The sequence below is a fragment of the Acanthochromis polyacanthus genome, chromosome 3, assembly GCF_021347895.1.
Source record: "Acanthochromis polyacanthus isolate Apoly-LR-REF ecotype Palm Island chromosome 3, KAUST_Apoly_ChrSc, whole genome shotgun sequence".
NCBI classification, from domain to species: Eukaryota; Metazoa; Chordata; class Actinopteri; family Pomacentridae; genus Acanthochromis; species Acanthochromis polyacanthus.
The window spans coordinates 30,603,150-30,747,328 of record NC_067115.1 but is presented as its reverse complement, the minus strand read 5'-3'; the positions used below and the strand labels follow the sequence as shown (position 1 = coordinate 30,747,328).

At 40.6% G+C, this 144,179-nt stretch overlaps 4 protein-coding genes across 4 annotated transcripts; 3 read left to right on the top strand and 1 right to left on the bottom strand.

Annotated features, from left to right (window-relative positions):
- The first annotated feature begins 1,210 nt into the window (after positions 1 to 1,210).
- Positions 1,211 to 26,339, top strand: LOC110971788 (NLR family CARD domain-containing protein 3-like). The gene is made up of 12 exons (XM_051946201.1): positions 1,211 to 1,261; positions 10,268 to 11,144; positions 16,057 to 16,212; positions 16,325 to 16,429; positions 16,696 to 16,768; positions 16,929 to 17,164; positions 17,347 to 19,144; positions 21,625 to 21,798; positions 22,101 to 22,274; positions 22,881 to 23,054; positions 23,655 to 23,828; positions 24,037 to 26,339. Exons 6-12 carry the CDS (start codon positions 17,023 to 17,025, stop codon positions 24,044 to 24,046), a joined length of 2,646 nt encoding a protein of 881 aa, XP_051802161.1. The 5' UTR covers positions 1,211 to 1,261; positions 10,268 to 11,144; positions 16,057 to 16,212; positions 16,325 to 16,429; positions 16,696 to 16,768; positions 16,929 to 17,022; the 3' UTR covers positions 24,047 to 26,339.
- A 40,072-nt stretch (positions 26,340 to 66,411) lies between these two features.
- On the top strand, positions 66,412 to 112,820 carry frem3 (Fras1 related extracellular matrix 3). Its single transcript, XM_022209877.2, has 24 exons — positions 66,412 to 71,615; positions 73,791 to 73,880; positions 92,342 to 92,488; positions 93,525 to 93,755; positions 93,868 to 93,993; positions 94,526 to 94,777; positions 99,907 to 100,056; positions 100,145 to 100,354; positions 101,202 to 101,399; positions 101,496 to 101,660; positions 102,833 to 103,015; positions 103,130 to 103,260; positions 104,239 to 104,397; positions 104,483 to 104,786; positions 104,877 to 105,008; positions 105,093 to 105,424; positions 107,556 to 107,748; positions 107,841 to 107,945; positions 108,280 to 108,407; positions 108,514 to 108,648; positions 109,585 to 109,711; positions 109,808 to 109,995; positions 110,097 to 110,243; positions 111,019 to 112,820. Exons 1-24 carry the CDS (start codon positions 66,587 to 66,589, stop codon positions 111,574 to 111,576), a joined length of 9,420 nt encoding a protein of 3,139 aa, XP_022065569.2. The 5' UTR covers positions 66,412 to 66,586; the 3' UTR covers positions 111,577 to 112,820.
- Positions 112,609 to 125,114, bottom strand: smarca5 (SWI/SNF related, matrix associated, actin dependent regulator of chromatin, subfamily a, member 5). Its single transcript, XM_022209881.2, has 24 exons — positions 124,831 to 125,114; positions 123,067 to 123,195; positions 122,823 to 122,989; positions 122,042 to 122,142; positions 121,836 to 121,936; positions 121,553 to 121,732; positions 121,257 to 121,412; positions 121,025 to 121,156; positions 120,845 to 120,913; positions 120,627 to 120,736; positions 120,301 to 120,527; positions 118,797 to 118,918; positions 118,570 to 118,722; positions 118,301 to 118,433; positions 117,542 to 117,690; positions 116,438 to 116,560; positions 116,234 to 116,341; positions 116,008 to 116,121; positions 115,795 to 115,917; positions 115,570 to 115,702; positions 115,355 to 115,473; positions 113,957 to 114,169; positions 113,728 to 113,838; positions 112,609 to 113,118 (listed from the first exon to the last, which is right to left on the bottom strand). The coding sequence occupies exons 1-24, from the start codon at positions 124,900 to 124,902 to the stop codon at positions 113,053 to 113,055; spliced, it is 3,111 nt and encodes a 1,036-aa protein (XP_022065573.2). The 5' UTR covers positions 124,903 to 125,114; the 3' UTR covers positions 112,609 to 113,052.
- A 2,321-nt stretch (positions 125,115 to 127,435) lies between these two features.
- Positions 127,436 to 142,223, top strand: usp38 (ubiquitin specific peptidase 38). Its single transcript, XM_022209880.2, has 11 exons — positions 127,436 to 127,600; positions 131,233 to 131,923; positions 133,596 to 133,731; positions 134,110 to 134,239; positions 135,978 to 136,079; positions 136,414 to 136,572; positions 137,063 to 137,256; positions 137,362 to 137,455; positions 137,545 to 137,651; positions 139,026 to 140,370; positions 141,654 to 142,223. Exons 2-11 carry the CDS (start codon positions 131,242 to 131,244, stop codon positions 141,816 to 141,818), a joined length of 3,114 nt encoding a protein of 1,037 aa, XP_022065572.2. The 5' UTR covers positions 127,436 to 127,600; positions 131,233 to 131,241; the 3' UTR covers positions 141,819 to 142,223.
- The last annotated feature ends 1,956 nt before the right edge of the window (positions 142,224 to 144,179 follow it).

The following is a 144,179-nucleotide window of genomic DNA, read 5'->3' as shown; positions in this document are numbered from 1 at the left end:
CGTAGTGAGGGGGGAGAGTGGACTGTTCAGCCCTTAAATAGCGAGTCTGCATCGATGCTCACTCATGCGATGCTGACAACTTTTTCAGGAAGTGCAACGTCGAAATGGAGGAGGAAACAACATATCGATGTGAGTTCCACATGCGTCCATTATTTCTCCCACGCCCTTTTCACACTGACAGAACATCACAAAAAGAGTGATGTAAAAAGATAAATCAAAAGAAACAAATCTTCTTCTCTGCTGACGTTTGATTTAATTGTGCACCCCATGACACCTTAAAATTTGAACACAGCTGACAGAATTAATTAATTCATTTGTTGGATTTGAAATGCCAGATAACAGGATTGGAAAACATGTGGGATGACTTCAAATTATTTGAAGCAGAATGTAGCCCCTACATCATTGCCTGCAACCTGTGCCACAGCGCTACAGCCATGCAAAGGAAATCACCTAAAAATTTTGTTGTGAAGAATTCATTTCTTAAAAGCTACTATATCAGTTAAAGCATGAAGCTAACATTTTCTTTTCTCTTTGTAACTTTTCAGTGCAGTAACAGAAATGTGGTGTTATTATTCTGTATAAATGTAAGTACATTTCTATTGTGTGTCCTATAATCTGGGATGTTATCCATCATGTCATACCTGTATGTGTAAAAAGAGTACATGAGCTTCTTTCTATTTTTATTTTATCCTTATTGGAGGTTTGTATTTCTTATCTGGCCTCATTTGTATCTGTGAAGATCAATAAAGTTGATCTTTAAAACCCACCAAAGGAAATCAAAATGGAGCCACTTATTTTTAAACTGTTAACTGTTAACTTAAAGATGTGTTTGAAATTATTTTTATTAAGTACATATCGCCATTCCATAATTTCCAACCAGCTAAAACAAATTCATCTTCTAAAATTATCAACTGAAACACATTTAAATTTGTGCTCCAATTATGAAGTACACAGTGTTTAAAAATACCTTCAGGCTGAGGAGAATCAGGAGATTCCCATGATGGTTGTGCTGTGAGGTTATTGGACTTAAGTTGAGCTTTTTTTTTGTTTTTCAGCTGATGGTCATGAAGTGGACAGCAGCAAAAAGAGAAGTTTTTTTTTTTTTTTGCAAAAAGAGAAGTTTCTGCTTCCCGTACAGTCATAGCTCCCTTTAAAATAAACTTCAGCCTTCTGCACAGGCCACTCCCTTTTATGTTTTGCATGAACACACAGTTCACTTCCGCCTCTTTATTTTCCTGTTCAGCTGCTGATCGCACGACTGGTAAGAAAAACTGAACCAATTTGCTCGATAAGGAATGTTTAATGTGTTGTTTTCTTTGTGAAGGCTGCTTGTGTTTTGTGTGTGAAGTTAAGTTTCAGTGTTTGTTGGTCTGTAGGGTTTTCTGAATGTTGGTCTGGTTTGTAGTTATCAGAGGTTCAATGTACAGAACACTACAGGGTTTAGTAGATAATTAAACCTCTGACTGTCTGAGTCACTGGAATTCACTAGAAGCAGAACTCAACATGTTGCTGCTTTGCTTTATTTCTGTGTTTCCAAGTTACTGGGAAGAATGACCTTCATGGAGATTTGCTGCTGAACCAGTCTGACCTGTTTACATAAGCCTTTTGTAGAAGCTGGACGGTCGCTTTCTTCCTGTAACCCAATCAGGTTGCAGCACGTTTTATTTGTAGTTGCTTTTACCCAGCATGCCATGTATTAAAAACAGCTGTTACTTCAGTTCATTTGCTACAACACTGAGTTCTATCCAATGTACATATTTATCATGATAATGAAAAATCCTGTCCTACCAGACGTCAGTAATATGATCTTTAAATGTGGTTATATTTGTGCACTTCATTACAAAACAAACCTTTGTTGATTTCAGGATGTTCACGTTACAGTAACTCTGTCAGCATAAAACTATCAGGTGTGAACTCAAACTCACAAAGTCTGCCAGAAACTCTGTTTAATCTGCAGAGTCTCTCTCAGTCTTTAAGCAAAGACTAAAAACCAGCTCTTCACTGAACACCGCTGCACTTGACAGACTGAAAAATAAAAAATCTTTTACATCTGCACTGTCTGTTGACACCATGGTCCTGTTATCACACCTGAACTCGTTTTATGGCTCTTATCCAGGTTGTTTTCTCCTGACTAGATCCTTGCTTGTGTTGTTTCTACTTTTAGATGTACGTCTCTTTCAGTAAAACCATCTGCAAAATGAAATTAACTGTAGGTGTTAAACTTAGGTGTCTAACTGATGTGCATACGTGTCTTTGTAGTGGTGGACTCTTGCACTTCCGTGTTTCTGATCACATGCCCATATGAGTTAGACGCTAGTGGTTGTCACAGTTTTGTGTTTGTTTAATCTGCTTTGGACAAAGATAAAATTGGAGCTTGGCCTTAATAAAGAAGTTCCTTACACAACTTCTGTTACACAGAGATCCTGAATCACAGTAACCAGATTCTCTGAGCAGTTTTATCAGATTTGACTGGTGATTCTATACATACAGTTTTTGCATCCAGGTATTGAAATTGCAGTTGTTCCTCTTTTCACATTTTGAAAGGACCTTCTCTTTTTAGCCTCAGTTGTCTGTTCATGGGTGTTAATAATTTGGCTGTTGATCATAATTATCATTGTAGATATCTTAATAGACATTTGTACTGGTCATAATATATTTTGTATAGTCAAAATTATTACAAAGATATCTGTTATTAAAAGTTTAACTAGTGGAAACAACATTTTTCTTAGAAAGAATTTGAGTGTAGTTGTCCAGAATGCTCATGTATCTGAAGTCCTAATACACATGAATGACAAAAGAGACATCCTTTGTGTGGAAGAACGATGGGGTGGACACCTGTGGTGGTAAACAGAGTGGATTTTGTGCCGTAAGACGTAGAAAAGTAAATGCCAGGGTTTTTAACCACGCCTGACGGGTACGTCGGCGGGGTTATTGCATTCGGTGTGGTATCTGGCTGGGTAAGTACACACGTGGACAAAATTGTTGGTACCCCTCAGTTAAAGAAGGAAAAACCCACAATTCTCACTGAAATCACTTGAAACTCACAAAAGTAACAATAAATAAAAATTTATTGAAAATTAAATAATCAAAAACAGCCATCACTTTTGAATTGTTGATTAACATAATTATTTAAAAAAACAAACTAATGAAACAGGCCTGGACAAAAATGATGGTACCTCTATAAAAGATTGAAAACTATTTGACCAGAGTGACATGATTAACTCAGGTGTGTCATTTAATTGACATCACAGGTGTTTCCAAACTCATAATCAGTCAGTCTGCCTATTTAAAGGGAGACAAGTAGTCACCCTGCTGTTTGGTGAAAAGGTGTGTACCACACTGAACATGGACAACAGAAAGCGAAGGAGAGAATTGTCCCAGGACATCCGAAAAAAATTATAGACAAACATCTTAAAGGTAAAGGCTATAAGACCATCTCTAAACAGCTTGAAGTTCCTGTGACAACAGTGGCTCATATTATTCAGAAGTTCAAGACCCACGGGACAGTAGCCAACCTCCCTGGACGTGGCCGCAAGAGGAAAATTGATGACAAATTGAAGAGACGGATCGTTCAAATTGTATCCAAAGAGCCCAGAGCAACCTCCAAAGAAATTAAAGGTGAACTCCAAGGCCAAGGTACATCAGTGTCAGATCGCACCATTCGTCGTTGTTTGAGCCAAAGTGGACTTCATGGGAGACGACCAAGGAGGACACCACTGCTGAAAAAAACTCATAAAAAAGCGAGACTGGAATTTGCAAAAATGCATGTTGACAAGCCACAAAGCTTCTGGGAGAATGTCCTTTGGACAGATGAGACCAAACTGGAGCTTTTTGGTAAGGCACATCAACTCTATGTTCATAGACTCAAAAACCAAGCATACGAAGAAAAGAACACTGTCCCTACGGTGAAACATGGAGGAGGCTCAGTAATGTTTTGGGGCTGCTTTGCTGCATCTGCCACAGGGTGTCTTGAAAGTGTGCAAGGTACGATGAAATCTGAAGACTATCAAGGCATTCTGGAGAGAAATGTGCTGCCTAGTGTCAGAAAGCTTGGTCTCAGTCGCAGGTCATGGGTCTTCCAACAGGACAACGATCCAAAACACACAGCCAAAAACACCCAAGAATGGCTGAGAGAAAAGCGTTGGACTATTCTAAAGTGGCCTTCTATGAGCCCAGATCTGAATCCCATTGAACATATGTGGAAGGAGCTGAAACATGCCATTTGGAGAAGACACCCATCAAACCTGAGACAACTGGAGCTGTTTGCTCATGAGGAGTGGGCCAAAATACCTGTTGACAGCTGCAGAACGCTCATTGACAAATACAGAAATCGTTTAATTGCAGTGATTGCCTCAAAAGGTTGTGCAACAAAATATTAAGTTATGGGTACCATCATTTTTGTCCAGCCCTATTTCATTAGTTTGTTTTTTAAAATAATTATGTTAATCAACAATTCAAAAGTGATGGCTGATTTTGATTATTTAATTTTCAATAAATTTTTATTTGTTGTTACTTTTGTGAGTTTCAAGTGATTTCAGTGAGAATTGTGGGTTTTTCCTTCTTTAACTGAGGGGTACCAACAATTTTGTCCACGTGTGTATGTATGTATGTATGTATGTATGTATGCATGTATGTATGTGGCTATGTCCGGTCCGATATCTCTGCAACCGCTGAAGTCAGGATAATCAAACTTGGCACTGAAGATCAGTCTAAGGTCCCCTGCTCAGTTGTGGAGTTACAGGTCAGCAGATCAAGTAGGGAGGGAGATACGTACGATGATCAAAATTGATACATATTGCATCAGTTGTATAGGGAGGACAGGGTTTTCGCCAGCAGAGGGTGTGGTTCTGCCCTCTACTGAGGGCTCATCTAGTTTGTTTTAGTGTACAGCCTAAAATGGCCCAAACTCAAAGGCAGTAACATAAATGGAGGCCCAGGAAGGCGTTGCTGCTCTGAGCCTGATTGTCTTTTGAACTTTTCAACCTTTCACCACATTTCAGGCTTCAAACTTAAAGATATAAAATTTTTAATTTTTTGTCAAGAATCAACAACAATTGGGACACAATTGTGAAGTGGAACGAAATTTATTGGATATTTTAAACTTTTTTAACAAATAAAAATCTGAAAAGTGGGGTGTGCAATATTATTCGGCCCCTTTACTTTCAGTGCAGCAAACTCACTCCAGAAGTTCAGTGAGGATCTCTGAATGATCCAATGTTGTCCTAAATGACTGATGATGATAAATAGAATCCACCTGTGTGTAATCAAGTCTCCGTATAAATGCACCTGCTCTGTGATAGTCTCAGGGTTCTGTTTAAAGTGCAGAGAGCATCATGAAGACCAAGGAACACACCAGGCAGGTCCCAGATACTGTTGTGGAGAAGTTTAAAGCCGGATTTGGATACAAAAACATTTCCCAAGCTTTAAACATCTCAAGGAGCACTGTGCCAGCAATCATATTGAAATGGAAGGAGTATCAGACCACTGCAAATCTACCAAGACCTGACTGTCCCTCTAAACTTTCACCTCGAACAAGGAGAAGACTGATCAGAGATGCAGCCAAGAGGCCCATGATCACTCTGGATGAACTGCAGAGATCTACAGCTGAGGTGGGAGAGTCTGTCCATAGGACAACAATTAGTCGTACACTGCACAAATCTGGCCTTTATGGAAGAGTGGCAAGAAGAAAGCCATTTCTCAAAGATATCCATAAAAAGTCTCGTTTGAAGTTTGCCACAAGCCACCTGGGAGACACACCAAACATGTGGAAGAAGGTGCTCTGGTCAGATGACACCAAAATCCAACTTTTTGGCCACAATGCAAAACGATATGTTTGGTGTAAAAGCAACACAGCTCATCACCCTGAACACACCATCCCCACTGTCAAACATGGTGGTGGCAGCCTCATGGTTTGGGCCTGCTTTTCTTCAGCAGGGACAGGGAAGATGGTTAAAATTGATGGGAAGATGAATGGAGCCAAATACAGGAGCATTCTGGAAGAAAACCTGTTGGAGTCTGCAAAAGACCTGAGACTGGGACGGAGATTTATCTTCCAACAGGACAATGATCCAAAACATAAAGCCAACTCTACAATGGAATGGTTCACAAATAAACGTATCCAGGTGTTAGAATGGCCAAGTCAAAGTCCAGACCTGAATCCAATGGAGAATCTGTGGGCAGAGCTGAAGACTGCTGTTCACAAACGCTCTCCATCCAACCTCACTGAGCTCCAGCTGTTTTGCAAGGAAGAATGGGCAAGAATTTCAGTCTCTGGATGTGCAAAACTGATAGAGACATACCCCAAGCGACTTGCAGCTGTAATTGCAGCAAAAGGTGGCGCTACAAAGTATTAATGCAAGGGGGCCGAATAATATTGCACGCCCCACTTTTCGGGTTTTTATTTGTTAAAACAGTTTAAAATATCCAATAAATTTCGTTCCACTTCACGATTGTGTCCCAATTGTTGTTGATTCTTGACAAAAAAATTAATATTTTATATCTTTATGTTTGAAGCCTGAAATGTGGCGAAAGGTTGAAAAGTTCAAGGGGGCCGAATACTTTCACAAGGCACTGTATATATATGTATATGGGTCATTCCAGAATTGGAGGACATTTGGGCTTCAAAATGTTTAAAAAATAAACCTTTTCTTTTACAGTTTTCTGCTCCATATTCACAATAGATAATAAACTATCAAAGACTTGATTGGCTCAGTTTACACATCAATGGTACCATTTTTATTCCATGTTTTATTTGTTGTTTGCTAACCCTACTCTAATCACAGTAACAGGGTTGCTAATCCATGCTAATGTTAGCTTTTTCTCAGCAGTAGAAGCTAGATATTTAGCTAGCTGCTACTGCTGACCAAGAGGACAAAGTTTTGTTTTTTTTTTGTTTTTTTTCCTTTCTTTTTAAATCTTTATTTAGCTTTACAATATACAGTAATCATAAATAAATCAATAGCGATAACATTAAGTTGTAGCGGTACTACGTTATGATCTATAGCTCTCGTTATTAATAATTGGGGCACCACCCTAGATCTCTAGGGAAAAATATTAATTTTAATAAAAAAATTAATATTCATAAAAATTTTGATCAATCTCATATCAAAAAGTCTTGAATCCTCAGTTAAATTGACCACATTCTACACAAAGAAACACTTAAGACTGTAGTTTGATCTAAAATGAGATATTTATTAACTATTCTATGAAAATAATGACAAGTGAACTATGTACAATGTAGATATGGTGTGTGTGTGCGTGCAGGACTACATGTGTGTGTGGAATGTGGGAGTGTGTGTGTGATGTGTGCATGTGTGAGGGATGTGGAAGTAGGTGTGAGAGAGAAGGAAATATGGTGAGGATTAGCCAGAGCTAACCTGACGAGGTAACCGGTAATTTGGATTAAGAATTCTAATGATTTGTAAAAGAATAAATTGATTAAATGAATTAATTGACCAAGCGGTTAGTACATCACCCATAGAATGGAATCAGAGCAAACTCAGCTGGAGTTATTGAAGTGAACCGTCGTGGGGCTGGGACTTGCGGGGCCTTCAGATTATGCACACGGTCTGGACTGGCAGGTTCGGAGCGGTGCGTCGTCGTTATGGCTGCCTGGATGTCCTGCCGCGGGTTGATCGGTTCTATGCAAAGACCTGATCCAGCAGATCTCCGGAGTTCTCAACTGAGTGTTGATTGGCTTAAAAATGATGGTTCTCAGGCTTTAGCCAAGAAAAATGGGTGTTGATGAAAAATTGTCAAAATTAAGAAAAATAAATGCTGGTTCTGAATCGGTTCTTCAGATTAAAACGAATAACGAGCAAAATGTCTCCTTAAGTTACAAAAACATTAAAAGATAAATAGTTAACAAACTTAGATGGTGAGGGAATTTCAAAGATAGGAAAAACGCGCTTTAGGTAAGAAAATAATGGGAATCTCTGTTATGGATTCCTCAGGTAGTGAAGAAAGGGAAGTGAAGCGGGCAAGAGAGAAGAGTCGGTAAGAGAGCGAAGGTGGGGGCTGCTTAGGCTTATATCAGGCCAAAGGGGCCATGGGAGGACCCCAAGGCGGAGGGAAGCTTCGGCGTGAATCTCTGGGTGGTAACATGACCCCTTCCTTTGTCTCAAAGAGGAGAGATGGAAAACTACTCCAGAGGGAATTAAAACATTGGGATATTAAACGATTAAAACGCGATCTGTCTATCTCTCCACCATATTTCAGTTGTGTGAAAGAGACAGGCATGTTCCTGAATGTGTAGATTATTACATATGTTCATATTATGTGAATCATTTCATTCATAACTATATGTTTATGTTTATGACATTAAAAATATGTATCACAGTGAAAATATAACAACAAGTCAGAGATTTGGTAACACGTAAATACAATGGTCATCATTCAACCTAAATAGAGAGATAAAGAAGGAATCAGGTTAAACATCACAAATTAATAAATCAGCTTCTGTGAAAGATAGAATCGTGATTTTCGGATATGTTAATGATGAATGATTTCCATTGACATTGGTAATTCTGTAAACACAAAATACATTCCAGAAATATTAATTTGGCAAGGTTTTTAAGTTCAGTTCCAGTCTTTTTGTTTCAGTCAAAGAGAGTGAGAGGGTGACTCCAGTCTTCAGCCATAAAGTTTTACGACTTGTTATCTGATCTGTGGAATGCAGAGACGTCTCCGGCTGAGGCTCTCCTAAAGCTGAAAAGGGATTTTAGCATGAAAATTCATTAAACAAACATCCATAGCATATAATTGAAAGTCATTGTCTTTTAAAAAGAAGAAGTTATTCCAGGGGTTTAAATGTTCACAGGAGCTCCATCCTTCTGTGAATGAAAACCTACAGAAATACAAATGTCTCAATCCTCCTATAGAGATGGGTGTTGGTCAGTGCTGAAGAGGGACAGCTTATCTGAGTTTTGATCAGCTCAGGAATTCCAGGGCCTTTGCAGTCTTGCTACAAAGTTAATATTAATAAAAGAAAACAAAAATAAAACTAAATGAAAATAAGAAAGTAAACTAAAAAGAGAGAAAGAAAAGGAAAATAAAGGGAAAGAAGAAAAAAAGAAGGGGAAATATATGTATATATGCATACACACATACATCACATACATACATGCCAGGGGGAGTTGGAAACAACACATATGGTTGTATACTAGCGGTGCAAACAATTGATTATTAATCAATCATTGATCAGACATTGCTTGATAAAAAATTGTAATTGACTCAGAAGGGAGTTCAGCTTCTCAGAAAAATTGCCTCTTATCAATTAATGGATCATCGATTGATAAAATGAAGCAACCATCGATAATTGTGTTACTCAATAATTTGCATCCCTAATATGTACATTTATAAAATATACACATTTATACATACATATACACTCAAAACAGAATCAGATACTAATATGTACCTCTACAAATACACACATATATGTAGAAATACAGCAATACCCTGATATCTACATGTATATATAGACACAAGCATACATAATGAGATATATTAAGTTGCTATTTTAAAGAAACTACAGGCTACTTGATAGGTTTTCACAGCTTTTGGATTAGCTGCATATTTTATTAAACTAAGATACTGACAAAGTTATTGATGGGAGAAAGTCACGAAAAGTGAAAAGAATTCATCTTATCCTGGTAGTTTGAGGTAGAGTGAAACATTCAAACAAGGCTGACAATGTTATGAAAATATGAAAAATAGAAGAGAGGATATAGCTTTGCTCTACCCATTCTTTAGGAAAACTGTTTGATGATGTTAATTCCAGTTTTATGTGATTCACTGTTTTCTTCTTCTTCTACCAGCTGAAAAGGTTACGCTAACAGGGTTATTGTGGGACACACGTAATTATTAGATGTCAATGAGAAAAATAATTTTTAAAAAATGGAGGTCTAGGTTTCATTTTGACTGTTTTATTTGAGTTTCAATTTGGTCATCAGGGGAGTGGTACAAGAGAAGAATGACACTTTAGGAGGAACTCCAGACTTTTTTTTTTAAATTTTCAACCATTCTATTCTCCTAGTTTTACTTTATTTTATTTTATTTTTTTAGATTTGGTCTCGGGACAAGTACAATTACACAACAATTGCATGTTTTAGTATTTTGTACATGGAAATTTGATGGGTGGGACGTAAAATGTCCTCTAGTTACGGAATAACTCCTATCTATACACGAACTGTTTTTGTATTAAAATGTGAACATGCAGGGCTGTGTTGTTATATCTGATTCCATTTCGTTGTTTTTCACGGTGCAGATAACCGGAGCAGACGAACCGGGGAGGTGACGTCATCAAGTCTGCTGGGGTTCCGACTGCACGTTAACCGGGATGAGTTAGTCCGGGAATTGGTGTTGAGCAGCAGAGTTAGAGGTGGAGACACACTGAGAAGCCCCTGACGTGGACATACTGCCTCACTGCAGTGTTGCCAACTTAGCGACTTTCTCGCTAAATCTAGCGACTTTTCAAAGCTCCGAGCGACTTTTTTTGTCAAAAGCGACTAGCGACAAATCTAGCGACTTTTTCTGCCGTTTTGGAGACTCTGTTAGGAAAACTCAGCTCATTCTGCAGTTACTGTTTTCACCAAGCAGCAGCTGCTGCTGTGCGCTTCTCCCCCTCCCAGAGCACAGGCTGTCAGTCCAGTAACCCGCAGCAGACCCAGTGAGGGGAGGGGGAGACCCTCATCACTTCGCGGCCAGACGGCAGATGAATCGCGCATGCGCAAAGTCAGTACAGAGCCCATCCAGACTTACGCAGCCATATAAACGAAAATGTTTCTTCAGTGTCATGCTAAAATAAACCACAGCATTTAGCCTCTAGTGAAAAAACATATTTTAGGTGTTTTATACTCACTTTTTGGTCTCTTCCACAACGTTATTCCTCTCTCCTACAACGTTGATTACAATTACATGCAAACTGGGAAATATGCAAATTAGGCGATGACATCATTTAGCGACTTCTAGCGACTTTTAGGACAGCCAATAGCGACTTTCCTTACTGAGGAGTTGGCAACAGTGCCTCACTGATAAAAGTGAAAGTAAAGTTCGTCAGAGCGACGGCAGAGCTGCAGTCCTGAATATTCTCTGTGTCTGAACTCACTTCAACTGTTTTTCCTCAAACACCGACTCAGATTCAGGTGAGTACAGCTGACAGGACGTCTGATAGTTTGTTAGCGGATTCAATCCAAAGAGGCAGAAAACAGCAAGCAAATATCACGTTTCCTCTTTCACCGAAACGAGAACCAACCTGACTGGGTGTGGTTTCTGGTTTTACTGGTTTTCTTTTCATTTTAAACCCAAAAGTACTTCACCTGCTCTATTTGTTTCTGGTTTCCACGTGAGATACGATCAAACTGAACTCATAAACTTTGTAATTGTGGATTTTTCACCGTTCTTTTTCCACTTGGTGTTGACAGTAAAGCTGTGTGCAGACTGGTGTTCAAGATTAACTGGTGTTCCGATCAACTGGTGATATTCAGTGAGCGAGGCAGCTGTTACAACCATAGACATATATACGTAGACATAGATATATACAAACACTAGATGGCTCATGAGCACTGTCAGCCTATGGGGAGCGACGTCGCCACATGGCGGCCATCTTGGGACAGGGCTGCTCGATCACTCATAACATTAAAGTCAATGGAGCATGGATTTTAAAATCACTGTAGATTGCTCAATTTTCAACCGATTTTAGAACAGCTTGGTTTGTTATAAACGTCAGAGATGTACTTGTTTTACTGCTTACATAAGAATAATTAAAACCATTGAATTCATATAATAATGAACACAGATATCAGCTTTTTTCAGCATAAATGGATGTAAATGTAATTTTAATATTTAACATTGCACTTTTTTTATTACTATCAGCTTTCTAATGCACAGATAAAAACAAAGCTCAACCAAAATCAATGCACAACAAAAAGAGATGATGTCTTTTCTTTTCATGAACCCGGTGCCTACATTACCCACAATGCATTTCGGCTGCAGGCTAACTAATCCAGGCATAGATGTATACAAACAATAAGTCTAAGGTCTCAATCAAAGTCTCTTAACAAGCAAATAAATACAACCACAAAGAATGTAATTTCGCCTAAAGATTAGGTTCTCAAAAAACGTTGGTCTCAGGAAAACCTAATAATTGAAAATCAGATTGTGAGTAACACCATCTTCAATGTGAGTAGCCAGGCAGAAAAGACACAACTATGCCGCATTTTTCAAAACGAAAAGCTGCGATTTCGGAATTGAGCCTGAATCATAGCCACGTTAATAAGGTTTGTAATAAACTAAACCGTTTGTAAATCAATCAAGAATTGAGCGAGCTATGAGTGTTAAAGTGAGGAAATCATCCACCTTACCATTGACTACAGTACAGTGCGCCAGAGCAGTCCCCTGTCCTAAGATGGCCGCCAAGTGACGACGCCGCCGACTCCGTCTCGAGACATCTAGTGTTTGTATATATCTATGTACGTAGACGCCTCATTGACTGCGGCTGCCCACTCGAGCGATGTGCCTGCAGCGCCGCCATCTTGGACCGGGGCCAGCCGAGGCAGCGGTGCATAGACATCTATGGAGGAGAGAGGTACTGCTGAATCTAAAAGTGGAATTATTCGCCGAATTTTGAACCGATTGCCAAACTGTTTGATTTTTAGAAACGTCACACTTGTAGCTACTATACAAGGTGCTCGGATATTTTTTTACAATGCAGGTTTTGCCATACTGCTATTATTACTACTGTTAATAATAATAATTATTATTATTATTACTACTCTTAATATTATATCAATTATTACTATTATTACTGCTATTATTACTATTATTTTTATCATTATTATTACTGTTATTATTACTATTATATCACGTGTATAAATCACGTTCTTTGGGAAAGCTTAAACATGTGAGAAAAGTAGCCAGAGATAAAGAATTGTCTACAACAAAAATAGTTCCATCATAAATCAGGGCTATTAGATCAATCAGATGCTGTATTCTAACCCACCAATTACTGCAGTAAGTTGCTAGGAACGCTAGATTCATAACATCGAATTTTAAACAAAAAAATGTCTCAGATCAGTTATTTCACCGGTAAGCAGCTGTGTAATACACAGGATGATGCAGAGAGCTGTTAGATCATGGGTAGAAGCCAGACACGGAGCTGATGGGGTTCTATCCGTCTTCTCGGCGTTTATTTCACTCTAGCTATGACAACCTGCTAACAATATATAATTCCTTACATACATCTTACATGTGAAAAGTAATCCCACGAGCTCTTGTTTCCTTACAGTGCTCATTAGAGCATCCATAGGCTGAACAGAAGTCTGGCATCTAAGTGTTGAGTGGCAAAACCAGCATTGTAAAAAAATATCCGAGCTCTTTGTATAGTAGCTACACGTGTGACGTTTCTAAAAATCAAACAGTTTGGCAATCGGTTCAAAATTCGGCGAATAATTCCACTTTTAGATTCAGCAGTACCTCTCTCCTCCATAGACTTCTATGCACCGCTGCCTCGGCTGGCCCCGGTCCAAGATGGCGGCGCTGTAAGCACGTCTCTCGACAGCCTATGAGGCGTCTACCTATATATGTCTATGGTTACAACGGCAATACATAGCATAGATGACTGTACCGGTGCCTGTTCAAAACACACAGACGTCAATAAACTGTTCCGAAATGTTCTTGTTGCAGCTTTAACATTGTCGTTATTGCTCTGTATGGACTCACGGGTGTTCAATCTACCAATAAAATACTTGGTTTAATGAGGACTTCCACCTAACGGAGTGGAAATATCGCTTCACTGCGACAGAGTGTGACGATCTCCATCAGATTAACTGGTGACAGTCTGTGGCCTCAGTCCGACGGTCAGACAGACAAACAGATTTTAAGTAAAACAATGACATCATATAAACCATCTGACCACATTCTAACCAGAGATTTCACATTCCAGCTTTCAGAACGTTGATATGCTTCATCTACCCCCCATTCAGGATTTATTTATTTTACTGGGGCACTGCAAGTTATAATCAATATTGCAACCAGTGCAACCAGAATCAATGCCTTGTAAATTAAATGCACTGACTTTACAGAACACAAAATTAAAGTTTTTTTTTTATTTCTAAAGACCTAGAACAATAATAGAGACGATTATATTTATTCTACCAAACCTTAACGAGCCCATCCTTGAACTATATAGCTAGCTGCTGTTTCAAACAAGATCTCACAACTCAAGACGTGAAACAATAAAATAAGAATGAATAAAAAAAGACCAAATAGATCATCTTGGTGAATTGTTCCACACTAAGTTCCATCTGCAGATTCCCCCTCAGACTAAAAACTGCCTCTTCACTGAACACCTTTACACCTATATATACTTATGACTACCAATAGCTGTGAATAAATGTTTTTTTTCCCCCTTTTTATTAGCTTTATTTGACAGGTAAGTAGAGAGAGATGGACGGAAAAGTAGGGAGAAAACCTACAGCAGAAAGCCGTGAGCTGGAGTTGAACCCGGGCCGCTAGGTCAGGTTTATGTTCCTGTTTATAGATCTCCTGTTCAGTCACCTGAGCTAATGCCCCAGTATATGTGATATACTGAAAGGAATTGGTGTCTTTTCTCAATGACATGTCAGTTTAGAGTAGTATGACACAACAAAGCTCTGCTGCTGGTTTGAACACGAATGTCCTGTGAATTTTGCTAAATTGCTGCATTTCAAATCCAATACGTTAAATACTGCTGGGCTGTTTAAGTAAAATTTTGACGTTTGTGTTATTTAAATAAGACAGTTTAGCTATAATGTGATCTAAACCTGCCAATACTGTATCAGTATATTAATGTTATACTGCAACACTTTGGAATTCTGTTATCACACAGCTTGGTGAACTTCTTGTTAAATAACATGAACACCGTGTGCTGGTCTCCTGTCTGCTGCTTTAACAGGTTTTGACAGTGATCTCCGCTCCAATAGTTCCAACCGCGGTTACGTAGTTTTCTTTATTGTTGCCTGACAACGCATGACTCTTACGATGAGAACGCGACTTATTTCCAGATATTTTTGTCAGGACCAAAATGAATAAAACAGCAGAAATCTCATTTTTAGAAGCGAAGTTGTTCCATTGTTTATTTCCTGGTTAGTCGGTAAGGGGTCCTGAAAAGCCACGCCTACGAAACATCTGTCTCAGAAACGCTGGAATCACCAGTTGATCGGATCACCAGTTAATCTTGAACACCGGCAGCAGAAATGAAACGGAGTGAAGTCCAAATAAAAGCTGCCAGAATAGAATGATGTTTCTATAAAAGTGTGACTTTCTCCAAACTCAAGATCTATAGCAGGACTCTGTTCCAAAAAGCAGGTTTCTGGTGAAATCTCTTGAGTTCGTTGCTCTGAGATGAAGGAAACTGAATTTTGTGATCCACGATAGTCTTAGGCTGCACTTCTAGGGCCGCACATTTAGAGACTTATTTCTAGACAGCGCCTCCTACTGCAAAAGATGCTCACTGAAATGCAAAAGTCGTGCTTTTAAAGGAGGATTTCACCCAAAATATACTTGGAATTTAAAAGGTTTGTTCAAGGAGTTTTCCTCAGAAAGTACTACTTCATGTCCAATTACCTGTAATTTTAAAGCTTCATTCCACCCAAATAGTGTTTTTAAGCAAAAAGCTCAGATATAAAAGGTTTGTTCCACCCAAAATACTGTTTCGTACAATTATAATAATAAGTAGGTTGCTCAGACTTGCATTTGGACAATTTGTGTAATTATCAGGTAAAATAATAATGGAATCATCTGTTTTGGTCTCTGGATCTCAACTAGGACAGTTTAAAAGGTTGGAAAGAGGCAAAACACCAGGATAACTTTGGACGCAGATGTATTTATTTAATAGAATAATAAGTCAGTAAAATCAACAGCACTCCCTCCTCCACTCACACAAAAGTAAATTGTGACTCCCAGCACTGAACCTCTGATCTCACTACCTCCTGTTAGACATAAATGTTAAGTAGACATAGCATGTATATATCTGATAAACTGGATAAAATCTGCTTTATTTTGAACACTTAAACACAGCAAAAGAATGGAGAAGAACACGTACTCTGCTGGATCGGGACCTGGACCTGGACCTGGACCTGAACCTGGACCTGGACCTGGGTCCAGCTGTGTGTCCATGAAGAATGACCGGTCAAAGGATGATCCTCTTTTCTTCAAACAATCTGCAGATGGAAGGTGAGACAATAAAACTGACAGAAAGCCATTTCAGACACAAAGTTATTGTTGTGTTTATTAACAGCTTGAAGATGTTTTCCATCAGTTTTTATCTGTTCTGGTTTTGTTTCAGGATCCAGCAGCAGAGACCAGAACCCAGCTGTTTGTCCTTCAAGAGCGACCAGTCAAGGGACGAATTCATTTACTTTAAAGACGTCCATCCATCTGCTGATCAGATGTAAGCTGTAACTGACAGAACGAGTCACTTATTCCTGAAAAGAACCAGTTTGTACGACGTGTTGTCCGACCTGCTCTGAAATCCAAAGTGTTTCTGTCTGTTGTGAACGTCCACGTTACAGCGAGGGGGAGACATGATGAGGTTTAAATCTGGAGATAACTGGTTCCATTTTCAGAATCTTCTGAAGATGTTCATGATGTCGTAGCTGGTGTTTGTCTCTGTGTGGACAGACGTACTGAGAACTAACTGCTGATGTTGATCTACAGAGTGGAACAGCAGAACTCGGACGTTCCCAGCGCTCAGTCTGTCCAGCAGCATCACTTGGACTCCATATTCATGGTGAGTACATGGACAACAGGTTCTTCTCCATCTGTTGTGTTCAGGCGTCTCCATGCTGCTCTTTGTAGACCAGTGGACTGTCAGTGTGTCCAACATGGATCTGATGTTTGACTCCATGGTTTCATTCTGATGGATTCATTAACAGATTTCTCTGTTCCAGCTGCTAGAGGACAACATGGTGACTTTTGTGAAGAAGGAGTTGAAGAAGATGCAGAAGGTTGTGAGTCCAGATTACCCAGAATGCTCAGAGAGTAATGGGGAGAATGAGGAGGATTTGGAGGATGATGATGAAGAGCAGAGGAGCAGCAGAGAGAAGCCAGCACTGTGATCAGCAGATCACAGTGTTGTTCCTGAGGAGGATGAAGCAGGAGAAGCTGGCTGACTGTCTGCAGAACAGTAAGAGGATTTGTGTAAAGACCGATGCTGCTGATAAACAGTACATTTACTAAAGTCTCAGAATATCTTCACACAATCATTCTTTAGGGGGACAAACTGCCATGTTCACTTTATTGGTACTTTGGTGCTTTAATATGCAGGTTGCTTCGACTTCGCTGATTATTTCTTGTGTTTTCATTCAGAACTTGCTGCTGGAGTTTGTAGACAAAAACTTAAATGTGGCCTGAAGAAGAAGTTCCAGAGAGTGTTTGAGGGCATCGCTAAAGCAGGACAGAAGACCCTCCTGAATGAGATCTACACAGAGCTGTACATCACAGAGGGAGGGACGGCAGAGGTCAACGATGAACATGAAATCAGACAGATTGAAGCAGCATCCAGGAAAGCAGACGGAGCAGAAAGAAGCATCAGACCAGAAGACATCTTTAAAGGCTCACCTGGAAGAGATGGACCAATCAGAACAGTGATGACACTGGGAGTGGCTGGCATCGGGAAAACAGTGTTAACACAGAAGTTGACTCTGGACTGGGCTGAAGACAAAAGCAACCAGGACATCCACTTCATGTTTCCATTGACTTTCAGAGAGCTGAATGTGCTGAAAGAGAGAAAGTTCAGCTTGATGGAACTTGTTCATCACTTCTTCAGTGAAACCAAAGCATCAGGAATGTGCGGCTTTGAAGACTTCCAGGTTGTGTTGATCTTTGACGGTCTGGATGAGTGTCGCCTTCCTCTGGACTTCCACAACAATGAGATCGTGACTGATGTTAGACAGTCCACCTCAGTGGATGTGCTTCTGACAAACCTGATCAGGGGGAATCTGCTTCCCTCTGCTCGCCTCTGGATAACCACACGACCTGCAGCAGCCAATCAGATCCCTCCTGACTCTGTGGACATGGTGACGGAGGTCAGAGGGTTCACTGACCCACAGAAGAAGGAGTACTTCAGGAAGAGATCCAGAGATGAGGAGCAGGCCAGTAGCATTATCTCCCACATGAAGACATCACGGAGCCTCCACATCATGTGCCACATCCCAGTGTTCTGCTGGATCACTGCTACAGTTCTGGAGAAGCTGCTGAGAAGCAGAGAGGGAGGAGAACTGCCCAGAACCCTGACTGAGATGTACATCCATCACCTGGTGGTTCAGGTCAAAGTCAAGAAGGTCAAGTATGATGGAGGAGCTGAGACAGATCCACTCTGGAGTCTAGACAGCAGGAGGATGATCGAGTCTCTGGGAAAACTGGCTTTTGAGCAGCTGCAGAAAGGAAACCTGATCTTCTATGAGTCTGACCTGACAGAGTGTGGCATTGATATGAAAGCAGCCTCCGTGTACTCAGGATTCTTCACACAGATCTTCAAAGAGGAGAGAATGCTGTATCAGGACAAAGTGTTCTGCTTCATCCATCTTAGCGTTCAGGAGTTTCTGGCTGCAGTCTACATGTTAAACTGTTACACCAACAGGAAGGAGAAGGTTCTGGAAGACTTCCTGGGAAAAGACTGGAAAGACAAGAACAGAGACACTCTGGATGTGTTCCTGAGCAGAGTCATGGAGAAATCTCTGAGAAGCAAAAATGGTCACCTGGACCTGTTTGTTCGCTTCCTTCATGGCCTATGTCTAGAGTCCAACCAGAGACTCTTAGGAGGCCTGCTGGGTCAGAGGACAGAGAACCAAAGAGAAAGGATCCAGAGAGTCATCAACAACCTGAAGGAGATGAAGAGTGATGAAATGTCTCCAGACAGAAGCATCAACATCTTCCACTGTCTGATGGAGATGAAGGATCTCTCAGTACATCAGGAGATCCAAGAGTTCCTGCAGTCAGAGAACAGATCAGAGAAGGAACTCTCTGAGATACACTGCTCAGCTCTGGCGTACATGCTGCAGATGTCAGAGGAGGTTCTGGATGAGTTGGACCTGAACAAGTACAGAACATCATGGGAGGGGAAACGGAGACTGATTCCAGCTGTGAGGAACTGCAGAAAGTTTCGGTGAGTCCAGATGTGATGGACATGATCACTCAGTGTAGATCAGTAGTTCAGTTCTTCAGATGTTCTCACGAGAGCATCTCATTCTTCTTAATGTTGCACTTGTTTATTTGAAACATCACATGTCAGCTGTGTTTAGTCTCAGATGTTCTTCAGCTGCTTCAAATGCTGCGAAAATGTAGATTTTTCATTTTCTTGTATTTAAAGCTGATACATGAATGAAGACCGTTTTTCTTTTCATCCATCTATTACCTAAACACCGCCTAATCCTCATTAGGGTCGTAGGGGTGCTGGAGTCTATCCCAGCTGATTTAGAGCAACGGCAGGGTTCACCCTGGACAGGCTGCCTGTCTGCCATGGGGCTACACATTGAGAGACAGACAAACGGTCACACTCACATTCACACCTGTGGACAATTTAGAATCACCAGTTAACCTCAGCATGTTTTTTACTGTGGGAAGAAGCTGGAGTACCCAGAGAAAACCCACTCATGCACAGGAAGAACATGCAAACTCAATGCAGAAAGATCCCAAGAAGGCTGGGATGCAAACCACAGATCTTCCAGGTGTGAAGTGAAAGTGCTAACCACGAGTCCACTGTGCAGATGTTGTCCAGTGATCAATTTGATTTATGTAACATTTGAGAGCAGACTGTAAATGTTGAGTGATGGAGGTGAAACTGACAGCTGCAGGTCCACAGCAAAGACATCATCATCTTTCAACTGGAACTGTTCACCGACCTTAATTCAGTCACAATATCCTGAGTCCCAGTAAAAACAAGACAGAAAATGTTCTTCTGATCCAGATGTTCTCTTGAGAACTTTGTGGGATCAGATCACACTGACAGACTGTGGACAGTATGGAAACCTGAATGGAACTCCATCTTCTGTCTTCCATCTGCAGATGAAACCAAAGAAACTTTCAAAGTGTGCAGGTGTGAGAGAGGCTGATGAGAATTCAATTTCACGTCTAACAATCACAGAAGATCAGCTGAAGCACTGATGTCCAACAGGACGAGTCCAAATGTTCTGCTATCCAATGCATGAAGGAAATATCAAGTGTCCTCTTTCATAATGTAACAGATGTGTAGGATGCCAAAGAAGATTGCCCATCTGAATTTTCATCAGCCTTTATTCTCTGCAGAAGAAATGAATGTACATGTAATTTGTCTTCTGCTGAATTTTCTCTTTCTGCACTCTGCTCCCACAGCAAGTAAACTACGACTGTGTAGCATTTTTAGAAAGTAAATTTTCAACAACAAATTTTACAACAATGAAAATAAATCAAATACAAAATGAAGAACAATGCCACCTGGTGCCCACACTAACACAGTGTATCAGGGTGGGATGAGTGAACGGAAATACAACCTATCACTTAAAATAAAACACATACCTGCAGAAGAGATGAATACAAGTAAATTATCTTCTGCTGAATTTTCTCTCTCTGCACTCTGCTCCTAAACATACAAACGAGAACAATGATCACCTAAGCATACTGCATGAGTAAAATATCTATAAAACCTCTAATAACAGTTCAAACAACAAAATACAGGTAGACATCAAAGTAATACACAGTGGTAAACAACATGCACCAAAGACTACAACATAAAATGCTAAATCTATAAAGAAAACAACATGACATCACAGCAACAAATTATCCCACAACTTACCCACAGCAAGTAAACTGCAACTGTGTGGGGTATACTGGAGAAGCCCGGGAGGCACAAACATAGCAGGGTGCAGAAAGGCAGTCTCCAAAATCAATAAAAATAATGACAAATACAAATAACTCATTGAAATAAAATTCAAAAATACTCAACATGAAGACTAGCCTAGCCGCGCTAGACCCATGTTCTGAAGACGCAAGGGTCTAGGCATGCTCGACAGGGAGGGAGGTGGGCTAAAAGGTTGTCTGTCAAATCACTCTGCAGCAATTGGGTAGGTATACAACCAATCAGCGCAACGAATAGGCTCCTAGAGCACCGGAAATCAGAGGATGAGGGAGTTCGGTGAAGCCTCATTTATTCAGTCAATGGGTGAAGCTCAAGTATATTACAGACATGTTAACAGAAAGATTATTTAGAGTCGGTGCTAATGGAGCTCAACGACTGTTGTAGTTTTTGTTGTCGACCCTGGCAGAGAATTAAATTCGTTGCCGTGGGTTGTCTAGCGCGGCTAGGCTAGTTTTTTCCGGTTGTTTCTGTCAGAATCGTCGCGCCTCTGTCGTCACTTGGTTACGCCCGCCTTCTGACTCTACACTTCATGGTGATTGGTCCGGCCAGTTTTAGGAGCATCCAACCTCGAGCCTTATGGAGGGTAACTAGACCCACCCTGGCAGAGAATTAAATTCGTTGCCATGGGTTGTCTAGCGCGGCTAGGCTACATGAGGACAACAAGCATGAATTGAATAATTATAAATAAATAAAATGAATTTTTTTACTCTGTTACAATAACAACATGTTTTGTCATTTTTGCCTCATTACAGACTTTCTAAATGCGGACTCTCAGAGAATCACTGTGAAGTTGTGGCCTCAGCTCTGAAATCCAACCCCTCCCATCTGACAGAACTGAACCTGAGTGAGAACAAGCTGCAGGATTTAGGAGTGAAGCATCTTTCTGCTGGACTGCAGAGTCCAAACTGTAAACTGGAGACTCTCAAGTCAGTTCACTGTTGATGGTTTATCAATATTTTCAATTTAAATCCTTCACTTAAGTTTGATGCTTTTGGTTGATAAATGTTGAGGCTTTTCCTAAAAACAGTGTGAAAATGTTTGAGATTGTTGAAGTGTGAGTAGGGTTAGGGATAGGGTTCTCCATTGTCCATTGATGAGGGTTGTCCTCGTCAATGGACAGTGTGCTTTGTCCATTGATGAGGACAAAGTAATGTTGAGCTGCACATTCAGAACCTGAACATATCTGATGGATCATCAATGATTTTATCTACATCTTTTATTCTTTCAGATTGATGAGCTGCAGGTTGTCAGAGATCAGCTGTGATTCTCTGGTCTCAGCTCTGAAGTCCAACCCCTCCCATCTGGAACATCTGGACCTGAGTGGAAACAAGCTGCAGGCTTCGGGAGTGAAACATCTGAGTGGTTTTCTGGAGAGTCCAGACTGCATCCTGAAGACTCTAAAGTCAGTTCACTGACTGTCTGTTACTGTTGTAGATCTGATATGTTTAATGACAAACGAAGCTCATTTATGTTCAACAGAACTTCCATCAATGAAGCTGTAAATCTGCTCTGGTTCATATTTTTTGTTTTTGTCCTAAATTCAATTTGTTGTGACAAAAATGGAGTGTTTGTAGCAGAAAGTGTAGAAAGTTTTCAGTGTTAGTTGTTAAAGTAAATGAATGTTTGTAGTTTGTGCTGAAGAGTCACATCTGGATCCAGAAGATCCTCTGAACTCTGATCAGTCTGAAGTGACAAAGTTTACTGAGTGAAGTAGAAATATTTCGTTGGTTTGTGTTGAGTTGAGTTTTTTTTTACTGATACTGATGCAGGACGTCCTTGATGTGTGGACATGAATAGGTAGATGAATGTTGTGCTGACATGTGGATGATGTGTGTAGAAGACTGACATGATGATGATCCACAATAGCAAAGTCTGACAAAGTCTCTCTGCTGGTTTTCGAGAAAAGCTCATTGATAAGGACAAAGTAATGTTGAGCTGCACATTCAGAACCTGAACACATCTGATGGATCATTAATGATTTTATCTGCATCTTTTATTCTTCATTTAGATTGATCCGCTGCAGTTTGTCAGAGATCAGCTGTGATTCTCTGGTCTCAGCTCTGAGGTCAAACCCCTCCCATGTGGAACATCTGGACCTGAGCAGGAACGACCTGAAGGATTCAGGAGTGAAACATCTGAGTGGTTTTCTGGAGAGTCCAGACTGCAGTCTGAAAACTCTTAGGTAAGGCATCATGTTTTCAGTGATTCAGAGTTCTCATCTTAGGTGTATGGTGTTTTTTTCCACATCAGTTTTAATGACTGGTGTGAATCATCCAAACAGTTTTTCTTTTTTAATGTAGTAGGGAGTCATAAAGTCTAGACTCAATCCAGAGTCAAAGCTAAAGTGTCCTTAAAGTCAGTGAGTAGAAGAACTGTCCTCACCTGTCAACACCTGTTGTGTCACATCACTGCAATACTTTAACTGGAACCTCATGAGTGGCACAAACTCTCTCCTTCATCCTTTACAGCATTTGGAGCTGTGAGATCACTGAAGTGAAGACGGTGAAGCAGCTTTATCTGCTACTCATCCTTTAGATGGTTTTCACTTTTATGTCCTGGAAGCAAATGTATTTGTCCTCTGTGGTCCAGCAGATGTCTGGTAGAATAAATGAACAGATCTCATTCATTAAGCTGCACGTAAGGAAAGAACATTTGAAGGAGATTTAACGTTGACTTCATGCATAAAAATACAGATTTCTGTAGCTCTGAACTCATGATGAAACTGAATGATTTCAAGTAGGACGTTTGTCTCCTCAACTCACATTTTTTATTCTTTATTCAGATTGGAGCGCTGCAGTGTGTCAGAGATCAGCTGTGATTCTCTGGTCTCAGCTCTGAAGTCCAACCCCTCCTATCTGGAACATCTGGACCTGAGCTGGAACAACCTGCAGCGTTCATCAGTGAAACATCTGTTAGATCTTGTGGAGAGTCCAGACTGCAGCCTGCAGACTCTGAGGTAGGTAGAAGGTTCCAGTCAGTCTCTGCAGCTTTCAGCAGTTTTCCACTAAACACCGTCATCATCAAAGCAGGTCTGTGAGCTTAGAGCTCAGTGTGTTCACTCAAACACATTAACATGAAGCTGCTGCTCTGAACATGACTGAAGTCCTGATGAGCTGCTGATCAAAGTCATTGATCTCCTCCCATCTTTCTTCTTCTCTCTGCAGTTGGGAGTGATGCTGATCAGGACTGTGTTTGTGCTGAGAGGATGAACTGTGTCCTGATGATCCAGAGGTTGAAGCAGCAGCAGCTGGTGTGTAGGGGGTCTTACTGAACCATGTTACTGGGAACCTGTAAAGTGTGTTGTTATCACCTTGTAGTTTGGTATTGCAGCTCCACACTGAATGATGGAGCACTTCAGTTAATGTTGACAGGATATGTTGGAGATGGGTGTCAGTGTGCAGTAAGTTTCAGAATGTTTCTGTCAGTGCAGGATTATATGTATGGTACATAGGAACCTATTGGAATGCATGGAATTATTGTGTTTCTGCATGTTGCAACCCATTTTTGAGGGCCTAAACATGCTCAGAAACTCATGAAAAATTGTACACACATCAGAACTGGCAACAAGTGAGATTTTTTAGGGGTGGATTTTTACAGGTGTGGAACCCAAAGTGAAAGCACACAGAGTAAGCAAAGACAGGTCAAAATTAACAGGTTTTATTGCAAATAATGCCAGAACTATACAACAGAACTGGAGGCAAGTAATCAAACTATGGCTAGACTCAAACAGGAAAGGAGGGGGCAGGCAGGATCCTGGGGGCAGGCAGGATCCTGAGGACCGGCGGTCCAGAGGGTGCACACTGTTGCTGCAGGACATGTGGCGGAGAGCGGTGGCACCCAGAGGGGAGAGCCAGGGATGGAGCCAGTCCCAGCAGTCAGTGGTCCAGGTCCCCTTTGGGAGGAATATCCAGGTTCACTAGCAGCCAGCTGGTTCAGATGTAGCGGTTGAGGGTCCAGGTCCTCTTAAGGAGGAGGAGTCCAGATTCATCTGCAGGTGGCCAGGTCAGACAGAGCAGACACGGGGTCCAGGTCCTCACCACGCGGAAGGTCAGGCTTACCAGTGGACGGCTGGGTCAGGCAGAGTTGGGCAGAACCGGACAGTGCAGTCAGCGGAAGGCAAAGCTGATGCTATGATCTGGCAGAGTGTGGAGTCATGAGCCTGGTTTTATGGAGTGACTGATGAGGCAGGTGTGCTGATCCACAGCTGTCCGGAGTTCCTGGTGATTGAATTAACAGCTATGGGACAACGCCACAAAAAGGAGACTGAGTAGAATGGTGAGTGGAAAAAGAGGGAGAACAGAAAGAAGGAATATCTCAGGCACCCTGACTGGTGCATGGGTGGCCACTGCTGGTGGAGCCCTCGTTGCAGGGATGCTCATGGTACTAGGGGAGGTGTCTGCTGACGTCAAGTACAGCCTGTAAGCTGGGGTTTGTTTGCAGTCTCTGGAAGGTCCCGGTAACTTGCTGAGGCAGAGGCAGTGTGGAGCCCCTCGGAGAGCAGTGAGTTGGCGTGGAGTCCCTCAGAGATTAGTGAGGCGGCGTGGAGCCCCTCATGGACAGGTGAGTCTGCTCGGGGCTCCACTAGGACGGTTGAAGTGGCTCCGGGTTCCTCTGGGATGGGTGAGGCGACTCTGGACTCCTCCGGGACAGGTGGAGCGGCGTCAAGCTCCTCCGGGACAGGGGAGTTGGAGTTGAGCTCCCCTAGTACAAGGGAATGGCCAGGATGTAGGGCTGGTACAAGGAGACGCCAGCGATGTCAGGTCAGGGTGCTAGGGGGTGGCGAGGTTCCACGCGTTCTGGAGCCACGCTTCCTGTGGGAAGGAACCCCCCCCCCCCCCGCCCCCATTGTTCTGTAGTGGCTGTACAGAACAATGGGGGGGTGGGGGGGCAGATCACCGGCAAGTGGCCAGGTCAGATGGAGCGGTCGGGGGTCCAGATCTTCTTCAGGAGGCGAGTCCAGATTCACCGATAGACGGTTGGGTCAGGAAGAGTTGGACAGAACCGGACAGTGCAGTCAGCGGAAAGCAAAGCTGATGCTACGATCTGGCAGGGAGTGGAGACATGAGCCGGGTTTTATGGAGTGACTGATGAGGCAGGTGTGCTGATCCGCAGCTGTCTGGAGTTTCTGGTGATTGAATTGACTTGATAATTAACAGTCACAGGAGAGCAGCGTGGAAAGGAGACTGAGCAGAATGGTGAGGGGAGAGAGAGGGAGAACAGAAAGAGGGAGAACAAAGCAATTTGGGGGAAGAGGTCAGGGGAGATCAAGTGGGGGCAGATGCAGAGACTGGGGAGGAGCTAGGCAAAGTAACTCCTCATAGGGGGTAACTCCAAGACATCTCAAATTTAGGTAATATATACTATAGGCCTTAAGTGGGGCATGGCCATGGCAAACTCCGGAAATTTGATCCTTCGCCATGAAATAAAAAGAGCGGCCTACACACGTGGACAAAATTGTTGGTACCCCTCAGTTAAAGAAGGAAAAACCCACAATTCTCACTGAAATCACTTGAAACTCACAAAAGTAACAATAAATAAAAATTTATTGAAAATTAAATAATCAAAATCAGCCATCACTTTTGAATTGTTGATTAACATAATTATTTAAAAAAACAAACTAATGAAATAGGGCTGGACAAAAATGATGGTACCCATAACTTAATATTTTGTTGCACAACCTTTTGAGGCAATCACTGCAATTAAACGATTTCTGTATTTGTCAATGAGCGTTCTGCAGCTGGCAACAGGTATTTTGGCCCACTCCTCATGAGCAAACAGCTCCAGTTGTCTCAGGTTTGATGGGTGTCTTCTCCAAATGGCATGTTTCAGCTCCTTCCACATATGTTCAATGGGATTCAGATCTGGGCTCATAGAAGGCCACTTTAGAATAGTCCAACGCTTTTCTCTCAGCCATTCTTGGGTGTTTTTGGCTGTGTGTTTTGGATCGTTGTCCTGTTGGAAGACCCATGACCTGCGACTGAGACCAAGCTTTCTGACACTAGGCAGCACATTTCTCTCCAGAATGCCTTGATAGTCTTCAGATTTCATCGTACCTTGCACACTTTCAAGACACCCTGTGCCAGATGCAGCAAAGCAGCCCCAAAACATTACTGAGCCTCCTCCATGTTTCACCGTAGGGACAGTGTTCTTTTCTTCGTATGCTTGGTTTTTGAGTCTATGAACATAGAGTTGATGTGCCTTACCAAAAAGCTCCAGTTTGGTCTCATCTGTCCAAAGGACATTCTCCCAGAAGCTTTGTGGCTTGTCAACATGCATTTTTGCAAATTCCAGTCTGGCTTTTTTATGAGTTTTTTTCAGCAGTGGTGTCCTCCTTGGTCGTCTCCCATGAAGTCCACTTTGGCTCAAACAACGACGAATGGTGCGATCTGACACTGATGTACCTTGGCCTTGGAGTTCACCTTTAATTTCTTTGGAGGTTGCTCTGGGCTCTTTGGATACAATTCCAACGATCCGTCTCTTCAATTTGTCATCAATTTTCCTCTTGCGGCCACGTCCAGGGAGGTTGGCTACTGTCCCGTGGGTCTTGAACTTCTGAATAATATGAGCCACTGTTGTCACAGGAACTTCAAGCTGTTTAGAGATGGTCTTATAGCCTTTACCTTTAAGATGTTTGTCTATAATTTTTTTTCGGATGTCCTGGGACAATTCTGTCCTTCGCTTTCTGTTGTCCATGTTCAGTGTGGTACACACCTTTTCACCAAACAGCAGGGTGACTACTTGTCTCCCTTTAAATAGGCAGACTGACTGATTATGAGTTTGGAAACACCTGTGATGTCAATTAAATGACACACCTGAGTTAATCATGTCACTCTGGTCAAATAGTTTTCAATCTTTTATAGAGGTACCATCATTTTTGTCCAGGCCTGTTTCATTAGTTTGTTTTTTTAAATAATTATGTTAATCAACAATTCAAAAGTAATGGCTGTTTTTGATTATTTAATTTTCAATCAATTTTTATTTATTGTTACTTTTGTGAGTTTCAAGTGATTTCAGTGAGAATTGTGGGTTTTTCCTTCTTTAACTGAGGGGTAACAACAATTTTGTCCATGTGTGTAACTACCCTCTGCATGCTACTATCTGCCTCAAACTTTACATGTTTGATCACAGACTTGCCCTGATCACATCCATAGGCCAAAATGTATTCACAGTCATAGCACCACCTCGTGGCAACAGGAAGTATTTTTTTACACTTTCATGTACTTTTGTTAGCCTGTTTCCCATATTCATGTAATTCTGGAAATTGATCAGCTAAGTCTTCACACCTCGACAACGCCACAACGTAAAGATTTTGACTTGTCATACAATGTTGCCGTGGCAACACTTCGTTGCCCTGATGAACAAAGTACTTTTTGACAGATTAGGAATGTTCAAAAGCTCACCAGAATTGTCACACACATCACAATCAGCTAAAGGATGGACACTGTATGCATTTTGACACTGCATGTGCCATAGCTCCCCCTGCAATATATATATATATATTTTTTTTAAAAAGCCCCAAAAACATGTTTCACCTATGTCTATGAAATTTAATAGCCCTATGTAACACGTCAGGTCACATAAAAAAGCCTGTTGGAGCCATACCCTAAACCCAACAGAAACTTTGGACAGTATATTAAACAGGCCCTAATGATGAAAGGTTATAAAAATCTTCCACATAGGTCTAAGGGTGTGGCCATGGCAGCCCCCTGAACTTTGATGCTTTGCCATGGAAGAGGCAGTGCTGTATAAATCATCTGTATATACTGTAATCTGCCTTTAACTTTACATCTTTGATCAGTCTTACTCTGATGACATCCATATGTCAATATAATTCATGCTCATAGCGCCACCTGGTGGCAACATAAAATGAAATGTTTTACACTTCGATGTACTATTGTTAGCCATTTGCCAATATTCGTGTTCATTATTCTTTCATTGTCTTGACACTTCTGCCTCTTTATATTGGCTACCAGTATGTTTCAGTCTTTTTACATTGGTTCCCAGTATATTTTAGCCTCTTTATATTGGTATGTTTTAGCCAGGTCACACTGGTTCCTAGTATGTTTCATTTTGTTTATATTGGTTCCCACTATCTTTCAGCCTCTATAAACTGGCTCCCATAATGTTTTAGCCTGTTTATACTGCCTGTGGAAGCTATTCAGTAGTTTATTTCTTATAATGTTTATTTGTTATGTTATTTTGTTGAGAATACTTTATTTAGTATGAGTTATATTTGTTAAATTGAGTTATAGTTATATACTCTTATTTTGAAGGTCATGGGTGATTTGGGCACACAGGTGTAGCTATTTAATCAATGGGCACTCACTTAGTGACAGAACGCACCGGGAGGACACACGGTTTTTTACCTGGGAGTTAGGCAGCAGCAGGCCAAGTTTGAACATCGTTTGTACCATCGTTTTAGAACTGAAAATAAAACCTGCCTTAAAATGCACTTTTTCTGGCTGGACAATGGACTCAGTACCTGCACGCACTTTAACTCTCCGAGTAAGATTCGCTATCCGGTGCCTTCAGTGGCTTTTTGATTTTATTGTTGTTGGTAGACATTTAGCCACTATATTAAGTAAAAAACCCTCCTTATTGAAGCGGACTTTTTTATGGATTTTTTGGGAGTTTTTGCACTGTCGCACGTTTGCACGAAGTCTCCACGCCAAAAAGATGTTCATGAAGAACAAAGGAAAAGACGGCATCGCCGAGTGCTTCCGTGTTTGATCTGGAGATCAGCGACCACGAACTTGTAAAGCCGTGAATTGTTTGTTCCGCCTTGGACACGATCGGAGAACGGATGACTGTCGGCTCGAAGGACGCCACACAAAGCTCCACAACAGCATTGGTATGTGAAGAATAATCTGTCAGCTTTATAGGAAAAAAGCAAACTTATTTGGAGTGACTGAATTGCTTCGCTAAATACATGCTGATGAATATTGGGAGTTGTTGAATTTGACGTTCGCGTTTGCTATTGCACAACGCAGAGACATTATTCATAAATCTCCGACGTGAAGTGTTATGCACTGTGTGAATTCAGAAAATATGGAGAACGAATTGGAGACAAACAAAACGCTGTCAGTGGGTCACTCAATTCCAAATGATAGAAGTGTGGAGGATGATGCTCTGCTCAAGCCCCCTGCAAAACGGCGCATAAAGTTGACATCAAAGGGATTGTCCTTCTTTATACAAACATGCCAGGAAAAGAGATCTGCAAAAATTAAACAGGCCAAAAAATGTCTGGAATAACTGCGTGGCTTGATGAAATCAAATGACAATGCGAAATTTGTGAAAACTCAATTGTGTCAATTCATTAATTGCTATGGGGAGGCAATGGAAATTCACCATACCCTCCTAGATGTGGATTTGCCAGAGGAAGAGGTATTAAGGCAAAATACCTATGTCAATGCAGTAATGACAAAATTCCTGCATTTCACTGAGGACGTCAAGGTCTGGTTGTCTGAGGCTGGTTACCCTTATGTGGAAAATAAGGTTGAAGATGTGGTTCATGATGATGATGATGAAATGAATAACAATGAGGTTGACAATGAAAATGTTGATGTTGATGAAAATGATGATGGTGAGACTCAAACCAGACACAGTTCTGTTATTGATGACATAAATCCAGAGGACAGTGCTTCTAACATATTGTGTACTAAGGGAAAGCCAAGCAAAGCACCTTCTAATATGTCAAAAACATCATCCACAGCATCTGCCAGGATAAAGGCAGAGGCGGATAAGGCTGCATTGATGGAGCGACTAAATGCCTTAAAAAGAAAACATGAATTGGAGGCACAGGAAGAGAAACTGAGGAAGGAAAAGGAACAGTTTGCACTGGAAACTGAACTGAATGCAGCCAATGCAAGAATTAATGCATTTGAAGTCAATTCAAAATGTGGCTCCAAAAGATCAAATGGCATGAACTCTTACCTGGAAAGGAGCAAGGCTCAGGGGAGGAGCCAGCTTAATCCTCGTGCTAACCTCTTTGTTCCACAGGGAAATGTCAAAGATAACACGCAAAATGAATGCCATGCTGTGGCCCAAGTTGTCAGGCCAAAAACCACTTCACAGACCACCAGAGTAAATGAGATGTCACAGACTGTCAGGCCTAAACAATCAGCAGTATTGCGAAAGGACCTCAAACCACTATATACCCACCCACCAACACAAGGTGCTCAACAGACAACCAAGGCCTCCTCTGTGAATATGGTGTACAATAACAACCAAAATGACATTTTGAATATAATGCAAAGACAAACTGACATTACAGCCCTGTTGGTACAGCAAAATCTGGCATCTGCTCTACCTGTCAGAAAGATACCCATTTTTGATGGCGACCCTCTAATGTATCATTCCTTTATCAGATCATTTGAAAGCTGTGTTGAGATGAAAACTGACAATGTAAGTGACTGTTTGCATTTTTTGGAGCAGTTCACCAGTGGGCAGCCAAGAGACCTCGTGAAGAGCTGCCAGTACCTTCCTCCTGTGCAAGGTTATCAAAGAGCGAAATCCCTACTTGCTGAATATTTTGGAGATGAATTCAAAATTGCTTCTGCCTACATGACCAAAATTGACAGCTGGCCTCCGATTAAAGCAGAAGATGTGAAAGCACTACAGTCGTTTTCTCTGTTCCTAAAAGAATGCTCCAATTTAACACAACAAATCACACACATGAATGAACTTGACATGCCATCCAACCTCAGAAATGTCATCATGAAGTTTCCTTATAAGCTGAGAGAAAAATGGAGGACTAAAGCATGTGACCTACAGGAGCAACGTCGCTGCAGAGCACGTTTCATTGACCTTGTGAACTTTGTTGAAAAAGAAGTCCGAATTGCCTCAGATCCTCTGTTCGGCAATATTCAAGATTCAAAACTCACCAGCTCCAATAACAAATCCCCTACTGTCAGCCAACCAAGGCACAGAAAACAGGGTAGTTTTGCCACCAATGTCACTGAAGTTAAAAATGGAAACAAGAATGTCAACCCAAAGTCCCAAAGCTACAGCAAGAGTTGTTTGTTTTGCCAGCAAACTAACCATGCACTTGATAAATGCTCACAGTTCAAGCTCAAGACTCAAAAGGACAAGATATGTTTCATAAAGGAAAATGGAATATGCTTTGGATGCTTAAAGGTGGGACACACCAGCAAAGACTGCAGGAGTCGACTTGATTGCAGTGTGTGTCAGCAGAGGCATCCTTCAGTCCTTCACATTGAGAAGGGTATAGGCATACCTTTCAAAGCAGCACAATCTGTGAGCCCTCCAAGTGTAACATCCACTCAGTCTCAAACATGTGGCCATATAGGGGCCGGGGATGAAGACAATGCTGTGTTTTCTATTGTTGCAGTACAAGTGAAAAGTCAATTGAGTGACAGAATTGTGCAGACATATGCTTTTTTAGATCCGGGGAGCTCTGGTACCTTTTGCACTCAAAGCTTGGCTAAGAAACTGGGGTTAAGTGGCAAGCCAACCAGTATTCTACTACGAACAATGGGGCAAAAGAAAGTTGTCAATACCAATGTGTTATCTCACCTGGAAGTGTCTGGCATGGAAACTGATGATTTTATTGAACTGCCAAATGTCTTGACTCAAAAAGCTATGCCTGTGTCACGGGTGAACATTCCCCGACAGGAGGATGTGGAAAAATGGGCCTATTTGAGTAACATAAAGCTGCACAACTTGGATGCTGATGTGGACTTGCTCATCGGCACAGATGCAGCAAAAGTGATGGAGCCCTGGGAGCTGATCAACAGCCAAGATGATGGACCGTATGCCGTCAGAACCAGAGTCGGCTGGGTCATCAATGGACCACTAAGGAGTGGAAATGACAGCAGAGTTAAGACTGGCTGCTCTGTTGTCATCAGTAATCGCATATCTGTTGAACATCTGGAAGAGATGCTCATTAAGCAATATAATCATGACTTTAATGAAAAAACACCAGAGAGGCAATTGGAAATGTCAAGAGAGGACATTAAGTTCATGAAAATAATGAGAAGCTCAACAGAATTGAAAAACGGACATTATTATCTTGACTTACCTTTCAGAGAAGAGGATCCGGTTTTGCCAAATAATCGCTGTGTTGCAGAGCAGCGACTTAAAGGCCTGAAGAGGAAATTTGAAAAGGATGCAAAGTTTAAGGAGGAGTACACCTCATTCATCAACGATATGCTGGTTCAAGGTTATGCGGAGGTTGTACCCACTGAACAGCTGGAACAAGAGGAGGGAAAAGTGTGGTACATTCCCCACCATGGAGTACATCACCCCACAAAAGGAAAGCTGAGGGTTGTATATGACTGTGGAGCCTCATACAAAGGAACATCTCTGAACTGCCAGCTCTTGCAGGGCCCCGATCTCACCAACACTCTTATGGGGGTCCTTATCCGCTTCAGAAAAGAGCCTGTCACAGTCATGGCTGACATCCAGGCCATGTTTTATCAAGTACGGGTTCCTGATAAACATGTGAACTTTCTGCGCTTCCTGTGGTGGCCGCAGGGCAACACTGACCAAGAACCAGCTGAATATCGAATGAGGGTACACTTGTTTGGAGCTGTTTCATCCCCCAGCTGCGCCAATTATGCCTTGAGGCAAACTGCGAAGGACTTTGCAGCCCACTTTCCTCCTGAGGTGATTGAAACAGTCAATTGCAACTTTTATGTAGACGACTGCCTGAAGTCTACAGCGTCAGAAGGAGATGCAATTAAACTTGTAAAGGATTTGACTCTGCTCTGTAGTAAGGGGGGATTCAACCTCCAGAAATGGGTGACAACCAGTCGTGCTGTCCTGACATCAATCCCAGGTGAAATCAGAGCAACAGCTATGAAAGAGCTGGATTTGGACACAGATCATCTGCCCATGGAGAGAGCACTTGGACTTCAGTGGTGCGTTGAATCTGACCAGTTCAGCTTTAAAACCTCATTACAGCTACGCCCACAGACCAGGAGGGGTATCTTGTCGGTGGTTAGCTCTCTATATGACCCTATAGGGTTTTTAGCTCCTTTTACCATGCCAGCTAAATTACTGTTGCAGGAGCTTTGCCGGCAAAACCTGAAGTGGGATGAACAGATTTCCCCTGCCTTCTCCAAGCAGTGGTCTGATTGGCTGAAAGATCTCCAAAAGATGAGTGTATTCACTGTAGAACGTTGCCTAAAACCTGTGAACTTTGAAAAATCTGTAACGGCACAAATCCATCATTTCTCTGATGCCAGTCAAGCCGGCTATGGAACAGTGTCGTACCTGAGACTGGAAGATGGCAACACAGTGCATGTTTCATTTCTTGCCGGAAAGGCCAGAGTAGCACCTCTGAAGCACATTACCATCCCTCGTTTGGAGCTCACAGCGGCTGTCCTCGCTGTCAGAATGGATATAATGTTGCAAAAGGAAATACAGTGGCAATTGGAAAAGTCTGTGTTTTGGACTGACAGCATGACGGTGATCAAATACATTGCCAATGAAACCAGACGTTTTCACACTTTTGTTGCCAACAGAGTCACTGTAATCAGAGAGGCTACAGCTGTTGATCAGTGGAAATATGTGGGCACTAAAGACAATCCTGCTGACGAAGCATCACATGGATTGAGAGCTGAGGAATTTCTCACTCATGGAAAGTGGATTAAAGGCCCAGATTTCCTTTATTTGCCTGAGCAAGTGTGGCCTACTCTGGAAATAGATCCATTGATTCCTACTGATGACCCTGAGGTCAAAAGAGAAGCAGCAGTGAATGTCATTGTTAATGACCTCGAAAATCCAACAGACAGACTCATCAACTACTTCTCATCTTGGAAGAAGCTTAGAAGGTCTGTTGCTTGGTTCCTTGAATTGAAAAGACACTTGTTACTTCTGAGTCAAAAAAGAAAGGAGCTTAAAGCTACAGAAACTAACCCGGATGCTGAAGTCAAAAGTACTGTTGAACAGAAACTAAAGAGCTTCAAAGCCACACTTGGTGGAAAACATTTGACTCCTGAAGATTATGTCGAAGCAGAGAAGGCAGTCATTCAGTTTGTTCAAAACCAAAAGTTCAAGAGTGAAATTGTCTCCCTCAAACACGGCTCGAATACTGTATCCAAAGGCAGTCCACTGTACAAGCTTGATCCCATACTGGAGGAGGACATTCTTAGAGTTGGTGGTCGCTTGCACAGGTCTGCATTACCATCAGAAACAAAGCATCCTGTTGTCCTCACCAAAGATCTGCATGTTTCCCAGCTTATTTTACATGATATCCATCAACAACTAGGACACGCTGGGAGGAATCACATGCTGCACAGACTTCGACAGAAGTATTGGATAATAAATGCCAATTCAGCTGCAAGAAAGACAATTACAGAGTGCATTGTGTGCAGACGTCACAGAAGCAAACTTGGAGAGCAGAAAATGGCAGACCTGCCTGAAGAAAGAGTTGTGCCAGACGTAGCTCCTTTTACTAAAGTGGGAGTTGATTATTTTGGCCCCATAGAAGTGAAAAGAGGAAGAAACCTTCTAAAAAGGTATGGAGTGATTTTCACTTGTCTGACCAGCCGCGCAGTACACCTGGAGGTGGCACATTCTCTTGATACAGACTCTTGCATTAATGCCCTGAGGAGATTCATATGCAGAAGAGGCCCTGTGTCAAATATAAGGTCGGACAACGGCACAAACTTTATTGGAGCAAACAAGGAGTTGAAGCAAAGTCTTGCTGCTTTGAATAATACAAAGATTCAAGATGCCTTGATTCAGGATGGAATCAAGTGGAGCTTTAATACGCCTACAGCCTCACACCAAGGTGGCGTTTGGGAGCGTCTCATTCGTTCAGTAAGGAGCATACTGACCTCTGTGCTTGGACAACAGATTTTGGATGATGAAGGCCTACAGACCGTGTTTTGTGAAGTAGAGGCAATTCTGAATGACAGACCCCTCACAAAAGTGTCTGATGACCCTAATGACCTTGAGGCCCTCACTCCAAACCATATTCTCCTGCTGAAAGGAAACCCCATCTTTCCCCCTGGACTCTTTGAAAAGAGCGACCTGTACATCAGAAGGAAATGGAAGCAAGTACAGTATATCGCAGAGCTGTTTTGGAAAAGATGGACAGCTGAATACTTACTTGTGATGCAGGAAAGACAAAGATGGGCAGCTCCAAGAAGAAACTTCTCCCCAGGAGATATTGTCATCATTGCTGACCCTACAGCCCCGAGAGGTTCCTGGAAGATGGGCCGAATATTGAGCACCAAGTCCAATTCAAAAGGATTGGTCCGCTCTGTGTGCATCCAAACCAAAACCAGCGTTCTGGAGAGACCTGTGACGAAGATCTGCCTGCTGGTGGAGGCCACAGAATAAGCCCATGGACAATTTCTATCTATTTCTCTTTCTATCCTGTCTTCCTACTCTCTGTTTGTTTTTCAGTGACTACAGAGAAGACATTGCATGGATGGAGAATAGCTTCCTTACATGAATTTATATTAGTAATTGTGAGGTCCACAATTAGGGGCCGGAATGTGGAAGCTATTCAGTAGTTTATTTCTTATAATGTTTATTTGTTATGTTATTTTGTTGAGAATACTTTATTTAGTATGAGTTATATTTGTTAAATTGAGTTATAGTTATATACTCTTATTTTGAAGGTCATGGGTGATTTGGGCACACAGGTGTAGCTATTTAATCAATGGGCACTCACTTAGTGACAGAACGCACCGGGAGGACACACGGTTTTTTACCTGGGAGTTAGGCAGCAGCAGGCCAAGTTTGAACATCGTTTGTACCATCGTTTTAGAACTGAAAATAAAACCTGCCTTAAAATGCACTTTTTCTGGCTGGACAATGGACTCAGTACCTGCACGCACTTTAACTCTCCGAGTAAGATTCGCTATCCGGTGCCTTCAGTGGCTTTTTGATTTTATTGTTGTTGGTAGACATTTAGCCACTATACTGCCTTCAATCTATTTCATCCTCTTTTTAAACACCAATTTGAGCTTCTTTGTCTCTATTGCTGAGACTTCTCTGTTTATTTTTGCCTCCTTCTGAAGCACATTGTTACTCTAGAGAATGCTCTGTGTTTGTATGTACCGTTGCTAGAAACAAGGTGATATAATCCTTGAAACTGCTCACCTGAGTCTCAATAAAGTAAATGTGTATGTTTGTCTTTGTGTGTGTGGTTGTGTTTATTGTGTTTGAATGTGTGTTTGTGTGATTCTGTAATTGTGTGTATGTGAGTGTGGCTGTGTTATTGTCTGTGTGTTTGTGTGTGTCTGTACATGTGTTTGTAAATGTGTGTGCTTGTGTGTCTCTTGTTGCATTTTTGTGTCTGTGTGTGTGTGCTGTTGTTGTTGTATTGATGAATGTCTCTGGGTTTAGAGAAGTAGACATAGAGGCAACCAGAGACACACAATTGATTTATAAGAACAGAAAAGACACACAGGCACACACTTGTTTGTTTTATTTTGTAGTCAGATGCAGCAGCAGCAGCTTCCTGTCTGGAGTTTTCCGCTTCAAAGCTCTAAGTTGTGTATCAGATTCAGATATAAATGCAAGGAAATAGAAGCTGAAATGTTGAGCTCTTGTCTCATATTCATCTTCTGATATGAAATCCAAATGTTTTAGTCTACAGCAAAAATAAAGGAATTGGCCTCGCTGGTCCAATATTTTTGGAGGCCAGTGTAAATCAAATGTTTATTCTAAACTTCACAGTATCTCCAATGAGCTCTGCCTCCACCATGTACAGCAGTGACATTCTGCTTCCACGTAAATGCAACAACAATAATCTTCCATTAAGATCATGTGGAGAGTTTAACACTCAGTGACCGTCCTGTTTCTGTGTGAAAGCAGCAAACACCTCCAGTAATCACACATTCAACATTACTGCAACTAAACCAAACATGCCACTGAAATGAATTCTGTCCACATCAGGTTTGTATTTGTCTCCCAGTAAAACGTCCATCAAATGAAGTAAAGCGACGCTGCTTACTGTCTGTTACCAGTGTGTTCAGATTGCTGCAACACCTTCATCATTTCACTGTCAAAGTATGCAGTGTGACTGGTTGGACGGTGTTCTACAGGATCTGGTGTTTTTCTGAGCACAAACTTCCTCGTGGCTGCCAGAAACACATTAATTTATTCTCATCCTGACTGCACGTCCTCCTCTTCTGCTTTGTCAAAATACAAAAAAACAAAACTATAACAGTCTGTGATATTTGATGGAATTGTCTCCATTCCTCTTCATTGTTCCAACACACAGCGTCTCTACAACAGAACAAATGCCATGAAACAAAGTATTTTGAAATGAGAATGTGCAGAATGTACAAAGGAAATCAAGACAAAAGAACCAACATTCACTTGGACTGATGACCAACATGCAAGAAGAAATGTGTGTTCAAGGAAACTACAATCAAAACTGCAGGTGGATTTTTAAAAGAGCTTCTAGACAAACACATGGAATTAATTGTAAAGTTTTGCACAAAGTAATGTGTGATGACAGAACTGTAACTTGTTAAAGCTTGCTTCCCTAAGCAAAGGAGTTCGAATATCTTGGAATCTTGCTCATGAGCGATGGGAGAATGGAGCGAGAGATGGACTGGCGGATTGGCAGTAGTAATGTGGGTGTTGTACCGAACCGTCATGGTGGCTCAGCTCTCGATTTACCAGACAATCCACATTCCAGCCCTCACCTATGGTCATGAGCTGTGGGTTATTATTATCAGTGACCGAAAGAATGTAATATTATCTAACTTTGCACATAATATTACGGTGCACCAGTGAAAACGGAAACTGGTTCCTTGAGCCAGTAATTAAGAATTTATCCTCCGCTGGAGCCATTCAGTCAGTTGGGTCTGCTAGAGAAAGTGGCTTCTTAGGTACAACCTCCAGTTTTTGTTTGTTTGTTTGTTTTATGCCTTGTTTATATGAATAAAATGATTTATCAGATTTGTTGCTGATACAATGTGTAGTATGTATGCAGCAGATAAAGAGCCACAAGAAACTGAGGCAAAACCTGAAGAACCAGAGGAGTAGAAAGGTTTTTGAGACACCACAGGCTTCAGATTAATGACTTAATAGAAATATAAAATATGAGAATGTTATTTTGTTACTGTATATTATACAAATTTATGAGATGTAAAAATATTGCATTTTGACTGTTCACACAACTAATGCAATTTTTTTTCATGGGAAATTTGGCATTAGCTGTGTAAATGAGTTCTGATAGATCTTCTAATGTCTTTGGCAGCTACTGTACACATAATGGACAGACAGTTCCGTAGTCTGAAGGTAGAAAAAAAACTTTGCAAAACATGACCAGCAGTACTCAAATCCACCACTTGATGGAAATGGAAGCCAAGTTAATACATTCAGTTCATCACAAGTACAGTTGACACCTAATATCTCCAACAGGAGTTGCTGAACAAGTAGTTTGAATTCATTTTTTAAAAGGCAGTTGTCTTAAGCTTGCAACAAGTCAGAAAGCAAGTTTCAAAGTTAGAAAGTCTAAAAAAAAAAACTGCGGAAGAGAAGTGACATATTTGTGAATGCAACAGGATTTGTTCTTCCCTAAGTTGTATATTTTATGCAATGTCATTATTAGACATTCAAACGAAACTGCTTATTCTTGTGTAATTGTTTTGACATTTCCATGTGTGAAAAGTGCTCCTGTTCTACTCAGAGGGGTCACTGTGCTAGAAGTTAAAGGTGCGATCATGTCCGGACGCGTTTCTGCCTCGAGCCGCACTTTGTTTAAATGGACACTTTGAAAAACACCAACCTTTCAATTGGTTTTCTTCTTCTCATGGGAGACAAATAATGCAACTTTGTCTTTAGGTTGACTTCACAGCAATCAGTGCAATTTCACAGCCAGATTTTTAATTATACCTCTGGGTTTTCTACTAATGATTACTAATCTACTGGAAAATCACAAAATCTCTTTGACAAAAAATCATCCCCTAATCTCCTGTTCTTCCTAAATGTTTGAAGGTAAGATGTGAGAGAAAATAACCTCAAGTCTGCTGAACACAAGAGCCACAAACTCACTGGCTCTTTGCTGTAATACATTTGGTTACATGTGGGACTGTGGTTCAATGAGCAGCTCAAACATGAAAGACATTTTCTTTAATCTCACTGCAAACACTTTCTGCTTCAAAAGCGGAAGCAACACAAACTTGAATGTTTGTGGCTAACAAGCACCTTTAAAAGGCCTTGCACACCTATACAGGTGTCTTCAGTTACTCTGACCTCAGCTCAAAGACTGTCCAGGCTCCCACAACCCTGAGAAGAGGTCCAATCAGCCAGAATTAGTGAAATCTCCAGTGCGGGTGGATCCAAGGTGTACATGGCCTTTAAGTAAAGAACCAAAGGAGGTAGACAGTTAGCCTGGCTTAGCGCTGACACTAGAAGCAGATTAAAGAGCTACCTCAGCCCGCTTCAAAGTTAAAAGAATAAGTGACGTGTTGTTTCTTGTTTGTCTGACAATCGATGTGTGCTGTAAACAAACTAGCTTTGTACATCATGTTGTCTGAATTAAAGCAAAGGTTTTTACAGCTGTTCCATCAGCCACACTCAGAGACGGAGTGAGCAGTCACTGTAAAAGTCAAGTGTTTTGGTTGAAATAAGTCAAACTTTTAATCTTTCATGTCTACGGGGGAATACGTATTTATTGTCCTGCATGTAGCATAAGCCTAAATGCGTTAGCCTAAACAGAATAGTATTTTTACACTTAAAGTTTACTATCTTCCCTTTTGTGCACGGTAACAGTGTGTGGGGCTTTAAGTAAGTTAGTACCAAACATTTTTACAAACTGAACCTAACAGAACTGCGTATGCATGATGAAAGAATTTTAGGGGTATTATATTTTCATTGGCATGCACTAAAATTGAAGGAAGTGTTCTATGAAAGACATAAATAGAGAACTCAGAGCATTCAAAAGTTCAACCCTGGTCCAGTTCTCATCAGACACCTGCATGATGGGAGATTGATTGTTGGATATTTGTTTTAGAAAGTCAACTATGTCCAGGATCGAGGTGTCAAACTCATCTTAGTTCAGGGGCCACATTAGGCCCAATTTGATCTTAAGCCTGCAGACCAGTAAAATCACACCATAATAACCGATAAATAAGGACTACTCCAAATATTTGCTTTTGTTTTAGGGCAAAGAAGTACATTCTGAAAATATTCATATTAATGAATTATCTTTTGCAGAACATTATGAACAACCTGAAATTTCTTAAGAAAAATAAATGCAATTTCAACAACATTATGCCTAAGTTTATCATTTACACACTAAAACCTACAGATCACAGAGTATCTATAAAAGGCACAGGTATCTGTATATATAGTATTTTACTTTAGGATCAAAACTTGTCAAGATCTAGAAATTATTTGAAATTGCATTAATTTACACGTGTGCTGCCATGTAATGTATAAAATTTGTACATAAAAAAATACATAAAAGTTGTAGCAGTACTGTGGACAAAATAAAATAGCAGTTACTTTTATTGAAAAATGGCAGTTAATGTCTTCTCTGTAATTTTTACACTTTGCAAAGTCATCCTGTGGACTGGATTGGACCCTCTGGAGGGCCATTTTTTCCATATGTTTGACACCTCTGTGCTGGATGCCTGAACAGCTAAGACTCTATGAGGCTTTACAAGCTCAATGCTAAAGCTAGCATACCAACACCTTGAGGTTTAATGACCTAATTCCAATCTCCACACTCGTGAACTTGCACACTTTAAGGCACACTGCTGCTGAAAGTGTGTGCAGACGCTATTATGCACCCTTTCTGTGAGTCCACATATCTGCAGACTTTCCAGGGCACAGTGCTCATAGTTAATAGTGAGATTGTGGATGCTGATGGTGGCAATGTTTAACATCTTAGTTTAGCAAATTAGCAAGGTAGCATTTACTCATTAATTCAAACTACAGCCGAGGCTCATGGGATCGTATTTAGTTGTACCTGTAGTTACTCATAAACCAAAATATTGTGCAAACAGAAGTACTGACCTGATCATGACGCAAGATAAGAAATTTCTGGAATCACCAAACTCATTGGGATTGAACCTTTCTGCATTGTAGAAATTTGCATCAACTTTCTTGGTAGCTTTAACAGATTTTAGAGAGAGCTGCATGGTGTGACTGGGTCTTGATTGAGTAAAAGCATGTCTGCACTGCTGCCCCACCACCTTCATAAAGACTCTGGGAAGTCATTGTACCAAGCAGTTGTTCCTCAAGTGTTAATTATGGAGGTGTAGAGGTGCTTGGAGGCAGATTTTTTAACCTTGCAGAGAGCTTCGGTAGCTGTTTCCCTGTTCCAGTCTCCCCGGCTCTAGCTGAAATGTTGAACTGTTGTAGGAATTTTAACCAATAACTTCACATAACAAGCACCAACTACAATCATATTTCTAGTGTCAGCGTACAAAATGAAAATCCTGAGCTGACAGTGAGGTCAAGAGTTCACCTATGATGAAGTAATCTGGCAGACATGACTTTTCTCCGAAGGCTGGATTGATGCCCGAGGAGCCATCTATGGCCAAATTATGTCTCCAACAGTGGCCATCTTCCGCTCCCCTTCATCTCCGCTTTCCCTCTGCCTAGAACTGGGTCAGATAATGACGGGCCGCCCTACTTTCCCACAGCCTCCAACAGCTGCATGGCTGCAGCTCATTAGGAGCTGGTCAGTAATCAGCCGCCTCTCAAACGCCCTCTCTGCAGACAAATCCTGCCAGAGCAAAAACCATTTCAGGCTATAATGGCGGCTGAATACAGAACACACTGATCCAAACAGCAAATCTGAAATGTCATAGAAGATTAAAGTAATGGAGAATTGTCATGGGAATATTTTGCCATTAATCGGATGCAAGAGTTTAAGCTCCCTTTGAGTAAGGTATGACATTCACTACCATTCAAAAGTTTGGGGTCAATTACAAATGTCCTTATTTTTAAAAGAAAAGCATTTTTCCCCCAATGAAGACAACATTAAATGAATGAGAAATCCAGTCTAGACATTGTTAATGTGGTAAATGACTATTCTAGCTGGAAACAGCTGATTTTTTAATGGAATATCTCCATAGAGGTACAGAGGAACATTTCCAGCAACCATCACTCCTGTGTTCTAATGCTACATTGTGTTAGCTAATGGTGTTGAAAGGCTCATTGATGATTAGAAAACCCTTGTGCAGTTATGTTAGCACATGAATAAAAGTGTGACTTTTCATGGAAAACGTGAAATTGTCTGGCTGACCCCAAACTTCACAGCAGTAGTGCATCTACTCACCACCAGACTAACACTTTGCTTGTTTGTCTGTTCAAACAAATATGATCTTAAGGAAAGTTCCTCTCAACTGTCCTGTGTGAGACATTATTGCCAACTTGAAGCTGTGCTTTTCCTCAGAAACTGGGTAAGAGTACAGGAGACAGATGTTCTCCTGCAGTCGCAATTCAATTGTTAATAAAAGGGCAAAGTCCTGCAACAAGCTTCAAATCTGCAGCAGCATATGGCTATGTACTAAATCAACATATTAAAAATAGAGAAGTCATGACTGTTAAATCTGAATTTATAAGATGTTCTTGTCCCACACTTGTAAGTCACCTTAATGACCTGACATCTAGTGGTTTATAAAGACACACTATGGAAACTGCATCCGATAAGTCGCTTTAATGTAAAATGTAGCATTCTTACATACAGTTAGTCATTGTTTCTGACAGAGTTCTTTGATTTTGTCAGTTCAATTTTGCTTAACCTTTATTTAACCAGCAGAGATCCCACTGAGATTAAGAACCTTTTTTTCAAGGGAGTCCTGGAAGTCTTGTGATGTGTGTTAAGTAAATATAGTTTTGTTGAGAAATTAATATTAAGTATTAAATCAAGGTCCATTTACAATCTTTTTCACAAGATAAACACATCTTTTATTGTCATTTTCACAAGACTGAGGTAAGGACAACTAAGAAAACTCAATCTACTGATACAGACCAAGAAAATAAACTTGATAAACAAATTAAATGAATTATTTCCTAAATAAAAAAACAATGTCCATCTATAATCACTGTACCTTTATTTCACTTCTGCTTTATGAATGCAAAAGCATCAAAATCTGTCCCTTTTCTTGGCTGTAAATCACACTCGACTTCATTCCTTCATTCCACTGCTCTATCTCCCACTGATGGACGAGATTCTTCTCACACAAGTAGCAACACGGGCCCTCTCCAGCTAATCATCATGTGCTTCAGGATGTGAGACCCACGTCTGCACCTGCACACCCTCTCTCTTCCTATCAGCTCAGAAACACTCAGGGCTGCCGCCTGAGGCCCGAGGAATTTGCGCCGCTCTTAACAGCTGATGATAAGCTCACATCTGAGAAGCAAACCGCTCAGCTCAGTGTTAGCAGTCACGGATCATCTCCTTTCTCACAAAAACACCGGCCTCAGAAATCCCACACATCTCAGTTTCGACAAAGGAAGTTTATCAGTTTTAGCTCCACGTCTCTAGATAGTGATTTGATAGAGGCAGGATCTTCAAGGTGATCAAAATGAAAGCACAGCTATGAAATCTAATGACCCAAAGTCATTTGGACTCACCACAGTGGAAAAATCACAGGTGTTGCTAATAACATCACAACAAGCTAATGGAATTAAGCAATCAATCATTTCATATTGTACACCTTGTGATTTCCGACTTTAACATCTTAAAACCTTTTAGAAGATGACCTGTTATCTTCTCTGAGGCACATTGTTTGTCAAAGTGGTTGTCAGGTAGGGTGCTCTAAGAACTCTGCAGACGTTCTGTCATTCCCAGACTGACTAGATGATGTTGAAATCCCTGTTGTTGTTTTGGTCATTGAAGTTAATGCTTTATGTCTGGTTGTGTGTTTGCTGTTATTGTAGCTGGTGCTGTCTAATGGATAAGAATCGAAACATGAAAAATGGGCTATAAACTTTGTCAGTGTTTGATGCAGATCTCTTTTAGGTAGAGCTTTTTCTCTTTTTAGATGACATGAACCTGCAAAACTGCAAAATGTAATACATCCTATCCTAAAATGGCATCATTGTGAAAACAGAAACATTTTATGAAATTTTTTTGGACAGGCTTGCCACAATCTGAACTCGTGCACTTGTTCCCTTACATATCTTAAGTTTAGATGAAGTGCATCTCGCTGTACTGATATTATATTTGATAGTGTTACAGTGACTAAAGTTGTAAGTAAATCATAAGATCGTCCATGAGAAAAGCCTTCTACTTGGAAATTAAGTTGCCCAAAGCAGTGTTTTTGCTGTGTACCAATCCTTTCTAAGAAGAAGAATTTGTTTAAAATAACCATGACATACAGCTGCAACAGTAAGTTTTGTCTCCATGATTTGTGGTTGCTAATATTGCCTACTCCTGACAGCATGTAATAATAGTTGTGGAAAACTTGTCAGCAAGGTGTCAAACATACCGTTGACATGGTTTTCAGTTCTTTGTCTGTCATTCAAAACAACTGGAATTGAAGATGCCTCAGTTGTACCCTTCATAAGTGACTTTCTCAAACAAAAGACCCTCAAATTTATACCACATTCATCCTTGGACCCCCATTTGATTGGGAATGTATTGTCTAAAAGTCATCTTTAAATCTCTCTATGCTTGATAAGATTCTATTTACTCCATGTAAAAGAAACTATACAGACAACTGAAGCTTTTTCCTGGTGGACTGTGAGACTCTTCTGTTGCTCCCATGAACATGAGCTTGTCTCCCATAAGAACACAATGAACAGGTGTTGTAAAACACCCAGTCTGACAAACAGCAGAGAAAAGAAAAAGTGAACACTTGCCTCATTCCCACCTAGTTTGGGAAGCGATGAGCAAGCCGGAATTGAAAGGCTACAGCGGAAGATAATGGATACAAGCTGACGGGACATAAACTAAAGCAGCGTAATTAGACCTGGGATTTCACTGTGTTATTTTCCAGTCAGAGCACGGCTTTCATGTTTGATGGCTGATGTTGGAGGAAACTGTCTCTACCGCCTGGGTAGAGACAGAAGAGAATGAGTGACGGACTGAGATTTTACTGTTTGAGACGTTCGAGGCTAGTAGTTAGTGAGATGTAGGTTGTTTTATTTGCAGAGGAGCTGCTGCTGCTCGTTCACAGACGGGTCGCAAAGATGAGGAGATCCGAAGATCCGACTGTGGTTTGTGTGTTGTGTGTGAGGAACATAAGTGGTACTGGACAGAATAAAATATTATATGCAGTGGTTGTCTCTGCTTTCTGATTCTAAGTCATCACTTCCTTGGAAGACGTGTAAACATCGATTTGTGGTGGGCAGGAAGACAGTGGTGCATGAGCTGAATACAGGATCTTTATCTCGGTAATAACAGTGAGGGGAAGCTTCCTGCTTGTGAGTTTTGATGTGGTTCACACTGGCAGGTCGGCCGTTACACCTGGGTATCTTTACAGAAGGGAGGGACTGTCGGAAAACTTAGACTGACACTCCCCCAACACTAAAACAGCTGCTGGGGGCTGGTTCTGCCCCTTCCTCCCTCCGCTTCCTACTACAAACCGTCAAGTTTTGGTCAAGAAACCGAAAACTTTAAATTACGAACTCGTGAAAATAGCAATTACACGAGCATCATTTATGCTGTGTTTGCAGTGCATGTATTTTTAAGACGAACAGCAGCGTGTAATCACTTTTTGATGTGTACATTTCGGGGATTTTCATGTTCTTACATGAATGGTTTACTGAATGGTTTTTCATACCTACAAGGTAAAATGCAACCAGCAGTGTTGACAAGTGTGCAAGACATGTACTTGCAGCTCAGAGTGAATACGAGCTCCCTGATAGCACCTGATATTCAATCATTCAAGTGTTGATAGAACCTGAACAACACAAAACCGGTGCTGGATTTAAATGACAGAACAATAAGTGAGTGTCACTCAGCATTAGGAGAAATGGATTTGTCATGGAACAGTAGACATTTGTTTAAATAAGATTTATTCTTGCAAAACTATAGGGAAATTGTGACGTACACTACCAGTCAAAAGTTTTAGAACACCCCAAGTTTTTCCATTTTTTCTGGAAATTATGCACATTAATGTCTCGTTGCATTCTGAAATGAAAACATAGAAAAAATAAAAGTGTAAGGTGATAGAGCTGGACAAGTGGTGTCAATTCAAACCACTCATCTCAGTTTTTAGAATATCTTTTGCAATGAACAAAGCTTTTAGCCTAATTTTATGGACAGTTTAACTAAATAAAATAACTTAACAACTTTCAGACTGCGTTCTATTGTTGTATGATAATCATGATGAAATCAACAGGACATATAAAAACCTGTGTGGCCATTTATATGCATTTATGTGTGCATGTTTTCTACAAGCAAAGTGAACCCAACAGTCCAAACGTTACTCGAGCTGTTCAGTGTTCAAATCCCGTGGGACAGTTATAGCACAGCATTGTCCACTAATCCGAAGATTGGCAGCTTGATCCCTGTCATGTGCGCAAGACAAGACACTGAAGTGTTGCTGGTCCCTGCATGGCAGTCCTGACACCACTAGGTAAATAAAATAAAACACTGTAAAGCTTCTTGTTGATCCTCACGAAGGTTAGAACGTCCTATAAAAGTGCTGACCTTCACCATTTATTGAATGTCTCTCCAGTTAAATTGCAATGTCTCACATGTAAAATGAAGACTTTAGATATGAAGATCAGTACCACTCTTGTATCTGTACGGGGATTATGATCATGAAGTCAACTGCAAGTTTGCTGAACTTAGAACACAGATTGGTTTTGTCCAAAGAACACAGTTAGTTTCTGGACTCTCTCTTTGTGAGACAGTAAAATAATGTTGTTGTCACTGTAAGGTCAATGTAGAAAATTGGCTATGGGTTTTACTTTGGGGTTTTAGCACTAGATCTGAACTTTAACTGAATGTTACTTATTTATTCATGAATATTTAATCCAGTGGAGGAAACTGAACCCTTTTTATTTGGAGCTTTAATGGAAATGAGGTTGTTCCTGTTGTTGAATCCCTGAAAATTCTTGTGAGAAAAAGAGCTGTTGGAAGTGCGACTTGCACCTCCTGTGGCAGAGGTTAAGTTAAACAGTGTCTAGTTTCACTTGTTAAAGGCCCAGTGTTTGAGTAAAAATATTTCCTAGTCATTCCAGACATAGAAGTGACTATAAGTTGACAAAATGTAAAGACAACAAACGTGTCAGCGGTGGTTGGTCTTTGACTTTTCAGGATGCCGTTTCCTTTAATGCCTTGTCAATGAATTAGAAGCAAACAAAATGGAGAGGACAAGCTGGTTGTTTTTCAAACAGTTTAGGTGAGTTTGTTTTGAAAGTGAGCCCCTTGTTAGGAAAAAAAGGCTCAGCCAATGACAAATGAGGTCAACCTGATCATTTTAACCTGAAACGTTTCAGCGTGATGTTGTCACACGTGTGCAGCACATCGACAGCCTGCATTGTGTCTGTTGGGATCCTGTATGTTGTTACATGCTAATATCCTGTGTCATCACTCTTTACCAAAAACCACAGGGTTCGTCCTCTTCCTGCTTCAGCTCTTTGACCTGCAGAGTTTCTGGGTTGAAGTCCTTTCCAAAGGTCACAGGTCAGACAGTCCTAATTAAAGGGTACACAGTGAGTTCAGGAGAATAATGTGGCCTCAATGTCAGAGTCGACTCGCTTGCATTCTTTGCTCGTCACTGAGCAAGTCTCTGCAGAAATGTGCATGTGCATCCACCGCTGTGATGTGCTGTCCAAACCAGGATACATTTCAACCAACACAACCGCACATGAAAGAACCCGCAAAAATGAAAACAGTATTTGGGGGAAACACACTGAGAGGCACAGAGAACTGCTGCTTTGTTGGACTTTATGTCACTTTAACATACTTTCCCTCCATCATACATCTCATTTGTATTAAAACATTTTTTATTTTGAATCCAAGCTGAGAAGGCGACATTAGAGTGAGCAGTATTCTAACATCTCACTTCTACTTTCCCTTTTGCCCTAACCGACTTATTTTTATTTTAAGAGATGTCAAAGTAAGCCAGGCCTTGACCTTCACTATTTTCACAAGAGACATTTTACGACAAAGAGTGTCACATTTTCTAGATTCTTGCTTTGTGCTTTGGCAGGTGACCCTCAAACCATTTACAGGGCTTAATTTAGTAGCACATGTGTCACTTCTTTACACTATGCTCTCTGTCTCTTCAACAAAGTAAATTGGAGGTGGAGCCAATATAGTAAAAACAGTTTGAAAAGAACACAGAATTAGACTTTCTCCTATGCGGGGTCCCAGTGGTGTGAGCAATCATACCTTTGACATTTTGTGATGTGTGACTGTGTTTCCTCTACTCTGCGTAGTTACTGATGTTTTGTTCTTTTTGGTAATTTGTCCTCTATGAAGACAAAAGCTGTCCAGTGATGTTGAGGTAGTGACAACTTAATGTGGGTCAGAAATTAGTCGTGATCTTTGGTCCACAGACTTCTAAGTCCTGTCTTTGTTTCCAAGGAAGAGTATTAGGCAAATGGGTAAAACTTTTGGGTCGAAGACCTGAGAAATCACTTATATCCTGTTGAAAGTTCTGCCTTGACTATATGTTTCTGTGTGGGTGAGATGGGTGATTTTCTTTGATATAAGCTGAGATATGTACTAAAACTATTTAAGGAACCTTACATTTTCCTCCTGAAATGTAGAACGAACAAGACAATCAGTTCCACATTTGTACTCATGTCAGAGTTCATTGAAGTCCAAAATCCAGCATGTTTGTGTGGCAAACCTTAGTCAGGACAGTACAATACATGCCCAGGTCCATTTGGAAGAGATGGACTTGGATCCAGATTGGGTCTGTCATCAAAGTATGACATAAAATAATGGACAGTTTAATCAACAGCTTGTCGCTTTTCAAACACTCTCAATGTTAAGGAATCACTCTGGTCTTACAATGAAGTTGAATGTTTTTTTTAGGTAGCTGGTTGCACAAAACTGCACAGTAGTCGTAGTGGTTAGCACTTTTGCCTTGCAGCAAGAAGATCCCCGGTTCAAATCCCGGCCTGGGCCTGGGATCTTTCTGCATGGAGTTTGCGTGTTCTCCCTGTGCATACGTGGATTTTCTCTGGGTTCTCTGGCTTCCTCCCACAGTCCAAAAATATGCTGAGGTTAATTGGTTATTCTAAATTGTCCGTAGGTGTGAATGCAAGTGTGATTGTTTGTCTGTATATGTAGCCCTGCAACAGACTGGCGACCTGTCCAGGGTGTCCCCTGCCTTCGCCCGAGTCAGCTGGGATAGAGTCCAGCACCCCCCGCGACCCTAGTGAGGATAAAGCGGTGTATAGAGAATGGATGGTTAAAGCATTCAGGATCAATCAGACAGAAGTTCAGAAAATCGTGTCATCCTTGTCTGTGCATCCAAAATAAAGCAGAAGAACCATAAAACAGTACTTAGTTGTAAAGAGAGCTGTAGGAGCTGTATCACTTGGATTTGATTTATATTTTTATTGTGTATACAAGTGTTACATCGATGGCGTAAACGTACTCAGGCACAAAATATTATCGTGAATGTCTGTCAGTAGGAGTTGTGAAACCCAGATTTGGGCAGAGTTCAGATCTGGAAATACTCTACAGGTCTACAGCAACACTAGAGTCTGTGTGAGATTATGCTTAGGCACAGAAGTGCTCCAACCTAGATGGTAAATGTTAGCATGCTTACAATGCTAATGTTAAGATACTTCTGAACCGCCTTCAAAAGCACTGAGGTGGTTCTTACATCTGACTGGAATGCCTCCAGGTCACCCTCTTTTGGATGTTTTCTAGAGACAACCAACTGGGAGGAGATTCAGAATTTGCTGGAGGGATCTCATCTGACTTGGACGACTTTTGGAAACCCCAGGAGGAAATGGAAAGCATGGTTGGGAAGAGGGGCGTCTGGAAGGCTTTGCTTAGCCTACTGCCACTGTTACCCAAATTTGAAGAGGCAATAGAAAATGGATGGAGGGCACTCAAATTTAAATTGATTGTTTTGCGGATATTTTACTAAAGCACTGGACAAAAAACATCCTTACCAAATTCATTCTACATATTTCAGTCTATGTACAAAATGTTGTTGTTCGCAAGATCTTCTCATACAAATCAAACCCTTTGTTTACTGTAGAGAAGTCACATAATGTGGGAACCATGAATATCTATCTGATTAAAAGTAACATGTTCCAAAGTCGGGGGCTGCACAGTGTCATAGTGGTTAGCACTTTTGCCTTGCAGCAAGAAGATCCCCGGTTCAAATCCCGGCCTGGGCCTGGGGTCTTTCTGCATGGAGTTTGCATGTTCTCCCTGTGCATGTGTGGGTTTTCTCCGGGTACTCTGGCTTCCTCCCACAGTCCAAAAATATGCTGAGGTAAATTGGTTACACTGTCCGTAGGTGTGAATGTGAGTGTGATTGTTTGTCTGTATATGTAGCCCTGTCACAGACTGGTGACCTGTCCAGGGTGTCCCCTGCCTTCGCCCGAGTCAGCTGGGATAGGCTCCAGCACCCCCGCGACCCTAGTGAGAATAAAGTGGTGTATAGAGAATGGATGGATGGATGTTCCATAGACACCTGGATAATTCAGTCTCAACGTGAATAACCGACCAAGTGATCTTCAGACCAGTCGAACGCCCAGTGGTTGCTCAAGGTCTCACACTTCGATCACAAAGCACCCACTCATGTTCTGCAGAGACCTCTACTTGATCCCTACAGCCAGACTACCAGCCTGGCTAAAAAGTTTAAGTTTGCTCTAACTTTATGAACACAGCATGCCGCTACAACCACCTTCATGACTAAAAGCCCAAATCCCATTTCAGCTGACTCTTTTCAGTGACCTCCCTGGGAATGCGAGCCCCATGAGGTCTCCAGTTGTAAGGACAGTTTCCTCTCCTGTTGTCCTCTCCAGGCTGGTTCAAACATTCCTGCTCTGGCTTTGTGCAGTTGGCAGGGCTGCTGTGATCAGGAGGCCTGCTGACAGACGGACATTCATCCACCTGCTGGTATCGCCTCCGGCATCGGCTTCACATTCCTCAGGCAGTGTCAAACTGTCAGAGTCACACCACGGCTTTATTACATCTCTGTCTCTCATTCATGCACGGTTTAGCGCAAGCTCATTGTGGAGTCTTAGCTCATGCTGAAAGACAGATCCTAAAAATGTTAAACCTTTAGTTTCCCTTGATGTGATGCGCGATAACACTAGAACATGTACTGTTGAGTAATCAGTGAGTCCATTCTGCCTCTCTGCTTTTTGCAGGTGATGTGGCTCTGTTTGTGAGGATGAGCACCTCCAAGTCTGAGGGTATGGTTCTCTGATTACGCTCCTTCTGGATTTAGTGGCAGATGCTGCCCCAAGTGAAGGAGTCTAGGTATTTTAGCACCTTCTTCACGAGTGACGGGAAAATGATCGTACGATTGACAGAAATGGAAGTTATGGGAGTTGTACCAGATAAACAGTTGATCTATGTTCCGACCTCACCTGTGGTCATGAGCTCTGGGTAGTGACCGTAGCGACCAAAATAATATATCAACAGACATATGAGTTTTCTTTGTAGGGTGGCTGGACATCTGGCGAGAGATCGGAGTAGAGTAGAGAGGATGGATGGATGGATGGATGGATGGATGGATGGATGGATGGATGGATGGATGGATGGATGGATGGATCCTCTTCACATTGTCTCTGTCTGGAAATTCCCTTTCCTTTAGTTTACTGTAATCATTGATATAAACACCGGCATTCATCTTATTCTTTTGGATTAAACTTAAAATTACATACACTACAGTTCAAAAGTTTGGGGTCACTTAGTAATGTGAAAGAAAACATTTTGTTTTCAATGAAGATAACATTAAAGGGATCAGAAACACAGTCTAGACATTGTTAATGTGGTAAATGACTATTCTAGCTGGAAACGGCTGATTTTTAATGGAATATCTCCATAGGAGTACAGAGGAACATTTCCAGCAACCATCACTCCTGTGTTATAATGCTACATTGTGTTAGCTAATGGTGTTGAAAGGCTAATTGATGATTAGAAAACCCTTGTACAGTTTTGTTAGCACATGAATAAAAGTGTGAGTTTTCATGGAAAACATGAAATTGTGTGGGTGACCCCAAACTTTTGAATGGTAGTGTATTTGTGTGCACTTCATGCCTGTGTGAGATACGAAGCTTGAGTGTATTCAAAATTCAAGACATAGCATAATGTGCAGTGAAATGTATTGTGCATTGGTATTTAATGCTGAAATCAGTAAATATTACAGAACAAAATCAAAGCAAACATCACTTGTTTCTTGCCATTTTCACACATTAATCAGTTCAATCTATCCAGACACACCTGAGCGTGGTCATTCAGCAACAATTCTGACATTAAAAATATAATAAACTCTAAATCACATGTCACAAAAACACATGTACATATTTTCACACTTCTGCACTACCCAAATAAATCTATATTTTGTTTGAAATGTTTAATAATAATTTGTTAACATTCTTTGAACTGATTATTTACAGCTAAACCATCAATCCATGTGTTTATTGCTGTGTGCAACATCCCCTCACATTTTAGTTCATGAAACTTCACCTTGTAGTGATCAATCTGTCAGGTGTAAAGCATTTTATTGCTCCAGTTGTTCTGACTTCTGTTTCTGTGCACCTGTGTCAATAACTTGTCATGTCAGTCGACTTGAAAAATTACTTACAAGTTCAGTTGAGTGGTGGGAGGTGATTCACTGACATGAGTTAATTGCTGAAGTACGTTATCCTGTTACAGCCCCTAATCAGGAATGACACAAGTGGGATAAGTGGGTATTTTTTGATTTATTAATTTTCAAAGGGCTTCTTTAGTTACAAAAATAGGTAAAGACACAGAAATTTTAAAAACTCTGAATATCTTTTGGTCCATTTGTGGGTAACTAAGACGAGCATATTTATGTGGGATTCAGCTGAGCGTTTTCTTCCAAACTGCTAAATCCTGCTTGGAATGCTTGGTCTTTCAGCAGCCAGGTTTCACTACAGTGACTAACTGGTTTCCACAGATCTCTATCAATCCCTGTGGCTCAAACAAGCACAACTTTATAAACCAGGATGAATGTGAAGTCTTAGCTGCAACTTGAGCCTTAGTAGCCACTGTTAAGGTCTAAAAAACAAACTCTTTCATATTGGATGCAGATTAACTCGGGTCAAATTTAAAAGTGGAAGCTGTGAGAGCACAATACCTCTCTGAAAAACAAGGCTGGGTCTCAATGACTGCGAAGGTTTGATCCATCATTGGGCTTTGAAAGGCACTGAAAAGTGAAGACGGGAAAATCCTATTCACATACACCCCCGCTCAAAAGTTTGGGGTCAAGTTAAAGTTGTTTCGCATTAGTTAAAGTTGCTCCATATTACTAGAAGTTGCTATAAATAATTTAAAGGTTGATCTACACTACAGTTCGAAAGTTTGCGGTCCCCCAGACAATTTCACGTTTTCCATGAAAACTCACACTTTTATTCATGTGCTAACATCGTTACATAACGGTTTTCTAATCATCAATGAGCCTTTCAACACCATTAGCTAACACAATGTAGCATTAAAACACAGGAGTGATGGTTGCTGGAAATGTTCCTCTGTACCTCTATGGAGATATTCCATTAAAAACCAGCTAGAATAGTCATTTACCACATTACAAGGATGGGATCAGCAAGTTCTGATTCCAGCGGAAAGTCCAGCGGTGGCGGTGGCGGCGGTGGCGCAGCAGCAGTGGCGGCGGCGGCGCAGCAGCAGTGGCGGCGGCGGCGCAGCAGCAGTGGCGGCGGCGGCGCAGCGACTTCCAATCCCTGGGCCGTTTACAATCGTCGTTAACAAGCTATCGTTAACGTCGTTACCATCGCGCGGGAGTATCAGCGACAATGAAGTGTTCAAACTTCAAATGAAATCGGCGGAAATCCGCGGTAAATTCCCATCCCTGAAAAAAGCGGAATTCGCGGAAAAATCACATCCCTGCACATTAACAATGTTTAGACTGTATTTCTGATTAATTTAGTGTTATCTTCTTTTTAAAAAATGCTTTTCATTCAAAAATAAGGACATTTCTAAGTGATCCCAAACTTTCGAACGGTAGTGTCACTAGATAATTGAATGCTTATTTATGAAAATATTTGGAAAAAAAACAAAGATGAGCCCTCCCAGTGTCACATCACTCCGAGGTGCTACACTAGTTTTGTAAACTCTTGATGGTTAAGCATAAATCACACCAATAGATGTGGACTGGGATTGTGTCAGTTATCCTTTCCCTCAAACAGATGTTTCTCCTCAGAGGTCAGAGGTCAAGTTAAAGGCCACATAAACTTGGCCAAAGCAGACGTTACAAGTGGGAAAAGCAGGTGATTTCAGGACACATGACTGTGGGACAGGATTCATTGTTTTCATTCTTCTGTTTTCCTCTCCCTCTCTTTCAGACCCAAGAAAAAAGTGAAGCCATCCCAGTGAAAAAGGAAAATGTAGTTCACTGAAGCTACTTTTTTTTAATTTATTTTTTTGGAATACGGCAGCATTTTCGGAGTTAAATGTCAATAGAGCTCAGCTTTTTACCTATTTTTAATAATAACTAATTTTGTATGTGATGAAAAGTGTTCAAAGTAGTTACTAGATCTATAGATTAAATGCCAATGTTGCCAGAATTTAACAACAAGGTACGCAGTTTTAAGTTTTTCAGCCTCAGTATTAATGATCTCTTTGTTACATAAACAACTTTTTGGTCTATAAACATAGACTATATCTGCAAAAAGGGCCAGAGCCAAATTTTTTGCCTCAGAAGACTTTGATCATTAGACATCTGCAGTACGATGCTGCAGATGTTTTATCAGTCTGTGGTAGCGAGTGTTCTGTTTTATGCTGCAGTCTGCTGGGGAGGCAGTGTAAAGAGCAAGGATGCAAGGCGTCTGAACAAACTGATTAAAAAAGCTGCTCTGTGGTTGGAATCAAATTAAACTCATTGGAGGATCAAGTGGAGAGATGTGCACTGAGCAAGGTGGAGGCCATTCTGACAAATATGGATCATCCACTTCACATCTGCCTCAATGAGAAATTAAACGTCGGTGGTGGACGGCTCCTATCTCTGCACTGCAGGACAAAAAGATTCCGAAAATGTTTTTTACCATCAGTAATATTTAATTCTAAAGTGAACAGATGAGACTCCAGACAATTGAATTTGCCTTCAGGGATAAATAAAGTTATTTTATTGTATTGTACATAGAATCATAAATAATTGTAAAGACAAGCATTGGCGGTCTGTTGGAGGTCAACTACTACTTTCCCAACCACAGGTATCCTGAAATATGGGCTTTACACCCAAAAAACTATTATTTTTCTACATTATAGTATGTTTGGTATGCATGCAGTACAACTATAATAATCATACTATTTATAAACATTTTATTAAGGTGGTCTGATTTAAATTATTACTCCACCAAGGTATGTGGCAGAGTTATGTGATGATCGGTGTATGTTTGTTTGTCTGTCTGTCTGCCTGTCTGTCTGTTAGCAACATCACTCAAAAACGGACAAACGGATTTGGATGAAATTTTCAGGGAAGGTCAGAAATGACACGCGGACCAAATGATTAGATTTTGGCAGTGATATGGGTAAAGTCATTTTGTTTGTGAGTACATCTATATTAAATGGCCACATTCTATGGTGCCTTGATTTCTGATCTTCAATAACTTAGAAACACTTGGCCCAAGTCAGCTGAGATAGGCTCCAGCACCCCCAGTGACCCTATAGGATAAAGCGGTGTATAGAGAATGGATGGATGGAATAATTAAGAAACAAATGCTGCATTTCCAAAACAGGAAAAGCACTCACTTTCTGACAGATGAAATCTTTAATAAAAAAAATTACCTTGCACTGAGCACAGGTGTATGTTACGCATGTTTACGTTATGTACGGATACCGACTGACATATATAGTGGGCGGTGGGAATTGCTAGGACTCAGAAACACCCCCATAATTTAATCAAATGTTCCTTGTACCATTTCTGACGGATAAGTCCCGATAAGTCCACAGCGGTGGATTTGCAGTAGGATCACAATCGTGATCGTCAGCAGACAGCTGATGTAGTGTTCACTTGTCATAGTTCCAGTGATGCTGTGCCGCTATCTCACAATGATGCAGAAATCTTCAACAAATCTTTGGATCTAGACTATAAGCCACATTACTGACAGAATTGAATTTCTGACCTTCCTTGAAAATTCCTTCCAAATCCATTAGTCCGTTTTTGCTAACAAACAGACAAATGTATGTGGATCATTACAGAACTTCACCGCATTCCTTGACAAAATAAAAAAATTCTGCATTTCTGACAATGCCATATGGGGGAATGAGCATCCCTGGTGAAGTACTGCGCTCTCTGAGTGATTTTCTAATGATTCTTGCATCAATTTTGGATGCAATGCTTTTTTTTTTGCTTTTGCTTTTTTTTGTAGATGCTGCATTTTGCTCTGTCATCTCCTCATTTGGAACCATAAAAGTTTCTGTTATGCTAATTTCTGTTGTGAATGTCTGTTGTGGGTATCAAATAAAAATAATGTAACTTTGTCCAATATATTTTTGTAGATATCATGTCGAATGCCATTACAGTAGTAAAAAATCAGAATACCTTGACACTACTGCACACAATCCTGGAAAAGCAGCCATTTGTCACAGTTGTTCTTTTAATAGATGTGTAGTCAGGGTAATAGTGGTGCTAATTTAACCTATATTAGCTGCAGGTTGCATGATATTTATTGGTGCCAAAGTACATCCATATGAAATACATGAGTTCGCAGTTTGACACACAGTAAAGCTCAGTTAACTGCTGTATCCATTTCAACTTCATCACTAAAGAACAAGCCTAGATATATACATGTATGTTTCCTGTTGAATTTAACGAGGCATATAATATTTTTATAATTTCCATCTACAGCGATGGCCTGCCCGGTGTTTGGGGCTGATCCAGCTGCTATATCCAGCCTGTTTCCATGGGCTTCTGCTCCCCTTTAAAGACAAGTGATAGCATCGACCTATATCAATCTGCCCACAGGATGCTTTAATCCACCATTAAGCAGATGAAATGTTGCACTGAGGCCGCAGCGCAGCAGTGACGGCAAGAGCGCTTCTAAAATTTGTACGAGTCGCCCCTCAAACCTGACCGCAGTCATGGACACCCTGCACCAAACCACCCAGTGCAGCAGAACACAAACCTCTTCCTCCTCGGAACTGGATCCAAATGTCTCAGGTCTCAGCATCCTCTATTTATACGCAGTGTATATTTACAACAGGCAGGATGATTAGGATGCTAGCGAGTAGTGCGAGAGCAAAGAGAATGCGGGGGGAAATCTTCTTCGGCTATTCTGAGGAGACAAGGAGTTTATTGGGGCTGAGCCACCTCTCTGATGTCAAAGCTCGTTTTCAAAGAAGCTGTCAGCTTCTTCACCAAGCTGTTTTTTTTTTTAAAAATCCCTTTTTTTAATCAGATAAAAACCCACTGAGATCAGGATCTCTTTCACAATTGTGACCTGGTCAGGAGGTGAACAGCACATGTCATGAAAATAGTTACAAAGACGATACAGTGTGAGTTAGAACATAAAGTTTTTGAAGGTGTAAAAATGTTTTCCAATAAAAATGGGGAACTATAACACAGACAACAAACAACAATTTAAGATTTAAAAGTACAAGCAACAGTGGTCTCATGCTGTCTACCCCTCAGGATGGAACGGAAGGCTAGAATAAATTCAGACAGTTTTCGTTCAGTCTATAAAGTATTCCATGCCGAGGGGCCACAAAAGCTAAAGTTTTTTTTCCAAATTTAGTCCTTACACAGATAAACAGATAAAACGAGTAGTGCAGGAACATGAGGCATAGCAACTGTTTGTTCTTTGTAATAAAGTGCACAAATAGAGAGGAATTTAGCCTAAAAGACCCTGATAAATTAGAGTCAATCAATGTGTGCACTCAAAGAAGGCAAGTCTGATTTAAAATATGATTCACAGCACCCAGGTAGCTCAACGGGATGAAGGGCGACCCAAAAAACAAAGGCTATTGTCCCCAATGCAGAGGCCTGGGCTAAATTCCAGCTCCTAGCCCTTTGCTGCAGGTCTTCCCCCTGTTCTTCACCCTACTTTCCTGTCTACCTATCTAATAAAGCCAATCAAGTAATCTGAAAAAATACAATTCACAATGGTAACAGATCTCAGTGCCAAGTGAAAAACAGTGTCCAAGGACTAGACATCTGGGTAAAGCACACTTCCATAGTTATTTATGGGCAAGAAGCTCGCTGTCACTAATTTCTTTCTGACCCTGAGAGAGAAGCAGGTGGTTGCTGTGGATCAGGTGGTAGAGCAGGTCATCCAATGATTGAAGGGTCGGCAGTTTAAATCCCGCTCTCGCCTAGTCATGTGCTGTTGTGTCCTTGGGCAAGACACTTTACCTGCCTTGCTTCCAGTGCTGCTCTCACACTGGTGTGTGAATTGCTAGGTCTGCCCCAGGGCAGCTGTGGCTACAAATGTAGCTTACCACCACCAGAGTGAGAATGTGAGTGAATGAATAATGGGTCCATTGTGAAGCGCTTTGAGTGCCCAGAAAAGCGCTATATAAATCTAATCCATTATTATTTCCAAAAAAAAAGGCCAACCTTCACCTTAAGTTTAGTGACTAAGTTGTTAAAATGAAAGCTCCTGATCAAGAGTAAAATCCAAGTATTCATCATTTAAAAGCAGTTTTATAGGTTTCTTTTGATGCTACAATTTTAGGAATGCTCTGTGGTAGCACCCTTGTGTGAGAGAAAACCAAGAGCTGGGTTTTTTCTGTTTCCAAAACCACTTCAAGATCAAATGAACGAGACCAGACAACATTAAAAGCAGCGTGTAGAAACTCAAAAGCATGAGTGAGTGAGGCTGAACCACAACAAATAATGGCGTTGTCTGCATAAAAATGATACCTAGGGGCACTCCTTTGGTAATGCTTATCATGTTCTGCAGCTGATCCTGAATACGTTTTCCTTTTACAGCCTTTACATAATCAATTAATTTATGTAGACTGAGGACTTTATTACATAAGAGTCCAGAAAAAGGACAATCTACTGGTGACACATGATCACCAACAGTGCAAACACCTTCTCATTTGTGTGTAGTTTTGACTTTAAAATGTCTGAAGATGAGATGTTCATGATACAACATGTTTCCTTTTGTTTACAGGCAACAAAGAAGTAGAATGCTCTCCTTGTTTACATGTTTACATGTTTACATGTGGAGTCACTGAAGTTGAGATCATTGGTCAGGTGGCCAGTAAATGAAAGGGATATTATTCATTCTTATTGTCTTCAGGGACCAGATTTTTTTTCATTCACACTGTAAACAATTAGATTTGTTTCTGTAATAAAATTCTAAGCACAAAAACAACTGATTCAGTCGAAAAATAAGCAAAATGTGACGCCATGTCACTACATGATGGCAAACTGCACTCAAAAAAGCAATTTATTTTATCCCAGTACAAGACAAAGACAAAAATGTGAAATGATCACTGGAGGAAAATATAATTTGAGGTTTACTTCATAATGTCTGTCGATGGTTTATCTCTAACAGTGTGTTGAATGCAGACACTGTGAGTCATACAGTATAATTACTTATTGACCTGAATACTCATTCTTTGATCTGTAGTTGACCTTCCAGATAAACTCATGCACACACATTGATGGCAATCCATCAAAGACACAGCTGGTCTGAGCTGTTCATCTGCTCAGTGAATGTTTGAGATGTTCACAGGTGATAAGTGTTATGCACACGCTCAGAATGTGAAGAATGATGGCTTTTGTACAAGCACAACATCCATTAAAGCTTCTGTCAACGTGCTAAGTTGTGGAATGTTGTAATGATTTAAGTTTATGACGTGCACTACCGTTCAAAAGTTTAGGGTCACCCAGACAAGTTTCATGTTTTCCATGAAAACTCACAGTTCTATGCATGTGCTAACATCATTGCACAAGGGTTTTCTAGCGTGGGGTCACTTAGAAATGTTCTTATTTCTGAAAGACAAGCAGTTTTTTAAAAGAAAAATAGCATTATATGAATCATAAATACAGTTTAGACATTGTTCATGTGGTAAATGACTATTCTAGCTGGAAACAGCTGATTTTTAATGGAATATCTCCATAGAGGTAGAGAGGAACATTTCCAGCAACCATCACTCCTGTGTTCTAATGCTACATTGTGTTAGCTAATGGTGTTGAAAGGCTAACTGATGATTAGAAAACCCTTGTGCAGTCATGTTAGCACATGAATAAAAGTGAGTTTTCATGTAAAACATGAAATTGACCCCAAACTTTTGAACGATAGTGTACATCTAAATGTGGAAGTGCAGCAACAAACTTTTCTCTTTTACATTCATGTTTTACAAAAGCAGTGTACAGATGGTATTCATCTCCAACTTAGAGAAAAAGTTTTAAATGTCATTGAACTTGCTCTCATTAGAAAAAATTTCATTTGCAATAGTCCATTGTGCACACAACATTTTGTAGCATTTAATCTTATTATATCCTTAAAACTTATTCTCAACCACTGAGTGAATCCACACCCTCATCAGTAGTAGTATAGCTTCAAAGGACAATGATCAGATAGCTTGACCAGTACACAGACACTGCTTTGACCAATGATTATAAAAGTCCATCATAAAATGTCGCTTTATTCAAGTGACACAACACCAGAGACAGACAAGCTGTTGGCATGTTGAATGTTGGCAAGTTCATGAGGGCTGCAGCTAAAAAAGACAAAATTTCAGACAGCTCTAGATGGAGGTGTCCAACTAGGTGATCTTGTCCCCAAAAATGTCTATCAACTTTATCAAACCCTTTAGGAACAGTCAGACAACATCCACAAACCAGCATCGACAAACTCACTAACTCTCTGCTTCACAGACATGTGATTTGTTACCGATTTGTGATTTCTGATCTACGGTTTGACCCATTCTCCATTATCATTTCCAGTATAATTGGTTCCCAAATGGTTTCTCATGGGTTGAGCTAGATGATGATTCAGTCAAAGATTAACCCAAACTGTTGAAGACATTTCAGTGTGGATCAAAGTGGACAGTTGACCGACTAACAATGCGATCGCAAGGACAAGACTAAAACCTCACATGGCTACAGAAAGGTGCTGTGAAGAGGCCACGTTATGCCAAATGTGTGATTGTAAAGAAAACTCATGTTCACTGAAGGACCGCAGTCTGTGCCACAAAAACGATGGAGCTCTGGATCAGACCACAGCTTTGTCCTGATAGACGGAGCAGCTGCACCGAAAGGAAAGAAAGCATAACCTCCGTCTGCATGGCTTTTAGGGCTAAAGGGGTGGGATGTGCTCGGTCTTTGTTTTCCATCTATCATGAGGTCATTAGTGGCTGCTGTCATCATGAGCTTCTCACTGGATGATAAGTTGATCCTGGGCAGTGGACCCTGGCCTCCACCCAGCGCCTCGCTCTGTTTACCTTACTACTTATTAAAGGCATGTCGTGTCTTTAATGTCTAATTTGGAGAAAGCCAAGTTAATGGCTTAATGAATGTCGTGCTGTAGCTCGAGAACAAACACATCTCGTATCTGTTCTCCACTCATCTGTGGATGTGTAGAGCTGCACCTTGATTTATGAAGAATCCACGGTTTTCTCAACAGGATAAGTTGCTGCTTTAGTCCTTAGCTCTTCATTTTCTTCACGATGCGAGGAACGTGAGTGAAATCCAGGAGTGACAGAGTATAAAAAGCTTACTGTGTTTGTTTCTATAGTTACATCGTTTGGTGTGTGTGTCCCATTTTTATTCTTGGCTCGTCAAGTGAGTAGGGCAAGATTTATTTAGAGGATGTAGTGAAAAGTGTGATAGAGAATGCCTGGATGCATACGGCATCTCTGCTATTTGGTCCACGCTTACAGGAAAGTAGGGGTTCACAGTGTTGTCCTAAAAGCATTACAATCCCCAGTGAACAGAGGCACCTTTGCAGAATATTAATTTATACAGCTGAAGTTACAGTGTCAAGATTAATCATTAAGTGTAAACAATAATAAAATGGAATCTTGTGTTAATAGATGTATGTGTCCTACTTACAGCAAATGATCAACACCGAATTCTAGTGCATCATATTGAGGATGAAAGTTGATGAACTGTGTCAAGTAGATTTTTTTACTTTAAATTAGACTCATCCTGTTATATCGAATCACTGACATTAGTGGCAATAAATCAAAACAATCATAAATTTAAAGCACTGCGACTGGAAGAATAGTGGGAAAATATTTCAGCCACGGACACGGATCACTTCATCAAGCGTCAGGCTCGACTCAAAAGATGATCCATAAAAGGCTACTAGGTATTTTTATCTTAACATGACCTTGTGCAGCGAACTGAGCACACATTCTCACATTCTCACTGCATCCAGTTTGACTGCTTGGTTTCTCAGCGCTCCGCTTTGTCAGTATCGCTGCAGAAAAGGCCTGCTGGAAGTGTTTGCATCGCATATTTCATCTTTCCGTGAACTTGCTTTGCTAGAACTATATTTAATTCTTCAGCTTTGCATGATAAAAAAATAAAAAAAACACTTGCCTGCATGTGGATCAGTGGTTAGAACTTTCGTCTTACAGCTAGAAGATCCCCGGTTCGCGTCCTGGCCTTCCAGGGATCTTCCTGCATGGAGTTTGCATGTTCTCCTTGTGCATGCGTGGGTTTTCTCTGGAGTCTCTGGCTTCCTCCCACAGTCCAAAAAGATGCTGAGGTTAACTGGTAACTCTAAATTGTCTGTAGGTGTGAATGTGAGTGTGATTGTTTGTCTCTATATGTAGCCCTGTAACAGACTGGTGACCTGTCCAGGGTGTCTCCTGACTTCACCCTGAGTCAGCTGGGATAGACTCCAGCCCCCTGTGACCCTAATGAGGATTAAGTGGTGTATAGATGATGGATGGACTTGCCTGCATCAGATATGCAGATGCTGTTAGGGGATTTTCCCTGACTGAAGTCTTACATTAATCTCGAAACAAGGTGTGACCCATTGTTGGGCATTAAAAACTAATCTGTTTTCATCAAGTTTGAAATTATATTGCAGAGCTAAACATTTCAAGTGTGTATATACACTACCATTCAAATGTTTAGGGTCACCCAGACAATTTCGTGATTTCCATGAAAACTCACACTTTTATTCATGTGTTAACATAATTGAACAAGGGATATTTAATCATCAGTTAGCCTTTCAACACCATTAGCTAACACAATGTAGCATTAGAACACAGTGATGGTTGCTGGAAATGTTCCTCTGTACCCCTATGGAGATATTCCATTAAAAATCAGATGTTTCCAGCAAGAATAATTATTTACCACATTAACAATGTCTAGACTGTATTTCTGATTCATTTAATGTGATCTTCATTTGGAAAAAATGCTTTTCTTTCAAAAAATAAGGACATTTCTAAGTGACCCCAAACTTTTAAACGGTAGTGTATGTATTTTTATGGAAACTTAACGCATGGCACCAGTGTCATCTAATGTGTTACAGATGTGCATTTAAGCTGAATGAATGAAACAATAAGCCGTAATAAATCTTCACTTTTCTACTTTGAAGTCACCCAAGTATTCCGATGTATCATCACTGACCTGTGTGATTTTACACACCACGTCAGAGGGGATAAAGGCGTCTTTAAGACTAGGAGACATCAAGCAATCCTTTTATTACAGTATCATCAAAGTCTGTGTCAAGATCACATCTGGAATTGTACAATGGCTTTAAAAACAAAGAAGATATTCTGAAAAAGTATGAGTTGGCTTTTTAAAATTTGAAGTTAAATGATACAATGCAGAATGTGAATTTGTCACATCGGTTTTATCAGAGTTCCAGAATATATTAGAAAAGAAACCCAGATTGAATGCAAGCCTTCGTGTCATTATCAACACAATAGACAACCTTTGTGAAATGACGATGTGTGAAGATGTTTGTGTTCTGTTCACGAGTTGGAGTGCCTCTAAGGTCGTGACACTTCGGCACCGGATGCCGTTAGTCCCACAGAGAGGGACAATAACCTGGCATCAGCTGACAGCACAGGTGTATGGAAACTGTTTGGTCTCACACACAGAGAGAGAAAACACAACATGGCTCAACATATTCCTCAAAACAGCTGTCAAGTAAATGCTTATATTTGTCACTGACCCCCTTGATATCCCATCTCTGCCTCTCTTTTTCCTTAAAATCATCTTTAGGGTTGTTAATATCATCGGTGTTTCCTTTGATAAACAGTTGATTTTTTTTGCTCTTGAGCCAAATTTTCACTGTATTTTCTTGGATTCAAATCTGAGACTCCAGGATTTCCGCTGTGGGAAATGGAAATGTTCTCAATGTCTTGGGCAGCATTCGTATGAATTATCTCTGTATTGATATAAACTGCCTCTCTTCCCCCCACCGTCCAACACAGACGTTGACCTGATGCGTTACATTAATGCACAATTTTTTAAATAGGATTGTTATTATTATGCTTTTGCAGATTTCAGTGTTTTTTAACATTACATACTATGTAATCCAGAACATTTTAAGGCAAATAATTTGCACAGTCCTGCATACTGTAAATATTTCTGTTACTTTTGCCATTCTGATGGATGTTTTTTTTATTTTATTTTTTACCTCTAACACCTTCTTCTCATTTTCCTTGTAACATTGACATGAATTCGTCAATTTTGATCTTGTTAATTTCTTTCAAAGTTTCAAACTTGTCACTAGCTACTGAGTCAAATTCCTTATACTTCAAAAGCTACTTGGCAACTAAACTGATTGTGATTCTGATTAGTTACTCAGTGTAGATGTACACTACCATTCAAAAGTTTGGGGTCAATAAGAAATGTTCTTATTTTTGAAAGAAAAGCAGTTTTTTTCAATGAAGATAGCATTAAATGAATCAGAAATACAGTCGAGACATTGCTAATGTGGTAAATGACTATTCTAGCTGGAAATTTTTAATGGAATATCTACATGGGGTACAGAGGAACATTTCCAGCAACCATCACTCCTGTGTTCTAATGCTACGTTGTGTTAGCTAATGGTGTTGAAAGGATAACTGATGATTAGAAAACCTTTGTGCAGTTATGTTAGCACATGAATAAAAGTGTGAGTTTTCATGGAAAACATGAAATTGTCTGGATGACCCCAAGCTTTTGATCGGGAGTGTATTAAATTTCTAAAAGTTAACCTTAAAAAAAGACAAAGATTTTACTTATTTGTATTTAATTATGAAATATAAAAATATAACTGAAGTATCGCTATTTGCTGAATAGTCCAATTCTTTCCAATCTACAGGAACAGTGAAAGTGTTGTTGATAACACAAGTTCCACTAAATTGGGCTATATCACTTTTTGCAGCGGATCCCCCTACCAGCCTTCTTTCATTGAGACAGGAGGAGACGGGTAAAGCTGTTTGGGGCTGCACTTTCACAGTCTTGTCCAATGATCTTTCTTAAATTAGCCATGGGGGCTGGAGACTCCCTCCCTGCACTGACAGAAGGAGGAGCCTGTGCCTGTCACTGTCTGCTGTTTCATTATTACCTGCACAGCCCTGCAGCATTCACCACACTTGTGCCTCTGTGTGGCCACACAGAAACAGACAGACACAGAGGACTGCTTCCAAGGCACAAACCATCACAGAGAAGTTGCTTTTTGTTAATGACTCTTTTTCCTCAGTCAGGGGAGGAAACTGCCTGCTGCTGCTGACTTGTTAAACAAACTGCAAGGCAACTAGCAGTGGACATGGCTGGTTGTCTGCACAGTTCCCAGCTTTGTAAAAAGTGGGCATTTTTCAGATGGCTGCTTGTGACTTTCTTTTTGAGCTCCTGTTTTGCGTCAGTATATGCAGAGCCGTTTAATCCAGCTCACCTCTATTACCACAAGTCTGGACCTAATGAAGACACTATCATCATCGCTAACAATGGGATCCGGGTACCTTTTGGGAGGTCTGTCTTTCTGGACCCTGTGAATGACTTGGTAACAGAAGTGCAGCCCGGTGACCGCTGCCACATCACGGTTCTGGACAATGACCCGCTGGCCCAGAAACCTGGGATGTTGACCCCTAAGAAGTTCCCCTGTTCTTTTGGAACAGATGAAGTGAAATACACTCATTTTGGATCTCGGAGCCCCAGTAAGGATCGCGTGAAGCTGCAGCTTCGCTATGACTCCCACACAGACACAGTTATTGTTCCTTTCATGCTGGAGGTGGAGGTGGTCTTCCAGCAGCTTGAGATCCTCACCAGGAATATGCCCCTTAATGTTGAAAAGCTCAATGGAGACAGCAACTCTATTGACAAAAAGGCTCTGGAGTTTTCCTTTGAGGATGGTGTCACTCAGTGTAAGATCAGCACTCTGGCCGGCGCTGGAGGTCTCCCCAGGTATGGCACTCTTTTGAATGGCCCCCCCAGAGGCCAAATGGTTGACTGTGATGAGTTTGTCAAACAGGGTATTCACTACAAACATACTGCTAAAAGCAATTCACCAAACAGAGACTATATTCCAATGATGGTAGAGCTACAGGATAATGAAGGCAGCGTTATAATGCAAGAGTATTTCCAAATGATGGTCAGAATCAGAGAAGGTGCAGAGAACACAGCTCCTAAACCCAGCTTTGTAGCCATGATGATGATGGAGGTTGATCAGTTTGTGATGACAGCGATTACAAGTGACATGCTGGCTGCAGAAGATGTCGAATCTCACCCAGATGATTTAATCTTCAACATTACTTCACCTCTGAACCCACAGCAGGGTTATATTATCAGCACAGACGATCAGAACCTGCCAATCACCTCCTTCTATCAGAGGGACATCAAAGAACTCAAAATAGCTTATAAGCCACCCTCAGAGGATTCAGAGCAAGAGAGGATCTTCCAGCTAGAGTTTGAAATTGTAGATACGGATGGATCAGTGTCTGATACGTTTGCTTTTATGATTGTGGTGAAGCCCATGAATACCTTAGCTCCAGTTGCAACCAAAAATACAGGGCAGCTATTGTTTGAAGGACAGTCCCGAGCTCTCTCCAGCTCCCAGAATTTAGAGATCAGTGACGAGGATAACCTGGAAGATGTGAGAATCACAGTTGTTGACGGCTTAAAGCATGGAGACCTCACCGTGTTTGGCTCACGCAGGAAATTCTTTACACCCACCGATCTAGATGCTGGCATTGTGGTGTACCAGCATGACGGTAGCGACACCTACAGTGACAATATTATTTTTAGAATGACTGATGGCAGCAATGAAGTGGAATTTTTGTTCCCCATCACTATTGTCCCCACCGACGATGAGCCCCCTATTGTAAATGCCAACACTGGCCTGGTGCTGTTCAAAAATGAAATTATGCAGATCTCCCCCTTCATCCTGAGTGCAACAGATATTGATTCAGAAGACGCCACTATTAAGTTCATCCTGGAAGCGCCGTACTCCGCTGTAGGCGAGCTCCTGCTGAGGCAAGTAGAGCCACCCTCTGACCCATCTCTCTGGAAGTTCAGTGAGACAGATGAGATGTTTGAGCAGGTGGTAACTGAATGGTTCCAGCAGGATATTCTTGATGGAAAGCTGTTCTATCGTCACATCGGGCCCCATAGTACCACCACTGTGATCGATCAGTTTGTTTTCCGGGTCCAGGATGACAACGACCCTCCTAATCAATCAGGTGAGCACATGTTCACCATCAAAGTCCATCCTGTCGACGACCTTGCCCCCGAGCTTTTCCCAGGCACCACCCTTCACATGACAGTCCAGGAATATGAGATCACATATTTCAGGAAGAAATTCTTGTGTTATACTGATCTAGACTCAGATGACAGAGACCTGAAGTACACCATCGCTAAGCCTCCTACTGACATAGACGAGAACAATCCAGCTCCCCTGGGGGAAATTGTGCTGACTGACAGCCCTGACACTGTAATTACAGAGTTTACACAAGCCCAGGTAAATCACCACAAAGTAGCTTACAAGCCTCCAGACCAGGAACTGGGCATCACTCCAAAAGTGGCTCAGTTCACATTTACTGTGGAAGACACAGCTGGTAACAGGGCAGATGGACTCTTCACCATATTCCTGCAGCCAGTTGACAACAAACCCCCACTTATCACCAACACAGGGTTCACTGTTATGGAAAGAAGTGCCTATGTTATCACAAAGAAAGAGCTGCATGCCACTGACACAGACACCGATGATGAAAATATCATCTTCACCGTGACCCAGATTCCTCAATATGGGCTGCTGCAGTATTTAGGGATTGACATGTCAAACGGTGAAACATTTGTGCTTGAGGACATTACAAATGGCCGTTTAACTTACATCCACGGAGGAGAGGAATCCCTCAGTGATGTCATCAAACTTGCTGTAAGTGACGGTTTCCACGAGGTGCCCATCACCATGAAGATCACCATCGAGCCAGTCGATGATGAGACCCCCACAATTATGCTGCCAGCCGGCCTGCTCGGCGCTTCCATCGATGTACTGGAGAATGGAGCAACGGAGATAACAAGTAATGTCATTCAGGGCCGCGATGAAGACACAGACGACCTCATGCTCACCTTTATTGTTGAAGAACCTCCCAGACTGGGTGAGATCCTGGTTAATGGTGCCCCTGCTGAGAGATTCACCCAGGAGGATATCATTAATGGGATGGTGGTTTACGCTCATACGTCCGGTGAAATCGGTCCAGTCAAAGAACACGACTCTTTCAACCTCACTCTGTCTGATATGTCAGATCAGTGGATCGTTGGCGGAAACAAGGTCCAAGGTGTGACAGTTCACGTCACCATCCTTCCTGTTGACAGCATCCCACCTATTGTCAGCGTTGGAGGGCAGTTTGTTGTAGTGGAGGGGGAAAAGAACGTCATTACTCTGGATCATATTCAAGCTGAGGATATTGACACCAACAACGATGACATCCTGTGCACCATCATCGTCCAACCAACATCTGGTTATGTGGAGAACATTTCTCCAGCTGCAGGATCAGAGAAGTCCAGAGCTGGGACAGCCATTACTGCCTTTACGATTAAAGACATCACCCTCGGTCATATCTACTATGTCCAAAGCATCCACAAAGGGGTTGAACCTGTGGAGGATCGTTTCACTTTCCGCTGCTCAGATGGGATTAACTTTTCTGAACGACATTTCTTCCCCATAGTCATCATTCCAGCTAATGATGAGAAGCCTGAGATTTTCATCCGTGAGTTTGTGGTGATGGAGGGCATGAGTCTGGTCATTGACACGCCGATTCTGAACGCAGCTGACGGTGACATTCCTGGGGATGAGCTGCACTTTGAGATCATCAAAAATCCAAAGCATGGCACAATAGTTCAGCAGCTCAGCACAGGCACTATCCCTGTAGACAAGTTCAACTTGGAACAAATCAAAGAAGCTTCCAACATTGTCTATGAGCATGATGACTCTGAAACCAAAGAGGACAGCTTTGAAGTCAGGTTATCTGATGGGAAACACAAAGTGGAAAAGACCGTTCTCATCATGGTTATTCCTGTTGATGATGAGACCCCAAGAATGGCCATAAACGATGGCCTTGACGTTGAGATTGGAGAGACAAAAGTCATCAGCAACAGGATTTTAAAAGCAACTGATCTTGACTCCGAAGACAAAGAGCTCACATTTGTTGTGCGATATGGTCCTGGCCAAGGCCACCTTCAGCGTATCAGTAAATTTGGTGACGTTTTAGGGAACATCACCCTGGGAATGAATTTCACACAGGACGAAATCGACAAACAACTCATTCAGTATGTACACACAGGACAGGAAGGAATCCGGGACCTGCTGAAATTTGATGTCACTGATGGTCTCAATCCACTTATTGACCGTTACTTTTACATCAACATTGGAAGTATTGACATGGTTTTTCCAGACGTCGTCAACAAAGGTGTGACTCTCAAAGAAGGTGGCAAAGTAACTCTTACCACTGACCTCCTCAGCACCACTGACATCAACAGTCCAGATGAATACCTCAGCTTTAGTATCACAAGAGCACCTAGCAGAGGACACTTGGAGTGCACTGATCACCCAGGAGTTCCTATTTCCACTTTCACTCAACTGCAGCTTGCTGGCAACAAGATCTACTACATCCACACCTCTGATGATGAGATGAAAATGGACAGCTTTGAGTTTGAGGTGACAGATGGTTACAATCCTGTCTTCCGAACCTTCAGAGTGTCCATCACTGATGTAGATAATAAGAAACCTGTTTTGACTATAAGCAAGCTGGTTGTGGAGGAGGGAGAAACCAAACTCATCACACCATTTGAGTTGACAGCTGAGGATCGTGACACCCCTGACAACCTGCTGCGTTTCATCGTCACTCAGGTGCCGGTGCACGGCCAGCTGCTTTTCAACAACACTAAACCAATCACAGCATTCACCAAGCAGGACCTGAACGAGAATCTTATCAGCTATAAGCATGACAGCACTGAGACCAACGAGGACAGCTTCTCTTTCACTGTCACAGATGGCACGCATACCGATTTTTACGTCTTCCCTGATACTGTGTATGAGACACGCAAGCCCCAAATGATGACCATTTATATCAACACAGTGGACAACGGTGTCCCCCAGATTGTGGTTAACAAGGCCGCTGCCTCACTGAAAGTCCTCCAAACAGGACACATGGGCTTTCTGATCACCAGCAAGGTCCTTCGATCGGAAGACCGAGACAGTCCCCAAAGGGTCCTGAAGTACACTGTGTCTGAGGCTCCACTGCACGGCTTCATCATGAACAGTGCGTTGGGCAATGACAGCATCAAGACCTTCACACAAGGTAAGCTAATTATATCTTTTCACATAAAATTAGGGTGCACTAATCAAGATTTTAACATTAGTACTGGATGAAAGTCACTCTCGCCACTGTTCCCAACAATAAAACAGCTGAAAATGTTGCCGATAGTCCGTGTAAATCAAATAAATCAAATGAATGAAATGAAAAATGGCCTGAAACTCATTAGCTATTTCTTTGATCACTTCACAAAGGGATCACATTGTTCCCATATGAGTTATTGCTTCAAAATGACATTTCTTTAGGTACAAAAGTGACTCAGTAGTCTCATTCGTATTTCTGTATTTTGCATTGTGGTTGGACTGTACCATTAGCACCCAGAGTTTACAGCCAGCCACAGACCCAGCAGCTCCACCACAATAGACAGCACATCTGACCCTGCAAAAAGTTATCAGCTACACTGTTTTGAGAGAGTCTCCAGATGTATGTAAGTCAGTGTACTGTTAGTATTCTCTGTGTGGGTCTGTTAGGAGACCAATTCTTAAATATGAATAAATACATTAATGAATGGGTATATAAATTAATGAATAAATGAAAGAAAGATGTCATTATGTCATAGACTATCTATAGTTTAATATTTTATTAATGCCTGACATAGTGTGGCTAATCAATTATGGGTGACTTTCATGGCACTATTGGGTCCATGACTGACTGTATACTCCTTTGGGTGCTAATGGTGTGGTCTGATCACAAGCAGAAAACAGAGAAAAAGTAATAATTGAGTATCTTCAAATATATAGTTCTGAAGCCGCAATGGAAATGAGAACAATTTAAAAAATAATAATAACTGAATGCAAAGTCATCAAATTAAGTGGACAGTAAAAGTTTCAAATCCATTTTTCATTTGATCATTTCGACGCTGTAAATTAAATAAAAAACTGCAAAGTGTTACATGGACCCAGCTGATGAACACAGCTCCAAATTAGTGTTTATGCTGTGCTATCTGGCTGTATGAGCAGGCAACTAGGCTTTTTTTTAAAAAAATTTTTTATGAAAATCACTAACAACAAACATACGAAAGCTAACGATTAGCTTGAGTGTATATGATGGAATTAAGAGGGAATGTGAAAAATAAATGAAATGCTGTGTGTTTGGATTAAAAAAAGAAATGTTTTGCAAAAAAATACTAACACAGCTAATAATACTAGTTATCATTATAGAGTATTTTTCTTCAAAATATATACAACCGTTCAAAAATTTGGGAGTCACCGAGGCAATTTCCTATTTTCCATGAAAACACATTTTTATTCATTTGCTAACGTAACTGCACAAGGTTTTCTAGTCCTCAGTTAGCCTTTCAACACCATTAGCTGATGTCGAGACTGGATTTCTGATTAATTCAGTGTTGTCTTCATTGATAAAAACTGCCTTTCTTTCAAAAAAAAGGACATTTCTAAATGACCCCAAAGTTTTAAACGGTACTGTAAATGAATTAAAGTTGCTCTATATTAGTTAAAGTTTCTCTATATTATTTTAGGTTGTTCTAAAATTAGTTAAAGTTGCTCTTAATGAGTTAAAGTTGCTCTAAAGGAGTTGAAGTTCCTCTATATTAGTTAAAGTTGCTCTGCATTAGTTAAAGTTGCTCCATATTACTTAAAGTTGCTATAAATAATTTAAAAGTTGACCTACACTACTTTTCGAAGGTTTGGGGTCATCCAGACAATTTCATGTTTTCCATGAAAACTCACACTTTTATTCATGTGCTGACATAACTGCACAAGGGTTTTCTAATCATCAATTAGCCTTTCAACACCATTAGCTAACACAATGTAGCATTAGAACACAGGAGTGATGGTTGCTGGAAATGTTCCTCTGTACCCCTATGGAGATATTACATTAAAAATCAGCCGTTTCCAGCTAGAATAGTCATTTACCACATTAACAATGTCTAGACTGGATTTCTGATTCATTTAATGTGATCTTCACTGAAAAAAACTCCTTTTTAAAAATAAAGTGACCCCATACTTTTGTACCGTAGTGTATTACTTCTAAACATTATGACTTTGCTTAAACATTCAAAACTCATTTCTCCTGTGTCTCATATGACTTTAATTGCAGCCTGAGACCTGTAACTAAAACCTTGTAAAAGTGGTTCAGTCGTCATGGTTATCTTTAAGTTTCAGCTAACGCTCCATCTCTCTATATTTGTCATACCAACAGCGGATATCAATGACATGAAGATCTGCTATGTGCTGCTGGATGGGAGTAACGCTACAAGTGATATCTTCTACTTCACGGTTGAAGACAATGGTAGGAGCTTGTAATATTTAATACTTGTGTGCAGTGATACCAAACTTGGCGCCCATTACTGAGGAATCATCTGCCTGGAGGTTTCCCTCAGAGTGTTTCTGCCTTTTAATGGCTGTTTAAAATTGAAGCTTCCTGGTCTGTGTCAATCACCCCAGTGTTTGCATCACAAAGACTTAAGGCAGTTGGCCATGACTGGCAACCAGCGCTGAGGCGCCTCTTCTCTTTGCCCTACTGGAAACTGTAGCAGGTTTAAAGGACAGGGGTCAAAGGAGACTAAGCCGAATGCTAACGGTAAAAGTGAAAGACTACCACTTGCTTTAAACGTTATTGTTAATGAACAATGGGCTCCTTTCCCTCGGGGAGCGTCTCCAAGCTTTCAACGTCACCTTTCATCATGTGCTTAAAGTCACACTGTGAAATGTGTATAGGTGTGCATAATAAGACATTTAGCTCGTACTTTCTTGTAGGAATCAGTCTCAAAAACATGTTTTGTTTGTAACTGTCCATCACAGACTGCAAGCTTGTGAAACTCAAAGGAGACAATATTTTTTGAACATTATGGCTCTGCTTTTCAATCATCTGCATCAGGGGTGTCAAACTTATCTTAGTTCAGGGGCCACATTCAGCCCAATTTGGTCTCAAGTGAACCAGTAAAATCACAGCATAATGACCTATAAATAACCACAACGCCAGTTTTTTCCTTTGTTAAAGGATTTTTTTTTTTTTTACAAAACATCATGAACAACCTGAAATTTCTTAACAAAAAGAGTTCAGTTTATGCCTCAGTTTATCATTTACATATTACAATTTACAGATCAGAGTGTTTATGAAGACACAAAACATTCAGTCACAGGTATCTGGAACTGAATGATATAGTATTTTACTTTATGATTAAAACAAAAAAAATCAGATAAAAAAGACAAAAAACAAGAAAAGCATGAAAAATCATGATAAAAATGAGACACAAAACGGCAAAATATAGATCAAAATGACAAAAAATGAGACAAAGGACCCAAAATAAAACAAAAAAGAGGCAAAAAATTACACAAAAATGTCACATAGCAACAAAAAAGATGAGATAAATGACACAAGCGAGACAAAAAACAGAACGACAAAAAGAAGACACAAAGCAACGAATGAAGCAAAAGACAAAAATTTAAAAAACAAGACAAAAAACACAAGTGAGACAAAAAGGAAACAAAATGACAAAAGTCAGACAAAAAAAGACAAAAGCGAGAAACAAAATGACAACAATTGAGGCAACACAAAACACACATAGAAGAGACAAAAAATTACAAAAAAGTTACAAAGCAACAAAAAAATGAGACAAACGACAAAAACGAGACAAAGAAAATGACAAAAAATAGTCAAATACACAAGCACTTTACAAGTTTAGAATTTGCAGTAAATGTCTTCTCTGTAATTTTAGCACTTTACATAGTCTGGCCGGATTGGAATCTCTGGAGGCCAGTTTTGGCCTGCGGGCCTCATGTTTGACACCCCTGCCCTACATCCAAATATTATGCATAGAATCATATCAATTTCTCTATTTCATTTTGCTTTAGCACCTAATTGATGCGCTTTGGTTGGCACCTCTGTGCATCATATTTCCTTTTCACATCCTCTCTAAAGTATTATTAATAAAGCAGGTATAACGTGACCATCTAACATGCTGTTTATCCCAAACAATTCTCTTTAATGAACACATGATGATGAGTTACAGTACAATATATGAACTCTGTGGCTTATCACCTCTCAGCATTACAAATATAGCAATGCAAAGCAATAAAATGCAACAGGTGGCCTTTGCTATTTTTGCACTGGTTATAAAATGCAAAACAAGATTTGGAAATGCGCTCAATGCCATGGGGAAAGTTTGGCCTATAATTGTGCTGTATTGACTGTTGAATACCACCATCAGGCCCATTAAGAAGGCAGTGCAAGGAGGATGTGAGTTTGGCCAAATTACAGTCTTTTTGTCAGCAAAGTGAAGCCTTCTAATTAACTCTTTGCCCCAGACTGTGAGTGGTATAAATCAGAGGTGTCAAACATATGGCCAGTGGGCAAAAACCGGCCCTCCAGAAATTATTTATTTCTTTTTTGATTAGTTTCATGTCATTTGTCTCATTTTTTGTCATTTTGTTTCTCATTTTTGTCTCATTTTTGTAATATTTTGTTTGTGTTTTTGTTGGGTTTTTCTGTCTTTTTTTTCTTCATTTTGTTCCAAAAGTAAAACCCTACATTGATCAGTTTGAGATACCTGTGACTAAAAGTTGCATGCCTTTGTATACACTCTGTGATCTGTAAGTTGTAATGTGTAAATGATAAACTGAGGCATAATGTTGTTTAAATTTCACTTATTTTTCTTAAGAAATTACAATTTGATCATAATTTTTTGCAAAAAGATAGTTCATTAAATGTGAACATTTTTGCACTGAAACAATGGGGAAAAAATGAAATTGTCATTTTTTAAAATGGGTTAGTATGCTGTCATTTTATTGATCTGACCCACTTGAAAGCAGAAGAGGCTACATGTGTCCCCAGAACTAAAATGAGTTTGACACCCTTGGAGTGCAGATTTAAGCACAGGAAGAGAACTCAAGGGCTTCAATTAGCTCAACACTCCTTTTTCTGTTTGCTTTGTTTAAGCTTCCAGCCTGCTCCGCTGAACCAGGTGCACCGGTGCATACTGGGACGTTAAACAAAACCGTGTTTCTGCATGACCACGGTTCATGTGTAAAAGGGCAGAGCACAGAATTCATTTCTTTCATGGATCACACACATATTAATGCACATAAGATTAACGTCACCGACACACTGCACTCACACAAACACTCAGGAGCATCCGGGAAAAGATCAAACAGATAACAGATAAAAGCGAGATGAGCCAGCTGGCGAATCGCTAATGTGAAGTGTTGAAGAGCTGACTCCTGGGGGTGGTAACGGCGTTATCCTGGACATGTAGGGGCATGTGGCTGATGGTCAGACCATCTGCTAATAAATCTAAGTAGGTGGGTTGTTTGTGTGGGAAGCAAAGCACTGGGTCAGGTAAGATTTGTACCCAAGATAAGCCACTGGCTCTGGCCTCTGGTAGCAAAACTCTTTCTTAAAAATGCAGTTGAGTGACTTATGTTTGCTCCAATACCGTAAATATGGGCTAATTCCTGGGTGATTTTGCTGCTTGGGAATTTTCTCGAAACACACAAGGAAGACAGAGACAGATAAGTAAACGTTCTAAGCATTCTAATCCTAAATCCAAAAAAAAGAACAATTTGAGACCTCTCAAATTAATAATACAGCGGACTAAACCTGGTTTTGTGTCTTTTTGTGGTGGTTTTACATCTTTCTGATTTTGTGTCTTTTTGTGGTAGTTTTGCGTCTTTTTGTGGTGTTTTTGTGTCTTTTTGGGTAGTTTTGTGTCTTTGTGTTGGTTTTGTGTGTTTTTGTGATGGTTTAATGTCTCTTTGTGGTAGTTCTGTGTCTTTTTGTGGTGGTTATGTGACTTTTTTCGGTAGTATTGCTTCTTTTTGTGATGGTTTTGTATCTTTAGTGGTAGTTTTGTGTCTTCGTAATGGTTTTGCGTCTTTCTGTCGTGATTTTGTTTCTTTGTGTTGGTTTTGTGTGTTTTTGTGATGGTTTAGTGTCTCATTGTGGTAGTTCTGCATCTTTTTGTGGTGGTTTTGTGTCTTTTTGCAGCAATTTTGCATCTTTTTTTTGGTAATTTTGTGTCTTTTTAGCGGTTTTGTGTCTTTCGTGTTGGTTTTGTATCTTTTTGTAGTTTTTGGTTTGGTTGGTTTTTGGTTAAGTGTCTCTTTGTGCTAGTTTTGCATCCTTTTGTGCTGATTTTGCATCTTTTTGTTGTAGTTTTGTGTCTTGTTTAGGTGGTTTAATGCCTTTTGTGGTCATTTTGTGTCTTTTTTTTGGTAATTTTATGTCATTTTATGTGGTGGTTTTGTGTCTTTCTGTGGTGGTTTAGTGTCTCTCTGTTGTACTTTTGCATTCTAGTCCTAAATCCAAAAAGCGACCACCCTCTCAAGTCAATAATATTTTGGGCTAAAGCATAATCATTTTTCAACCTTCAATTGTGTTTGATCCTCTGAAGCAGTTCTGCAAAGTTCCTCTGTACACCGTTTAAGCATCTGCAAATAGCCCTGAGATTGCACTGATATGGGTGGCTGCTTAAGGGTCTTAGCGGCCTTAAAAACCCTGCCACTACAATGATGCTTTTTCACTTTAAGAATACACACTCGGATATTCAAATCATAAACATTTACACACAAGAAGAGAAGCCATTACGAAAATACCTCTATGAGCATCACAGGATCAAGTGTTGCAGCATATGTTACTGTAGGAGTGTGCATCTGCAGATACAGTGATCCGAATCAGAGACTGAAGAATGTTAGGAGCAGCAGTGTGTGTGTGTGTGTGTGTGTGTGTGTGTGTGTGTGTGTGTGTGTGTGTGTGTGTGTGTGTGTGTGTGTGTGTGTGTGTGTGTGTGTGTGTGTGTGTGTGTGTGGTCAGACACAGCTGAAGTATGGCCGTCATAATTGTGTAACAAGTGTGTCTTAGTGAGAGGTCAGGAGCAGACATTCAGTTTGACACTTGTGGTGTCAGAATTGACCTGCTGCTTAAATTCCAAACTATGAGGGGGAAAGTTAATTTAGCTGTTGGTCGTAAGAAAGAAAACCCTTCTTTAGATGTACTGATTTTCTTTTGGGGGCTGCACAGTAGATGGGTGGTTAGCATTTTCGCCTCACAGCCAGAAGATCCCTGGATTTTCAGCTAGAATAGTCATTTACCACATTAACAATGTCTAGACTGTATTTCTGATTCATTTAATGTTAACTTCATTGAAGAAAAACTAATTTTCTTTCTAAAATAAGGACATTTTTAAGTGACCCCAAACTTTTGAGCGGTAGTATACCTGTTTTTATTTTTATGCGTACAACTAGGTGAAGTACACTGGATGCAATGGTAAAAGCCCAATTTCACACTTCAAGAGGTCATTAATGTAGAACTTGAGAACACTTTCCAAATGCTGATTTGAGCAATTTTAACACTACTTCCCAAGATTAATCCAGGTGGAAATTGCATCAGTGTTTGACAGTTTCTTGAGGAGTTTGTAAATGTGGCTTAAAGACTGAGCAGAGGAATCAGTTTTCTTTTAACCTGAAATATAACATTTATTTTATAATGTTTTTTGCAACAGTGGTTACATTATAAAGAAAGTAGTATACATGAACTAATTATGGTGTGTCTTCAGTGTAGTTGTTTACTGTTTTGAATAACTGATGAATCTCATAAAGCAGCCTGGATACCAAACTTTGGCCCTCCAGTAATGGCAGCAGTGAACTCAGTCAAAAACTAGTTCAAGTTGGCTCGTTGTCTCTGTCTGCTGGGAATTTCTATTGGAAAAGCAATAACTTGCATGCGAGTGACCAGGTCAGAAACTCCCTACAGCCATTCAAAGAGCGGGATAGTGAAGCAATAAATACTTGTTTTTACAAGTGAATTCACTCCTCGCATATATCCTCGTCTATCAGGCGTCAGTCCAGCAAGCCACAGGCTAAGTAAAGAAACCCTTACTGTCAGACATGTTGAGACTTCTGTAGGTTTGTGTTTGTTTCTTCGTTTTAGGTCAATATGTAGATGTCAGCTTTTTGGACTTTGCCTTGCTCTTTAAGACATCTTTTTGTGGTGGTTTTGTGTCTTTTTGTGGTAATTTTGTCTCAGTTTGTGGTAGTTTTGCATCTTTTTGTGATAGTTTTGCAGCTCTGTGGTAGTTTTGCAACTTTTATGATGATTTTACATCTTTGATTTGGTAGTTTTGTGTCTTTTTTTGGTAATTTTGTGTCTTTTGGGGGTGGTTTTGTCTCTTTTTGTGGTATTTTTCTGGGTTTTTTGTGGTCTTATGTGTCTTTAGTGGTTTTGTGTCTCTTTGTGGTGGTACTGTCTCCTTTGGGGTAGTTTCTCATATTTTTGTGGTGGCTTTGTGTCTTTTTGTGATGGTTCAGTGTGTCTTTGTGGTGGTTTTGCATCTTTTTTGGTTGTTTTGTGTCCTTTGGGGTAGTTTTATGTCTCTTTGTGGTAGTTTTGGATCTTTTAGTGGTGCTTTTGTGTGATTTTGTGGTAGTTTTGTGTGTTTTTGTCGTGGTTTTGTCTTTTTTGTGGTGGCTTAGTGTCTCTTTGTGGTGGTTTAATGTCTTTTTGTGGTGGTTTTGTCTTGTTTGTGGTGGTTTAGTGTCTCTTTGTGTTGGTTTAATTTCTTTTTGTGATGGTTTTGTGTCTTTTGTGACAGTTTTGCATCTTTTTGTGATGGTTTTGTGTCTTTTGTGGCAGTTTTGCCTCTTCTTGTAGTGGTTTTGTGTCTTTTTGTGGTAGTTTTGCATAATTTTGTAGTGGTTTTGTGTCTTGTTAGGGTACTTTTGTGTCCTTTGTGGTAGTTTTGCATCTTTTTGTGGCAGTTTTGTGTTTTTATGTGGTGGTTTGCCTAGAAACTGCAGATGCAAATTAGCTTTGCTGCCATAATCCAGCATATTTACGTCTCTTGCTGTCTAAACAGACGTTCATTCACCATTCATCAAACTCTCCTGAATAACAGATAAGAAAGAAAGAGAGAAAACACAAGCCTTTGCATTGAGATTTGTTGAACTGGTCTCTGTGCTTTTTCCAGTGGCAACAATATAGTCTTGCAGCTCTGCAGACGGATCATACAGCCTTGGTGGGTTAAATGTTATGTGATCATTCAGAGCCGGGCAGAGGAATGCACTTCCACAGAGACTCCAGACTCCAGGGCCACAGACGGAGCAGGGAGTGGAAGTGAAGTGGTATCCCAGGCAGACAGGTGTGTACGTGAGAAGGAAGGCTCCAGGCGGATCCCCTTTCAAAGCCTGTGGTCACCCCACTCCCAACTCCACAGAAATCCAACCCAATCTCAGATAGCCCGATAACCTGGAGACTTCCACTGTGGAGGTGGCTGCTCTGGAGGGTCACTTCCCCAGAGGGTGCAACGATACCGAGCTAAAACAGAAGAGAGAAATTGAGGAAAAAGAGCTACCATTGGAAAAAATAATGCAGCTATAGGCAGGTTCTTGTCAGTTTTCTGCAGCTCAGTAAATGTACAGTACTGCGGGCTAACTGACACGCTCATGTTACACCCCGACTTCCTAACCGTGTTTTCGGATCTTGTATGTCGCTCGTGTCAACAGTCACCAGGAGATTTACTGGATAATGGTTCCACAGTCGGGGCCCCCTGTGACTTGAAGAAGCTCCACCACACCCCACTCTGTTCTCACTTTCTCTCCTCCTCTCCTCTACCAGCCCTTCAGGGTAACGCTATTCTTTTTCTCTGGTCTTACCTCTTCTCTATTTCTTTCGTCTCAGGTTTTCCCCCCTATCCTTTTCAACGAACTATGGCGTCACCTCGTTCTGTGTGTGTCTTTCTCTTTGAGTCCCTTTTCTCCAGCCTTGATTTATTGGTTGGAGGGCTGCTGGGTGGGCAGTTATGATGTATGGCTGCACCGGTTATTCTTATCTGCTCTCATATGGCAAAGCTGTTGCTGTCCATAGCCAAGCGATCATTGAGTTACTTGTACTTTTTTTTAGCCACACTATCGACGTGGCTGCAGAGATGGAAAACGTTGGTTTGTCACTTCGTCCATCACTTGTGGTCCAGACTGAAATGTCTCAACAACTTCTGAATCACTGTAATTACTTCTGATTAAGACATCCACTATTCTCAGACTATGCATCCTACTGTTTTATTAGTAAAGCACCGACATATTCCCCTTCACCGCTGTGAGGTTGTTATTTTGACAGTTACGAGATAGATCGATACAGATGATTGTGTCATCATGAGGCTTAGTTCCTATCAGTGAGCATTTTAATTTTGATAAGGAAAAGATTGAGAGATTAAAAAGAAAAATAACTATGGTGTTGGTCCTGGTACTGGTCCAGCTCTCCGATTCTAGGGTTAGGTTCTATCTGCCTAAAGGGTCTTACTCTAATAGGTTGTATAGAACTGGAGTTGAGGAAACTCACCAAGCTGCTGACGCCCATCCCGTTTACCCTAATAGTCAACTTTATAGTGAAGTTTCCAGTCAGTCATATTTTTTAATGACAGCCTTCCTCTAAATGGACTGAGCCTAACCTCTATGATGTAGAGGTTAGGATAAAAAAAACCTCAGGGATAAGTTTAAAATTCTAAAACTCACCTTGACTGAAACAACCTATAAGAACTATTAAAAATGCACACAATTGATCAACTTTTCACTCACTATCAGATACTGTAGGTGGCTAATTAAAAGTCCAAAATAGTAGCATGGGCAGAGCAACAGATGGATTATTATACAAATACAGACAATTACACTACCATTCAAATGTTTGGGGTCAATTAGAAATGTTCTTATTTTTGAAAGACAAGCAGTTTTTTTCACTGAAGAGAGCATTAAATGAATCTGAAATCCAGTCTAGACATTGTTAATTGTGGTAAATGACTATTGTATCTGGAAACGGCTGATTTTTAATGGAATATCTCCATAAGGGCACAGAGGAACATTTCCAGCAACCATCACTCCTGTGTTCTAATGCTACATTGTGTTAGCTAATGGTGCTGAAAGGCTAACTGATGATTAGAAACCCTTGTGCAGTTATGTCAGCACACGAATAAAAGTGTGAGTTTCTATGGAAAACATGAAATTGCCTAGATGACACCAAACTTTTGAACGGTAGTGTACTTTAGATATGAGATTTCTTACATTTTTAAATTTGTTTTTGTATTTTCTCAATATGATTAGTTGGACACAACTAAGCCATTAATGGTTTACCAGTATTTTTTTTAATTTACAGAATTTGGTTTGTGTAAATTATTTATTTTTGTCAAATGTTCAAATGAAACAGAAATGGGTATAAATGTGAGCATTAATGGTGTCCCAGTGATGGACTGGAGTCCTGTCTGGGGTGTTCCCATCTCTCGGCTGATGCCAGGGACAGCATAGCTCAGTGGGTAGAGTGGCCGTCTTGTAACTGGAAGGTTGCCGGTTCGATCCTCGGCCCGTCGAGCTCATGTTGAGGTGTCCCTGAGCAAGACACCTAACCCCTAATTGCTCCTGATGGGTTGTGGTTAGCACCTTGCATGGCAACTCCCGCCATCAGTGTGTGAATGGATAAATATGACATATCATCATGTAAAGCGCTTTGGATAAAAGCGCTATATAAATACAATCATTTACCAGCTGGGAAGAGTCAAGGCTCCCACCAACAAATAGAGTTTGTATATAAAAATATGGCCTTGATGCTGCACAGTGGATTGATGGCTAGCATTTTCGCTTTGCAGCTGGAAGATCCCTGGTTTGCATCCCAGACTTTCCAGGATCTTTCTGCATGGAGTTTGCATGTTCTCCCTGTGAATATGTGGGTTTTCTTCAGGTTCTCCGGTTTCCTCCCACAGTCCAAAAGCATGCTGAGGTTAATTGGTAACTCTGAATTGTCCGTAGATGTGACTGTGAGTGTGACTGTTTGTCCGTATACGTAGCCCTGTGATAAATTGGCGACCTGTCCAGATGTTCCCTGCCACCACAAAAAAGAAGTCTCCAGAGTGAATAGAACCTGTCAGTCTTGCGTCTTTATCCATCATTCTTCACACAATATGGTGTTGAAAGATAATGATTCACAGCGCCACATTTGTTATGCTATTAGATTTCTGTAAATGCTGCAAGCATCCGTGTCATTGCGCCAAGTGTGGCAAGCCAATGTCAGAGAGAATGTGTCTCTCAGACCCTGTGAAATAATTTGCAACATCTTGCCGAGATCATCTCGGTGTCTTGAACACGAGCAGCAATGCAGATATTTGGATGTGTTGATTTACAGCACATGCTGCGGCTGTCCGGAAGGAATGATTCCAGTTATTAATACATTTAATCATGCGGCATTCCTTACATGAATTCCTTGGAAAGCATACCAGACGCTAATCTCTTTAAAAAACACTGTATTTATTCAATAAAATGCACATGAATGAAAGCAAAAGTTACTGTTAAAAGGTAGCATGTTTCTGTTAAGGCTTGATATCCCCTCGGTTTTAATAGGGCATACTTGAAAGCTGTGACATTTAAATGCTGAGCATAGCTGACTGGATCCTCCACAGTATTTATATGTGCAGGATGATGGATGAGGAAATGCAATAATGGTGATGCTTGTCACTTGATGATGATATTCTTAGAAGGTTGCTCCTCCTTGCATCATGCTGGTGGACGTCAAAGCCTCATATTGACCTTCCGCTCCAATGATATCTTCAGACTGGCCCACTATCCCGCTGCATCTATGTATGGATGCAGGCGGCACTGCTGTGTAAATATGAGCTGATGAAGAATGTGCTGTGAAAGGACGCCGCTGCAGGTTTGCTTCGCTGGCACAGGAAGCCTTCAGTTCATTCGCTGAGTCATCTACAAGCGTTGCGTCTATTCTGTGTTTTCTGACACATCATTTTTGCTAAATTCTGAACCAAAAACACACACATTCTTCATGAGGTTTTGCTGCCGATGCCAAAACAGGAAGACATTATAATTTAATACCCATCAATCAGCATCAATCACGCCGAAGTTAATTTATTGAATAGCTGCTATAACAGGGACATTCATATATTAATCCGAGCTATAAAACTTTTCATCCCAGCAGGAATTATGATGATTGTCACTTTGAAAAGCTAGTGGAAATGTGAGCCGAGCCAGGCGGATACAGTATGTATTAGATTTGACAGCCTCTCCAATATAGTGTCATAAAAATCTGTCATAAATGAGGCCATCAATCAAATCTGAAATCATGTCCGTCATGTTATTTTGACTTTTATGTTTGCAGCTATTTTCATCAGTCTTTCCTTTTCTATTCTGAGCAGAGTTAAGGGTCATTCCAGAACTGGAGAACTTTTTACGTCCCACACATCAAATTTCAAATAATCCACATACAAAATACTAAAACATGCAGTTGTTATGGGTAAATTTATTTGTCCTGAGACCAAATCTTTAAAAAAAAATAGGAAAAAGAATGTTTGAAGATATTTTAAAAATACTGGAGTGAAGTCTGGAGTACCTCCTAAAATGCTATTTTTCTCTTGTCCCACCCCTCTGATGACCAAATTGAATCTCAAATAAAACAGTTCAAATTAAATCTTCTGTTTTATTTATTTTTTCATTTATGTCTCTGGTAATTGTTGGAACATTGGTTAGCATAACCTTTTTAGCTAGTAGAAGAAGAAGAAAACAGTGAATCACATGAAACGATGGAATTGACAGCATCAAATAATTTTCCTAAAGAATGGGTAGAACAATGCTATGTCCTCTCTTCTATTTTTCACATTTTCATAACATTGTCAGCCTTGATTGAATGTCTCACTCTTCTAACCTGGTAATAGCCAGATTAATAATTGTGTAGTACTTGATAGTACTCCACAATATCAATCTGGGACCGCTCCATGTAAATCCGTTCGGAGGAAAGAGGCACGGATTGGACAATGCAACAGTATGTCCCGCCTCTGACAGGTTTGTTTTTAGCCAATCGTGGGATCTTCACAACGAGCGGAGCCAATTGGTAGATTAAACTCTTACCAAAACCCGTAGGTAAAAAAGCACAAACATCTTTACCATCCAGAAATGCGCAAAGCGCCTCTCGTTGTTCTTCCTTCAAAGAAGCGATAGGAGATTCAGCTAAAACTGACTTAATAGCAGCATCTACACGATCGTTGTCCTCCTGCCATGTTTGTTTTGATCTACTGGCGCTTGGTGTCGTCTTCACACCCGGATATCCCGCTCCACACACGAATACTGCTGCGTGATTGGCCCGTGCCAACTTGGCTCTGTATGAACAGTGAATGCGGGAGCGGTGCAAAATGGTTTCTTGAGAGATTTGTGAACTCACAAATATCGCGAGAAATCAACTTGCTGGCAAGGTTATCACTCTTCCTCATATGATCATAATCAGACAAATTCTTTTGACTGTTTTCCATCAGTAAGTTTGTCCTCTTGGTCAGCAGTAACAGCTAGCTGAATATCTAGCTTCTACTGCTGAGAAAAAGCTAACATTAGCATGGATTAGCAACCCTGTTACTGTGATTAGAGTAGGGTTAGCAAAAAACAAATAAAACATGGAATAAAAATGGTACCATTGATGTGTAAGCTGAGCCACTCATTCTTTAATAGTTTATTACCTATTACTGATGAATATGGAGCAGAAAACTGTAAAAGAGAAGGTTTATTTTTCAAACATTTTGAAGCCCAAATATCCTCCAATTCTGTAATGACTCTTAAACCATTTTCTGAAGCAGCATGTCACCTTGGAAAGTCTTACACCCTGATTATTTCTTGATTTGTTGAGACCCATGCCATCTCCAGTCTCAGTGTCTGGCAGCCTGCACAAAAGAAGTCAGAGGAGGGAGATTCCCCCAGTTTTACACCACTGTGAACAATGTGGAGGCACGCCATGGTGGCAGATCTGGCCCACCCAGACTGTGGCCTGCTGTCCCTCTCAGTTGTTCATCCCTTGAGTGAACAAAGCCGACACAGGGAGGAAGGGGAACAACGAGGGGGAGGAGGTTTGTGGAGTACAGCTGTCACTCTGCTCCACATAGTCTGGGAGTCTGGCGGGAAGGACGGCTCTGCGAGACGGGTAGCGACCAAGACTGAAGGAGATCTTTGCTTTGATGTTCGTAGCCAGAAAACAGCTCTGCTTGCCGTTGCTCCTCCTGAGGTTGTGTTGATCTCTGTGATTTTGTGTGAGCAAACAAGGATGGATAGTTTCTGCACGCCATAGGAATACATTGAGAAAGAGCTCGGAAATAAAGCATGATATGAAACAAGCATTTTAAACAGCAATGAGGGCAGTTATTCTAGACAAAGGGTGTCAAACTCATCTTAGTTCAGGGGCCACATTCAGCCCAATTCGATCTCAAGTCAGCCACACGAGTAAAACCAGAGCATAATAACGTAGAAATAACCACAACTCCAAATCTTTCTTTTGTTTTAGTGCAAAAAAGTACATTCTGAAAATATTCACATTTAAGTAATTATCTTTGTACAAAAAATCATGAACAACCTGGAATTTTTTAAGAAAAATAAGTTCAATTTTAACAACATTCTGCCTCAGTTCATCATTTACACATTACAACTTCCAGATCTATAAGGCACGAAAGTCTCTTTAGTCACAGGTATCTGGAGCTGAATGATATAATATTTTACTTTATGATCTAAACGACAAAAGCCAGATTAAAAAAAGACAAAAAAACAACAAAACAAGACAAAATGAGACACAAAATGACAAAATAATGAGACAAATGACATGAAACAAAACAAAACAAAAAAGAGACAAAAAAATGTGACAAAAAGCTACAAAGTGACAAAAAATGAGACAATTGACACAATCTGAGACAAAAAAGACACAAAATGACGAAATCGAGACAAAATACGACGAAGCAAAACACAAAATGACAAAAATATGACAAAAAACACAAGTGAGACAAAAGGGAAGCACAATAGGACAAAAACGGGAAACAAAATGACATAAACACGAGACAAATGACAAACGTCAGACAAAAAACAACAAAAAAATATTACAAAAATGTGAAACAAAATGACAAAAGAACAATGAACAATCTAGTATTTTACTTTATGATCAAAACAACTTGTCATGGTCAAGAAATTATCCTAAATTTATAGTTTTATAATTTTACAATTTGCAGTTAATGTCTTCTTTGTAATTTTTTACACTTTACAAAATCATCCCACGGGCCAGATTAGACCCTCTGGAGGTCATGTTTGACACCCCTGATCTAGAGTAAAGTCACTGTCTGACATGTCTTTACAGCTAAGGGAAAACACCTGCTGACAGATGTCCCTCATTCACTTCAGTCCTAGTGTTGGTTTTCTTTTAGTTTTGACGTTTTTTTGCTTTTAGTGACAGAAAGGAGACATAATGTGAGCTTGCAGATGCATTACTGGCTCTGAAAACAGCAAAAATTGTTAGCACAAGAAGAGGAAACATTGTTTTGATGCCACTAAAGACTCAATTAAATTCCCTAAACAAGCTGCTCTTTTTTCCAATCAGTCCAATCAATGTTTGCAATCAGGACTGGACAACAGCAGAAGGAGATGCATGAGTTGGTTCTAATGTGTCCATTTACAGACAACTGCTGCAAAAATTCATCACAAAGTATTTTGAATGCAATAAAAGTCCTGTGTTTTTGTCCTTCAGGTATTCTGCAGCAGTCTGTGAAATAGCAGTCAATAGCTGTGGCTCATAAAACCTCCATTGTTTCACTCCTTGTAGTAACATGGAAACCTAAAGCTGCCTTATTGCTCGATGCCAAAACAGAAGCAGCTTTTTGTCTTGGCCGTGTTCATTTGATAATCCTCCATGATAGCCACTGACTAAGCTTCTCCTCATATCAGCTCCAAACGGGGCCAACTGCCAGGACACACTTTTTCCTGCACAGAAACTAATGATAATTGAAGTTTGTCAGAGACTTTCTTTTCTTCTTCTTTTTTTTTGTAGCTGTATGTCAGGGTGGAATGAGGGTATTTCCTAGTGAAGACAAGGAGCAGATTCCATCTTGAGTCCAGATTAAGCTCAAGTCTTGCCAGTAGGAAGTATTTTCTTTGTGCAGTTTAAATTCTGCACAGAAAACAACAAAAGGCATGTTTTGTCTAAAATCATTTTGTGGTGCATGGACTATGAACACTTCAAGAATTTGGGGCGAGCAAAAACAGACATGATGAGTGTTTCCTGTATTTTTAGCCACGACTGCAGGAAACCTGAGCACGGCTGAGGACAGCTCTGCCACCCTTTGGCTTCGCAAAGGGAGGATTGCATTCATGTGTTCATCTGTGAGGGTAGATTGCATGCAAAATCAGAGGAAATGCAGTTCCTGTCACTTCTATGGAATGTTGCGTGGCAAGAAATGGAAAAAGGTCACCATGTTTATTTTCTTATCGTCGTATTTTCCAGCTAATCAACCCTTTAAAGGGGAACTTCGGTTTTTTTCAACCTGGGGTCTGTTTTCATATGTCATTTCATACATGTGAGTGATGGAGAAATGAATTTTCGACATAGCTCCACTATTTAGCCAGGCAGGCAGCTTAGCAGCTCAGCTAGCAGCTCAGCTAGCGAAAAGTATGGGGCAACTTGCCCCCCCGCGTCAAAGTCCGCCCTAACGTGCTTTTTTTCCCACACTGACCAGCTCAGATAGTCTCAATGAGTGTTCCACAACATACGAGAGATGAGAAGGGAAAGAAAACCTCCATATTACCTGGCGATCGCTATTTGTTGTGGTCTGTATCCAAATCTCAGGACGCTAGAAAGCAAATCTCGTTCCGAAATCGCGCAAGAGCTCGCGGCAAAGCACCAGTGTTGGTGCGAGCTATCGCGCGATTTCAGAAAAAAACCAAAGTTCCCCTTTAGGACCTACCATTGTGCAAGTCTGCCAGGATATATTCTTACATTTTTACATGCTGTAGTGCAATTCTGTAGTATTTTTATTTGTATTACATCAATACAACACTTAGGGCCCAAATTATAATAATATATATTTACGTATGTCTTAATTACTACAATAAATTGCTAAAAAAAAAGGTGAAATAAACCTAAAAACATGAAAATCGTTTTTTGCTTTTTTCACATATATTTCAAAATACAGAAATTGCATAACTGTATCCCTCAAATTTGTAAAAAAAAAAAAAAAAAAAGTAAAAATGTTGCACAATTTTCAGTGATGGACCCCAGGAAGAATAGCTTTGGCATTGCCATAGCTAATGGGGATCCAAATAAATCAAATCAAATCAGTGATCTCATTTATAAAGATTTTTATTGTTATGTGCACTTCATTGTGTATTTTTACAAACCCATCACTGCAACGAAAAAGTGCTCTGAGACCTGGTGAATGTGTGAAATGTTAGCCTAACTCCCCAGATTTATTTGCAAAAACAATGATCAATCTATCTATCTTATCTGGTTTCGAACCTGCTGCCAATCAAAAATTATATGCAATCATAGCGCCGGCACTACGCTGGCTTAATAGAGTTAAGAAGATCCCTATTTTTTTTCAGTCACATCTGAATCTACCTTTTGGTGACTGTGATTTTGTCCCTGTTGTGGTTTGGCTTCAATGTTGACATGTGGGTTTGAGGAAATGGCCCCCATCCCGTCCTGAATAGCCACACTCAGCCCCCCAGTGTTTTCATTCTCCTCAGTCACAGAGCAGAAAGGCTGCAGCCCCTTTCTACCTCACTGAGGCAAAACTGAGCTCAATGCTGGTTTATTGTGAGGGCAAGCAGAGGCTCCTTTCTACTCTGCCGAGGAGGTGGAGCGTTGGTTTGTCCATCTGTCTGTCTTTTAGCAACATTAGTCAAAAACGGACAAACAGATTTGGATGAAATTTTCCATGAAGGTCAGAAATGACACAAGAACCAAGTGATTAGATTTTGGCAGCGATGCGACTTTTAGTCTGGATCCATGGATTTGTTAAAGATCTCTATCATTGTGAGATAGTGGCATGACATCACTGTAACTATGACAACAAGTGAACACTACAGCAGCTGCCTGCTGACAATCACATGATTGTGATCCTACTACAAATCCACCGCTGTGGACTTATCAGGATTTATCCGTTGGAAATCATACAAGGAACAACAGATTAAATTGTGGGGGTGTTTTTGAGTCCCATCAGTTCCCGACGCCTGCTACATATTTAGGTCATGTGATTTGGTATCCGTACAAAACATGCACATGCATAACACACGCCTGTGCTCGGCGTAAGGTCATTTTGTTTGTGGGTACATCTATATTAAATGGAACCATTCTATGTTTATGTGTATGTGATTTCTGATCATCAATAACTAATAAACAAATGCTGCATTTCTGACAATGCCATGTGGGGGAATGGGCAGCTTTGGAGGAGTACTGTGCTCTCTGAGTGCTTTTCTAGTTCTCTGTGCACTAATTGCATTTCTAAATTCTCCTATCAGTGCTACAATTTCTAGTTCACCTTTGTCTTTTAATCATTTTTGAGGCCTTGAGAACAAATTTGTACTACCAAATGCTTCTTCAATGAAGTTCTCTCACTCCTCCAAGCATCTTTGAGTCAGGTCATCAGGGCTGCTGTCCATGTGACCAGCCGGGAAAAACTGAAGAGAGGCGGCCTTCTCTAACCTCCATGATCCAAAGAATCCACTGAGCCTAACCCATTTCACATCACAAGTCACAGGTCACTAGGCTCCTCTCAATGAAGGATAAGACGTCGCCGCTGTTGTTAAAAAAAATTTAAGATTATGGAGCAGAGCCTATTATCTGAAATATCACTTAAGCAGTCAGTATCAAGTCACTGACCAAAACTGAGCTGACAGTTAGAGGGATTACACGAGTCATGAGATAGTGTGGATTAAGGATCGGGTCTGTAGCTGTGGAGCAGTGTGTTCATTGTGGGCTTTAGAGCTGTCTTGTTTCTAAGAAGCTTTACAAGCAGGGCATACTTCACAGATAATACAAGTGCTTATTTAAGAAGATGAAGCCTGCAGGTCCAAATTTAATGCCTCAGTACTATTTGGTGAACATGCTGACTACGCTGATCAGAATAACCTGTATTAAAAAATCCTGCTTAAGTCAAAGTACATTTACACTGCCGTTCAAAAGTTTGGGGTCACTTAGAAATTTCCTTATTTTTGAAAGAAATGCATTTTTTTTCAATGAAGATGATGCTAAATGAATCAGAAATCCAGTCTAGACATTGTTAATGTGGTAAATGACTATTCTAGCTGGAAACAGCTGATTTTTAATGGATTATCTGCATAGGGGTACAGAGGAACATTTCCAACAACCATTATGTTAGCTAATCATGTTGCTAATTGATGGCTAATTGATGATTAGGAAACAAAGAAATAAATACAGTGGAAATAACGAAGTAAAACAATCTCAGAAGTAAGCATAGGCATGGTACTTGAGTGAATGTATTTACTGTCCACTGCTGGCTAAGATAAGAATATTGGTTTAGGCAAACAGGTTTAGTGCTAATTTGGCAAAACCAGAAGTATATGACCCTTTGCAGTTCTTTTGAGGTCATTAGTGCAGAAAACAAAGACTCTCTGCCCTGTAAAAATCCTGTTCGCACTTGGACTTCATGTTTTTTGTGGGGGAATTATAAAGCAGGGACATGAGCAGTTAAAAACAAAACAACGCAAACAATATACAGAATATCTGTTTATCGTGCCATTTTTAGGATTCAGAATAAGACAAAGCATGAAATAGAGGTGGAATATCTGAAGAAACATAAAGAAGGGCAACTCTTCTTGAGGCCCTTTGACGTGAGGTTTAGAAAAGATTTTGTATCCCAGAGCAGATTTCCTCCTAGAATGAGCAAAATAGAATACTGTTTATTTAAGAAAAGTTTTGAAAGGTGTGGTAAACTTTTTTCCCTCCCCTTTCTGTAGGTGGGAATAAACTGAAACCTCAGCCTTTCCGCCTCAACTGGGCCTGGATCTCTCTGGAGAAGGAATACTACTTGGTGGACGAGGATGCCAAATTCCTGGAGGTGACGCTCAAACGCAGAGGTTACCTGGGAGAAACCTCCTTTGTCGGTAAGTACTGAGAGTCATTTGTTCGGTTTCTGGGGAACCCAACTGATTTACAACTTTATATTGCAGAAGATAGATTATCGTTAGAGATTTGAGCATAATTCTGAGGTTTTCTTTTGGTTTGCTACTCGACCTTCTCCTAAACTGATATGACGGTGATGACAACATGCAGCCCTTCATTAAAGTGACATTTTAACAATGAATTATTGCCCCTTTAACTGTCCCCTGAGATTTTATTATGCTATTTATGTTTCATTTTAAAGGCCAGACCTGCAATAAAACATGACCGTACTGCTTTACCTAAAATCTATCCACATTCCTTGAAGGTGTTCTCAGCTTAACCCTACAGTCAACCTAAAGAAAACTGAAAAGTCAACACCATGCTTACAACCCTAAAGGCGCAGAGCTTTTGTTTCCCTTGTTTGGTTACTGCTCCATTTCCTGTCTTGTCTGTAAAAGTGGTTCAGCTGAAAGCACTTCGAACCTTTACTAGCAAAGGTCACCATGATATGTCAGCTATGCTGCTCTGTTTGGCTGCATCTCACACTTAGATGAAGAAGATTTATGGCAACATGTTACAATCTACAGGAGGACCAAAGGAACAAGACTACAAGAATGACTATAAATGCTGCTACAGATGAGCCCACTGTACCTGGTTCTAAATCCTGATCTACATTGTTGTAATGCTAAATGGTTGTATTTATATAGCACTTTTATCCAAAGCGCTTTACATGATGATATGTCACATTCACACACACTGATGGTGGGAGCTGCCATGCAAGGTACTAACCACAACCCATCAGGAGCAATTAGGGGTTAGGTGTCTTGCTCAGGGACACCTCGACATGAGCTCAACGAGCCGAGGATCAAACCAGCAACCTTCCAGTTACAAGACGGCCACTCTACCCACTGAGCCATGCTGAGACTTGAATTCTGTTTGAAACACTGGAGAATCACTGGGATAAAATACAGCTATCAGGAGTCTAAGTGTCTCTAAAAATTGCTTCAACTTTAAAACACGTGCACCGCTCTCCCTTAGGTATTGCAACTAAGGATGGCACAGCTGAGAAGGACAAAGACTTCCGTGGTAAATCCCAGAAGCAGGTCCAGTTCAACCCAGGCCAGACTACAGCCACCTGGAAGGTGAAGATCTTCACAGACCAGGAGTTTGAGACCTCAGAGACCTTTGAGATACAGCTGTCAGACCCAGTCATGGCGGTGCTGGAGTATCCAGACACGGCAACCGTGGAGATTGTGGACCCTGGAGATGGTAGGAATCTGGTGTTTTGAGCAACAATGCTAATGTGGACCTGTTTATTCAAATATATAAATATTTTGTTACTATTGTCAATGACCTTTTCTTACTTTTCTTCCCAAAATAGAATCAATGGTCTTCATTCCTCAAGCTGAATTCAAGATAGAAGAGGACATTGGAGAGCTGTTGGTGCCGGTCCGACGTTCAGGAGATGCCAGCCAGGAACTCATGGTGGTTTGTTACACTCAGCAAGGTGAGATGAATTTGGTTGTAAATTCTGTTTTATGTAAGAACTAGTGGAAACTTTAGCATTTATATATTCTAGCTGGAAACGGCTGATTTTTAATGGAATATCTCCATAGGGGTACAGAGGAACATTTCCAGCAACCATCACTCCTGTGTTCTAATGCTACATTGTTAGCTAATGGTGTTGAAAGGCTCATTGATGATTAGAAAACCCTTGTACAGTTATGTTAGTACATGAATAAAAGTGTGAGTTTTTTATGGAAAACATGAAATTGTCTGGGTGACCCCAAACTTTTGAACATTGCAGCAACAAACTTCTCTCTTTTGCATTAATGTTTTACTATCATCTATTGATTCAAACAAAATATTTACATTTTTCACTTTTTACTTAACTCAATTATTACAGCTGGAGCATTTCTCTAATGTGCTGAAATGTTTTCTTTAAAATTACGGACCCTGTAACTTCATTATGCTAGCATCTCTACCAGGATAAGTGAAGTTTCATCTCATGTCCTCTCTCCATTCCCATAATTCCTCAGGCACCGCCACAGGCACCATCCCCAGCACCGTCCTGTCCTACTCTGATTACATCACCCGGCCCGAGGACCACACCAGTGTGCTGCGCTTTGATAAGGACGAGCGGGAAAAAGTCTGCCGCATCATTATCATCGACGACTCCCTGTATGAGGAGGAGGAGAGCTTCAACGTCAGCCTCAGTATGGCCATGGGCGGACAGCTGGGCGCCAACTTCCCATCTGCCAAAGTCACCATTCTGGCAGACAGTGATGATGGTGAGTGGACTCTTGTCATTCAGGAAAACTTTAAGTTTCTATGTGGAGTCAGTTTAACGGATGGATGGATGGATGGATGGATGGAAACAGAAACAGAGAATCAAAAACACAAGTTAATAGGATGTTTAAAGGAATAATTTGTGTTTATTTATTTTCGGTTTGCCAAAGTTTGCCAAATGAGCATCAAATGACGGAGCAGTTCTTGGAATAGTCATCAGTCCTATGAAATGCATTCTGGCCTTGACATGTTCTTGTTTTTGTCATCTTTGATTCAAAGAAAATAATCATTTTGCTTTGGATGGATGGATGGAAAAATCTCCATTTAGAATCTGTAAATAAATATGCAAAATAAATAAAGCAGTGACATCATAAAATCATTGCAGATAGATTTTACTGGTTTCAGGTATGTTTTTCTGTCATTGTTTTTTATTTTAAACTGCCTATCAATAGCAAAGCAACACATGATTTATTACTCACATTTAAATATTAACAAATGGAAGAAGTGCAACATGTCTTCTTCTGCACAAACTGTGAGGATGCAGCTTGGAAACACACCAGGCAAGTGTGTTTAATCAGTGTGTCTAATCAGTTTACACCATTAATATGTAGCAGTAAGTTGATTCATGAAGCTGACAAATGAAGACCAGGTTCATATTTGCAAAATATTTGATCATACTGACTTCTGTAACTCTGAATATTAGTGTTGGTGGTTTATAGTAAACTATGACAAAAAATATATAAGAATTGAAGTTTCTGTTTCACAGTGATGTGGTGGTTAGCACTTTCACCGCCACTTGCAGATAGAAGATCCAGGGTTCATGTCTCGGCCTTCCAGAGATCTTTCTGCATTGAGTTTGCGTGTTCTCCTTGTGGATGTGTGGGTTTTCTCCAGGTTCTCCGGCTTCCTCCCATGCTGAGGTTAATTGGTCACTCTAAATTGTCTGTAGGTGTGAATGTGAGTGTGATAGTTTGTCACAACACACTTGACTTTAGCCTCTGTCTTCTGCTTTCTGTACGCTTTTGAACTTTTGCTCATCAACAGGATTTTAAAAAGCACATTTGCAAAGTATTATCACCCTTTTCCCTTGAATCTTTTTCCTTCTTTGGCCTTTGTCTTGAATTTATGCATACACTACCGTTCAAAAGTTTGGGCTCACCCAAACAAGTTCATGTTTCCCAGGAAAACTCCCACTTTTAGTCATGTGCTAACAAAAAAAGTCCAAAAATACTGTAAATATAAATGGTAAATGTGGGAAATACTCAACATCCATGAGTCTTAGTTATCATCAGACAGCTCCAGGGCTTCAACCATATCCTTGTCTCCCTCTGCCAGTTTTATCAGAGGACAGCGACTGATAATAGCACAAGGGTTTTCTAATCATCAATGAGCCTTTCAACACCATTAGCTGACACAATGTAGCATTAGAACACAGGAGTGATGGTTGCTGGAAATGTTCCACTGTACCCCTATGGAGATATTCCATTAAAAATCAGCCGTTTCCAGCTGTCTAGACTGGATTTCTGATTCATTTAATGTTATCTTCATTGAATAAAACCGCTTTTCTTTTCGAAACTAAGGACATTTCTAAGTGACCCCAAACTTTTGAGCGGTAGTGTACACATAGACATAAGAGTTAAAAAGGGGGCTATAGGTGTGGTAGATCCTGTTGCCTTTAATGTTTCCATTTTGCTATCTGCTCAATATGAATCCACTCAAGATGCACAGGTAGCACCATCACCACAGTCGCCACAGCAAAGGCCTGGGAGGCTGAGCTGCTAGCCTTAGAGGCTTTACAGTATTTTCAGGTCCATTTCCTTTCCCATGCCTGAGTCTAATGGCTCTGTTTACACACCCCGCTTCATTTACCCACCACATTCTGCCTGTCTGAGCGCGAGATACAAGATAACAATAGACAGGTGTTGAGCGTCAGACTGGAGGCCTCGGTGCATGTTGTGCTGTGCTTTTAGCCCCACAGATAAAAGGCTTTGAAACCTCGCCGTGCTCCTAGAGCGACCCCCGTCCTCATTGGCATTCAGGGGAGCTCAGAGGGAAACAGGGGGCATCTTTTTGTCTACAGGGACCAAAAGGCAGGTGGTAGAGAGAGAGGGGTACCATTGTGCAAAGAGTCCAAATGACTGGCATGTTTTTCCTCCGTCCATCTGCTTAATGGTATTCAAGACGATCTTGTCTGTTTCTGTTAAAGATACTGCTGCATTTAAACCTGAGAAAGAATGAGATTTTTGAAGACATCAGTCACAAATCTCATTGGATGTGATCCAGCAAAGAAAATGTCCTAATAAATTTGACAAACTGTTACCTTCAAATTCTTAATTTCCTCCATTCTTTGTCTTTCCTCTGCAACCAGTAATGCTAAGCTCATTGTGCTTTCCTCACTTTTTCTTTCAATCTCTTCAACCCCCCACCAAAGCAAATTTTCTGCACTTGCTTGTAGTACAATGAGCTTTATGTATAAATAATCAGCGTGCATTCCCAGACATGTGAAGAGACAACAGAGGACTTCTCAGTGTGGAGCTCTATTGTGGTTCTACTTCTTGGTGGGTCCTGAAGTAACACTACACCGTAAATCTGGTTCAGTGTCTGTATGTGTGTCTATGTGTAAAACCATCTGCCTGCCTGAGTAAACTTGTGGTTTGGACTTTTGCCAACATGGAAGCCTCTATTGTTACTTTATTTGTTTGCTTCTTCACCCACTGATCTTAAGGTTGCCATGTTGGCACTCGCTTCCACTTCTCCCAGCCCCCTTGGTACTAAATAGAGGCAGAAAGACACTGAAAGCGTGCCAGGAATCCTTCCTCTACATCAGTTATTGGTCACAGCGAGCGTCAACTTCTACTGTTTGTGCTCAAGCGGCAACAACCAAGAGCAGTGACTGGCAGTGTATTTTCAAATGTTTTTCTCTTCTATTTTTTTTATGATTTGGTCTCAGGACGAGTAAATTTACACAACTGCATGTTTTAGTATTTTATACGTGGATTATTTGAAATTTGATGGGTGGGACATAAAATGTCCCCGAATTCTGGAATGACCCTTTGATTGGTTTCTTGTCGAACACTAATTGGGATTATTGCAAACATTGTTTATGAGAGCTTTTCTTCATTGGTAATTGTGGACAGGACATTAGAAAGTGAGTTAACCACAAACATTTATTAACAGATTAAAAGTTATTTCGAATTACATTATTATGGGAAATAGGATTTTGAACAACCCAAACCTTGTTCTTTTCACTGGCTTACACCTAATCTGTAAAGCACATTTACAAATTGACTAATTCCTCCATCCCTACCTTTTCTCTCCTTTCCGTCTAAGTATTTGCTGATTGGCTGAAGGCCTGAATCTGTATGTCTATCAGTTGATCTCTAAGAGCGCTGGCTGGACACAGTGTGATGAAAACAAGCTTTATACAGAAGTGAAGAGAGATGAATTGACAATGTGTGCCAGGAGTCTGAATTCTTGCCCTCGGCCTTTGCAAAGTGGACGCTTGCCTCTGTGTCTCTGCCTCCCCCCTCCTCACCCAGCTCCTTATCAGCTCCTCTAACATCAGAAAGCAGGAACATCATTCTGTGTGCGCATACAGACCTTATTCTCCAGGCGTATCCTCAACTTTTTGGCGTTGGGTTCAGACGGAGCTGTCTGGATTTAGTTAGGTGGGGGAGGAAGGTTGCAGGAGGACAGGATAAGATGGATGACAGCTCTCTTCCTGTGCTGAGTAAAAAATGAGGGCATTTGCTGAACTACTGATGCATCTGTCCCTGAACCTGAGTGCAAAGCTGCTGAACATTGAATGGTAGTCTGGGGAAAAACATTAACTCTAGATTCACTGAAACCCACAGTGAACCCTCCAGTGTAGCCTCGTTAGCCTAAATCAATCACAAATATGCATAAAAACTAGAATTTTCAGTGTATTAAATAGGCTTAACCAGGTTATTTTATACTGAAATGATAGAGTCGAGGCAGACAAACAAGACAAGTTAGCTGCTGTTTTTAGATGATCTGCCATGCTGGTTGTTGAGCTGTGACGCAAAAACTAATATTTGCAAAGTTTCCACTCTACTTTTTGGACACAAAATGCAACCACAGCGCCAGTTTATTTGACGTGTCAGTTTGGAGCCGTCTCTGAGTAATCATTTCGTAAATGCTAATGAGTTTAGTTGTGATGATGTCGGAGTGTTCACAGGTTCCTCATGTTGCAGTTTGGTCAGATGAGAGCATTTCAGTGGGCCAGTAGACCTGGAGACTACTGCCCTAGTAGCAATCTATGCATTTTCCTTTTATTTCTAACCATTTGCTCAAGAAAAATGTCTTTTATGCCTGAGTATGCTTCAGGTGCTGGTGACTTTCCTTTGGTGCTGGCTAAAACCTTTTTGGGAGGCACCAGTAAATTCTTCTACGCACAAAAAAACCTGCAATCTAAATCTAAATGGTGTCATTATTCTATAGTCAATACGTTGTAAAGTCAACATTTACTTCATAATGGCAAGCCAGAGTACAAAAAACTTGTCTGTTGACACTTTACGCAGAGAAATGTTTGATAAAAACACAATAAAATCTGGACATTAGTGGACATACCATCTTCCAAAGTTTGTGTTTACAGCCTCTTCCTGCTTTTAGCTGCATCACTCGAGTAACTGTTCGGTCTGACTGCAGTTTCAGTGTTTGAGCCCCACAGATTCTGACTCGGGTTGTAGTAAGAACAGTTACTTCCACATCCACTCATTCATCCATCGCCCCATGACAGCAAACTGCAGCCTGTCTAGGTCTCACTTTGCTACTTTTTTACCAAAATATCCACGCTTCTTCTTTTTATAGCAAGTGTGATAAAGTATCTTGAATTATATGAACAAAACATGTTTTCTCAGTGCACTGGAAAGTAAACCATAAACACCCCACTGTTAATTAAAAGCTTATGTTGCTCTGTACTTTTAAAAAACACCCTTCTTGTTAGAAAGAGAACAGCTAAATAAGAAGTAACTTGTATATAAAACAACATGATACCAAGTTTGTGTCATACATTTCTGCTTTTTGTGTTATTTTGCAAACTACTTTCCGTGATAAAAGAATATAGAAATTATTTACCTATTTACTTTCCTGTTGTTCCCACATCTGACAGAGCCTTCGCTGTACTTTGGGGAGCCTGAATATGTGGTGGATGAGAGTTCAGGCTACGTGGAGGTGAAAGTCTGGAGGACGGGAACCGATCTGTCCAAGACCGCCACCGTCACCGTTCGCTCCAGGAAGAGCGAACCTGTTTCTGCAGAAGGTAAAATCAGCAGCTTGACAGAATCAGTAGAAGTCAGTCATTATCTTAAATTACCATGTCGCTCAGTGTCTTTGTCTCTGCTTTCCAGCTGGACTGGACTACGTGGGTATAAGTCGCAACCTGGACTTTGCCCCTGGGGTGACGATGCAGACATTCAGAGTGACCATCCTGGATGACCTGGGTCAGCCGGAGCTGGAGGGGCTGGAGACCTTCGACCTGGTGCTGCGGATGCCTCTGAACGCTGTGTTAGGAGAACCGAGCAAGACGACCATCACCATCAATGATACTGTCACTGACTGTGAGTGGGAAATGTAGAAGCAAAACATATGTATGTAAAACATGTCCAAGCCTACTGTATATATATATACATACATATATATATATATATATATATATATATATATATATATATATATATATATATATATATATATATATATATATATTATAAATATCATTTTGATGATTATGTATTTATGTAAACATAAAAATACTACGTTCACTCCAACAGTGATTTTTATTGTGTTCTTTGATGATGCAACTCTGTGAAACTTTACAATTTATACACAATTTAGGAAAAACCAACAATAAATTTGTATTTATTTAAATTATTATTATTATTACCCTTTGTTTTATTGTTAATATAGCCAGTTAGTATAGCTGTGAGAACATATGGGGACATTTTACATTACTTATTTAGAAAGATATATCTAGATATTTACATTTATCTTAATGTATTATCTAATTATACAAATATAAATATACTTTATAGGCAGGATTATGTCCTAATATGGCATTAAAGTTCTTTTTTGTTGTTGTTTTTTTTAAGCATTTAAAAATTGTAAAGTATAACTTTCATATATACTTTCACGTATTATATACATATGTTTGTCTAAATTAAATATTTACCTATTTATACACATAAATGCCAGTCTATTACAAAAAGTTCTTTAACTGAGTTACATTTGTTGGCAAATCCATTGTTCAGCACTTTGAAATCTTCTTATATCTGCTTATAATATTATCTATCATTGCTGTATGTATTTCCATATACTGGTGCTTAGAAATTGAAATTGAAACTCCAATCACCATCTTCACTCAAACATACAAAGATTTTCTTGTAACGGGTTGATTTTTTTTTTCAGTGCCGAAGGTTCAGTTTAAGGAAGGAAGCTACAAAGTGGACGAATCGGACGGAGAGGTCAAAGCCATCGTGTACCGCAGTGGAGACATCAGCCTCAGATCCACGGTGCGCTGCTACACTCGCCAAGGCTCTGCTCAGGTCATGATGGACTACAGCGAGAGGCCCAACACCGATGCGTCCGTCATTACTTTTATGCCAGGTGAGGCATCCCTCAACTCCCTCTCGCCCTCTTATTTGTTCTTTTGTAATCCCTTCCTGTTTGTTATGCTCTCTACAACCTGCATTTACTCGGCAGGTGAGACCGAGAAGCCCTGTGTGGTGAGCCTGATGGACGACTCTGTCCACGAGGAGGACGAAGAGTTCCGCCTGGTACTGGGAACTCCCAAGAGCAAGTCTTCATACGGAGCCTCTATTGGGGAGCAGAAGGAAGCACTGGTCACCGTCACAGATGAGAAAGACAGTGAGTGGAGTGAAAATAGGCAGTTTAAATGAACTGATGTAAAGTAAAACACACAAGGTCAAAATATCTCAAGTATGAACAGGGAAAAAAAGAAAAAAGCAGAAAAAAGTACTGCTGGTTTGCACTTTAGAAAAGCACATCGAGAACTGCTCCAGCTGACACAATAAATTAGTGTGTATTTTTCAGTAAGCAAACAAGTGCAAGTGGGTCATTTGAATTTTTTTAATGCATCTGACATCAAAGAAGTCTTCACCAAATTAAAAAGAAAAATCACTCTCCCTTTTCTTCATTTTTCCTGTCACAGAAACCACTTCTGTTATGGAAGTCTGAGTTTGGATGAATTATATTTAAAAGTACAAAGAGACTAATTTCCATGTTTATGGTTATTAAGTTGTAGATTGTATATAAAGAGATAAAAGCACTGTTTTTTAACAGAAACCCATGGGATTCTTCTTTTTATTTTTCCGAAGGCCTACATATTTGAAAATGCATGGAAATTTGCACATCAGGACTGCTGAAAAATAGAATCTTTTATGGAACTTGCAAATGTGTGAGCCAAAATGGCTGAATATCGCCACCTGGAAACGGCTCTAGGACCACGATGTGTCACCTATAGCTATGAAATTGTTTGGCAGAAGTAACTCGTCATGTCGTACGAAAATGTAATTGATAACCATACCTAAAACACAACAGGAAGTCGACCATTTTGAATTATGTGTCATATTTTGGATGATTTGGGACAAATTTTGCACATTTTCGAAAGTTATACACACAAACAGGGTAACCTCAAAAGATCTAAAATTTGGCCAGGATGTACACCAGATTAAAAGTGATCAAAATGCTCTCCAAAAGTCTGAGCGCGTGGATTACGACAATTCGCCATGACACAGGAAGTGCTGTCTAACTAGCCTGTTCATGCTCCAATCTGCCTCAAACTTTAGATGTGTGATCATAGTCCGGCCCTGATAACATACCTAGAACTATGCACATTCACAGGAATAGCACCACCTGGTGTACAGTTTTGATAGGTCGCCATCAAAAAGACCATAGGCTGAACTACACTTTCAGTCACAGCATTACCTTGTGGACATGCTTGGATTAGTTGACCAGCAAGGATGTGACAACCCAACAAATGCTACCTGTAGCTTTAATTTTATTTTCTTTTTTTCTAGAGCCCATCATTCGTTTCTCAGAGATAAAATACAGTGTGCGTGAGCCCCAGGTGAAAGGTGATGTGGCAATAGTGAAGATTCCTATTCTGCGTTTTGGAGACACTTCGAAGGTTTCATTGGTAAGAATTCACACTAAGGATGGATCTGCAACCTCTGGAGACGACTACAACCCGCTGTCAGAGGGTAAAAACCTTGTTCAGTAACTGCACAGTGACAAAATCACCCACACAATACCTCCTGATATAAATTTGTGTTCATGTTTTTTGATATTTGCTGACTTTATTGTCTGTGTCTCAGACGTTGAGTTCAAGGAGGGCGAGAAGGAACACTTTGTGGAGATTGAGATCCTGTATGACGGTCAGAGAGAGATGAGAGAGGCCTTCACTGTCCACATGAAACCCGATGACAACATGGTGGCTGAAATACAGGTGAGACAACGGCCACATGGCACAGCATTCACACACAAACAAATATAAATCAACAGCAAGTCCTGCATGCGAAGATTACAGTACTGCAGATCTACACACGTTAACGTGCACCCTGCCATGTCAGCCTGTGTTAAAATAGGCAGACAGCAGCTGGCAATGCTGTCAGCGCGCCTGAACCACAGTCTTATAAAAAGCTTTTCCCTCTGGAATGAGATGCTGATGGGAATGTCCCTGCAGAGCCAAACAGAAGACAAACCTATAAACAGAACTGTGACATTCTACCCATACACTCTCCATCAGTCCTGTACTGCTCACGTGACAGAAATAGGTCAACACCTGCTAAATTGTTTAGTGCTTTAGTGTAATTTACCGATAAACCCATAAGAGTCCTCTGCCAAGTGCTGTGCATTGGTTATTCTAATAGGAGAAAGATTTTTAAATCTGCATCTCATTCCAGGTATATCAAACGTTGCATTTTGATGGATAACTCTGTTTGGGAGAATACTTAAATCTAGTCGGTGAGGGCTTTGTACAAGGGATAGTTAATGGTCATTTTCTGCAACACTAAAAATATCTGTGAAAAGTCATTAGGGGTTATGCAGTGGCTTGGTGGTCAGCACTTTCGCTTTGCAACTAGAAGATCCCTGGCTTATGTACTGGCCTTCCCAGGATCTTTTCCGCATGGATTTTCCGTGTTCTTCAAGTTATGGCATTTACTGCGTATCATGGTAGTACACTTTCTGAAGCATAAATGACAGTTCAACAAGCAAGCAAACAAACTTTCTGTGGCTTAATTCAGATATGCAAAATCTGAAAATTTTAGTGAAGATCCAATACAGTGATTGTCTTGAACCAAGGCTATAATACTTCTTCCCTTCAGCAGCTTTGGCTTGGAAGTTAAAGTATGTTTCTGTAAGTGTTTTGTAAGTGTTTTTAAAGTTGACAGCCAGCTCACGATACCTTTCCTCTTCTTAACAGATGAACAAGGCCATTGTGTACATTGAGGAGATGGACAGTGTAGCAGACGTTACCTTCCCTGCAGTCCCTCAGGTGGTTTCTCTGCTCATGTATGACGACACAGCTAAAACCAAAGACAAGCCCCACCCGCCCAATGGATACCCTGTTGTATGCGTGACGGTGAGTTTTATACTTTCTGTTTCCGTCATATGGCTAAACTATTTAAAGTTATTGCATTCTATGACCTGTTTGCATTTGTTCCCAGGCCTGCAACCCAAAGTACCACGACTTTGATAAAACTGGATCCATCTGCGCTGCGGAGAACATCAACGACACTCTCACCCAGTACCGCTGGCTCATCAGTGCTCCCACCGGATCAGATGGAGTGACCAGCCCCATGAGGGAGGTGGACACCAACACTTTCTTCACCAACACCAAGTCCATCACCTTGGATTCAATCTATTTCCAGGCTGGCTCCAGGGTTCAGTGTGCAGCAAGAGCCTTCAACACCAATGGAGATGCTGGCCTGGAGCTGTCAAGTCCAATTGCTGTGATCAGCAAAGACGAAGGTGAGCAACAGGCAGAAGGAACTTTTGAACACTTGTAGGTACATGTTAGGTATGGAGTTAACTGGTTTCACTGACCGTAACTCTTTGCAGGTATGTGTCAGCCTCGTGTCCCAGGTACTGTTGGAGCCGAGCCTTTCTCTGCTAAGATCCGCTACACGGGCCCCGAAGATCCCGACTTCCCCAACCTCATCAAACTGACCGTCAACATGCCTCACATGGATGGTGAGAACTGGTTACAACTTTTGATTTATTGTTTATTAATTCACCTGAGGTCCATTGAATTTACGTTTTCCCATCTCTCAACAGGCATGTTGCCAGTGATCTCCACTAGACCTCTGTCCAACTTTGAGCTCACCCTGAGTCCAGACGGCACACGAGTAGGCAACCACCGCTGCTCCAACTTGTTGGACTTCAATGAGATTCAAACCGGCCATGGCTTCATCACAGACGCGACAAAGAACCCTGAGATCATTGGGGAGACTTCGCCCTACCAATACAACACTATCATGCGTTCAGCCAACTCTCTGCGCTTCTACAGAAACCTCAACTTAGAGGCCTGCCTCTGGGAGTTCACCAGCTACTATGACATGTCTGAGCTGCTGAATGACTGTGGAGGCTCCATCGGCACCGATGGGCAGGTACGGAATTTGTAACAGCTACAGGAAAGAAAGCATCTAAGGCTTGGTCCAATCGTGTTTTTTTCCTATATCACCCGTTGTTATTACATTGATCACTTCCTTTATAACAGTCACTCAGCTGTGAGCACTAGATTGAGATTTGGATGAACATTGTTACTTTGTCTTCATTAGCAACTACAAAATACTGCGATGGTCATTTTTACATCTACAAAATGTGTTGTGGGATTGTTAGCTAAAACTAGTGCTCATGACATTGAATTTTTGAGGATATTGATGAAGACATTTAGACACTCCGAATTCTGACACTCAGAAAAATGGCAGACAGCAAAGATGCTGCAATGCACAATTTAAAAAAAGGTATGATTTCAGACACAGCCACACACAAATGCAATATTTTGGCACTATTTATTTATTTTAAAGGAATCAGTCAGACTTGGTTGAACTCTGACGTAAACATGCAGGACTGATCCTCCATTTAAGGACAGTGAACAGTCCTTAAATGGAGGAAGCTAATATAGCTTATTGACTGTGGTAACAAACCCTTGTGATTAACCTTCAGCAACATTGCTGCAAATTTACATCAAGGCCACATTTCCATCCATCCATTATCTCTACACTGGTTAATCCTCGTTTGAGTCATGGGGGGCTGGAGTCTATCCCAGCTGACTTAGGGTGAAGTCAGGGGACACCCTGGACAGGTCACCAGTCTATCACATGACAACATAAATTAACATGGACATGTTTTTGGACTGCGGGAGGAAGCCAGAGTACTCAGAGAAAACCCACGCATACACAGGGAGAACATGCAAACTCCATGCAGAAAGATCTCGGAAAAGTCTGGACGCGAACCAGGGATCCTTTAGTTGCAAAGCAAAAATGCTAACCACCAAGCCACAAGAGCATATTTTCATATAGAAATCCCATTTGTTGGTGGGTGGCCTAGACGCCAGTCCATCACTGGGACGTCACCATTAATGGAAAGTCTGTACAACATAAAACACTTATTCTAACAAACATGTCTTGGGACTGTGATAGGAAAAGCAGCACGGCCATTAGCTTTCCAAAAAGTTATCCAGAAATCAAATGCAAGTCTAATCTAATTTGCATCTAAAAATATGATCTTGCTGCCAATTTGAAAAAAAAAAAATTTCCAAAAGCCAGCCACAGCTGCCAGAAAACTATAAATGATGCCTGAAATACTAATTGTGGCAGACATAAGCTACCACTAATGACAAGCGTGTTACCAGAAGTTACTAGAGGCTTTTGGCAAAGCATCAATGAATATTTATACCAATGCTGGCAAAGTTCTCATTACTGCTCTGCACTGACTAGTAACTAAGACTGGCAAACTGACGACAATTTTTTTTGCCCAACTAATCTCTTTCCTGCAAATCACCCACAAATTTGCTTTTGTAGGGGACGTCATTAATTTTGTTTTACCTCTTCTGTTGGAGTGTAGGGCTGCGCAGTGGATGCTGGTTAGCAATTTTCCCTTAGAGCTAGAAGATCACTAGGTTGCGTCCTAGCCTTCCTGGGATCTTTCAGCATGGAGTTTGCCTGTTCTCCCCGTGCATGTGTGTGTTTTTTCCGGGTACTTCAGCTTCCTCCCACAGCCCAAAACTATGCTCTAAGTTGTCAGTAGGTGTGAATGTGAGTATGATTGTTTGTCTCTATGTGTAGTCCTGTGACAGACTAGTGATCTGTCCAGGGTGTCCCTTGCCTTCACCCTAAGTCAGGTGGGATAGACTCCAACCCATCCACAACCCTAATGGGGATTAAGTGTAGTACAGATAATGGATGCATGAATAGATGTTGGAGTGTAAGCAGCTCGACAAAAGAGGAATGGTTACACAAGATAAGAATCACTGGTACAAATGCGCCTTTAGAATAAACTGAGCTTATTGTGCCTTCTGTGACCATGCTCATTACCCTGCTAGGTACCAGAACCTGACATGAGTTTACACCAACTTTATATTAAATAAAAGGCTGCTAGAAAAAAATGCCAGCTGAATGTGAAAAACCACGGCATGGCTTGGCTAACCTGTACTGGTTAACTTCTGGTCACAATATGGATTTTCCTGCACATTTTCCCTACGTTATTCCTGACAATGCCTGTTTTCTGCTTATTTAGGTGCTGAACCTGGTCCAGTCCTACGTCACGCTGCGTGCGCCTCTGTTTGTGTCTTACGTCTTCCACTCCCCGGTGGCTGTCGGAGGCTGGCAGCACTTCGACCTGCAGTCGGAGCTCAAACTCACTTTTGTGTACGATACAGCTATTCTGTGGCAGGACGGCATCGGCAGTCCACCTGAAGCCGAACTACAAGGTAAAAACCCTTAGCCGGTGCTTTTCCTGATGCTAGTTTTACAGAGGGATCATAAAACACAAATGTGAAAGTGTTGTCCCCTTTTCTCATAGGAGCCATGTACCCCACCAGCATGCGTATAAACGAAGAGGGCCGTCTTGTGGTGAACTTCAAGACCGAGGCGCGCTTCAGGGGCCAGTTTGTTATGTCTCATCCAGGTATGGGAGCGGCGCCCACATGCACATATACACACCCTAAACCCATCCTGTGGGGTCATTCTATACACGCAGCCTCCTCTTGGATTACCCTGCGGCCCACATCCTCACTTCTTCTATTTCTGGAGTTCCACCGCAGGGGTCTTTCCTGTGTAAAAGTACCAGAGGTCATTTCAGCAAATGTCAAACTGACCCTGCAGCATTTACAGTTAGGCAGCAAGTGGCACTAACAGTGTGAAAGGTCACCCTATAAATAAGAAGGTAGACACAGTTGGTGGTTTAGGTTGGACAAAACGCAGCAGTAAACATTTATGACTGTATACATGTTTGTTTTAAGGAACCAGCGTGTCATCCATGGTGATGTGTGCTGACCACCCTGGGCTGACGTTCACGCTCGCCCTGGTCCGGACTGAGCCTACGTACAACCAGCCCATGCAGCAGTGGAGCTTCGTCTCAGATTTTGCTGTGAGTGAGACTGAGTGACGATGGCAGTAAAAATTTCCATAATGTGGTAAAGAAATAACAAGCCAAAAGGTCACACATTGTTCCTCTGTGCCTGTCTGATCTTCAGGTGCGAGACTACTCAGGGACTTACACAGTGAAGTTGGTACCCTGCATGGCCTCACCCAACGGGGAGTTCAGCATCCCTCCTGTCTGCCACCCAAGAGAACCGCTTACTTTTGATGTGGACATTCGCTTCCAGCAGGTTAGAGTTGAGATCCTGGCAAAAATGCACAGTTATACTACTATTTAAAAGTTTGGGGTCACTTAGAAATGTCTTTATTTTTGAAGAAAAAATTATTTTAAATACTCAAAGTGAATACATGAAGTAAAAATGCTTTTTGTTTTTAATCTGTGTATATCGGAAAACGTCTGAAATAAACCGAACTTTAAGGTTCTGCTATTTCTGGACTAAAGGAAACTTTTAGACAGTAAATAAACGACAGATCTTCAATGACCTAATCGATAATTTGATCAATAATCTGATGGGTAAGTCCAGACCAACTCCACAGCGTTTACTGTCCTACGTTTCCCATGATGTCTCTGGAAGCTTCACTCCACCACGATCTTCTGGGTCTTGTACATCTTTAATATTGACACCTGTCTCTGTATCACTTCCAGCGTTTGTGTTCCTTAATCCATCTGTCTCTCCACACTTTTTGGATCCTCCACTTTTTCCATTAACATTTAAATGAATCAGAAATACAGTCTAGACATTGTTAATCTCATAAATGACTATTCGAGCTGGAAACAGCTAACTTTTAATGGAATATCTCCATAGGGGTACAGAGGAACATTTCCAGCAACCATCACTCCTGTGTTCTAATGCTACATTGTGTTAGCTAATGGTGTTGAAAGGCTCATTGATGATTAGAAAACCCTTGTGCACTTATGTTAGCACATGAATAAAGGTGTGAGTTTTCATGTAAAACATGAAATTGTCTGTGTGACCCCAAACTTTTGAACAGTAGTGTATATTACAGCTCTGGGTTCAAGTAATAGAAAGATCCTACACTAGAACCTGGAAAGTTTAAGATCAGATTATTCTTGAAACAGGCCAGTTACCTTGGGTAATTTATTTTTTGCTCGTGCCCTAAATAAACCATTATCTGTTCCACGTGTGATAACTCTTCCTCTCCAGGTGAGTGACCCAGTGGCAGCTGAGTTCAGTCTCAACACTCAGATGTTCCTGCTGTCCAAGAGAGAGTTATGGTTGTCTGATGGCTCCATGGGTTTTGGAGAGGGGACTGATGCTGCTTTTTCAGAAGGTACTGCAGCTCTGCCATCTACTGGTCTAAAATAAGATTACAGCTGGAGACTGTTACCGTCTATCAGTCTCACATTTCATCTGCCCTTCGCTTCAGGCTCCATGATTTACGGCCGTGTGATGGTGGACCCAGTCCAGAATCTGGGTGACTCCTTCTCCTGCAGCATTGAAAAAGTGTTTCTCTGCACCGGAGCAGACGGCTACGTCCCCAAATACAACCCAACTAACAAGGAGTATGGCTGCCTGGCAGATGCTCCCTCTTTGCTTTACAGATTCAAGATCCTGGTAAGATGCTGTAGATCCCAAAGAACAATAATGTGTTTTGAGTGTTTTGGAAGCCAAAAGAGGTAGATGTTGTTTCTGACTTTGTGTATGTTGTTCTGCAGGACAAAGCCCAGCCAGAGACTCAGGCCTCAGCATTTGGTGATGTTGGTTTTAAGGCCACATTGGCCCAAGATACACCAGGAGCTCTGTCTTTAGTCAAACAGCCAGGCTCAGATGGCTTCACACTGTCTTCCTCACCACTTTTCCAGGTCTGTTTAATCCTCCTGTTACCGTCAAATTTACTAACCTCCTTTATCCTTGGGCTCAGCAATTTAAACCCCCAGAAAATTATTATAATCAAAATTGTTCCCCAGGTTTATGTGTCAGGTATTTTATATCATTTTGTTGACTAACTAAGTAGCGCTTTCAATAAAACAACCCCCCATCTACTCCCCTCATACATCTAGAATAGCAGAAATGTGCAGATCACAATAAAATCTCACTGACAGACCTAAAATTGGAGAGAGATTTTTTGTGTGTTTTAATGGCTTATTTTATTTCAAATACCTATTTTTGTTCTCTATAACATATTAGGAAGAATAACTATTTGTTATCAAAAATAGCAACCTGTATTATGTGAATGAAAAACGAACACAATTTCAAAAAGTTTAATGCTCTGAAGTTTTTTGGAAGATTATAAAATTGGATGTTATAATGAACTCAATATCATCCAAAACAAGCAAAACTAAATTGTGTAAAATGTTGATATTTCTTCTGTTTTCTGCAGATAAAAGCCTGGGGAAGAACTCTGATGCGTACATTGAAAACATATCATCACATTAATTTTATTTTCACCCAGTTGGCCCCATTAAGTTAGTCATTAAATAGGAAGAAAATAAAGATGTCAGTCATTTATTTAGAGGCATGAAACACTGAATGGGGTCAAATTGAAAGACAATAGGAGGGCTAACTCTCAGATACAGGAAGGCCTTTGTATTGTAAAAACACAAAGATGAATTTAAGTTCTTGTGTTTATATTTTTAGGTGGCTGCTGGTCGAGAATGGTTCATCCACACCATCTACACCGTCCGCTCCAGAGAAAATGCCAACCGCAACATTGGCAAGCGCAGCCTGGAGTACCTCCATCACAGCATGTCCTCTGTAGAGCAGCCTCAGGTCTCCAGCCGACACCGACGTGCTGCCCCGGCTTTCTCTGGTCCCGCTCTGGCCCAAGACATCGGCATCGAAAACAACCGGGGCACCAACATCCAGCACATTGCCCTGGACAGAGCGGACCGCATGGTGGTCAACCAGCGCCAACCCTGGTCCCCCAACCGCGACCAGCCCCTGGAGCGCCCCCTGCTGGAGAGCTCAGGCAGAGAGCCGGCTGACACCTCCACCCTGCCCATGCTGGTGGGCATCGCGGGTCTGATCGTCCTCATCTGCCTCATCGCCACCATCGTCATCCTGCTGCTGCGACGCAAGAAACGAGAAAAGAAGACCCAGTACCCTCCTTACACCACCTCCTCTTCCTCCGCCTATAGTGGGTACAATCAAGGCCCAGCTGGGATGTGGAGCAGCTCAGACAGCTCTGAGGTCTAATCATGGGCCCTGCTCCACCTCAAACGTCTGTCCCCTGTTGAAAAGACCATGATAGTCTCCTCTACCACTGTGCCTTCGATGCCCAACTTGTGCAGCGCTGAATGGAGCCCAGAACAACCGGTGGACAGCGAAAGATGTCAGTGCTTGGGGCCTACATGCAGAGAATGTACCAGAGTTTAGAGGCTTTCTGATCTCTCATGTTGGTGTTTAGTTTTTACCGTAATGTACTGTAGGTTTGTGCCTTCACTGCAGCCCGTTCAGAGTCATGGACCCACGTAGAAGCCCCATAAAATGATATTCACCTGTTTCATTAGTTGCCAAGTTGTAAAATATTGCCGTTTATCCAGCGTTTGCAAATGCATGCATTGTAGTAAATGCGATTAATTCATGAGTAAATGGCAACCGTATTTAAATTTCATAAAAGAAAATAATTTTTTAAGTTCATCCTTTAAAAATGCAGTTTTTTTTATTATTGTAATTCACCGTGTTCATTATTTTTTTCTATGGAGAGTAGAAGAAAATGGACTGAATGTTAGCAGAAACTGACCTTAATGAATGATGTGATTTCTAGTGCTGTTGTGCTTTAAAAAGCCTGCAGTACACCTGCCCACTGCTGACGACAGTACCACTATGGTGTCATTGAAAGGGATTGTAAATGTTATTTTAAGTCTTTTGAGAATGCAGAAATTCGTTGTTTTTTACATTTTTTTTTTTCAGAAAAATGTGGCTGAAATCAGATGCAAAACTATCTGTGTACATATCAATGTAGAACTGTAAGTAAAGGTATTACTACACCCTGGTGAAACTTGAAAAAAAAAAAACATGAACGACACATCTTTCTGGTTTGTTGATCAAGTCCTGAAATAACAAGTGCAGTATAAAGACTCTAGTTTTTCTTCTGCAGGTGTCCGTATATTTCAATGTGCCAACTGTTAATTGACAATTTCAAAAGTTTGGATGTATGTACACTTAAATTGCCAAATATAAATACCATTTTTTGATTCAGCGTCTTATTTACCACAGTCCACGCTGTTTTTTTTTTTTAAAAAAGGGGATCTTTATTTGTGACTCTCAAAAAGACATTTTCTACTTCACATTGGAAGATAAAAGTACAGATGTTTCCTTAAAAATAAAAAGGGTACATATTGTTTCAAGCAATGGAATGTGGTACAACCAACAGGCATAAATACATTTATTTCAATTAATACTAGTAAAAAAAAAAAAAAAAAAAAGAAAAAACAAAAGGGACTAGCAAACAAAAAAAACTAAACCAGCACAGCTGCAGTGTTTAGGCCAGTGACAACAAGGCAGGCTTATAAAGGAGAACTTCCTAAAACCTAATACAACCAGATCAGTCCATCCGGGATTTTACACAGTACATTATCACAGCCTGCAAAACAAACACAGACACTAGGACTAATGATGCCGGAGCTGGCTGTCGCTCTCCAATTCTGGTAGTGAACGCTGTGAACGGCTTCACAACTTGAGCTTTTTCCTGCGTCCTCGACCGTCTGGGGTTCCCTCTGACTTTCGTTTCTGGGCCTAGAAAACAGGAGGAAGCTGTTAGGAAAGACCTCACAAGCAGAACTCCTGAGCAGACTTCTAATCTTTCGATAATTATTCAGTTTTATCATTTAAATAATAACAGCTTCTATTCATTTGGCTACAGTTATTTGAAGTTTGCTTGATTTTAGACAGTATTTAATGTTGAAAATGGGAAAAAAAAAAAAAAAAGTACACTACCGGTCAAACGTTTGGGATCACTTAGAAATGTTTTTATTTTTGAAGAAAAACTTTTTTTCCAATGAATATAACATCAAATGAATCAGAAGTCCAGTCTAGACATTTTTAATGTGGTAAATGACTATTGTAGCTGTAAACAGCTGGTTTTTAATAGAATATCTCCATAGGGGTACAGAGGAACATTTCCAGCAACCATCACTCCTGTGTTCTAATGCTACATTGTGTTAGCTAATGGTGTTGAAAGGCTAACTGATGACTAGAAAACCCTTGAACAGTTATGCTAGCTCATAAATAAAAGTGTGAATTTTAATGGAAAACATGAAGTCGTCTGTGTGACCCCAAACTTTTAAACAGTAGTGTAATCCCTTTGGTGTTCTATCAACCCTCAAGTATGAATGTGTAACTTACTGAGCCGGTCTTTGGGCCACGCTTCTTCTTCTCAGCCTTCTCCCTCTCCTCCAGCTCCATGTTCTCTCTCTCTATCAGTGTTATCAGGGTGTTGCATCGCCTCTGGAGCTCCTGCACAACAAACACGAAACATTTTTTATCATTAAGAGAATTATTTTTTTTCATAAATGAATAAAGGACATCAACAAAAATAAGAGAACAAGCGCAGTAAAGAAGACAAAAAGCTCACCATGGCAGTCCTGGATTTGAGGAACCAGTCGAAGCGGAACTGGGGCGAGTTGCGGATGCACTGGCGGAGCTCGTCGTACACGCTCTCCTTGTCAAAGCCGAGCTTGTGAAGCATGCAGATAAGGAAGCGGTCCTCTTCTTCTGTGTAGTTCTTGCCTTTGTTGGTTCCATAGGAGATACGGAGCTGATGGAAGGGAGCCTTGTAGCGACCGATCTGGACGAGGAGACGGGAAACACATTGGTTATTAATCAGGACACCTCAGGGGAAAAGGTCAGTCTACGCGGAAATAATTAGCTGTACTACTGTTTTAATGTCGGCCTGTTTGTCGCGGCGCACAACAATACACAAACAGCGATGTCATGGTAACCGTCCTCAGTTCATCCTGCTCCACCTACGCTGATTAGCTGTCAATAGTTGCAGAGAATGGAGAAATATTTGACCGGGACGATAAGGACAATCGAGCAGGACACAAAAAAGACACAACCTCCTGAAAAAATGTCAAGAAAATATGACGAGGCTTATCTTGCTCTTGGCTTTACAGCGATTGTGATAAGAGGTGAGGAGAGACCTCTGTGTGTTTTGTCAGAAAACTGTCGCCAAACAAAATTCAGAAGAGACATAAAGACATTACATCCCGTGCTAACAGCAACATGTTGTGCATCGAGGTGATACCATCAGTTTGAAGTGATGCGATGAAAAGAACATTTTTTGTTGCACAATTTGCACACAGCCACGCTTCTATCCAAACTGCCATCGGCAAGATTTTTAAAAGAAAACCTTCCGCCCAACAAGCTCAATGCGGTCTCGTCTTCCATCACCAAACTTTCTTGTGCACCGACATCACTCAGTCCTGTGCATCTTCTAACGGCTGCAAACAGACTTTAGGTGCATTAACGCCACCTACTGGGCTGGAGTGTTCAACAGCGTTATCGGCGGGCCAGAAATTAGGGAACTGAGAAAGGTGCGATTAAATGCGTTAGTTTTTCTGTAATGAATTAATCAAAATTAATTTGCTAAAGTCCCAGCTCTAATTCTTATGTGTTATAGTTCTGGCAAAGTGATTCTTTCCTCTGTTATTGAAAGAGAATACAGATTTAAGGATTACTGTTGTTGATTATGTTGTTAAGTTGTTGCACGATCTTACTGCTCATGGTAGTTCTTTAATATCGGTACATTTAAACTTAGCTCATTTTCTGACTATTTTACCATGCGTATGTAGGGGAGGGAGAGTTTTGGTGGTAGAGGGAGGGCACGAAAGTTTTTTGTCCTCCAGATGGGGCCCTGACAGGAACAGTTTGAGATCCACCGAGTTAAAGTGTGAAATAGACGGCACAAAGCTCAATGACGTAAAGCTAATTAACCAGAAGTGAGAAGCCACACGGCTGACAGTCTGCTGACCTTTGAGTCCAGCGCTTTCTTGATGCTGATCCTTCTCTGAATCCTGGCTTCTCCTCGCTCGATCTGAGCCATGATCTTTTCGATATCCTGCAACTCATTGCAGCGCTCCCAGAACACAGCTGGAGGAAGACGCACAAACACCAAGTCAGGAAATACGTAAAGTCAAAAATGTTTGAGTTTCTTTACTGGAAGGAGAATTTAAAAGTATTAATCACCGGAATATTCCATGACTTCCTCGGGAGTTTTTCCCTCAACCTCTCTGGCGATGTTTTCGATGTCATCTCTTCCCCACTTCTCATTGGCTTTGATGAACTGGTTGAAGTCCCGTTTGTTCCAAATAGTAAATCCCTGCAATAGTTGTACAGATGACATTTAGGTAAACCTTTCATTTGTCAGATATGAGCCAGAAATTGGTTTTATTGGGTGAGAATAACGTGTACTTGTTGCAGAAGGTTCTCCTTTTCCTCCAGCTCTTCCTCTGTGAGAGCCTCGGCCTCGTCAATCTTTGCCTGCTCCTCTTTCTGGACCTGAGCTGAGTTGGGCATGTCCGGATTACGGGGAACCTGAAGAGAATCAGATCAACTCTCAGGTATTTCTCAAGAATGAGGAGATTGGCACTCACTACTACTAACTGAAACAGCTGCTCTCTGTACCTTGTATCCGATGGTCTTCCGGTAGAACAGAATTTCCTTTTCCAGAAGCTCAAACAGACGTGGAGGGAAGAACTGGAAGTCCTGGACATTTGGCTGCTTGGGAGGACGAGGAGCCTGGGAAGAAAAAAAAAAAAAAACACATACCATACATCATACTGTAATTCCGCATCCTGCTGCATGAATGCTTTATATCCTGAGGGTGTTTGTAGAGAAAAACCAGCCCTACCTTCGGCGCTTTGGGCTCACTGACTCGCAGAGCTTCTCTGAAGTAGGCATCCACAGCATAATTGGCTTTCCTTTCTCTCTTGGGTGGCTCAATCCAGTTGGTAATGACCTGAACAAGGAAGGGAGAGGAAAGCAAGATAAAGGTTCAAAGTTCGTCAAGCAAGGCAGCTCTGAACCAGATACTGATGTTGGCAGGTTTCTTTACCTTCTTCTTCTCTCTGTAGTCCTCTCCTTCGAATGTGTACACGCTGCTGTTCTCCGTGTCCATCGTGAAGTTTCTCAGAGAGCTTTCACCCAGCGACGACAGCTTCTCCTTCATCTCCATAGTCTAGCAACACAACAAGCAATAAGAAGGGGATGACTTTAAGGACAAACGCTAACATTCATTAAAAAAAAAAAACATTAATCAGAAACATTTTTATTTTATTTTATTCATTGACAAAAGAAAAAAACTAGAGCTAGGCACGTTAACGGGGCAATAATGGCAACTACATCTATATGTGTGTGTAAATATATATAATACATAAAGCACAAATATCAATATCATATTGTTTTACTCCCTAAAATTGACATCGGCCCCCTCAAAGAATTCATTACTGGTCAAGCTGTAGTATGTAAACATATTTTTTTCTAGGACACAGGGTTATTAGGATTGATCCTCGGGTGATTAGAAATGAAATTTTATGTCAATCTATCCAATAGTTGACGTAGTTAACGCGTTAACCTGCCTAGCCCTAAAAAAAATTCAGTACAATCCAAAAACAAAAGCTTCCAAACTTCTGTATAAAAGGGAGCAGAAAGAACAAACATATAAATAAATACGTAATCCACCCCTTTATAACAAGTCAGTTTACAAAGTCTGCGAGGCCTGCACAGCTGCTGAGTTTTCTCTCATAACAAACACTATGAAACTCTTACTTCATTTCTTTGTAGTTTAATAATACGCTGGTTTTAATTACGTTTTTAAATCTTCCGTGATATTTAGATTCTTTTGATTCCTCGTCTGGATTGTTCCATAAATTGATCCCTTTTACAGAAACAGAACGTTCCATTAATTTGGTTCTAAATCTTGATTTTATGAAGATCTCTGTTCCTTCCACTTACGTTCTCTTTTTGCAAATCTGTTCTGTACTGGTAAAGTTTCTTTACGAGCTTTATACATAACCTGCAGAACACTATAATCTACTATGTGGTGAAATTTCAACTATTTTAACAGAAGAAGTAATGGGTTTGTTGGATCTCTGTATTCATTTGACCGATTATTCTTTTGGCTCTTTTGATGATGTGAAACATTACTGCTGACACTCACCTTCCGTTCGCCTCGCTCCAGGATGGCGTCGATGTCGTCGTCCGTGATCTCGCTCTCTTTGGACGCAAACACGTGTGTGGCACCGTGGCGGATGATGGACAGCATCTCATCCTTGCCCAGTTTGTTCGCACTTGGATCCACGAGTCGGCCTGAGCAATAAAAACGTGAAAAAGATGACTTCACACAAGTACAATGTAGGACGGCAAACATCCCACCTGTGGATCTACAACTGTACAAGTCCTCAAATCCAAAAATAGAGCCTATAAAAGATGAAACCCATAAATAAAAAATATATGTAACTATGCAGATACACAGTTTTAATTTCAAATCAGATAAAAAAGCTTTAACGGATCAAAACTATTACAAAACAAATACAGGAAATATCAGAGTTGGATAATAAACCCAAAAATGTTAGGACCAACATAACTAGTAATTAATAAAACAAAGCAAGGCTAGTTAAAAGAACATACTTTAGGAAATACTGCCAGTAATTCAAAATATATCAAATAAAAAACAAGCACAAAAATGTACTAAACCTTCATCAGCCTTCCATAGGTTTTCAGTTGAGCTAAATCCACCTGGTTTACGCTGTAAATGCTCGTCTCATCTTATTTTATTTGCTATACAAAGCTGAAAAGTTTTGTACATCTGTGTTGCTTCTTCTTTCCCTTCTGGGTCAATCACAGAAGCACACATGAAGATAACGAAAACATGTCGAGTCAACATTTAGATGAAACGTCAGCAGGTGGGAAGAACTACCTTGCTGGATAACGATGGAGTCCAGGCGCAGTTTCATCTCGGCTCTCTCCACAATCCTTTCCTCCACGGTGTTTTCAGTGATGAAACGGAAAACGCGTACCTGCTTCTGCTGCCCAATCCTGTGAGCTCGATCCTGAAATAAAAAGACTGGTCAGCCACTTAGCCTTAGAGCAACTAGTGTTACAGACACACACCATCCACTCTAACGTTCAGGTAAGCCAACTCTGTCACTTCTTACTACTGAACAGAGAATCACATGAGACACTCACCATGGCCTGCAGGTCGACCTGAGGGTTCCAGTCTGAGTCGTACAGGATGACTACATCAGCTGTAGCCAGGTTAATGCCCAGCCCACCAGCTCTGGTGCTCAACATGAAGATGAACTTGGAGCTGTTGGGCTCATTGTAAGCATTGATAGAGATCTGCAAAGACATAAGTTGACAGTTTAGAATCAGCTCATCCCTTCATAAATCACATCTACAGGTAAGCAGCTCACCTGTCTCTCTTCGTGCGGCGTCTGTCCATCCAGGCGACAATAACCGTAGTTCCTCCACATGCAGTAGTCCTCCAAGATGTCCAGCACCCTGGTCATCTGACTGAAGATGAGCACACGTGAGCCTACAAAAAGGGACAGTGGTTATTGATGTAATTACAGAAAAAGGAGCTTAGCTGCCTGTGGGTGCGCTTGAACCTTCATCTGATGCAAAGAATACACACGTTAATGCCATTTTAATCCAACAATGGACACAATACTTTATCAAAAACAATCTATTATGTGTATGAGGGCAAGTCTTCCTTCATTCTATTTAGGGATGCAGCTGTCGATTATTTAAGTAACTGACTATTTTATTGATTATTCTGGTGATTAATCGAGTAATCGGACTCTACGATTGGCGTTGCAGCATCAAAAGTGGAAGTGAGCGCTACAGACTTAACTGTCTTGGTGCAACACAGGCAGACATTTGTGGTGTATTGTACACATATAGTATAGTACAGGGGTATTTAACTAAAACTCAAAGCCATGGGAAGCCCACATGTATTTAGTTGCTGATGCAGAAATCCCATAAATATGTTTTTATGTTTGGTCCGTTTAAACTGCTGCTACTACAGCTGATAGAACACAAATAAGAAAACTGATCAGTTTATCAGTATTTATTACAGAGAATATCCAATCAGTAACTTTAGTTTCACTTTGATTTGGTTCAAATTAAAGTGATTTCCTTCACTATGAGACAGTGTCAGACCTACATGCACTTCAGTACAATATCACGTTTGAATATATGAAGTTTAATAGTTTTATTGTGTAGCCGTCTGTTATCAATAATCAGCTGCATGATTGGTAAAATAAATACATTAATGTATGTTCAACAGTTTTCTAGCAGCATTCCTGTCTTACATCATTTCCAGTTGCAGCTTTTACTGTCATAAATTTTACGTTCCTCATTGTTCTCCATTAAAACAACCTGTTCATGATCGGTTCATTTTGTGCAGACAATCAGTCAAATGATCGTTCAACGTTCCTGTTTGTGTGGCGAGTTTGAAGCAGAAAATCTGAGTTAAAGAAAGTTGAAAACCGCCTTCATCCCTGTTAACTCTGACTGAGGTTTTAGTTTTTGTCGACTCACACAAAGAAAGTCTGACTGTTAAACTGCCCTTATAGTTCAGCCTCTGATCTGCTAAATGCTGTAAACACTAGAAAAGCTGCGCTAGTTAAAATAGAAGCGTCCTGTCAAATTTAAAACCTTCTTATAATTTATTGATTATAAGTCCAGGTCCATGTAGGATGAAGTCTGGGTCCAGTTAGTGACCTGGGGTGGATTAAACAAAGCCTCGATTCAGAGAATTTTCGCCTCGAGGAATTTTAGTAATCAAATTACTTTTGGAGTCTTTTGAGCCCTAATTCTATTTGAACTCAGCAACGAATGAACAAAGATTGTGTACTGCATCACCTCAATATTCTGACAGTGACACTCCAAAGATTCCACTGATGATCCACATACCCTGCTCCTTCATCTTAGGCAGCAGCTTGTCCAGCACCACCATCTTGCCGCTGTTCACCACCAGATGGAGGTCGGTGGTGTAGGGGGGACCGGGCTCGGCCCCGTCGAACAGGTACGGATGGTTGCAGCATTTCCTCAGCTGCATGAGAACGTTCAGCAGACGCATCTTGTCCATTTTGCCCGCCGAGTTCAGAATGTCAATGTCCTTCATCAGAATCTTTGTGTACCTGACGATTGTCACCCACAACAACTGAACGTCAGCGTCCAGGACATTTCAAGCTTTGGAGTGATTTATAGCAAACAAAGGTTTAGCTGAGGACGCTCACCACTCGCGCTGCATCTTGCTCAGGCCCACGTACATCTTGATTTCTTTCTTGGGCAGCAGGGTTTTCTCCACGTCTGCTTTGATACGACGAAGCAAGAAAGGACGCAGCACCTGTCGCAAAAATAGCAGAAAGGCAGGTGCTTTCATTCAAATAAGAATAACAGCCTAAAATTCACAGAGGTGTGTTTTATTTTGACATTAGTAACGTTCAATACATACAGTGTGTAGACGTTCAACCAGCTTCTGATCACCCAGGCAGTTGTTTGTGTCGAACCAGGAGTCAAAGTCCTACGAAAATAAAACAAAACAGAAATTGAATCAGTAACAGAACGTCAAACCATTTCAGCTCTGAGTAACAGCATGGGGTGAAGGACGCCCCGTTTTCTGGGAAATTCTTACTTCTGCTGAGTTGAAGACATCAGGCAGCAGGAAGTTGAGCAGAGCCCACAGCTCGTGGAGGTTGTTCTGCAGTGGCGTTCCGGTCAACAGCAAACGATTGGTGGTCTTAAATTCACGCACAATTTCTGACAGCTACGGGGGAGCAAAGACAAGTTTAGCTTGATTAAACTCTCTCGTAAAACTAAATGGTTCACACAGATAGATATCCATTTCACTTTTGTAGCTGTCCGACCTTCGACTTCTCATTCTTGATCCTGTGAGCTTCGTCGATGACCAGGTATCTCCAGTTGAACTTCTTGAACACGGCCTTTTCGATGATGAGCATCTCGTAGGACGTGACGCACACGTCCCACTCTCCTGGCAGCAGCACATCTCTGATCAGGGCAGTCTGAAAAGGATTTTTAAACATGTTTTTATTGATTTCTACACAAAATACGAGTGAAGTTCAACACAAACCACCATTACATTTATGTCCAGTGTCTTTCATTACAGCTGGAAGCCCAAGCAGGCGTCACTTGTACTACCTACCCGCTCATCTCTGTCTCCAATCAGGCACACTGCACGCAGAGAAGGCACCCATCGCTTGAACTCGTTCATCCAGTTGTAGAGAGTGGACTTGGGAACCAGTACCATGTGGGGACCAGGAATATTTCTATAGTGCTTCATGTAACCCAGCAGGGAAATAGTTTGGAGTGTCTTGCCCAGTCCCTGTTCAAAGCAGACAGAGTGGGTTAAAGAGGCAGAAATGAAAACTCAACAAAAACTATCCGTATTTCCCCACCAACAGTTCAGACAGTGACAGAGTACTGACCATTTCGTCAGCGAGGATGCCATTGATTCCGTTCTCATACAGAGAAATGAGCCAGTTCAGACCACGGACTTGATAATCCCTCATTTTTCCCGTCTTGACATCTAAATGAGAGACATGAAAACACATCACCTTCACTCCTTACATACATGTTCTTTGCTTGTGCTTGCTGGGTCTTCTGATTCCAAACAAAAACAGATTTTGCTCACAGGACGGCGATTCGTCAAAGCGAGTGCACACGTTAGTCGTCTTGGTGCTCTCGTTGAGAAGCTCCTCATCTTCCTCTTGCTCTGTGCGACGATGGCGGTTGCTGTAAAAAGCGGAAAAGACAAAACTGAAAAAGTAGTACAGAAAGTAAACCTCCTAAAGCAGGGTTATCAAACATGTGGCCGGCGGGCCAAAGCCAGCCTTCCAGAGGGTCCAATCTGGCCCGTGGGACGACTTTGTAAAGTGTAAAAATTACAGAGAAGACAATAACTGACAACTGTGAATTTGCAAAACTGTAAATTTTAAATAATTTATAGACCATGACAAGTTGTTTTGATCATAATGTAAAATACTAGATTGCTCATTATTCTTTTGTTTCTTGCTTTTGTCATTTTCTGTCTTTTTTGTCTTGCTTTTGCCGTTTGTCTCATTTTTCATTCTGTTTCTCACTTTTGCTGTTTTGTGTCTCGTTTTTGTAATATTTTGTACTGTTTTTGTGTTGTTTGTCTATTTTTTTGTTGTGTTGTAACTTTTTTTGTCTAATTTTTGGTCTCTTTTCAGGTTGCTTATAATGTTTGGAAAAAAGATAATCCCTTAAATGTGAATTTTCTTGCACTAAAACAAAGGAAAGATTTGGAGATGGGGTTATTTATAGGTTATTATGCTGTCTGGTCTGGTCCACTTGAGATCAGATTGGGCTGAATGTGGCCCCAGAACTAGAATGAGTTTTACACATCTGTCCTAAAGTAAAAATAAACCCGTATTGTGCGTGCGGATACTCACTCTCCGGCAGAAAGCAGGTTCTGTTTCTCGTCTTTCTTGATACGAGGACGTCCTGGTTTCATCTTCAGTGGGGACGTGGGGGTCTTCTGTGCAGCTGGTTGGATGAAATGAGCAAAGAGCTCTGTCTGCTTCAACAGATACTCAAATCTGTTGGTCCGGTCTGTTTGCTGCAGAACAAAAGCAAAAAATATCAATAACTAGATCAGAGCAGCGAGTAATGTAGCTACTAGAAAACTGTACTTACCACTTTCTCCTCATAACCCGTACTAGAATCTTTAGTCTTGGACGATGAGGGGGAAGAGGACCCATCTTGTCCATCGGGCCCAGCGTCTGAGGAGGATTCTTTTCCAGCATCTGAAGAGTCAGACTTCTCCTGAGCCAGGACAGAGTGAAAATAAAACAGTCATGATAGTGATTATCTTCTATTTTCAACATGACCTAAGAGGAACAGACTACATAAACTGAGGTTCTGGGATAATTTTAGAAGGAGAGAAAGAGTGATAATGAGAAAACTGCTGGCTTTCATAGACAGATACATAAAAGTCTGAATGTTTTGGTATCTTGTTCACTCTTCTCTTAGCATAACAAAACAACTAGTAGGCAACAAGTCAGTCACAGTTAATCAGCTATTTCCTTCAAACTGACCTCATTGTTTGATAAGACACTAGTAACACAGTCATGTACCAACACAACACACTTCAGCCACCACTGAATTTCACTCTTTTGAACAAAATTAATATTTGCCACTACTTTTGTCTCAATACACTGCAGGATTGAAATGAATCAAAGGCTTATGCAGGACAAACAGGCTGACAAACAGCTTTTTCCCCACAGTCCAGACTTCTGAACTCAAAACAGTAACACACAGTGTCACTTTTAATGGTTCTAATGTTGCTTACGCACAATCTCCTGCCCATGTTTACTTTATTTTACTAGTTTTAATTTTATTTCATTTACCTCCCATGCTGTATTGTATATATCTTGCCTTGTTTGCATATGTTATAATTCATAATATAGTCTTGCTTTACATGTACATTTGATTTGATCATTGACTGTTGTTAATTTAGGTTGTTATCAATGCACCGTCCAGTGGCAGCTATTTATATTGATATCATGCCCCCATGTATGATGACAATAAAGCTACTCTATTCTATCATGCTGTCGAATACATTATTCATATTTAATGCATACTTGTAGACAAACATTGACTAAACAGGGAATTGTGCATAAATAAAAACTGGGAAAAAAAGTATGAGCAATATTTACGGGGCAAAAGATCAAGATGTGTATGTTGATATGTATTATATGTAGGACTTTTGTTTTTGTTTGTATAACTAGTGTCAATGCAACATCGTAGCTTTAAAAACAACTTATTTCTGCTGTACAATGAGCCCTCCTTCTGTTGTTACTGTGATCTGACCTTACTTTAACTAAAACATGTAAACGGCTCTTTCCGTTTTGTAGAGATTTTAGTCAAAACTCATCACAAAGTGTGGCAGAAGCCAAGCTACAGGCAGGCAGCGCCGCAGCAGCATCTCTCCTCGCTCACAACAGCCATGGCTGCATTGTCCCTCTGAAAACAAAGACACGGACGGGACAACTGAGAGGGCTGCTGGTGCTCCGGTTCTGTTTTCTAAAGGCCGGATCATAACTACAACCAGAATGCTGAGAGGATCTGGTCTCGGAGTAAACAAAAGCCAGCCAGGACTTCTAATGTTATGATCGGTGCGCGGCTAGCGGGGCTAAGCTAGCGCTGTGGGCGCTTATGAAACAGTCTGGCCTCGCTGCTGCTGTTAGCTTCAGTCTGGTGGAAGGACCGAGCCGCGGCTAGCTAACTAGCTCAAGGAGCTCACATTAACGTTGACCGACGGAAAGTTTCACACAGCCGATTTCAGGGATCCATAGACAGGGGACGGGAGGCTTTCAGGGTTACAGAGCAGCAGGGCCGGTTTGTGAGACATTCAGTCGGAGATGAGGGGAGACAAAAGCCCGTTTTAAACCATCTTACCTCCGCTCCTCCGGCTTCTTCAAGTTCAGTCTGCTCTTCCCGCTGTGCTTCGCAGTTTTCGCTTTCGGACATTGTTGTCGATTTTCCTCCTCAATTCAGAAATGTCGTCCGTTCTCAGGAGCCCTGGGTGATCCTGTTTCAGATCCGCTGGAGATTTCCACAACTTTCTCGGTGTAAATAAGAACTATGTTGTTGTTTGTAATGAAAGACTCACCGGTTGGTCGCACAGAACACGTTCGCGCTAGCAGGCTTTTTCTCGCGCACCCGCGTTTACTCGGCGCTAACGTTACCCGGTGTGGGCGCCCTATCGCGAGATTTCATTGTGATGCTTTCGAGGACTTATGGAAATGTTGACAGTCAGGTTAACCCTTACATGCATGAGTGATTAGACCCTACACCCTTCCATAAGGGGGTAAAAAAAATGACCCATAAAAGAATCTATGTGCTTTTATGCTATTTTTTGCCATTTTAGTTAAGAATAATACTTCCTATTTTCGTTTCTGTTCAATTTTTTGAATGATTTCATTTTTAAAATATGTTTATTTTTCACTTTATTACAAAGTGTGAAGATTTTGATAACTGAAAAAGAAGAATATTACACAGAACAGCAGTACAAGAATGTCACCATTCATTTTGTTGACATTTTTCCGCAGCTGTTGCTGCTTTCCATCTCTCAAAAACTGTGTCACCTCTTGTATATCATCAATGCTAAAGGGCTTGGGGTAGTAATCCATCCATTTTGTTGACATTTTCCCACTCATTTCCTCCAGCTGTTGCTGCTCTCCGTCCCTCTTCTATGATATTATCCGTGATAAAGAACTTGGAGTAGTAATACAAATATTACAATTTCTTTTAAAAGTATTAAAGGTAACTTAAAAAATTAAATGGAATGATATAAAAAAACATGAATATGAAATGATAAAAACGTTCCATTACAAAGATATTGCAAGAAAATGACCTCACCGGGTCATTTTTGACCCACTTATGCATCTAAAGGTTAAAGCAGCATATCTTTGAACTTCGTTCGAGAGCATTCAATGAGCTGATCAGACAGTGGAGCAACCCAGTTCGTCTGTACAAAACAGTCTTCAGCTTACAATGAGCAAACATGCAGTTAAATATCTGACGAAAAGAAGAAAATGCAGTCAAAACATAAACCGCATATCCAATCAGAGCCAAATCCATTTCTTCAGGATAGAAACCTTGTGCCAAATCAAACACTTACACTACCATTCAAAAGTTCGGGGTCACTTAGAAATGTCCTTATTTTTTGAAAGAAAAGCAGTTTATTTTTCAATGAAGATAACATTTATTGAATCAGAAATACAGTCTAGACATTATTAATGTGGTAAATAACTATTGTAGCTGGAAATGGCTGATTTTTAATGGAATATCTACATAGAGTGACCCCAAATTTTTGAACTGTAGTGTACACTGGTTAAAACCAGAATATGATTTGCATTTTAAAAAATCAAATAAAATCAGTGCACATATTTAAAAAGTGCTTAATTAATCTCATGTACAGTGGACATCATTTAATTGCAAGAAAAGAAACAAGTAAATTCCCCAAATTGTGCATGGTAAATTATAGTTTCCATTAAGCTTTGGTAAAAACAAAACAAAACAATGGGGCTTCTCTAGAGTCCTGACAAAACTGAAGAAGCATCTTGGGTGAAACGTTTTCAAGAAGAGAAGAGATATCCTGCTGCTTTTTACTGAAACTCCGAGAATTACAATAACATGGCTGACTATGAATTCAATTCAGGTGACTAAGCTGTAGCTTTTTTTCATATAGTCTAAACTTCGTCCTTTCTTCTGTAAATGTGCTGTCACAATATTGTTTTGGTGAGTCAGCTGAACATAAACACGCTTTCTTTCAAATACATTTTTTTTACACATTTTGTGAATACATTTTGAAAATAAGTTTTCTATGTATTCAAAATAATTTGACATAATATTATAAATCATTCCCTCAGTCAGTGACAAACAAAATCCTTATTTGCAATTAGCTTTGTTTTTTGGTTGCATTTTAGCTTTTTAAAGAAGCTACTCCGGTGCCAGGATGTTCGGATGCTGACTTGCCTTTAGGGTGGAAAGATAAAATATAAAATAAATATTTCAATATATATTCCACTGCCACCGTTTTCTAATTTTTCATCAATTGTATCCAGTCTTTAAAAGCCACACACCTAATTTTTAACATATTTGTTATTTTTCAATTATTATACTTGATTTTGCATATTTACATGCACATACACATCCTCCATTTACTGTGTTACTTTCCTAGAATTTCAGGAAGCTGCTCTACTGGTTATGAAATTCACCAAATACACCGAAAATTAGATTAGCACTCACTGTCAAGTTCGTTCGACAGTGGAAGGGGAGATGAACGAGGAGCATTTGAATGCGACACACCATCTGTACCAAAACAGATCAATCATCAGTGCTTGAATACTGTAAAGAAAAGGTGACTACATTTAAATGTAGTCATTTGAAGCCCTCAACAATGCCCCCCGCTGATTAGCACTGATTGGGTGAGACAAACTGTCGCATCGGCGGAACAGGCAATGCGAAGACAAAAACCGCTTCCCAACACGGAGGGTCCTATCAGCAGCTCTGTCCGTACGAATGACGTCGGTGGAAGGTTAATCAGCTGATTCTGAGCGATCAAATGAACCAAAATAATACAGTTTAATCTGTCAAAAGACGTCCAACTCCGCCTGACAGCCGAGGACATTCTGGTCAGACATTGTTGACATGCTTTATTGGGGTAAGCGCACATTGTAACGCCTCCAAGTCGTGCTCATACATGGATTATTTTTGCTAAGTCAGAGGCAAGCCGCGTTACTCGGCTAACGTCGGGCCTGTTTGGCTGCTTTGTTCGCGTTTTGCTGTGGAGACATGTTAGTAACAGCTGTCGCTATGGATCGGAGGACTTCGTTTCAAAGATTTGGTCTTGTTTTGCATTCGAGCCACGCTGCTTGAACGGCCGGACGTAACGAGATAACTGTTAAAGCTAACCGCACAGCTAGCATTAGCATTAGCATTAGCTTGCCGCTTGTATCCACAGCAACAACAGAGAGCGGCTGGTCGAGAGATCAGAGGAAAAAAAGTCGCTTTAAAACAGGGGAGTCAAATTCATTTTAGTTCAAGAGCCACATTCAGCCAGTTTGATTTCAAATGGGTCGAAAAGTAAAATCAGAGCATGATAACCTGTAAGTAATGACAACTCCAAATATTTCCTTTGTTTTAGTGCACAAAAGTGCATTATGAAGCAAACATTTGAGGAATTATGGTGTTTTTACAAAACATCATGAACATTCAGATTTTTTTAAAGAAAAATAAGTTCAATTTCAACAATATTATGCCTCAGTTTATCAGTTAGACATTACAACTTCCGTGTCATAGAGAATCTATGACATGTAGCTACAGTTATCTGGAACTATACACTAGGGTAATTAACTTTTGGATTAAAACCACCAAAATCAGACAAAAATAAAACAGGCAAAATGTTTACAAAAATGAGACACAAAACTCCAAAAGCAAGAAACAAAATGTGATTGAACATGAAACAAAACAAAAAATTAGACAAAAAAAGTTACAGAGCAACAAAAAATTGACAGAAACGACAGAAATGAGTCAGAAAATTACAAAAATGAGACAAAAAAATGACACAAGCAAGAAACAAAATGACCAAAAATAGACAAATAACACAAGCGAGACAAAAAACACAAAATGTCAGGCACAATGCTCAAAGCAATGAATAAAGATAAACGCAAAATTACAAAAAGAAGACAAAAAACACAAGTGCGGCAAAAAGGAAACAAATCATGAGACAAATGACAAAAGTCAGACAAAAAACCCCCCACAAAGTATTACAAAAATGAAACACAAAACGACAGAAGACCAATAAGCTATCTAGTATTTTACTTTATGATCAAAACAACTCGTCATGGTATAGAAATTATTTTCAATTTATAATTTTTTACAAATTTACTATTGTCAGTTAATGTCTTCTGTCATTTTTACACTTTACAAAGTCGTTGGAGCCTCTGAAGGGCCGGTTTTGGCCCACGGTTGTTTGGAATTGGTTCGGGTTATGTGGCATCACTTGTTTTGAAGAATTTCTTTGTCATCTGCAAATTGATTTTAGGTAGGGGGTACAAAAAAAATCGAATAAGTCGTGAATCGGGATTTTTTGTGAAAAAATCTGAGATTTTTTTTTAGGCCATAACAGCTAGCCCTACTGTCTCCTTTTCGTCCTTTAACACACAGGTTTCATCATTTCAGAGGATATGACATCAACTGACATTCATTTCATTCATTTTCTTAACACTTAAAAGTCCTTACCTTAAAGCTTATTGAGTTATGCTATTTATTTTAAATTCAGCTCTGAAAAATCATGTCGACATTTTTCACTAATTCCTGGCATTTTTAGTCAAAATGTATAAAATAAGTATCAAAAAGTAATAAAACGTGAGAGTTACATTTTTTCAGACTCGTTATTAGTAACCAAGGATGCCGATATTTGGAACAGATATAGATTTATAGTAATAGTAAAAATCTTGTCAACTCCAACGCAGAACTTGTTTGAGATGCCTTTTTATTTTAAGTTTAATGAGAACTTCTCAATGTATGTCCTTTAGTGTTGATAGGCTGTTACTTGTGGTGTGTGACCAATCAGAACGCTCAAGGCTACAGAGAGTAGTTGTTGCATCAAAGTTAAAGTGGCACATTTTAAAATAAATGCACTTTATTCGGAATCAGTTGATAAAATAATCATTCTGCTTCTTGGAAAAACTGTTAAATATTCGATCCTGTAATTAGCCCCGGTAATAACTGGTCTATTCCTGAAGAAAACAGTCACTTAGCCACCAAATTTGCTCCTATAAATTCAGAAGTTAGACTGTGTTGTGTTCTATCCTGACATCCAGTTTTATATCGGTTGTAATGTTTCCTGTCTTCTGCTGTCATCATTTTCTGTGTTTTTCTGATGCTTCGAAGCCCACTTGTCAGAGGGTGTGAAGCAGATTTTCCACTTCAGTAGTCACATCACAGTAAAGTCTACAGGCTCCACATTCCAGTTACTTTAAAGCCGAGTGCACGTGGTCTGGCTCTGGGTGCTGACTGTGTGTATTCAACAACCGCGGACAATGTATGGATTCTAGTGGTAGGCTTAGAGAGGGCTGTTTTTACAACCGATGCTTGGACTTTTCATGGCAGAAAGAACACAGGCGCTCTTAATCGCATTAACAATTTAATACAGGGGTGTTAAACATGCGGCCAGTGGGCCAAAACCCGCCCTCCAGAGGGTCCAGTCTGTGGGACGACTTTGTAAATTGTAAAATTACAGAGAAGACATTAACTGACAGTTGTACATTTGTTAAAGTATGAATTTAAAATAATTTGTAGAACATGACAAGTTGTTTTGATCATTAAGTAAAATACTAGATTGTTCCTTTTGTCTTGTTTTTTTGTCTGACTTTTGTTGTTTGTCTCATGTTTATGACGTTTTGTGTTTTTTTTGTCTCACTTGTGTTGTCTTTTTTTTATTGTTTTCTCGTGCCGCCCTTTTTTTTCTCATTTGTGTCATTTATGTAATTTTTTTGTCACATTTTTGTCATTTGTCTTGCCTTTGTCTTTGCATTTTTGTCACTTTATAACTTTTTTTGTCTGTTTGTCTCTTTTGTTTTGTCATTTGTCTCATATTTTATCATTTTGTTTCTCATTTTTGTCATTTTGTGTCTCATTTTTCAAATATTTTGTCTTGTTTTTGCTGTTTTTTGTCTGATTTTTGTTGTTTTGATCGCAAAACACGACTATATTGTTCAGTTCCAGATACCTTTGACTAAATGTTTTCTGTCTTTGTGCACACTCTGTGATCTGGAAGTTGTAATGTGTAAATGATAAACTGAGGCATAATGTTGTTGAAATTGAACTTATTTTTCCTAAGAAATTGCTGATGATGTTTTGTGAAAAGGTCATTTCTTAAATGTGTTCATTTTTGCACTAAAACAAAGGAAAAAATTGGAGTTGTGGTTGTTTATAGATTATTAAGCTGTGATTTTACTTTCCGGCCCACTTAAGATCAAATTGGGCTGAATGTGGCCCCTGAACTAAGATGAGTTTGACACTCCTGCTGTAGTAAAGAGTCACTGTTGTTTCGTTCATCGGCTAAATGGAATCCGTCTGTCCATTATTTTACTCTTTACACCTACGCTTTTTCTGTTACTTGTCAGAATGTCTTCTTTGTAAATGGTCAATAAAAGATGGGAACAAGTGCTTTTAATATTCTTAATGTAATTTAACAGAAAGATGAGCTGTGTTACAGCAAATGGCTTTATCATTTATTGTATTGTAAGTTTTGTAACCTTTAACAAATATCATTTATTTTCTCACCAGACCGACATCATGGACAAAATTTTGGAGGGTCTCGTGAGCTCCGATCACTCAGTTCCCGTGAAGAAAGCCATCGTGAAGAAGGTAGTGGAAGCAGCAGAGAAGGAGGTGACGGAGGAGCAGTGTCAGGCGCTTTTTACCCTCACCACCCGCCTCATCTTGGTTGGTGAAGATGCCTTCCAGAAGCAGATCGGCTTCCAGGTTCTGGAGGCCTATGCGCGCTACCACCGCCCAGAGTTTGAACGTTTCTTCAACAAAGACTTTGTCCTCAGCCTGCTGCAGCAGGGCTATGGGCAGCTGGACCGCAAAGACCCGGCCGTAATAGACTACATTCACTGCTGCCTGCGGCTGCTCATCAGCTGCCCCTCAGTGCTGGAGATCTTCGGTGTGATCCAGGTGGAGGTTCTAAGGATGGTGTGCGAACGTCCTGAGCCTGTTCTCTGTGCCCGTCTGAGCACGCTGCTGTCAGACTTCTTGCAGTGTATCCCCAGGGATAAGTCGGGCGTTTTGTTCTGCCAGCAGCTGGTGAGGACCATCAGCTATTTTCACTGCTTTGCCAACCAGGAGCGGGAGCTGAGAGAGTACGTAGGTCAGGTGACAAAGGTTAGCACGCTGCTGCAGAACATCTGGAAAAGTGAACCAGCCACACTGCTGCCCTCACTGCAAGAGGTTTTCGCCATTATCTCTTCCACAGGTGAGACTCCTCCTCTGGTTTCCGTCCTTAAAAACTGCAGTTTCAAGGAACAAGAACATATCTTATTCTACACTTGAGTCTTAGCTTTCTTTAGTTATTATTGGATACATTTTGAGACCCTGGAAATAGATTTAGATGCCTTAAATAAGCTTCGAATAAGTGAGTTAAAGTTGCTCTATATTCGTGTAAGTTGGCCTACACTACCGTTCCAAAGTTTGAGGTCACCCAGACAATTTCATGCTTTCCATGAAAACTCACACTTTTATTCATGCGCTAACATAATTGCACAAGGGTTTTCTAATCATCAATGAGCCTTTCAACACCATTAGCTAACACAATATAGCATTAGAACACAGTGATGGTTGCTGGAAATGTTCCTCTGTAGCCCTATGGAGATATTCCATTAAAAATCAGCCGTTTCCAGCTAGAATAGTCATTTACCACATTAACAATGTCTAGACTGGATTTCTGATAAATTTAATGTTATCTTTATTGGGGAAAAAAGCCTTTCTTTCAAAAATAAGGATATTTTTTTAAATGACCCCAAACTTTTGAACGGTGGTGTGTATGTGAATTAAAGTTCCTCTAAATGAGTTAAAATTGTTCTATAATAGTGAAAATTCTCTAAAATGACTTGAAGTTGCTCTACAATAGTAAAACCCCTTTATATTAGTTAAAGTTGCTCTAAAAGAGTTAAAGTTGAAATAAACTGCTGTTAAATAGTTTGGGGTCACCCAGACAATTTCATGTTTTCCATGAAAATTCACACTTTTATTCATGTGCTAACATAACTGCACAAGAGTTTTCTAATCATCAATTGGCCTTTCAACACCATTAGCTAACACAATGTAGCATTAGAACACAGTGATGGTTGCTGGAAATGTTCCTCTGTACCTCTATGGAGATATTCATTAAAAATCAGCTGTTTCCAGCTAGAATAGTCATTTACCACATAAACAATGTCTAGAACTGTTTGTATTTAATGTTATCTTCCTGAAAAAAAATGATTTTCTTTCAAAAATAAGGACATTAATAAGTGACTTGAAATTTTTGCACAGGTAGTGTACTTAACTCCTTTTAGACACTGAAATCCACTGATCTGTGGAAAGCTTTTTTCAAGGGCAGATACTGAAAACCACTCGCTGCAAAGATGTGTTTGAGTTGAATGTATTTCAGCTGAACTCAAAGCTGCTTTCAGCGCTTTTTTTGTTGATCTGGTGTGGATATCCTGAGCCCTCTGTGCCGTGTTACGAGTGACTGAACTGTACAGCAGCACAAAATAAACCAACAGCAGGCCAGTATTTGCCACTCTGACACCATGTGTCAGTGGGTGCTGTGAGCAGAGCTGCTTTGGCTCCATTGTTTGCCCTGTTCTGTTTTACATTATCTATTTGACATCACTCAAGTAAACTGCACTTCTAAAGCGCTGCTGGTGAATCCCGCTCAGACAAATCAGCAGATGCACACTCCTTTTCACAGTATGCTATAAAACTGTGATGTTTTGACAATTTTGATGACTGATATCCTCAGTTTGTGATAGTTTTCCCAGTCAATTATAACACAAGTAGCTTTTGTGTACACGTACGCCTAAAATTTTCACACATGTACAGTCCACATTTACTGTCAGCTGGAACACAAAGAAAGGCAGTCGTTCTACCTTCATTTTTTTCAGACCCCTCCTTCGACCCTTCCATCGCGCTGGCCAGCCTCGTCCAGCATATCCCCGTCCAGATGATCACAGTGCTCATCAAGAGTCTCACCACGGACCAGAACGTCAGAGACGCCAGCATGACGAAAGCACTGTGCAGGTGACTTTACACTCTGTCATCTGAGGGAAAAGGTTGAGCCACAATGTTTGAAACCCAGATCATGATAGACAACTAAATGTCTTTTCTTTCCATGTTTGCCGTATTTATAAAATCTGAACACATACTCTACACATAGAATGCCAGAGTGTGTAAAGCAGTAATCAAAGCAAAGGGTGGCTACTTTGAAGAATCTAAAATATAAAACATGTTTTGACTAATTTCTTACTTTTTTGTTTACTACATAATTCCATATGTGTTCATTCATAGTTTTGATGCCTTCAGTGAGAATCTCCAATGTACTGTAGATCTATTAAACGGCACCATCATTATATTTTTTTAATTTTTAACCCCTAACATCGATCTTTTCTCTCTGTTTAGGATGATTGACTGGCTCTCCTGGCCTTTAGCCCATCACGTTGATACCTGGGTCATCGCTCTGCTGAAAGGACTGGCAGCAGTTCAGAAGTTCACCATCCTCATAGATGTCACTCTGTTGAAAATTGAACTGGTATGTAATGAGAATCCTCATTTTAGTGTATTATAGACCTGTGGAATGACGTTACACAGTAATTGTATCCTCTTTTAAAGCTGCACAGATCTTAAACAAACCCTAAGCACTTCCAGGGCGTCTTTTCTTCAGTCTAAACAGAGCAACTATGACTAAAAGTAGAGATAACTCATGATTGTCTTCTGTGGTATGACAGTTTTAATGCCATAAATGATAAAAAAAAAAGGGAAAACATATTGTTCTGATAAAATTTAAAAAAAAGAAACCATTCTGTTCAACATTTTCCTAGTGCCTACAGGTGTAAAAAATGAAGACTCCACATACTATAGATAGTTTCCATTTATAGATTGTCTCCACACTTGTTTGCTATCTGTTTTGTGTAAACAGTCTGAAGTTCAGGTTCAAGAATGTCAAGAAGCACACCAATTTTCCAGTTAATTTTTTCACACAAGACATGTAAAATCAAGCAATTTCTATAAAATATCACAATTTATGTTTAAAGTCTCATCCCAACTGAACCACACACCACAGATGAGTAGTTCACGAGCATTTTGAAAGTTGAAAATCTGCCACTTCTCTCTGATGAATGATAAACAACAGCTGTGAAAACCTGGTGATGGATTTCGATGTTAAGAGGATTAATGCTGGGCTGTGTGTCAGTTTTTCTGAAAAATAGTTATTTCAGGGCTGGTAATCAAAAATTGACTTGTTTTTCTTGGGAATATTTTATTTTTCATATTTTCCATTTCAACAAAACATACACAGAATACAGAATACCCCCACTTCCCTTACATCCACAAACTAAAAGAGTAGCTAACTCAAAAGGAGTAGGTAATAGTCAAAGTAATGGAAAAAATAAGGCTATAAATAATAAAGTAAATAATACTGATTTATCCAGGCTTATATGTATCAATTTGGTGTTGTTTTTATAAATGTCTTGATAAAGGTGTTGCCAAAGTGTCCTCGTAGGTCAAGTAGGGCTGTCAGATCTTCAGAAAAGTGTTGTATGTCATCTTTTTGAGTGGGATGCAGCCGTTCATTTCCGTTAACCATCTAGCGATGGGGAGGTAGGGGTCAGACTTCCATATCTCCGTTATACACTTCTTCTGGGAGTTCTTAAAATGTACTTTAATGATTCTACAGTTCCCCCAGTACACAAATTTATGGGTCCAATGGGAAAGGAGCTCCTACATTTTTTGTCACAATGTCACTGAAGTCGCACCAAAAAAACACTAAGCTCCGTACATGACCAGGTGCAATGAAAACATGAGCCCTAAAGCATGTCTGATAGCTGAGGTTTGACTTGTTTAACCCTCGTGTTGTCCTTACCAAAAAATGTTGTTGTCTTGTCTGAAAAAAGTCCAAAAATTCTGAAAACAATTCCCCAAATTTATAAAAACTTGCAAAATCTTCAGGAAGAAAATTCCTGAAAAGTTTCCCTCAAAAGTTTTTTTTTTTAAAATAAAAAATCCCCAAATTTGACAGCAAAATTCACTGGATTTTGGTTGATTTTTTTTTCTGAATGTTTTTAAACATTTTTTAGATTTGTTTTTTCCCCAAAAAAATGTTCAAAAATTTCCTAAAAAAAATTTAGAAAATGTGGATGTTTTCACTGTGAAAATATCTATATTTTTTCCACATTTTCAAAACTTTAAAACGGGTCAATTTGACCCGAAGGACAAGAAGAGGGTTAAATAGATGTATCCACAATATAACCCTTTTTTTTCCTGATCCAAAGGTCTTCAGTCGTCTGTGGTATCCCATTGTGCGGCAGGGAGCGCTAGCCGTTCTCTCCCATATGCTGCTGAGTTTCCAGCACTCTCCTGAGGCCTTCCATTTGGTAAGGGATCTCCTGTCTCCTCACAGCCCATTTCCCTCTCATGTGGCCACTCTATTGGTTTTCTCGTTTTTGTCTCTTCTGGCTTAAATTACTTCAAAGCTGCGCAGACTTCTTTTCCCAGAACCACAGTCTCGGCAAACACTCTCACTAATGACGTGTGAAACGCTTAAATGCTGAGCAATAGCCCTTGAATTGGCCAATTTCATGAGACTCTAAAAACACGAACAGTCTTAAAAATACTCAGCAAATGAGACTGAACCCTTTGTGGGGCCCCTGATGTGCAGCCACAGTGTATTAAACATTTTTCTTTTCTTGTTATCTCCCTCTGTCTCAGGTTGTTCCACATGTAGTGCATCTGGTCCAGTCCTTAAGGACAGATGGTCTCCTCACCAGTAAAGCTTTCTTACTGCAGTTCACTGAGCTCATACACTGCATGATGTACCAGTACTCTGGCTTCCCTGACCTCTATGACCACATACTGGAGGCCGTCAAGGTAAAAGATCGGCAACACCTTTTACTATACATATGCTGTACGTACACTACTGTTCCAAAGTTTGAGGTAACCTACTCAATTTCATGTTTTCTATGAAAACTCACACTTTTGTTCATGTACTAACAAACTGTTCAAGGGTTTTCTAATCATCAATCAGCCTTTCATCACCATTAGCTAACACAATGTAGCATTAGAACACAGGAGTGATGGTTCCAGCTAGAATAGTCATTTACCACATTAACAATGTCTACACTGTATTTCTGATTCATTTAATGTTATCTTCATTGAAAAATTACAACTTTTCTTTCAAAAATAAGGACATTTCTAAGTGACCCCAAACTTTTGAATAGTAATGTAGATATTTTAAAAATGTCACTTGCATGTTTTATTTGTTTAGGTCATCAGGAATTACACTTTTTCCAGTGCATAAGTTAGACTTGCTGTAATTTTACTTAATTTATATGTTAATTATTCCACCCTCTCTTCTCAGGATCTCCCAAAACCTGCAGAAGAGAAAATCAAGCTGGTGTTGAATCAAAGTGCCTGGACGTCTCAGTCCAACTCCTTTGCCTCCGGTCTGCAGAGGCAAGCTGGGAAATCTGAGACGGGCAAGACCGGCCTGGTCAACCTTGGCAACACCTGCTACATGAACAGCATCATCCAGACGCTCTTCATGGCCACTGAGTGAGTAATTTACACACACATACGATGAACAAGATCCTCTGTTGCTGCATTTTTCTGCTTTTTTTTTTTAAATCACAAGAATTAAACATGAACTTTTCCCCTCAGTTTCAGGAGACATGTTTTGTCATTAAATCTAAATGGATCCAACACCCTCATGAAGAAACTTCAGCTCCTCTTTGCTTTTCTTGCACACACTCAGGTCAGTGTTTTTTGGTGTAGTGAGTAATACGGTGTAGTGTTACAGGTGAATTACAACAGTGGATGACAGTGTCTCTCTGTGTCCTACAGAGGGCAGCATACGCTCCCAGAAACTTCTTGGAAGCATCTCGGCCTCCCTGGTTTAATATGGGTTCTCAGCAGGACTGTTCTGAGTACCTCAGGTTTCTTCTCGACAGGTACTGTAGACCTGCAGCTCTGTCATAATAAGGTTGTGTCAAGCTAGAGAGTACTTTTCACTAAACTAACTTGTGCTTCCTGGCGTCCTCTGTTCTCTCTTCCTGACAATCATTCCGTCTTTGCTGCCATGTGGAATCTTCCAATTACTTAAATACACCTCTGGGAAGAAAGAACGCTTTGGAAAGAGGTTAAAGAGGAAACACAGCTGTTTCATGTGTGGAAATCTTTTATCAAGTGGCTTGAGATATACATATGTATACAGTTGAAACCAGAAGTTTACATGTACCTCATTAAAAGACATACCGGGCTTTGCAAAAGTTCTGTTACACGGTTTCATGATCTTTAGAGACGTTTACATGTCGGAGTGAAAAATTCCATTAAATAAACTGAAAGTTCTACCTTATAGGCAGGTGTCCTTAATACAATTTTTTTCTCCGGTGAAGTTGTATCAAGATGGAAGTCAAAAGAGTTGAGATATCTGCTCTTCTTCGTGCTGGCCACAACAAGTCTGACAGAGCCAAGCAGCTGAACATCAGCCGGATGACCGTCCACAGAGTCGCGGAGAGGCTCAAGAATGGTGAAGATCTTTCAGTGATCTTTCAAGAAAGGTGAAGACCTGAAAGATCTTCACCATTCTTTAGCCTCTCCGCGACTCTGTGGACGGTCATCCGGCTGCTGTTCAGCACAAAGGAGAGCAGATATCTCAACTGTTTTGACTTCCATCTTGATACCACTTCACCGGAGAAAAAAATTTGTATTAAGGACACCTGCCTATAAGGTAGAACTTTCAGTTTATTTAATGGAATTTTTCACTCCGACATGTAAACGTCTCTAAAGATCATGAAACCGAGTGTAACAGAACTTTTGCAAAGCCCGGTATATCCTTTTTTCTCACTCTATGACATTAAATCAGACTAAGCGTTTCCTGTTTTAGGTCAGTTAGGATTACCTAAATTATTTCCATTCACTGAATACCAAAATAACGAGAGAGGGAATTTTTTGGAGAATTTTTTCATAGTCAGAAATTTACATACTCTAAGATTACTGTCTTCATCGGCAACATTTGTGCTAAATGGAGGCACATCTGTGGATTTATTTGAAGGCACATCTCAAAAACACGACATGAAAAGCACCCTGTGTGTTTTTCTGTCATGCTGCATGGTTTAAAAAAAAATGTTTGTCCATCATTTGCGCATCACTGAATGCAGAATGAAAAAAAAGTTGTTGTTGTGAACATATTGAATATAAACCGGTGTGAGTGTTAAATAATGTTACTTATGAAGAGAAACTAAAGCTGTGGTACAACCTGTCACAGCTGCAGCATAAACAGTGTTTTCTCCTCATGTTGCCTGTGCCTTTCTCCTGATCTCAAGGTTACACGAAGAGGAGAAAACCCTTCAGGTCCTGGAATCGGCTAAGCCAAACGTTTCCTCCCTGGTTGACAGCAGCAGCAGCAATGACACAACAGGTGCAGCGTCTGCAGAGGAACAGGAAGAGTCACATCTGACTGCAGCAGAACCCAAAGCTGACGGCAGGACTTTGATAGAAAGGACGTTTGGTGGGAAACTGATCACAGGCATTCGCTGTATGCAGTGTAACTGCATCTCTGAGAAAGAAGAGCCTTTTACAGACCTCTCTTTGGCCTTTTGTCCATCTGCCATCCCTCAGGAAAGCCCTCAGACCCAGGGGCCCTCCGAGGAACCCAAAGTTCTCTGTCAGGGATCTGTCAATGGCGGCAGCGAACTTCCGGAGCCAGGCTCGGCCAAAGCTCCGGCTAGCAGCGTCAGTTTTGTGCCAGTGACAAATGAGCCTCCTCTTTCTGTGCCTGACCTGGTGAACTATTTTCTGGCTCCAGAGATCCTTGATGAAGACAACGCCTATTTCTGCGAGAAGTGTAGCTCCCTCCAGCGCGCAGAGAAGACCATGAAAGTGGTGTCAGCGCCCGAGTACCTGATCCTCACCCTGCTGCGATTCGCGTACGATGCCAAATGCCATATCCGCAGGAAGATTCTGGACAACGTCACCATCCCGCCTCTCATGAGACTTCCTGTACATGCCTCTACATCGCCTGCACAGTGCTCCTCTTCTACCTCTTCTCCCCTGCAAGTGGATTCCCCCGACAGCAGCGAGAATCTGGCCAAGAAGCTCAAACCATCGCAAAGAGACGAGGAGGAAGAGGAGAAGGCGAGGATAGATGGAGTGGAGGAGATAAGCAGGCTGGGAGAGATGCCAGTCCAGTCAGTGCCCTACGTCCTCAGCTCAGTGGTCATGCATTCCGGTGTGTCATCTGAGAGCGGCCACTACTACTCTTATGGTCGTAACATCAACGGAGCAGATGGAACGCAGCATCCAGCCAATCACTTCGCCATCAAGGAGGAGACGGGGAGCGGCCAGGCCGAGTGTAGCCTCTCCACCTGCTCGGCTCTCTCAGTTCCACCTGAACACAGCGACAAACTACCAAACAGTGGGCAGGAGGCGAAGGATTGGCTGCTGTTCAATGACAGCAGAGTGACATTCACATCTTTCCAATCAGTGCAGAACATTACGAATCGCTTCCCCAAGGACACAGCTTATGTGCTGATGTACAGGAAGCAGGAGCAACCTGGGCAGAACTTAAATGGGGGGCTAATGGCAAATGGAGTGAGACTGAGTGCTGAGCCTCCCCTGCAAAAAGAACTACTGGATGCTATTATCAAAGACAACAAGCTGTATTTACAGGTAAGTGTGGCTGAATACTAGCAAGCATTTAATCTGCTGCTTAGCAGTTCAGAGGGTATTTAGGTGGAAACACTGTGTCTATTACCTCCGACCCTCCTGAGTGTGAGGTTGTTATGAAAGTCAAAGATTCACTCAGGTGGAGAGAAGACAGACGGCACTTTAACAGATAACTCAGAGGCGCAGAATATGTTTTTTTAAACTGCACTTGAAGCCAAAGCTGAGCTGTCCTGCTAGAAGACATGAGGTGTAATTTCATGAGTCACTGAGCTGTGCTGTGTTGACATTCCACTTGTATAGGTAAGTAAAGTAAACCTCCTCTAGAGGGCGCTGTAATAATATGAAGTGATGCCATTGATGCACTGTCAGATAGATAGATAGATGCTTTATTAATCCTGAGGTAAATCCCAGTATTCAGCGGCGTACATACAAAAACCACATTAACATTAAAGGTTACTTGCTCTACAATATTATAAGCAAAACACTCCTAGTTTTAAAAAAGTTGGGGTCACTTAGAAATGCCCTTTTTTTTAGACAGACTTCTAGAGAGGCAGACAGGAAAGTAGGGAGAAGACCTGCAGTAAAGGACCCTGAGCTGGAATCAAACCCAGGCCGCTGTGTTGGATACTATAGCCTCTGTTCATGGGTCACCCGTTGTTATTGTTTTAAATGGCTATTTTAGCTGGAAATGGCTGATTTTTAATGGAATATCTCCATAGGGGTACAGAGGAACATTTCCAGCAACCATCACTCCTGTGTTCTAATGCTACATTGTGTTAGCTAATGCTGTTGAAAGGCTCACTGATGATTAGAAAAGCCTTGTGCAGTTATGCTAGCACATGAATAAAAGTGAGTTTTCATGGAAAACATGACATTGCCTGGGTGAGCCCATACTTTTGAATGGTGGTGTAGACAGATACTTGATTAATCCTGAGGGAAATTCAAGTACTCAGCAGCTTACATACAACAAAACAAAAGACAAAAAAGGCAGGTTAGTAACCAGGTTAGCATTAACATTAAAGGTTAGTATTTATTCACAAGTCTTTTTGCAAGCAAAACACTTGTAATTTTAAAATCTTTAGATATACTACATGTATTCAAAGTCAATATACAGTATTTACACATTTCAAGGTTCAGTGATATAAAGTGAGTGAAAGTAATCTGAGCAGCATTTGTTTCTAAATCAGCTCTGCAGTACAGCATAGTTTATGCTGAGGCTTGAGTCCTTTTTGTACTAAAAATAATCTAACTTGGAAACATTTTTCTTTCCTCCGTACCGTCAATAGGAGCAGGAGCTGAACGCTCGGACCCAGGCTCTTCAGGCTCCTTCGTCCTCCTGCTCCTTCAGGCCCAACGGTTCAGATGACAACAACCCACCGGGGAGCTGTGGCCCATCTGGTGGAGGAGGAGGGGGCGGCGGCTTCAACACCATTAGCAGACTGGTTTTCTGAAGAAGAACTGAAGTGCTGCAGGAAACCAGGACAAACTGGCTCAGAGGGAGTCCTGGACAGGAACCTGAACTGTCACATTGTGTACAGAATATAATTTCCTGGAAAGAGCACTGACATGATCTAAGGACACGCAGAGTATCGCCACTGGCTCTTCTCCTCCATTTCATTTTCTTTTGTCTTTAAGTTTGGACTGCGATAGGTTTTGCAAGTCATCCTGTGGTGTTTTCTTTATTTATTTTGATCCTTTTTGTCATCTCTGCATTGTAATCTTTCAGTAATCCTCTAAATTTCCAAACCTGAGCTGGTTAATGTTCATTGATTCAATTCTATTCTCTGAGAAATATGGCAAATTATTATTTCAGAAATAATCTTCTAATAAACTTTTACAGTGATGAATTTGTCAAACCGGTTAAATCCAGCATATTTCTGGCTTGTTGAGTGTTTATAACACCTCATACGCAGGTAAACACACACACCTACGAATGTTCACTTCGAAAGAATTCATCTGTAAGATAAACAGACTTTTTTTGATTGCCATCCATCTGAACACACAACTTTGTTTACTCCTCTGATTTGCATGCAGCTTTTCTTCATAAGCTGTGGAGTTTGATTTTCAGGATGTTTGGATCTTGTTGATGCGTGTTTTGTTGTTTTATAGGTTTCATATCACATGCAATAAATGTACATATGACCTAAAACAATACCACCTCTGAATATTTACAGAGTACAAAATATACATCTCTGGAAATCAAAACTGTAAATTGGAAATTTCCAAGATCAGCTTCTAGAATATTTGAAGCTGTAAAGCAAGGGTGTCAAACATGTGGCCTGTGGGCCAAAACCGGCCCTCCAGATGGCGCAATCTTGGCCCGTTTGACAACTTTGTAAAATGTAAAAATTACAGAGAAGACATTAACTGCAAGTTGTAAATTTGTAAAACTAAAAATTTAGAATAATTTCTCGACCATGACGTTGTTTTGATCATAAAGTAAAATGTCTGATTGTTCTTTTGTCATTCGTGTCATCTTTTTGTCATTTTGTTTCTCATTCTTGTCATTTTGTGTTTTGCTTTATTGGTTGTTTTGTGTGTCGTTTTTTTGGTTGTGTGTTTTTTTTGTGTTTCGCTTGTGTTGTCTATTTTTTTGTCTCATTTGTGTCCATTTTTTGTTGCTTTGTAACATTTTCATCAATTTTTTTAATCTCGTTTCGTATCTTTGTCTCATTTTTGTAATATTTTGTTTTGTTTTTAAAAAAAAAGTTATATAAAAAAAGACAAAAACAACAAAAACTTACACAAATGGCAAAACAAGACAAAAAATTATTAAAGTGAGAAAGCAAGACAAAACAAAGCGCAAGCAACAAAAAACTCAAAATGACACAACAAAACAAAGCAAAACACAAAATGACAAAATTAAGACAAAAACAAGTGACACAAAAAGGAAACAGAACATGACAATGACAAAAAAGGACAAAACACAAAAACGAAACAAAATGTTACAAAAACGAGAAACAAAATGACAAGAACAATGAGCAATCCAGTATTTTACTGTATGATCAAAACAACTTGTCAGGGTCTAAATTTAAATAATTTAAAATTTATATTTTTACAAATTTACAGTTTGCACTTAATGTCTTCTGTGTAATTTTTTCACTTTACTGCGGGCCGGATTGGACCCTCTGGAATGCTGGTTTTGGCCCGCGGGCCGCATCTTTGACACCCCTGGAATAGACCAACAGTACATCATCTGCCTTCTTTGCAGTATGCACAGACCTCGTTATCACCAGTGGCAGTTTTCTGCTGGCAGCTAGCTCAAAGTGTGGGAACATGGATTTTAAACTACAGATAAAATGTTTTTTAAATAATTAAATGATGAATGATGGCAAATTAATTTCAGCAGATTATTCAGACTGTAACCCTCATAGCACCAGTCAAAGGCATGAAAATATGCATGTAAGTGTCTTTATTGATTTAGAAAGCAGAACAGCACATTGTTTCAATTCAGCAGAACAAACAAGCATATATCCCTTTATTTGCCTGGGTTGCAAAATTTTTTGCACAAATGGAAGTAAGTATAGAAACAAAAGTCACTGAAAAGGGAACTGGGAAATCTCATGCAGTCACTTGTTGTCCCCCAAGGCATGGGACAAATGCAGCAAGAGCAAATTATTTGCACGAGTGTCAGTTTTACTAATTTTAAATTGATGTGGCAAAAACACTGCTGCAGGAGCAGCAGAGCTTTCAAGGGGCATCTGGAAAAATCGATGGCTCTCAATTATTAATCAACCAAACCATTACACTTCTCTCATGTTTGAGGAAATGTTTGCTTTTTGGAGAAGTACACTACTGTCCAAAAGTTTGGA

What these genes read in the sequence shown, in the direction of transcription:
- LOC110971788 (XM_051946201.1), top strand. Translation starts at nt 17,023, where the DNA reads ATGGGGAGAATGAGGAGGATTTGGAGGATGATGATGAAGAGCAGAGGA. An exon ending in AGGAACTGCAGAAAGTTTCG is followed by an intron (nt 19,145 to 21,624) that starts GTGAGTCCAGAT and finishes GCCTCATTACAG; the next exon opens with ACTTTCTAAATGCGGACTCT. An exon ending in TGTAAACTGGAGACTCTCAA is followed by an intron (nt 21,799 to 22,100) that starts GTCAGTTCACTG and finishes TTATTCTTTCAG; the next exon opens with ATTGATGAGCTGCAGGTTGT.
- frem3 (XM_022209877.2), top strand. Translation starts at nt 66,587, where the DNA reads ATGGCTGGTTGTCTGCACAGTTCCCAGCTTTGTAAAAAGTGGGCATTT. An exon ending in CCATCGGCACCGATGGGCAG is followed by an intron (nt 105,425 to 107,555) that starts GTACGGAATTTG and finishes CTGCTTATTTAG; the next exon opens with GTGCTGAACCTGGTCCAGTC. An exon ending in TGGACATTCGCTTCCAGCAG is followed by an intron (nt 108,649 to 109,584) that starts GTTAGAGTTGAG and finishes CTTCCTCTCCAG; the next exon opens with GTGAGTGACCCAGTGGCAGC.
- smarca5 (XM_022209881.2), bottom strand. Translation starts at nt 124,902, where the DNA reads ATGTCCGAAAGCGAAAACTGCGAAGCACAGCGGGAAGAGCAGACTGAA. An exon ending in CTTTGACGAATCGCCGTCCT is followed by an intron (nt 121,937 to 122,041) that starts GTGAGCAAAATC and finishes TCTCTCATTTAG; the next exon opens with ATGTCAAGACGGGAAAAATG. An exon ending in TGGAGCGAGGCGAACGGAAG is followed by an intron (nt 116,561 to 117,541) that starts GTGAGTGTCAGC and finishes TTGTGTTGCTAG; the next exon opens with ACTATGGAGATGAAGGAGAA.
- usp38 (XM_022209880.2), top strand. Translation starts at nt 131,242, where the DNA reads ATGGACAAAATTTTGGAGGGTCTCGTGAGCTCCGATCACTCAGTTCCC. An exon ending in CTCTGTTGAAAATTGAACTG is followed by an intron (nt 134,240 to 135,977) that starts GTATGTAATGAG and finishes CCTGATCCAAAG; the next exon opens with GTCTTCAGTCGTCTGTGGTA. An exon ending in CTTTTCTTGCACACACTCAG is followed by an intron (nt 137,456 to 137,544) that starts GTCAGTGTTTTT and finishes TGTGTCCTACAG; the next exon opens with AGGGCAGCATACGCTCCCAG.